At 37.6% G+C, this 140028-nt stretch overlaps 13 protein-coding genes across 33 annotated transcripts; 8 read left to right on the forward strand and 5 right to left on the reverse strand.

The window, feature by feature from the left end:
• Positions 1 to 2410: 2410 nt before the first annotated feature.
• Positions 2411 to 15674, reverse strand: LOC131343060 (spermatid perinuclear RNA-binding protein-like). Of its 3 annotated transcripts, none has more exons than XM_058374435.1 (17): positions 15519 to 15674; positions 14217 to 14379; positions 13903 to 14105; positions 13620 to 13779; positions 13031 to 13175; positions 11975 to 12069; positions 11560 to 11655; positions 10771 to 10882; positions 10583 to 10680; positions 10386 to 10491; positions 10250 to 10312; positions 10023 to 10141; positions 9576 to 9710; positions 8559 to 8699; positions 8366 to 8471; positions 8180 to 8224; positions 2412 to 3141 (listed from the first exon to the last, which is right to left on the reverse strand). In XM_058374435.1, the coding sequence occupies exons 2-17, from the start codon at positions 14235 to 14237 to the stop codon at positions 3041 to 3043; spliced, it is 1746 nt and encodes a 581-aa protein (XP_058230418.1). In that variant the 5' UTR covers positions 14238 to 14379; positions 15519 to 15674; the 3' UTR covers positions 2412 to 3040. The 3 variants fall into 3 exon arrangements, with proteins under 3 accessions (XP_058230420.1, XP_058230418.1, XP_058230419.1); XM_058374436.1 differs by having other exon boundaries at positions 15419 to 15673; XM_058374437.1 differs by having other exon boundaries at positions 2411 to 3141; positions 10250 to 10309; positions 14217 to 15674.
• A 1484-nt stretch (positions 15675 to 17158) lies between these two features.
• Positions 17159 to 24148, reverse strand: cfap157 (cilia and flagella associated protein 157). Its single transcript, XM_058375442.1, has 9 exons — positions 23978 to 24148; positions 23228 to 23499; positions 22867 to 23020; positions 22509 to 22776; positions 21955 to 22085; positions 21264 to 21414; positions 20995 to 21173; positions 19408 to 19539; positions 17159 to 17487 (listed from the first exon to the last, which is right to left on the reverse strand). Exons 1-9 carry the CDS (start codon positions 24118 to 24120, stop codon positions 17439 to 17441), a joined length of 1479 nt encoding a protein of 492 aa, XP_058231425.1. The 5' UTR covers positions 24121 to 24148; the 3' UTR covers positions 17159 to 17438.
• On the forward strand, positions 23677 to 35144 carry sh2d3cb (SH2 domain containing 3Cb). 3 transcript variants are annotated; one of them, XM_058375440.1, is made up of 11 exons: positions 23677 to 23832; positions 28000 to 28039; positions 28713 to 28841; positions 29969 to 30384; positions 30498 to 30574; positions 30690 to 31177; positions 32947 to 33062; positions 33171 to 33342; positions 33426 to 33537; positions 34239 to 34445; positions 34632 to 35144. In XM_058375440.1, exons 2-11 carry the CDS (start codon positions 28013 to 28015, stop codon positions 34799 to 34801), a joined length of 1914 nt encoding a protein of 637 aa, XP_058231423.1. In that variant the 5' UTR covers positions 23677 to 23832; positions 28000 to 28012; the 3' UTR covers positions 34802 to 35144. The 3 variants fall into 3 exon arrangements, with proteins under 3 accessions (XP_058231423.1, XP_058231422.1, XP_058231424.1); XM_058375439.1 differs by lacking the exon at positions 23677 to 23832 and adding an exon at positions 26063 to 26220; XM_058375441.1 differs by lacking the exon at positions 23677 to 23832 and adding an exon at positions 26507 to 26699.
• Positions 35145 to 36273: 1129 nt separating this feature from the next.
• On the forward strand, positions 36274 to 41388 carry tor2a (torsin family 2, member A). Its single transcript, XM_058375731.1, has 5 exons — positions 36274 to 36461; positions 37866 to 38131; positions 38636 to 38811; positions 38994 to 39121; positions 39743 to 41388. Exons 1-5 carry the CDS (start codon positions 36317 to 36319, stop codon positions 39985 to 39987), a joined length of 960 nt encoding a protein of 319 aa, XP_058231714.1. The 5' UTR covers positions 36274 to 36316; the 3' UTR covers positions 39988 to 41388.
• Positions 41389 to 53817: 12429 nt separating this feature from the next.
• ptrh1 (peptidyl-tRNA hydrolase 1 homolog) lies at positions 53818 to 58171 on the reverse strand. The gene is made up of 5 exons (XM_058374486.1): positions 57909 to 58171; positions 56461 to 56680; positions 56192 to 56291; positions 54290 to 54335; positions 53818 to 54200 (listed from the first exon to the last, which is right to left on the reverse strand). The coding sequence occupies exons 1-5, from the start codon at positions 58083 to 58085 to the stop codon at positions 53925 to 53927; spliced, it is 819 nt and encodes a 272-aa protein (XP_058230469.1). The 5' UTR covers positions 58086 to 58171; the 3' UTR covers positions 53818 to 53924.
• Positions 58172 to 60555: 2384 nt separating this feature from the next.
• Positions 60556 to 68221, forward strand: LOC131343584 (selenocysteine insertion sequence-binding protein 2-like). Of its 5 annotated transcripts, none has more exons than XM_058375384.1 (19): positions 60556 to 60729; positions 60862 to 61120; positions 61235 to 61331; positions 61407 to 61605; positions 61748 to 61820; positions 61936 to 62135; positions 62221 to 62311; positions 62393 to 62517; positions 63044 to 63184; positions 63343 to 63426; positions 63501 to 63611; positions 63918 to 64038; positions 64246 to 64412; positions 64522 to 64672; positions 64805 to 64949; positions 65089 to 65309; positions 65714 to 65868; positions 66421 to 66589; positions 66893 to 68221. In XM_058375384.1, exons 3-19 carry the CDS (start codon positions 61312 to 61314, stop codon positions 67018 to 67020), a joined length of 2301 nt encoding a protein of 766 aa, XP_058231367.1. In that variant the 5' UTR covers positions 60556 to 60729; positions 60862 to 61120; positions 61235 to 61311; the 3' UTR covers positions 67021 to 68221. The 5 variants fall into 5 exon arrangements, 4 of the variants coding, with proteins under 4 accessions (XP_058231367.1, XP_058231368.1, XP_058231369.1 ...); XM_058375385.1 differs by having other exon boundaries at positions 60862 to 60935; XM_058375386.1 differs by lacking the exon at positions 60862 to 61120 and adding an exon at positions 66737 to 66782 and having other exon boundaries at positions 66893 to 67032.
• Positions 68222 to 68922: 701 nt separating this feature from the next.
• Positions 68923 to 81327, reverse strand: prlrb (prolactin receptor b). 3 transcript variants are annotated; one of them, XM_058375388.1, is made up of 9 exons: positions 81191 to 81327; positions 76875 to 77040; positions 75539 to 75671; positions 74878 to 75047; positions 73025 to 73206; positions 72743 to 72884; positions 72426 to 72522; positions 71751 to 71820; positions 68923 to 71126 (listed from the first exon to the last, which is right to left on the reverse strand). In XM_058375388.1, the coding sequence occupies exons 2-9, from the start codon at positions 76933 to 76935 to the stop codon at positions 70452 to 70454; spliced, it is 1530 nt and encodes a 509-aa protein (XP_058231371.1). In that variant the 5' UTR covers positions 76936 to 77040; positions 81191 to 81327; the 3' UTR covers positions 68923 to 70451. The 3 variants fall into 3 exon arrangements, with proteins under 3 accessions (XP_058231371.1, XP_058231372.1, XP_058231370.1); XM_058375389.1 differs by having other exon boundaries at positions 73040 to 73206; positions 76869 to 77040; XM_058375387.1 differs by having other exon boundaries at positions 68927 to 71126; positions 76869 to 77040.
• Positions 81328 to 82854: 1527 nt separating this feature from the next.
• malt1 (MALT paracaspase 1) lies at positions 82855 to 94385 on the forward strand. Of its 2 annotated transcripts, XM_058375494.1 has the most exons (17): positions 82855 to 83352; positions 83793 to 83956; positions 84378 to 84505; positions 85723 to 85870; positions 88537 to 88715; positions 88976 to 89072; positions 89200 to 89253; positions 90040 to 90063; positions 90171 to 90194; positions 90908 to 91111; positions 91189 to 91366; positions 91587 to 91658; positions 91780 to 91907; positions 92691 to 92840; positions 92951 to 93105; positions 93234 to 93353; positions 93532 to 94385. In XM_058375494.1, the coding sequence occupies exons 1-17, from the start codon at positions 83192 to 83194 to the stop codon at positions 93979 to 93981; spliced, it is 2436 nt and encodes an 811-aa protein (XP_058231477.1). In that variant the 5' UTR covers positions 82855 to 83191; the 3' UTR covers positions 93982 to 94385. The 2 variants fall into 2 exon arrangements, with proteins under 2 accessions (XP_058231477.1, XP_058231478.1); XM_058375495.1 differs by lacking the exon at positions 89200 to 89253.
• Positions 94386 to 95160: 775 nt separating this feature from the next.
• emb (embigin) lies at positions 95161 to 99391 on the forward strand. The gene is made up of 8 exons (XM_058374307.1): positions 95161 to 95315; positions 95548 to 95610; positions 95814 to 96003; positions 96483 to 96571; positions 96818 to 96945; positions 97927 to 98215; positions 98296 to 98320; positions 99031 to 99391. Exons 1-8 carry the CDS (start codon positions 95213 to 95215, stop codon positions 99095 to 99097), a joined length of 954 nt encoding a protein of 317 aa, XP_058230290.1. The 5' UTR covers positions 95161 to 95212; the 3' UTR covers positions 99098 to 99391.
• A 339-nt stretch (positions 99392 to 99730) lies between these two features.
• Positions 99731 to 102770, reverse strand: mrps30 (mitochondrial ribosomal protein S30). The gene is given in 5 exon segments (XM_058374306.1): positions 99731 to 100138; positions 101004 to 101180; positions 101755 to 101860; positions 101970 to 102115; positions 102200 to 102770. Coding segments are annotated over 5 exon segments (1260 nt in total). The 3' UTR covers positions 99731 to 99878.
• A 1955-nt stretch (positions 102771 to 104725) lies between these two features.
• hint2 (histidine triad nucleotide binding protein 2) lies at positions 104726 to 109084 on the forward strand. The gene is made up of 5 exons (XM_058375663.1): positions 104726 to 104885; positions 105105 to 105245; positions 106508 to 106612; positions 106718 to 106790; positions 106919 to 109084. The coding sequence occupies exons 1-5, from the start codon at positions 104751 to 104753 to the stop codon at positions 107008 to 107010; spliced, it is 546 nt and encodes a 181-aa protein (XP_058231646.1). The 5' UTR covers positions 104726 to 104750; the 3' UTR covers positions 107011 to 109084.
• Positions 109085 to 111354: 2270 nt separating this feature from the next.
• Positions 111355 to 120915, forward strand: LOC131343735 (long-chain-fatty-acid--CoA ligase ACSBG2-like). Of its 10 annotated transcripts, none has more exons than XM_058375646.1 (15): positions 111355 to 111512; positions 112811 to 112890; positions 113017 to 113330; positions 113816 to 114093; positions 115090 to 115178; positions 116049 to 116169; positions 116337 to 116417; positions 116810 to 116959; positions 117085 to 117252; positions 117502 to 117683; positions 117794 to 118027; positions 118425 to 118642; positions 118830 to 118969; positions 119136 to 119379; positions 120043 to 120915. In XM_058375646.1, the coding sequence occupies exons 2-15, from the start codon at positions 112838 to 112840 to the stop codon at positions 120117 to 120119; spliced, it is 2349 nt and encodes a 782-aa protein (XP_058231629.1). In that variant the 5' UTR covers positions 111355 to 111512; positions 112811 to 112837; the 3' UTR covers positions 120120 to 120915. The 10 variants fall into 10 exon arrangements, with proteins under 10 accessions (XP_058231629.1, XP_058231634.1, XP_058231630.1 ...); XM_058375651.1 differs by having other exon boundaries at positions 113020 to 113330; XM_058375647.1 differs by lacking the exon at positions 111355 to 111512 and adding an exon at positions 112597 to 112714.
• Positions 120916 to 127977: 7062 nt separating this feature from the next.
• Positions 127978 to 136123, forward strand: LOC131343592 (Na(+)/citrate cotransporter-like). Its single transcript, XM_058375394.1, has 12 exons — positions 127978 to 128106; positions 129841 to 129969; positions 130058 to 130194; positions 130287 to 130495; positions 131171 to 131351; positions 132531 to 132653; positions 133053 to 133253; positions 133426 to 133529; positions 134348 to 134466; positions 134740 to 134901; positions 134991 to 135128; positions 135221 to 136123. The coding sequence occupies exons 1-12, from the start codon at positions 128005 to 128007 to the stop codon at positions 135350 to 135352; spliced, it is 1737 nt and encodes a 578-aa protein (XP_058231377.1). The 5' UTR covers positions 127978 to 128004; the 3' UTR covers positions 135353 to 136123.
• The last annotated feature ends 3905 nt before the right edge of the window (positions 136124 to 140028 follow it).

A 140028-nucleotide genomic window follows, 5' to 3' on the forward strand; every position in this document is an offset into this window, starting at 1 on the left:
CTTAAAAAATAAAGTTTTCTTGTACGTTACATTTCACTGCCAGAAATCTAGCCAAAATTTCCACTTAGTGCTTCCTTAAATACTGCTAACAGTGGAAAAAAGTGAAGTTCAAGACAGAGAAATTTATCAGGACATTTATGCACATGACATTCAGCTGAGCAAGCAGCCATGCAGTCATCACTTTCTAAGCCTGTTATAAAATGTGGCCCATCCCACACCACACTGATTTTTTGCCACTGCTGCATAGTCTGGCCTCCTGTGTGTGCCCAGTGTGTGTGTGTGTGTGTGAGAGAGAGAGAGAGAGAGAGAGAGAGAGAAAGGGCCATCTGTCTGTGGAACGTGAAGGGAATGAGCAGTGCATAGTGTCATGGTAAAGAGAAGAGGTCGCTTTACTGAAGTTCATATTTCTAGTATACAAATTAGATGGCCTTTAATGTGTCGTCTTTCAAAGCCCCTTGTCAAACCCTAAAAAATTATGCAGTGTTTGTATGTGCTGTATTAATATCAGCTTGTGTATTCAAAGGGCAAACATCTTGTTAAACTGATTGTAAATCTAGGGACATTTTTAGAAAATGCATCATGAGCGGATATTCCAGCAGGAGGGACCACCAGGACACTACAGGAAATGCAGTCTGGGCCAGTTCAGCTCTCATCATGGCTGTGTTCCAGCTTAGTGGAAAGCTTTTTCCTACCATTACTGTTAGTTTTAAACAGTGTGTGTGGGGTGATTTTGCATTGCCTGTAGCAAAATAAGAGCTCCAGAGAATCCAATGAGCTGAAGCACCACATTCTCATGCATAGAATGCATTTAGAAAATAGTAGTAGTGCCCATTCCACTCAAAATATAGTATGACTTGAAACTATTATAGTCCCTCACCAACCACTTTAATAGGAACACCTAAACCCCTACAAATTTGCACAACTATTCAGGCAGCCAATCATGTAGCTGTGAATACAATGCATATCTTGCACATTCAGATCAAGAGCTTTAGTTAATGTTCACATCAAACATCAGGATAAGGAATAAATATGATCTTAGGGACTTGGGACCGTGGCATGAATTTTGGTGTCAAACAGCTGGTGTTAATTGTTTCAGAAATCGCTGATTTCCTGGTATTTTAACACACAGTTAACTGTTAATGCACTCTCTAAAGATTATGACCACCTGCCTAATATTGTGTTGGTCCCCCTTTCTATCAGAACCAGCATTAGCAATTTGAGCAACAGTAGCTCGTCTGTTGGATCGGATCACACGGGCCAGCCTTCTCTCTCCACGTGCATCAATGAGCCTTGGCCGTCCATGACCCTGTCGCGGGTTCACCACTGTTCCTTCCTTTGCCACTTTTGATAGATACTGACCACTGCAGACCGGGAACACCCCACAAGAGCTGCAGTTTTGGAGATGCTCTGATCCAGTCGTCTAGCCATCACAATTTGGTCCTTGTCAAACTCGCTCAAATCCTTACACTTCCCCATTTTTCCTGCTTCTAACACATCAACTTTGAGGACAACATGTTCACTTGGTGCCAAATATATCCCACCCACTAACAGGTGCCATGATGAGGAGACAATCAATCAAATTCATGTGCATGTAAAGGCAGATGTCCCAAAACTTTTGGCAATATAGTGTATAGTGGGGAAACTCTACTTTTACATTGTTTTTGTTTTGTCTGTTTGTTTGTTTTTTTCTTCTTTGTCTTTTCTTTTCTTTCTATGCACTAAAAACATTTCAGTTTGTGATCCAAAGATGATTTATAACACAACGGTGAGCAGAAAAGCGTCTCAACACAGAACATGCTGAACCTTGGGGCGGATGGGATACAACAGCAGAGTACTACAGAACAGAACAACAGGCATCTGAGGCTACAGCAAACACAGGATAATTGAAACTGGACTGTTGAAAATGAAAAAAAGCCTTCTACAGTCTTCAACTGTCCTGAGTGAACTAATCCTGAGGGGAACTGAATGTCTAGCATACTCATTCCAAAGGACAGAGAATGTTACTCATTATGAGGTTTGCTGTCAATCACTTTTATTTAATTACTTGATCAGTCACTCAAGCACCTGTGTTGACATGTTAACTCTAAGACTTGCTGAATGACGTTTCTCTTAAACCTCAAGGCATGAGGATGGGGACCTGGCAGAATCATGGCACTGCTTCAAATTTTATTTGCCGATTACTCACATTACATAATCTTACAGTATATCTCTTCACCCACTCTATTCTGCCTAAAAATATAAGACCCCACACACCTGACTCATAAATCACTCACATCCCCCTGCCCTGCTTTTTCACAGTGCATCGAAAAGAAGCTTTCACAGCCTAGCAAAGTATCATAGGCTAGAGTACAATAGACTAGGTTAAGGTTTAATTAAGAAAAATCTGGACAAAATCAACGCCGATAATACTGACAATGAAAATGCTGTTTAATGATGTTATACAGTCATTATGTGAATACAGTAGTTACATGAACACATCCAACACATTTCAACCACAATTTAATTGTCATAGAAATATTTGTACAGCCTTTATTATAAAACACTGTATGCATATGTAACTATTTGCATTTACGTGCATACCTTTAGCTTATAACATGGTGTTGGATTAAGTATGTGCCACGGTATGGACGAAAGAACTAAATTACACTGCACTCCATTTGTGAACATTTTTTTCCCCTAATATAAATACAATATTATTCATTTCAAATACAAATATACCGTAAATTTTGGACTTTCAGCATTATGGAATATTGTCTGTAGCCTATCAGCAGTGCATCTAATTCATTATTGCCAATAGCCCTGATAAAATATTGCTTACTGTGAAAAATCTGTATTTACAAACACCATATAAATGCAGCATAAATGCAAACCACATTTTGCATTTATGTCTTGAGTTTCCTTGAGTTTAACAGAGGATATTACTGATCCATGCTAAAACAAGGAAAGTTTCCTCAGTACCAGAAAATGACCCTGTGTTGAGTAAAAATGATAGCGATTCCAGTCAGGCCACACACAGCTGCAGCCCACTTAAGACAGAACATCAGATGTAAAAATCAGGACAGAAATCCTGCGCTCCCATATGAAGAAAAACAGGAGTGATGGTCTGCGGAGGGCAAACAGTACCGTCAAAATACACAGCACCTGCAGCGAGAGAGAAACAAAGATAGCTAACAGCTACAAATGTGATATGGTTTTAAAATATACACACACACACACACACACACACACACACACACACACACACACACACACACACACACACACACACACACACACACACTCTCTGGCTCTATCTAGCCAAATGTTTTGGGACACCCCTCATCCTCATAAAATTCAGGTGTTGTTTATCCGGTTTTGGGTTCGGCCACTTGGTTCCAATGAAAGGAACTCTTAATGCTTCAGCATACCAAGACATTTTGTACAATTTCAAGCTCCCAACTTTGTGAGAACAGTTAATGGTAAACTGGAGACTGGACCTTCTCGTCCACAATTGCGCTTCTAGTGGAATGGTCAGAAATTCCAATAAACACACTCCTAATCTTTGTGGAAAACCTTCCCAGAACAGTTGAAGCTGTTATGGCTGTAAAAGGCAGGCCAACTCCATATTAAATTCATGTGCATGTAAAGACAGATGTCCGAAACTTTTGGCAATATAGTGTATAGTGGGCAACTCTACTTTTGCATTGTTTTTGTTTTGTCCATTTGGGTTTTTTTTTTTTTCTTCGTCTTTTCTTTCTATGCACTGAAAACATTTCGGTTTGAGATCCAAAGATGAATGTGAGATGATGGTCATAATTTCAGCTTTCATTTCCAAGCAAATTAAAGTAAATAACAGTTAATATTTGGTTGTGTGTCCCTTGCTTGCAATTACTGCATCAACCCGATGACTCACTGACATCACTAGACTGTTGCAGTCTGCTTTACTCTTCACTGTATAACAATAATACTGGCAATAAGAATTGGCCTTGCTGTATATACATTTATTTACATCTTCTCTCAGACTGGCTCGAATGAATCAGGACACCAAATCAGAAAATACATTTTATTAAATTTCATCAGTTTTTCTAAGAAGGTGCAATTTCTCCACATAAATATAAAGAATAAACAATAACCAAGTGAAAAGGGAAAGTATGAACCCCCACAATGACACTTTTTTAAAAATATCAGAACTAGAAATACGGGCGAAAGAAGCGGAAGGGAGGAGGAAAGACATGACATGGAGGGAGCATGGGTCGAACAGGGAACATGCAGTGTGCAATTCTACCCCCTACAAAAAAAAAGGGAGAAATAGATCATTACAATAAAAAAAAAAAAAAAAAAAAAAAAAGAGATAAATGATTAGGAATGGGGATGAGTAAGATTTAGCTCATCAATAACTCATCAGAGAAAGTCTAAACCTACAGGATTTATTTACTTAAAATTCTATACATCCATGTACAATGGCTTTAGGCCCAATTGAATTTGAAGGGTTTTAATGTTTTTGTTGTAGTCTTAGCTGTCCACAGAGGGCTCAATTACACCAAAACTCCTCAGTGTCCCACTAACGGCCAGTGTGAAATTGAGTGTTGACTCACTACGCCTATTATTAGACCCGTGTGTTTTAATTTGGTGTATGACAAATCGCAAGTCATTTTAAAAAAAGATTGTGGTGTAATTCTGTATTAAGAAACCCGTTATCTGGTCCAATGAGATGCATTTAACAAAAATAAATAAATTGAAATAAATTTGCTTGACTGGATAAATGTTATTAGGGTCTGCTATAGTATTATCATGAACAATATAGGCACCAATAGTCATTAAAAATATCGCTAATGATATCTTCAGGTTTTTACTGTTCTGGTGTCTAGGTTGTGGAATAAACTGACCATAGATGTCTGAAAAAGAGACAATGGCTAAAAGTGTCTAAAAGTCTGAAAGCATTAGTGAAAAGTGCATTCTTTTCTATTTGAATACAACTTTCATTACAGAGTATTTTACTTGACAACAATACAGACTTTCAATAGTCTATGAAGTAAGGACATGAATTTCATAGGATTTGTTTCGTCCCCATTTGTCTTTACTGACAGCATACACTCAAGCCGTCATGGATTCCAAATGTTTGTGCAAAATCTTATGATCTGTTTTAGATCAAATATATCAGTGTCATCTGAACACATGCTTCAGTAAAAGAGATTAGGCACTAGGAAAATCTGACATTTTCTGCAAAACATGCTCAATATCACATATTTGCTTACTTTTAAATAGGGACCTAGAAATGTTTCATTTCCAATTTTAAATAAGATTTTTTTCAGTGTGGTCTTTAGATCTGCATGATAGATAGATAGATAGATAGATAGATAGATAGATAGATAGATAGATATTTTTTGTTTTATTTTCATACTAACCAACTGACAGTACAGATACTCCCCTACTGAACCATGATGAGGAGATATTTATTGATAAATATACAGGTATCTGAATATAAATATATATATATAAATATACAGATATATATATATATATATATATATATATATATATATATATATATAAATATATATATATAAATATACAGATAAAGATACAGGTGTCTGCAAAATGCCATAAATGTACTTATTCCTTTTTCAGTTCAGTGCATTGAAATATTATTTTGGATCCACAAGTACATGCTCTATGGCTGAAACTTTCCGGTGTTCTAGCCTTTAACCAAATCTTTAGAATTATGCAGCATAAAAGATCTAACACCATACCATCATATCAATTGATATGATCTCAGTTTCATTTTATAATTCTTATTATTATATTACATTTTCAAAATTGTCTCATTTGCCAGCAATCACTAGCAATTACTAGGTCACTAAAGAGACACTTAAAGCTTTCTGGAAATTGTCAGCAGGTGGAAATTATGATTAAATAATTGGAAACTACATTGCAATTACGAGGCACCTCAGACAGACAACACTTGATCTACCTCACTGATTGAGTGCTTGTCTTTCACTTGGATAAACATGGACATGCCTTCTACCAGTGTTTCTGCTGAGAATCTCCAGATTGAGGCTAACGATATTCTGCTACTGTTATCAAAGAGCTAATATACAAATATTTTTTATATTTTTTTTGTGATGAAAAAAGTGAAAAAGGTAGCTCATATGAGAACATTTCCAGCTTTAATGTAAAAATGACAACCTCTACAATGCCACTGTGGCACCAAAGTGACCCATATCAGTGAAAAAAAAAATTAATATCATACGTGAGCACACCATTTTTATAGCTGTGCAAGTGATTGTGTTCAAAGTTGACCAATCACGCTTATATAAAATAGTAGTTAATAAACACCTGTCTAACAACTCAAGTGAATCTTCAACTAAAGTGAACTCCAAATAAATCTCAGTTGTTCTTGTAAGAATTTTTTTGAAACCTTTGCATTCTACTGCAAGGACCACAGAGAGTTTACAAAACATCAACAAGATCTTATTGTTCAAAGGTATTGCACAGGACAGGGCTACAAATTTTCCAAGGTATTAGTTATACCATGGAATACTGGGAAGACGGCCATCAACAAGTGGAGAAAAAAAAAGCAAAACAGTGACATAACCAAAAACAGGACATCTAAAATTGATGAAAAGACAAGTGGCCAGGGATGCTGCCAAGAGCCTACAGCAACATTAAAGGACTTGCAGCTCTTTTTTTGGCAAATACTTGTTGCTCCCTGCATGTGACAATATATTCTTCATCTGTCTGGGCTGTTGGCCAAGGTGGCAAGATCCAAGCCTTTTCTGATGAGAGAAAGCTAAACTTACTAAAAACCTACACATCTATCCAGTCTCCCAAAGCCAGATGGAAAAAATTATGGTCTGAAGAGAAACTTTACAGCCATATAAAAATTGTATATGTTTGACTGTTTGGTACAAAATATGTTTGAATGTTTGACACAAAAAACATGGCACAGCAGCAAAAGAACACCATAGCCATGGTGGTGGCAGCATCATGATTTGGGTCTGCTTTTCTTCAAGTGGAACTGGGGCTTTAGTAAAGGTGGAGGGAATTTAGACTGTGGAAGCATTTGCCTGATGACAAGTTGACCAGGCAGTTACCAGACACCACCCACCCTAGTAACTGACTAGGAAGAGCTTCTTTCTTCAGGCCACCAGACTCTTTAGGATAAAGAATCATTTACAGTACTTGATTGAAAATCTGATCTGCACTTTACTATTACTTCATGTAACTCACCTGCATATTTTTATACCACTTTCCTGTAATATTTGCACAATCTGTATCATTACATACAACTGTATAGAAGACAAAATGTTGAGGCATGAATAGCTCAAAGTATTAGTCGATTTTGGCACATAACCTTCTGGCATCTGCTAGTAAGCTGAAGATGACAAGAACTTTCAATTTCAGCTTGACAATTTTCCAATGCTCATCTCCAAATCAACAAAAGAATGGGCTTTTAAAAACAATTTTCTTGCAATGGCCCAACCAGAGCCTTATAGAAAATGTGTGGGGGATCTGAAAGAGCTGTGCGCAGGAGATACCCTTGCAATTTGGCAGATCTGGAATATTTTTCCAAGAAAGAGAGGGAAAATATTCCAGATGTGCCAAGCTGATAGACTCTTACCCTAACAGACTGAGTGCTGAAATAAATTCAAATGGTGCTTCAACTAATTATTAGTTCAAGGGTGTGCACACTTATACAATTAGGTTATTCTAAGTTTTTCATTTGTATCCATTTCCTCTGAAATGTGTCAGTTTGGTTTTCAACGGTATTTTCTACATGAACAGTGGAAATGTTCTGATATAATTTATATTTGTTTCACTGATTGCAAGCTATTTTAACAGGAGGTGCATAAACTTTTTTTAAATCCATTGTATGTCTAATTGATATGACTTACCACACATATCCTATAAACTACAAGGAACATGCAGCCTCAGAGATATCAAGAAAGCTCTGGTTAGAAGAGTAACCCATAATCCTAACACACTATACACTACAGGCAACGTTTTTATATTTTCAAAAACACTCAAATATTCTACTTAAGAACTATATGAAGGGCCTTTTCACCTATCCAGAACTCAATGTAGTGCCTTTTGGTGACAAAAAGAAGTGGTGTACATGAAAGGAAAGACACAAAATGAAGAACAGAAGGGGGAAAATGGTGTGCTATTGTTGTAAGGACTATTCAGAGAAGAGGCTTACCGTGTGGTGGAGGCACCACAGGACCATAACCATACGGGGTAAAGCCTGCAAATAAATGCACACACACAATCAGACAAAAATGCACAATCAATCACACATGAACCCAATACTCCATTTATGATTTTCTGGAAAAAAAAAATATAATGACTCAAATTTGATAAGTAAAAAAGTTGTGAAAATACATACTTGGTGTAAAGTAAGCAGGAGCTGGAGGAAAAATAGGAAGTAGTGGCCTGGGCATTGTAACATTCCTCTTGGCTCTGGAAAGCCCATTTACAGCAGATGAAGTCACCTAAAAAGCATGAAAAAAGAAATATAATGGTGCAACATTATACTAGTACACCCTAATAGGTTTAGAGATGTATTTGCCTGAACTTACTTTTGGATATGGCCTCTTCCTCTTATTGCTGTTTGCATTGTGTGCTGAAAAAAGCCTTTCTATTGCTGCCAAGGCTGCATTTGCTTTTGCTACCCTTTTGTTAGGTCCACATCCTCTGAACCTCATTCCATCCACTTCCACCTGGTATAGAGCAAAGAAACAGAAGTTGGACAAGCCCAGCATTTCAGACATAGATACAAATGAAAAACCTAAAAAAAAAAAAAAAAACTAAAGATCTCCCTTTGAGATCTGTATGAGTTGAGTAAACTGAATCCGAAAATGATGTATATGCTGATTATATTACCTGACCTGCCAACCTTTACAGATTTTGTATAGGAGCTTAACAATTTAATAATCAGAGAATGCTATGAGTATGGGTTATCGCTCATAATACACCAAAATATTCAGATGATTTCTCCTGGGAGCTGAGATGAGACATTAACATTAACCTTAAAAGTTTTTAAGTGGTCAGAAGTCTCTGATATTAACTGACATTGTCTGGAAGCCCTGACCATAACTCATAGGGTTAATAGTAGTTAAATATGTATATTTATTATTGATAAAAAAAAAAAAGGATAACAATTTGACCTAATCAGATTACAGCGATGTTGGTTGAAGCGAAGCTTATATCACATCACTATATTATATTATAATATTATTACTCCCTCCCCTCCTCTCAGAGAAGAGGTGAAATGTTTTCAAACTTTGATTTTTAAAATGAAAATACATGAAAACATCAAAAAATAATACTGAAAAATTCAGCCATTTATCAGTATTATTTTTTGATGTTTTCATGTATTGTGAATACATTTGGATATTTGACGAACATAGGAGATACAATGCAATCAAATCATATAGCTTTCACACACCATGCTAATGGACCCAGATTTTAGTGTAATAAATGTGGCTGTAAAAAAAATATTTTGCTCAACAAATATAATACAATGAAATATATTTCATTGTGTTTACACTGTAAAAAGTAAAAGTAGAAAAAGTATAATTTAATATTGCTGCCACCTCAATAATGAAGCGTTGTTGTTGGTTCTCTCCATTTTCAGTGATGAGGTTATACGATAGGCCTCTCCTTTTCTCATTTAGCTCCATCACTGGGTTTTTGCCCCTGGCTGTGAGAACGGGGCCCTGAACCTTAACCTGAAACCGAAAGAAACCTTATAACACTCATGATATACTTCAAACCACTTAACACCCCTCTCAGTACGTGTGAGCTCTGTTAACAAAGGACAAAGTCACAAGATATGTTCAGTTCTGTTGACTGCTCAGTTAATATACTGGACAATACTAAAGGGATACTTTGATTAAGATAGTAATGTGAGTATTTTTGATACTTTGAATTATTATACAGTATATTATTGTGTCACATGACAGCAGTGATGAAGACAACCATTCCAACCTGTATAAGTAAACTATGTAAACAATTGTCCCTATTAATAAAATCTCTTTTACCTTGGTTGATGAAGAGCCATGTGTGGATTTATTACCAGAGCTTTTGGACAGAGTCTCCACTTTTCCCTTACAATCCGATTTGCCATCCGATGTTAATAAGCCTGCAGCAGTCCCTGAGACTAAACAACAATGCAAGGACTGTTAAGGAGATCTAATATGGACAAGTTAAACCACTCTTAACAGGGTTCAGAAAGAAAGATAAAAAAACTGAATATTACTAAGCTTACAGATCCTTTTGCCTTTAGTTTCGTCCACAGTTACATCATTGAGTCTTTTCTGAGATGTCCCTGCTGAACAGCAAATCCAATTTTAAACACATCTACAAAGAATATGTTAAAGATGTTATGCTGATCCAACACCAACCTTCTCCATCTGGTAATTTTGGTTCCAGTGCAGGTTTAGCTGCAGGAAGAGGATCCACCTCTAGGAACCTGTGAATCTGTCCGAACGCTAGAAGCCGTAACGCAAGCTAAAAAATGTACAGAACATTAGTTTGTTGTTTGAAACATTTCATTTAATTTTTCCACATGATGTCTCTGTCCAAATGAGAGTGTTTTAACCTGTGCAGTGTAGGTAAGAAGTTCGGCCTGATCATTTGTCATAGCTGACAATGTGTCTACCTCTTCTTTCTCACATGGATCATGTAGTCCAGGTCCACCTGAATGAAGAAGAAACTGAACATGTAGTTATTCAGGAAATTATAGATACACTACCCCCTGATAATGACTAGCGGATTTAGGGAACTTACCTGGCAGGAAGATGCCCGAGGAAATACATTCCAAGACTCGTCTCAGAGTCTCACTCGGCCCCAGTGGCCTGTAACTTGTGGCAAAGGCTTTTTCACATATAAGCTCAACTGGCTGGATAGAAAGAATATATAGAGTCATTAAAACAATATAATCATTTTAAAAACAGATGAACTACGCAGATCCTAATACAATGTTACAGTGACTCACTGTACCACATACAGTGACTCACAGCTACAAAGTGACAGGAGATCATTCATTCATTTTGAATAAGTGCTGGCAAGTTCTGGTGACACGAGTGACAGCGAGCTCTGGTGAAAAGATGTGGGCGTGTCCAGCGATGTGACAAAGTTGAGAAAAGTTAATGCAAATAAGGAGAGACTTGGTGAAGCAACTATCAAAAGAAGTGAAGACAGTAGAGCGCACATGATCAGTCACTCACACTGCTAAATTTTATATGTAAACACTTAATCTCCCTCCAGAATGTTTCATTTTAGTGACAAGAAATCTGCTAGTTGGAATGCTAGTTACATCATCCACTGATAAACCTTATTACTATGGCAACCAGTAGTAGAAACACCTACTGGCGACTTCATAGTACCGCGACTGATGACTGGAAGTGTGAATGTAGCATAGTACTGAACCCTGAGATTTCTCATAACAGCACCCCGAACACAAATACCTTGCATACTGTTATTAAAAATTAGTTACATTTCATATTGTGTTAATCATCTGATTCTTGACAAGATCAACGACATATTAATGATTGATTCAATTGTCACCCAACTCACCCATCCTTTAAGAGGTACCCAGATTGGCCTTGTGTTGCATATATCCCTGAGGATCCGCAAAACTATGAGACAGGATCTCTTCCCACTCACTCTGACCTGAGAAAGTCAGACCAGACCTTAGTCAAAAAAACCCCTCAAAAATAATATGCAAAATATGGAACAACAGCAAAAAGATGTCATGCAATTCAAAAGCGTAAAGCAAGGAGGAAAGGTGAGTGCCGGAATAAAGGTAAAGAGTGTTTCAGTCAGTTTGGGTCATTCAAAGGTGGAATGAAAGTTGTCTGATTTTGGGAGCCTGAAAGGACAGTCTTGGATTTTTTTTTAAATATCAAATTGTTTCAAGCTGTGAATTGATTTTCTTATTTATCCATGTCAAAAGGCTACAACAACCAAATAGTGCAAACTGATGGCCAACCTGGAACCATTTGGCATGGCGCAGAGAGGCCAGAGCAAGCAGGCATCTCTGCTGGTCCAGCAGATCAGACGGATCTTTCACTTTTGTGTTTTCCACTGGTGAGAAGAACAGAACAGGACACACAACAGATTTCGCCATGAGCTTTTCTGTCAGGATGCACTGGCAGAAAAGTGCAATACTACAGTTAGGATCCCACTGATCTGACCCGAGTTAACACATGGTGGAGTAGTTATTTCATGCAAAAAAAAATAAAAAATAAAAAGTCAGATTTGTTGTCGTTTTTGCCAACTCAAGATGCAGATCAGAGGCTTGCCCAGTGAGCAGACCAAATGTGTTAAAATAGGCAAGAACTAAAAATACTAGCATGAGCTGTGGACCAGAAGCCAGGAAGCTGAACACCACAATCACCCTGAAGTTTGTCTAGAGCCACATTTCTGTTGAGGTGATGGAGATTCAGCTATTTGATTCTTCTCATTTGCGTTTTGCTGCATGCTGGTATTTTTTGTCACATTTGGTCATGTTTATGTCATCCCAGGAAACTGTCCTGAGAGAACAAATATTCTAACAAGCCCAACTGTTGGGAGCTCATTATTATAAGCTGTAATAGTGGCAACAATACAAGGCTAGTTCATATCACTAGTGCCGTCATAAAATAAAAAGGATCTGTGTTACATTCCCAAAAAAGAGGAGGGGGGGTGTCAATGGAGTAAATCCTTCTGAAAACTTGTTAAGAGTCAATTGCATGGTGCGATATGAGGGTGAGAGGAAGAAAAAAAGGAGGGATGAAGGAAGCCCAGATCCCAGGGCTTCCCGACAACAACACACCAGCTGCTGTGTCAAAAGAAACAAGAATCCGGTAGCACCAGGCATGACGCCAAGACAACTCGGATGTCGACTTGACTCATCAAGAAGCTAGATCAGCCTCCCTTGGTGAATCAATACGTACAACTGCATAACAATTCGATCAGCGAATGATGATTTCTGTAGGCTGTACTGTATCTGATCCTTTTTATCAAGGCTGTTTGGATGCAGTTACGTGGATGCAGTGGCTGTTACCTTGGTTTTTTTCCAGCTCCTGGTTTTTCATCTGCATTGAAGTAAGACTGACCCTCAGAGGCAGATCAGGTCTGCTGCTTTTGAACACTAGAATAGCTGCCTCTGGAATGCAGGGCTGCACTGTGTGCTTATCCTCTGACAGTTTCTGCAAAAGACGGAGAGAGAAGACTCAGCGCATAAAATGTGCCCAATGTGTTGCAAAAGTTAGCTCCTGCAGGAACACATTTGTTGACACTGTATATGTGTACTCACAATAATAACGTGAATACAAGTAATAAGGTTATCTGCATTTCCCAAAAGCAGATTCAGTAGTAATGCTAAGATGCAGAATAGTGATGCCATTCAATCAAAGCGTAGTATAAATGGGCTGTTTTGCAATTAGACTCGTTTTCTGCAGCTTAACTACATCCAGTGGAGAGGAGCTGATAGCTAATTACATTGCTGTAGCAAGTTGCATCACTGAAGCATTTCAGGCAGGTTGGTTATTTTGAGAAAGGGCAATACACCAGCAGCAGTTTCAGTCCAGTTCTTTAAGAAACAAAAGCTTGCAGAGGTCTCAGTGGAAATGCTCTAAATAAAACTAGCAAACCTTCATCTGCAGTGGCAGGTTGGTGCAGATTGTGAGAAGCAGATTTTTCGTAGGCTTATCTCGGCACAGCAAAACCAGCTCTATGTCCATCAGACCCTTGATGAGGAGGCCTTTAGCCACAGAGCCAACACGCATGACGCCAACCAGTGGGCCTCCACACCTAAACAAAAACTGGTGCATTAAATGAGCTCGAAACAACCGAATTTGGTAAATGCTACAAATAACGGTCTGAAATAATTCAAATAAATAATTAAAATGTGAGCTGAAATCCTGAAGAACTAACTTTGGGTTGGGTTCTGCAGGTTCAGTAGATGTGAAAGCACTGGTCTTGGTGGAATCGATTAGCCAATCGGAAACATACTTAAGTCCTCCCTCTACCACTGAAACCAGAGACTGGACAGCCTCCAGCTCTTCAGCTGATGGGTACACGGCTGCGTGTTTGGCCATCACATAACGATCATTGTTAGCCAACGATTCAGGAGAGCACTACACAACACACACACAGTGTGACATTATGATAACTGAACAGCATTCCAAATAAATGAAAGCATATGTGCGCACACACACACACACACAATGAAGATCAATTTAACTTACATCAGAGCTCTCCTCCATCATGGATTAAGCAATGTTGATCAGTGTAGCACAATACAAGCCAAAGTCTTCATTTATCAACCTTTCACATCAACATCAATCCTCCCTTGTGTGTTTCTGATCCCGCCAGAGAATTGCAAGACCAATCTGAGAATAATGAGCAAACCTGTACATGCAGATCAATATTGTTAGAGGGGGAAAAAAAATGGCACAGGAGTGTTAAGGAAGATTTGAATTAGTAGTTGAAGTGCTGGTACAAAGGAAATATATTCTGAATTACAGCTACTCATTCTACGCTGTAGGCATGACAGTGACTAATTACGAGTCAGTTTCAGGTGTTGCTTATGCAGACGATCAGGTAATTGAGGAGGAAAAAAGCTGCCACTGGTCTGTAAAATGTAGACAGTAGAAAAGTTTCCATGCACACTTTTCTATTTCTTGCTGAATCGATCGACTTTATAGAACTGTTTGTTGATTTACATACACTAATGAAAACAGTACATTTTTAACGAATATAAAGTAATCTCCATTCTATCATTTAGATACATTACCCAATTTAGTAAAAGTTCAATCTTGTTCAACAAAATAAATATTCTTTTTTTTTTTATTGCAATCAGATATAAAGCATGCATTCAGCACCGAGACATTTTTTTTTCCATGTGATCCTCAGCAGAATTTGATTCCAGGTTGCAACCATGATCAGAGTTAATTTTTAAGTAAATACAAAACATTCATTTATTGATCCAAGTATCCAGTAGCAATAAGGAAGTTAGAAAAGAAACAAAGACCAGTCAGAGCAAGCTGCATATTATAAAGAGAGCTATTCTTATAAATCTAATAAGTAACCACTTAGTATTAACCTGAGGCAAGGTGAGATCAAATCCTAGTGTCATGATGAAGCTTGCATGCTTCTATACATTTGCCTTTACGAGTCTGTTGTTGTTTAAATATATAGATTTCTATTTACATATAGCATATTCATTTATATTCAAAAGAAAGTTTAGATCATGATTTTGGAAGCTGTTGTTCCTTATCTAAGCAAATGCACGCGCGCGCGCGCGCACACACACACACAAGCTTGGATGCACACGCAAATGCTGGAACCTGGTGATTGAGCAAATGTGCGCATTTTAATCCTGACCAAGTTGAACAGCAAACAGAAGCGTTTAGCAATACGTTGATGAAATGCTGCAGCGTTGACTCACAGCCGTCGTCAGGAGTTGACAACTCGACTTCCGAACCGCGAAGAAACTACAGCAGTGTGAGGTGCATTCCTCCTGATCGTGAGCTCGGAGAAACGCTTACCTGCTCGAGACAAACATGCACGCCGCAAAACGCCTTCCCTTTGTATGCGGTACTCGCTGTCGGCGTGGATAATGTAATAAAGATCCTCGGCTACATGCTGATGATGGCAGGCTGGTGCAGCAGGCTGTGTGTGTGTGTGTGTGTGTGTGTCTGAGAGAGGGGGGGGGGAGTGAGGAAGAGATGAGCTGTATGCGCGCGCGGGTGGTTGACGATACCGCAGCCGCAGCGCGTGCACTCACGCAGCAGCACAAGTTTCACGTGTCGCAGCTTGGTGTGTAATACGAGTCCAACTAGTGCAAAGCACTCAAATAAATGACCCAAGTTCAGTGAATACAACCTAGTGTATTTTCCCCCTCATTTCTCATACAATGCCTTCCACCACCGAAAAGAGTAAAATCAGAGTGATGCAGTTGTACAGAGAGTGGTGTCTCAGAGTTTCCACACACACACAAAAAGCTGATAAAAACGGGTAAGTCTAATGGCCTACTGAATATAGCTCTGCTCATGCATTTTTAAATCCCTTTCCCGGTGGTGAGACATCCAGTGAGGATTGATTTCACTTCAAGACCAAGTGGAGGAGAGCATTAAGTCAGAATTGGAAGTGAAAAGGTCTTGAATGTGACTCAACTCATGCGTGATCATTTTTCTGTGTTTTCTTGGTCACTTTTTTATTATCATCCCAAATGGGATAACCTGAAACAGGACAACTTTCAATCAATCAATTAATCAACCGATCAATCAATCAATCAATCATCTTAATACCTCCCTTAAACTAGTCAAAAGCAAATGGCGCTTCTTAGACCCTCTTCATGTCTAAGAATGTAGACTTTTTTTTTTCGTTTTATGTACATGTACACTATATTGCCAAACGTTTTAGGACACCCCTCCAAATCATTGAATTCAGATGTTGTTTTTCAGGGGTTGAGCTTGGCCCCTTAGTTCCAGTGAAAGGAACTCTTAATGCTTCAGCATACCAAGACATTTTGGACAATTTCATGTTCCCAACTTTGTGGGAACAGTTTGGGGATGACCCCTTCCTGTTCCAACATGACCACACACCAGTGCACAAAGCAAGGTCCATAAAGACATGGATGAGCGAGTTTAGTGTGGACGAACTTGCAGACCTGCAGAGAGTCCTAACTTCAACCTGATAGAACACCTTTGGGATGAATTAGAGTGGAGAGTTTTGAGGGGGGTCCCATAACCTTTGGCAATATAGTGTATCATTATCATTTGTTTGGCAGGTAATATTCATGGATCTAAAGATCTTTTTAACGCAACACAAGTATGTTTTTCTAGAAATGAAATAAAAACTCTGCTTCACAAGGAAGAACTCTGTAATGAAATCTGATCACTGAAGTATATGTCAAGATAAGGAGGCTCAAGCTCACATGCACCAGTATCTATCATCATTACAAGCACTAAATGTCTATTTTAAGATGTTTGGCAGAGGTAGACTCTAATCATAGCCATAATCATGCAGTATATCCAACAGATTAAATATGTAATGCTCTGTTCTGTCTGCTTAATCCGTGTGTCATAACTCTGTAGTGGTTTCAGGTTTGTATGCAATAGCAAACAACGGTGGCATGCAAAGGGAAAAAATGAGCACTCAGTTTCTTTTTGCTCAAGATCCAGTTTATGCTTAGGAAGAGATTCAACAATAAAGGATACCATACCGCCATCTAGTGTTTATATTTAATCAGTCAAGACAAAATCTAATTATACACATGATGCAGAAAATTTACAAAATGACAATTGATTATATAGTCTTTATAGAAAGTGTCTGTTTTTGTCCCTCATACCCTGCTCACCCAGCTACAAGCTGATGCCTTTGTGGATCCAGCATGTCTTTGCTTGGTTTAAAACTTTGCTTGACTTTCTCTGACGGATTTAGGCTGCAGGGAAAGAGTGTCCTTCTCAGGTTAGAGCTTTTGAAGTGTCATTCCCTTTTTGGCTTTTCTGTTTCCTTTGGGAGAAAAAGAACAGTTTTAGCAAAGATTCTCTAGAACAAATTTCACAACTCCATCAAAAAAACTAAGCTCAGTCATGGATCTGACATTATAATTATTATTTTTTTCCCCACATACACTATATTGAAAAGGTTTTGGCTCACAGTCTCTGCTCAAATTCATCCCAAAAGTGTTCTGTGGGGTTGAGGTCAGGACTCAGGACTCAGAGGTACAGGCCAGTCAAGTTCCTCCACACCAAACTCGCTCATCCATGTCTTTATGGACCTTGCTTTGTGCACTGGTGTACAGTCAAGTTGGAACAGGAAGGGGTCATCCCCAAACTGTTCCCACAAAGTTGGGAGCATGAAATTGTCCAAAATGTCTTGGTATGATGAAGCATTAAGAGTTCCTTTCACTAGAACTAAGGGGCCAAGCACAACACCTGAATTCAATGATTTGGAGGGGTGTCCCAAAACTTTTGCCAGTATAGTGTACCAGTGACCCTGTGCATCCTGACTCCTTTACTAAATTATGCTTTATAAAAGATGAAACATTAGCAAACTGCCCCAAAACTAATGAGGGAGACAGTGACAAGAACCTAAATTTCAATGTTACTGAATTCCACTGCTTAACTGACGGTTCAGATGTTCTTGAGGATTCAAAATCAACTGTCCACCTCCAGAACTATTTTGAAAGGTTATGCTAACATTCCAGCAGGCCAAAGGGACATAACCAAGGGGGGTTGGTGGGGCTGTCGACCTACCACAAAAAGAATTATTTATGCAACTGTGAATTTAGCTAGCTAGCTTTTGCATACAGATCGATGCATCCTGAGCCCAAAACACAAACATCACAGATTATTTCTGATATGATCATTATGAGCAAATTTCCTGAGCTTGGTACATGTGTATGCATTGACGATTCTTTATTTGCCCTCATGTTCCCATGAGCACTATAATAACACAGAGTTCAAAGGGGTGGCGCAAAAGGGGCACTTAAAATCTTCAACGAAACACAACGCATTATTGCACTGAGCATCAGCACAACTACAGTAGGTTTGTGTTGTGGTCAGAGAAGACCAAATTCAATCTTCACAGCATTGACATGTTTGACAATAAAAAAAAAGCAGACTGCATGCAAAGATTGTTAATACCTAATCCACTGTTTTGCAGTTGTGAATACTCATGACATGAATTCCTCTTAGTAGAGGTTAAGAGCTTTCAACAAGGTAATAGCCTACAGTAATATATAGTATATCTAACACTCAACATAGAAGGGTTGTAACCTCAGACTGCAGATTTAAACATCCATCCATTTATTTTCTCTAACCGATTTATTCCTAATCAGGGTCAATTGGATCTGCTGGAGCCTATCCCAGCACACATTGGGCAGGGTACTCCCTGGACAGGTCGCCAGTCCATCACAGGGCCACATACAGACAGACAACCACACACACTCACACTCACTCCTATGGGCTATTTAGAATTACCAGTCAACCATGTGTAGGTTTTTGGACTGTGGGAGGAAACCCAGAGAACATGCAAACTCCATACAGAAAGGCCCCTACCTGTTCGAGCCTGGGATTCGAACCCAGGACCTTCTTGCTCTGAGGCAACAGTGCTAACCACTAAGCCTTAACATGTGGAGAAAATAACAGCTCTGAGGGGGATTTTAGACTTTTCCTTCATACAAGCGCATGTCAAGCTACTGTGGTCTTATTTAAAGAGGACAATAAAGTAGCTTGACATGCTCTGTATGAAGGAAAAGTCTAAGATCCCTCTCCGAGCTGTTATTTTCTCCACATGTTAATGCCTATGATATGAAACAATTCATGTATTATAAAGTTTTTGCATATTTTCATTCTTGTAATACCTGAGATTTTCCCTCTGCACATCATCAATAATTATTAATGCCAGTTCATAATATGCATAAGCTACCTTTGTAGATTTTTGGAGAGGAGTTGTCTCTTCGATATAACGGAGTTGCTTGTGTGTGTTTGCCGCTGGATGAACCCCAGGTCTCCAGGCTTGAAGTGAGAAGGGGTCTTCTGTGAGGTAGCTATACCTGATCTTCAGCAGTAAACAAACAAAATATGAGATATGGCAGAGGCGACATCATGCCATAACATCTCTCAGTTTGCAACTATAAGACATTAATCTTTAATTCCTTGTTTGGATAAATGAAAATGATATTGAATGACTTATATCTTCTGCTACCAGGTGATTATAAAAAAATATTGAGTGGCCTTCATTCCTTTTTCTCGTCTCACAGTAAGAATTCAAAATATTTTAAAAGCCTCAAGTCTAAAATATGAGAAAAAAAATGTTATTACATAAGACCTTCAAATGCCAAAAAAAATGCTAGGAATGTGTGAGATATAAGCTTTGATGCAATATGTGAAACACTACTGTGCATTTGTTTGTTTACCTGGGTCTTACAGTGGCTCGCAAAAGTATTTACCACCCCAACTGGACTTACCAAAAATAGCAAATAATAAATACACAGGTTTTTCTCTCTTCAAAGACAAAATTCATTATTAGGCAGTATGTATTTTAGAGAGAAAAAAATGAAAATGCTGCTTAAGTATTCAACTCCCTATGTTTCAGAAGCACCAGATGAAAGATAATGTCTTAACAAGGACACAAGTCATATAATTGGCCTTAATAATTGGAGCAATTGCTCAAGTAGAGCCATGTTAAAGCCTGAGAGTGAGTAAGTGAAGATTTTTGGTTTTTTTGGTGTGATGACACCTATACCGAGACAAGATTCGAAGTGCTATGTGTGATGCAAGCCTAAAGTCTGGTTTCTCTTAAGGTTTCTTCCTTATATAGTCTCAGAGTGCTTTTCCTTTCCACCCCTTTTTCTTGCTTTGGACTTTGCACACTAAAAATACACACTTTAAAGTAAACTTTTATATTCTATATAAAAGCTATAAGGGGCCCAGATAGCACCACTCCTACAGTGAAATATGGTGGTGGCAGCCTCATGCTGTGGACATGCTTTACATTCTCAGAGCCTGGGCTTCCTGTCACAATTAAAGGGACAGTGGATGAAGAAATATATAGGAAGAATATTACAAGAGAACCTGCTTCGACCTGTTTAATTGAAAATAAAAAAGTAGAAACTTTTCAGCAGGAACGTGGCACCAAACAATGCATGAGCGGGTAGAAAGAAAAAGGTGAATGTTCTACAGTGGCCAAGTCAAAATAATCTCTGGTACTGTTTGAAAATTGCAGTCAACAAACAATATCCACCCAACCCGAGGAACCTGGAGCAAATCTGCCAGGAAGGATGGGTAAAATTCACTGGCAAACAGTGTGAAAAGTTAGTAGTTACCAACCCCATTAGACTGATTTACATCCACAAAATGTTTTTGTTTTACAGCAAAAAGTGGTTTTGCTTTATATTATTTTATAATAAGAATACTGACTGGAACAATCTATATACGTTTCATTTGTAATCCATATAAATCTGGTGACTTTTAAAGGGGTGAATACTTTTGCAAGGTGTAGTATAACCTATACCTCTCCATGACCGCTGCTGTTATAAATTCATTAGAGTCTTCTGTCACAGGGATGAAGTGACCCAGGGTAGGGCATTTGTTAATGGCTGCAGCACTGCCCAACACGGCGAGCAGCTTCTGCAACATGTGATTTCTCCGGATGAGGGTCTGAAGTTCTGAGTCCTCCTCTTTAGGCACCTCCTGTTATAGCCAAATGAAATAAAACTCTGTTCAGTAAATTTTTATAAAATCATTTTCATTATTCCATGACTGTATGATGATTTACATTACCCTCAATGCTTCCTTCAAAGCCACAGCTGCCTCTTGCAGGACTGTCTCAACCTGTCCTCTCTGTGTCTTCTCCTCCTGAAGCTCTGTTTTCAGTCTTGCAGCCTCAGCTTGTTTTTGGTTGAGATCGTTCACAGCTGATTCATGCTCCTGTCTGAGACAGCGGTCAAGCCAATCTTCAGATATAACAACTACAACCAGTGATCAGTGATAATGATAATATCATAATATCAAAAATGTATCCCATGCCAGTTTACCTACTGGCCTATTTTTAAGAGGTGGAAGGAAATAGATCATAACCACATCTTAGAATAAAAATTAGCTGAATTTTGATGCTGTAAGACAGCGATTCTACCCAATACAACACCGTGCCATGATTTGGACACCCATAATGAGTATATACCGCCTACATATTTTACATAGTGGGAGCATATTAGGTGGCTTTGTTATCATTTATTTAAACAAGCCATTAATACTTCTTATGCTGAGCCCCTCTTATAGAACCACTTCCTAGTTTTATTAAAGCTTTACATTTACACTACTTGTGTCTGTTTTTACTAAAGTTAATGAGCATTAGATTAGGCAATAAACACATTCCAGTAGAAAAAGCAGGAGAGTAACTTTCATAATTATAAATCAATTCAAAACAGAATTATGTTTTTAAAAATCATATCTAAAGATATTATCATCAAACCTGAGGGCATCATGTTCTTTCTGTAGTATGGAGTGATTGTTCACCAGCTTTTGGTGTTCTTGTTTATGTCTGGCGTATTCTTCAAGTTCAGCACGCATTAGCCTGCACTTCTCTGTCAGCTGCTGCACCACCTTTCAGAACAAAATAGAATAGCACAGATATTTTACATTTTTGTTCATTGTAATGTTGCCCATGTACATAAAAGACCTCTTGCCAATTAAGGATAAATAGTTAAATGTATACTCAGTGATACTGACAGCCCTTCCAAAGACATGACCCAGAACACACATTTAGACAAGAACACCGTAATGCTAGCCTAAATGTGTAAGCTTTCTAAATTTATGTGTATCATAATTAACAGGAATCTATGATCCTGATTGTCTGGATGTTGCTGGTCCATTTGATTTCTCTTGTGTGCTACATTAGGTTTTTCTCTGTGTAGTGATTTTATTGACAGCTACCAGAATGTGAGGAACGTTATCAGATACTTACAAAACATGTTCTTAAATATCTTTGACCATACTTTAAAAACTTAGTAATGTATTTTAATCAACCTTTTGATTTCCAAGACTTTTCTTGGTCATCTCATTCAGCAAAGGCTCCATGATCTCCATTTCTCTTTTGAGTTGTTTCTCTCTGGCAATGAGAGCATCATTCTCCGCCATCAGCTCTTTGCTCCTGTCTGAAATCTGCCTCAGTCGGGTCGTCACTAACATATTCTCATGGATAGCCCTCTTCGTTGTTTCTGGCATCTTTTTATCAGAGACTTTGCGGAATTCGCTAGCTACGGCAGCTATATGCTGCTGCATCTCTTTCTTCAGTCTGTATAAGATGAGACAGGAAATGTATGAGCTACAATTTGAGGAGCGTTTGCATGTAAGGAAGCACACTGAGCATCATCACCACACTGACCTGTCGTTGTCCAGTACAGCTTTTTTCTCCAGGTTGTAGAGGACAGTTTGATGTTCCTGCTTCTGCTGCTCTAGTTGTTCTTTCAGAGACTCCATCTGATCCAGAAGTTCATCCTTCTGCATCTGGAAATCCTCGAGAGATGCAAGTTTTCCCGCTGTCAACAAAAAATAAAGCCTGATAACATAAACACTCTGAAACACCACATTGCCTGTGACAAAGGTAACTTCTAACCCACTGACAGCACAATATTTGGCTGGATAACTTTAACTAGCAGATGTACTTCACAATTAGATCAAAGATACTTGGCATCTAAATGAGTGGTGACTTGAGTGGTGGATGTTTTTTGTTTTTGTTTTTTTACCTAGGACCATGTTTTCAGAAGTGAGTTTGTCCTTGGTCTCTTGTAACTCACTCCGAAGCACGCTCAGTTGCTTCTCATACGACTCCTTCTCTGCATCTTTGGCTGCTTGGAGCTCTTGAAGCTTCTCCAAGACATCAGCGAGCTCATCCTCTTTTTGGGACAAGGTACGCTTCAGATAGAGCACTATGTCCTTCTTCTCTCTCACCACATTGTTATAATTAGTAGAAAAATCTTTCTGACGGACCTCCAGCTCATCACATTTGTGCTGATACCTTTGAAGAGAAGGATAAAGGATAGAGCAAGGTGTTTGTTTGCAGAGGGATGCATTTCCTGTATGACCACAATGACTCAGTTTTGTATGGGATGAGGTGGGGCAGCAGGTTAATTATTATGCTTTGCAATAGACTGCGATCTAAAGTCTTGGTTTCATTTTAACTTCCTTGTGCGCACTGAGAATGAACACACAGCATTTCTAAACTACTTGGTCGTTAGCAGTTCATTACTAATAGACAGTGAATATTAATCCATGCATTTCTTCTATTGGTTTTGGATACTGACTGACTGACTGACTGACTGACAGTCTCCTGATTCAAAGAATTTGACAGGTAAGCCTTCATTCCTATACTACAGAGAACTATATAGCTTCAGGCTACAACTTTTTACTGAGGTTATACAATGTACTCATTCAGGAAATAACACACAAAACCGAGTAGCAGCGTTCTAGTGACTATGTTTCTACTAAGTCCTCACTTTTCTAGTCGATCCTCTAAGTCTCGTATTTGAGCCCGGTAGAATTCTTTACCGCCCTCGGATAAGGCTTCATCCGGAGCGCCTTTCTCTCCAAGGGTGGCTTTTTTGTCGGCATTTTGCTTTCCATCTTTTTTAGGAGGCATAGTTATCGCGCCTCGTGTGTCTAATAAAGTTTGGAGCAACTGAGCAACAATAAACAAAAGCCCAGGTTACCCTGAGTTACCAGAGGGGGGGGGATATGACGTCATGTTCCCAGAAATCAAGAGGTGGGATGTAGACCTGTCTTGGGGAATATGGGATTATTGATGAATAAAGATTAATGAAATGCTTGAAATTGTGCATGGTCTCTTTGTGGGGGTTCTCTGGGGCGTGACGTCACTGCGATAGAACGACAGAGGCCAGTACACAAGTTTATTATAGCTGTTATCTACTTCAATTCAACTTTGTTTGTAAAGCGCTTGTAACAATCCATATCGAGAGATATATTGCCATAGAAAGATAGATCCCTAATAAGCAAGCCAAAAGTGACAGTGGCTAATAAATTCTCACTGAGACATGAGGAAGAAACCTTGATTCTTTCTTCACATATACCATCCTTGGGGGTTGGGGTCAAGGCACAGGGTCAGCCATGATGCAGCACCACAAGGGTGGATTGGGGGCTTTGCTCAAGGGCCCAACAGTGGCAGCTTGGCAGTGCTGGGGCTCGAACCCCAATCTTCCGCTCGACAACCCATAGCCTTAACCACTTGAAATACCACCACCCCATTATAGAATTATGCATTACTTTTTTTTTCACAACTGTGTAACACAAAGTTAAACATTGTGTTGAAATGATGTTCAGTCTGATTCTGTATGATTGCATTTCTTAGGTATAAATTATCCAATGAAGGCGGTGTGACATTTGGGAATAAATTTGGAGAAGTGCAATTCTGTATCTATGCAGAGTATCAAATATAGTTAAGTGGATACTGAATATCAGCTATAACGGTTATCCCGTGCAAGAAAATCTTATATATAACCTTTTTTTTCAAAGACTTCTATATGGCAAGCCTTTGATTAGAAAATGTTTGGGCCTCTTAAAGAGAAATTGCAATGCTACAACATACACAGTTCTTGAAAGGCCCATATATAAGAGTGATAGTCAGTGTAGTCAGGTGTCCACAAACATTTGGCCATATAGTGTATCTAATGTATATCACTATACAACATATTGGCACAGTCTAATGGTTTTGCAGTAAATAATCACAGTAAAAGAAATTTGTGTGTTCTTTCTCTGAAATACAGATGCCATTACAGTCATCTTGTCTGTTTCTGACAAAGGCACTCTGTTATGATCGTTAATGGACAGAAGGGTGAATGAGTTTGAGCTCTGTACTGTGGTCTGTAGGCTAACCTCTGCTCAGTGCAGTAGCATGGACAAAACCATTGCTATAGGCTAGGGTCTGTTTTACGACTCATTTTCTCATGTGACAAATATGCAAGAAATGTTCCATTTCCTCAATGATCATTTTCTTAGTACCATGAGAGGATAGGCTACCTAAAACATCAGCAGTAAATTCCCTAAAATTACGCTGTGAGCTGGCTGTTTAGAAGTTACTGAATAACAGGAATCCATAGGCAGGCTTAATAATCTCTTTTTCTTGCTTTTTTCCTCACTCACTCTCTCAAATCAAATCAAACCAACTCTTTAACAGGAAAACAATGGTTTAAACGGGAAAGAAAGGGGGAAAATATGGGGAAAAATGTATCAGCCGTAGTAGTAGTAGTAGTAATAATAATAATAATAATAATAATAATAATAATAATAATAATAACTACAAGAATTATTATTATTATTATTATTATTATTATTATTATTATTATTATTATTATTAATAATAATAATAATAATAGTAGTAGTAGTAGTAGTAGTAGTAGTAGTAGTATTAAAGAAAAAAAGAAAGGACTTTTACATAGTAATTGGAATACACCACTATTATTTATTTATTATTTACTATTAACCCGCTCGATTTATTATTACAATATTAGTTTATTGGGAGGTAACCAATAACGTTGCTCGCGAGCAGCCTTAACCCCGCCCCCTGTGCTCGCGGAGCAGCGGAGTGACGTCATTAGCGGGGTTAGAAGAAGCGCCGCGCAAGAAGTGTCAAGTCTGGCAGAAGACACCAAACCGCTCCTACACATGACCATGACATTACCGGCTCTTAGTAAAACTCCACCGCTTCGTTTTATTATCCCGTAAGGTAAGATCCTGACTCATGCAAATCCTGATATTTAATCGCATTAGTTTAATCTTCCAACAGTCTCCATGATAGTCACTGCGCAACAGACGGGTGTGTGACTAACTGTGAGTAACTGTTTGTTTGTTTTGAATAATTGAGAGCAGAGATTTCTGAAACTTATGTAATCCTTGATCTGATCTTGTTTTCGGAAACTTGTTTTCGTAGAGCACTTGTAGAGTATTACACACACACACACACACAAATAGAGAGAGAGAGGGAGAGAGAGAGAGAGAGAGAGAGAGAGAGAATAAATTACACAAATTCTGGCTGCTATAGTAATGCTGGGAGGTATGACATGGTATTACACACACACGTACACACACAAATAGATAGATACATAGAGAGAGAGAGAGAGAGAGAGAGAGAGAGAATCACATCACACAAATTCTGGCTCCTGTACTAATGCTGGGAGTTAGCCAGTAGCGTCTCATATGGGAAGTGTAAGTAGCAATGAGAATCTGATCTATGTGTCCAGGGAATAACTGTAATGCACTTAAGTAAAAATAGAGAGTGAAAAAGTGCCGGTGCAGTATGCAGAAAATGTTTCTCAATAAGCATTGTGTCAAGGAGAATGCTCTGGGACGTCCTTGGTGAAAAGCCCAAGCTCGTCACTGTTTACAAACATGGCACATTAAATTTAGAGCTTGATTTATGTGCTGACAAAGTTTCCTTTACACTGATGGTGGTGTCAGGGTGACATGTCATTCCTCAGACTGCCTGCTTAATGTAAAGCTGACAGCTGTACTACACACATTCTGTATCATTTTCTGCCTATGACAGAAAAAAAAAACCCAATCTTAAATTGGACATCGAGAAGACGATGAGAAGACACTGCTGCTATTTCATGTTACCTCATAGGTCATGCAGAGCTTCGGTTGTTTATACTGTGTTTACGGCAGGAGTGAGCACACATCTTTGTCTAAACACATCTGTAAAGTGTTGAATATTTTCCAACACTGGCAGGGAACCATGTGCATAGCTTTTTTTTTTTAAACCAAATGATGTCTTCGTTTGGTTATAAAACTCAGTTAAAGAAATGTTGTAATCTTAAAAATATCTAGCCAGACTGTGTGTATTTGTATGTGTGTGGGCATGTTTTTATGTCTTGGTGAGGACCAAATGGGCCCAAAAATCAAATGTCAGGTATTCCTATCCTTGTGGGGAAAAATGCTTTTTTTAAAAAAAAAAAAAAAAAGAGGCTCCATGAGGAAAACTGTGTTTTGTGTTTGTGTTTTATTTCTGACACAAAAAAAAAGAAACCAAAGCAGCCATTTGAGGTTAATGTTAGGGTTAGATTGTAGCATAGCATTAATTTGCTATATTAATCATAATTAATGCTGTAGAAGATTACAAAGACGTGTGTGTGCGTGTGTGAAAGTTTGAGAAATATCATGGCTGTTATAGGGGGGCTGTGTCTCTGTCTATCATAACACTGGCTAAAACTATAAATGTACTCCATTGCGCAAGTCCGTCCCCGATGCACAGAGGATCCAAATGGTCATGGGAAAGAGCAGCACAGCCTGTTCCTCTGACAATTTCCTGTCCTGCAGCCACCTGGCATCCTCATGCAGAACATTCACAAGCCTGCACAAATATGCGCTCATAGGCTTATAAATATACTTATTGCAGTATTTTTTTTCCAATATTTCTGATATTACTAATTGTATTTATTTTTATCTGATAGTACTGATTTAACATTGTATTTAAAATCTATGTTCATTTTTTTTCCTCGTCCCATAGTCATTCGGATTCCATGGAAACCAGAGGTGAATATGTAATGGTAAGTGTTTTTTTTTTTTCTCTCTCTCTCTGTTTTGTCTTTTTTCAGTTTATATTCGTTTGTTTTTTAGCATCTGAGAGGAAACTGTTGCGTGTTTGTTGTACTGAAATTCCTTCACACAGACACGGACACAAGGAAGAATCTGAGGATTGAGTAAGCTCTAATTGAGTTAAGATGCGTGACACAAAAGGGCTTGGATCATCGCCAGTATGCTTAGAATGCTTGTAGTCAGACTGGGTTTCTACAGACAACCACCCACTGTTGATGTGCTTATTTTATTGTAACTGAAAAAGTGGGATACTGGCTTAGGAGTACTGAAAATTCTTCTCAGTAGTACTGTCTGGATCTTTTTGTCTAGAGTCACAGTTTAAATTCTCACAAGATGAATGCTATATATCTGTTTTAGGGAACAGAGAAAACCCTCTTTTGTGCCTGTTGAATGAGTCCATGTAATGATGTTTTAGATAACCCACTGCTCCAGTGATATATTGGCCCGTTAACTAGTGTAACACAATGATGTCACCATAACAACTGGCTAGTACTGTAGATGTGAGGAGTCTGACCCATGAGAAGGAAAGCCTTGCCTGAGCGGGCATAAACAAGCACAGATCTTTTGGTTCCTTTTGTAGAAATGGTTTCAAGAGAGGATCTTTGTTTTTTTCTCTTCTGGAAGTTTTCGAAAGAGACATGCCTGTTGGATAGCGCATCAGAGAAACTGAGGAAAGAGCTGGAGGAAGAGCTGAAACTCAGCAGCCACAACATACAAAGCCATGGCTGGTACCATGGACGTCTACCTTGGGAGGTGCGTCAAATCTTTACACTGGGATTATATTTGTTGCTTTCGCAATTAACTTGGAATTAATCTGGCCAGATTTTCCAGACATGGCTTACTAATACAACATGAATATTAATGGTGAAAAATGGTAAACGTTTCTATAAATATTAGTATATTGTAACTTCATATTATAATAAGTATTAACCATAAATAAATATATACTATAATAACTATTAACTATAAATATATTATAATAACTTATACCACAGCACTGAGTCTCAGATTTGTATTAAAATTTATTATAATTCCCAGTTCTGCTCAGAAAGACAAAAAAAAAAGTTTTGTAATTCAGATCACATTCATATTAATGCTCTCAGTTTTTATAATATCAGGGCATTCACAGAGACTTGTATAGCAGATACACCACATAATATAAGACTTTATTTATTAGAAACTGCTTAAATAGTGCATTCTCATGTCAGCACTTTGTAACAGTCTTCAGGACTTTACAGAAGTTTACAATTTCTTTTAACATGCTTTGTTATATTAACTTTGAGGGAGTGTTCATTGCTGCTGTAAAATAGCGATAACAGCAATAATTTTAATACTTCATCACAAATGAACTATAACTGGTTAAAACTATGTTGCCATTCATTACAAAATTAACAATTATAATAGTTGGGAAACAGCTGTGGCATTATAAAACATTACAGGAACAGAATTAACTTCAAGATGTTAACAGTAACTTCATGTTGTTCTTATTTTTCCTATAACATCATATCCTGTTATGTTTTATTGTGTGTGAGTATTCTCTGAGCAGCTTTTGAGTTCTTTCAGTTTTAATATTGGACCACCCTCAGCATGACTTCCTGATATTTCCTGATTATAACTTTACTAGAATGCTTTGTAAATATTTATCTGCCATAAATCCTATAATAAATCTGCCAGAATTTATTCTCCATATCAAGTCTGGATGAACATATTTTCAAATTTTTGTTTTATTGCTTTTGCCCTGTTTCGGATTGTTCTCGTGGGACAGGATACACTCACAATAAACTGTAAAATTTTCTTTCTTTCTCCTTATGAAAACCATGAGGAAGCCAAACATATGTATATCTTGGAAACTATACTTTTCCATGTTTTGTGTACTACAGGTTTCAGAGTCTCTTGTGCTACAAGATGGGGATTTCCTGATTCGTGATTCTTTGACCAGTTTGGGAGATTACGTCTTAACCTGCCGCTGGAATCAGAAGCCTCTCCACTTCTTGATCAGCAAAGTTTTGCTCAGATCCAGTGACGCATACACACGAATGCAGTATGTTCTTGAAGGAGAGCAGTTTGACTCTATTCCAGCATTGGTCCATTTCTATGTGGGCGGGCAGATGCCGCTTACCCAACACAGCGGGGCACATGTGATTTCTCCAGTTAACAGAACTGTACCACTGCGTTATCTGGAGACAATGTTTGCTCAGACTAGTCAGGGGGAGACACCATTAAACTCACCCGTGCACAGGAAGGGAAGTCTAACAGTGACAGAGGCTCTGGCATTTGAGTTAATAAATCCTCAGAGGTAAGATGAACTTCGGTACTTAAATTTGCACTGATTAGATAGCAAGGATTTGGTTTCATTTTGCAGTTCAAAGGCATGCCATAGATAAGTGATATTTCACACTTTTCTCACAGGGAGGCAGTCAAGAGCTTTGTTGGAAGCTTGGAACAGCGTGTTGTAGTGACCTCATCCCCAACCCCACTAAACACACGTAAGTGCTATTATCTGAGGTACATAGTATTAAAGTGTATGAGAATTAAAGCAAAACCTGTTTAAATATGTAACCTCTGTTCTTAAATTGTAAAACCTCTCCTCTCTTTTGTTAGTCTGCAGGCATAAAAGAAGTCCATCACGCAATAGGAAGTTTGTTGTAGTCCCTTCATCACCTGTTTTGCAAAGGCCCAACGAAATGCACCTTTGTACCTCTCCAACTGAGAGTGCTTTCATTTATTTGGAGCCTACAGACAACACATGGTCTTCCAACACCAAGTCCTGTCAAAGCAGTACTGCTGACACCAGTGATCTGCAATCCAACACAGGCCTTTATCCTCACAGTCTTGTGCACATAGAGTCACCCTTCAGGGAAAAAGAGAAACAGACAGTGCCGGGCTTCATGGACGAGGACAATGAGGATTATTTAATGCCACTTGTAATTGAAACAGCCTCCAGTTTCAGACCCAGCATGTACCAGTCACCGCTGCTCCCTACAGAAAATAAACCACTAGAAGCAAGAGTGTTAAGGAGAGCAAAGGAGGTGCTTGTAGAAGCTGATACAAAGACGATGGCCATGCACATCACCAAAATCGACTGCATGGTAGGACTGTTCATAATGCCAACTACTGTATATAAACTATATGGCCTAAAATAGGTGGACACTCCCTTGTACACTCTTAGAGCAAAATTAGCAAGACAAAAAAATTTTCATAGCAACCGTTTGTTGTGTAAAGTTCTAAGATGTTTCTATATTAACCCAAGTAACAAAAACAGAGAAATATTTTATATTTAAGACTCCCCTCCAGGTGGCACAGTGGCTTAGTGGTTAGCACTGTTGCTGCACAGCAAGAAGGTTCTGGGTTCGAATCCTGGGTTCTGTGTGGAGTTTACTCCTACAGTCCAAAAACATGTTCATTGGTAATTCTAAAATTGCCCATACGAGTGAGTGTGTGTGGTTGTTTGTCTATATGTGGCCCTGTGATGGACTGGTGACCTGCCTTTTATCCAATGTGTGCTGGGATAGGCTCCAGCAGATCCCCGTGACCCTAATTAGGAATAACGTGGGTATAGATAATCCCCTCCAATGGTGTTGGAACAGCAAGGCCAGTTCTATTGTTTTTGTCATACACTAAAGATGTTTTGAATTGATATAAAAGATAAAAAATGAGACAATATCAACTTCATTTCCTGATATTTCCTATCTACATGATAAAAAACCTAAAACGCAGTACCATTTGTGGCAGACCACCCACTTTTTTTGGTGAGTCTAAAAACTTCCATTTTTCCCCTGAGGAAGTTCTATGTTGTGATGTTTCTGTTTTTCTGGTCATTGATTTGTTGCATGATGAAGTTCCTCCCAATCAGATTAAATTGTAAATTGGCAGACAGAATGCAGATCTCTGCTGCTTATATATTTTGAGTTATGAGCAGATCAACTTTCCATTACTCTGCCCTTTTCATTACTCTGTTAGAGGTTAATCTTGGTTACAGAACATGTATGGCTCAACCCTGTACTTCCTTGTGAATTCTAATCTGACCTTCTGGTTCTTATTGCTGAAGAGTGGTCTGCTTCTTGTGGTATGGCCTCAATATCTCTGCTCTCAAAGTCTTCTTTAAGTTGATTCTGATGCCTTTACCCCTGCCCAGTGGAGGTTGTTGGTGATGTCGTTGTTTTGGGGGGGATTTCTTCACAGCTCTCACAATGTTTCCGTCATCAACAGCTGTTGTTGACCTTAGCCAACCTGTACAATGACTGGTTATTTTGTACACCAGTTGTTTCTTTCATTCTTCAAGAAAATTTAAATTCTTGTATTGGAATATAGCACAATGTACAAGGCTTGTGCTTATGATTGATTTCCCATATTTCCTCAGCTTCAAAATGGCTTGCTTATCTGCCACAGCTCTCTAGTCTTCATGTTCGTTTATCCTTTTTTATAACAAATGCAGTTTTCACTGGTGAAACCTGTTGCTCAAACCAAGAATAGACATTCAGAACTGTTCATTTAAACAGTCAATCTAACAGGGCACATCTGGGCAACAAGAAACATCTGTCACCTGTTGGTAATAAAAACAAATTAATAATGTTCAATATGAAGATTAAAAATTCTTCTAGCTTCTCATACTAAATAAATGTTTCTCACTATTTATGATCTAAGCTTTTCATAAATTATCCAGCATTGCATTATGAATGGTTCTGCAATTCTTATGGCTTATGGCTGTATTATGAAGACCCAGTGGATGCATTCTAGGAAATCAACCATTAAATAGGATTAGTGAAAAATACAGCTTTGTAAAACGTTTTAAGTTTGTAAAAATGTTTGGGATGATGTTTGCTCATGGCAGACTGTTTAAACCAATTTTATTTTCCAGGTTGCTCGCATATTGGATTTATCTTGTGAGAATACAAGAGGGATGGCTGTGAGCTCGGGAATGGAGCTGGTTACACTTCCACATGGCCACTATCTCAGACAAGACCTGCTGGAGAGGTGTGTTAACACACTCACTACTAAGTAGCACCTTGCTCCTGACACATGCTTAGTACAATACCTTCAGATGAAAGTAAAAAGGACTGAATAAACAGTTCTCTTCCTCAGGTTCTATACCATGTCCATCATGCTGGCTATGGTGTTGCTGGGTTGCACGGGCAGTGTAGAGGAAAGAGGCTCCCTACTGCACAGAATTATCTCACTGGCCTCTGAGCTGAAGACTAACCTGGGCAACATGTATGGCTTTGCTGCAGTTATGAGGGTCTTGGAACTTCCACAGGTAAAGATAATGCAGAGCAGTAAACAAAAGATTGATGTTTTAATGAATAGGTAATAAATGTAACATATCCACTCAATTTCTAGATTGTTCGGTTGGACGAGACGTGGATGGCTTTAAGGCAAAAATACACAGAAAGTGCAGTCCTGTATGAGAAAACCTTGAGGCCCTCTTTGAAGAGAATGAATGATGGAAAAGGTATACCCAAACCCTTAAGTGATATACACACACACACTGCAAACTATGTTGACAAGTATGAACACTGACAGTACCACTGTGCTATTATATGCACTATCGCAATTTCATAATAATAACAATATGTATGTTAATATCATACCATGTGCAATATAATATCATGGGCAATATGGTCTTAGATCCCTAGCACTTTTTTTGTCCTTTTTCTGTATACATTTTGTATTTATAGAATATTTCATTTATATTTCTTTACATTTATTTCTCGTGTTATCTGAAGCACTCTCTGGCAAATTTCTTTCTGGTATTACTAAAGTTCCGTCTTGTCTTATCTTATCTTATTTAACAGTGGTTGTCCTATTGTCTCATTGCATTTTTGCATGCAAATGCAAAAATAAACACTAATTTTATCTACTTTATGTATGTTATGTCTACTTTATGTATCATGTTTCTCTTTTCACCACTCACTCCACTCATTTTAACTTGTATTTTATGTAATATTAAAAGTATTGGTACTACAAATTATCTTGTAATGGCAAAAAAGCTATTTAGTACTTATGTAGTCATTTAATATTGCTCCACTTATAAAACACTTTTAGAATTTGTCATTTGGACCTAAACAGCACTTTTAGCATTAACACATTTAAGGGTTAAATCATTTAACAAAAGGTTAACTTATTTACCCTCCCTTTATATTTTCTTTCAAGATCTCTGTGAACCATCAGAGATGACCGTCCCTCATGTGCTCCCTCTGTTGCTCCTGCTTGAGAAGAGTGCTGTGATTCTTGAAGGGTCGGAGTCCTGGGAGAGCCTCGAGTCTGGAATGGACACTGTGCTGTGTCATTTAAACTCTGCTCGCACCATTGCAAGCCATGGAGAGACCTACTGCTCTAATGCCAAGACAAAACTACAGGGTAAGGAGAACCTCAGCTCATGTATATCATTCAAACATGTAATAATATTTGTAAAGAAATCCCATATGTGATCGACACCAGAAATGTAAGGAGTATCAATCAGGAGTATAAAATCAATATATGATTTTTTTTATTTGCTTGCTACTTGTGTTCAAAATGGACATAATATCAGTTTCTTATCTACAGGTTTCCATGAGCATCCAGATGTACTAGAAGTTTTCCTGACCGACTTCCAGATGCGTCTCCTGTGGGGCAGCCGGGGAGCAGAGGCGATAAGGGAGGAGCGCTATGAGAAATTTGACAAAGTGCTAACAGCCCTGTCCAACAGACTGGAACCTTCTAAGCAGGCAGAATGAATAATTCACATTGTACATGTCTCAATCTGAAATGTGTATATTTCTTTATATTTTGATGAATACCACAGCGTGAAAGGATACAACTCCGTACGGCGGAATAACATTTCAAAATCTTTTATATTGTAAATAATGTAGATAAAAAAAATACTATTCAGATTTGTATTTCAAAGAATGATTAACTTTATTTTGGTTTATATATAAAATAATCAGTCATTTCTTAAATTGGTTTATAAATTATGTTTAACCTATATATGTCTTTACACTGACTGTTTTATGATATTGCACCCCTTTATTTCTCAGATTAAACCGGTTCAGTTGTCCCTCCTTATATTGTTTGTTTTAACCAAACATTAAATCAAATTTTCTTCTAACTATTTCGTCATTGACTGTTGACTATAGATAGATAGATAGATAGATAGATAGATAGATAGATAGATAGATAGATACTTTATTGATCCTATGAGATTTCCCTCTTGTGTTACAGCAGCTTAGACAGTTTCAAGATACAACAAAACACAAAAATATAAAATTATATGTGTGTATATGAAACAGTTGTGGATTTAAGCATATTTAAAATTTTTATTCGTAAAACAACATTTAAAGTACACAATACACCATTTGCTCATATCAGGTTTTAGTGAAATAAACAATATTTATTGAAGGAGACACAAAAATCCACCAAATGCTCACAGTACACTGAGACAGATATGTAAGCAGGTGTAAATAAATGATACATTTCTGTATACAGGGTCTGAGAAGATTTGCAAATACAAGCTGTTTTAAACACATTTTAGAAAATAGTACTATATCTGTGGATAAATTTTTCATTTCATTGTCTGTACTGCTTATCCGATCTATCCTCGGGACACGGGGAGCCTGTGCCTATCTCAGGCGTCATCGGGCATCAAGGCAGGATACACCCTGGATGGAGTGCCAACCCATCACAGGGCACACACACATTACGGGCAATTTAGAGACTTCAATCAGCCTAGAAGCATGTCTTTGGACTGTGGGAGGAAACTGGAGTACCCGGAGGAAACCCACACAGGCACGGGGAGAACATGCAAACTCCACACAGAAAGGCCCCTGCCTGTTCAAACCCTGGATTCGGACCCAGGACCTTCTTACTGTGAGGCAACAGTGCTAACCACTAAGCACCCATCTGTGGATAAATGCAAGCTTTCATGTCCTTCATGATGATAATAAGAACAAGGTGCATTTATCAAATTCTGTATCAGTTGAACTGCATACGATTTACTTCTTATCTTAGACTTTGTAACTTGGTGCCAGCGTGTAGCTTATTCACGACCAGAGAGAGAGAGTTAGTTAGTTAGTTATGGAATAAAAATCTCGTATTTGTTATTTAATACCAATTTAGTGATGTATTTTTTTTAAGCTTTTTTTTTAGAGAGAGAGAGAGAGAGAGAGAGAGAGAGAGAGCCTGAATGTCCACGGAGTGAGAAACATGGACAATTGCCCCTAGCGGCTAAACAAATCTTCATCCACTAACTCGCCATGGATCCGTGGTGTAACGGAGTTATAATGTTATGTACAATTTTGTTAATATATTGTATATCCATAAGTGATTGTTTTGAGATGAAAACGATATATTGCACCATATCCGACAGCTGTGACTGCGACTTTAAACCTAACATACAAGGTACGTGCAATGAATTAATACTGTTATTATGCTAGCTAGCATGCTAATTTAGCTGAAAGTGTCAGTTTAGCTTGCTCTCTACTAGCTAGCTAATAGGTCTATGGTTTTACACTGTAAAGTAACTAAAGTGTTATTTTTTTAAGGCTTCAAAAAGGTTAATTCCATGTATGTACTATTTATACAAAAGGTTTTCGCGTTGCTAGCTATATTGTTGGCTACAAAATTGGAACTTGGTTATTATTATAAGCTAGCCAGCTAATGAATGAAGCAGAATATCAAATAATAGCTTATGGACAGTTTTAGAGAAGTGTTTGCATTTTATTCTCTCTTGTCCTGTTGTTATAAGACTTAAGAAGGAGAAAACTGTCGAAACTGAATGAGATTACCAAACGTACAAACACTCCCACAATACAGACTTATTTCATAAACCTAATTGAACTTATTATAAAATATTATATTGTATTGAAATATGCGCAGTAATATTCTGCCTCTTGTTACTTGTGCTTTCTAGTCTTGAACATTCCACTGGCAAGAGTATATTGGGTTAAACCTGATCACAGGTCTCAATAACTCTCACAGGAGTTATTGAGGTTTGGGATTTAACCCATTCACTTTAAGTGACCAGTCACGCAGCCAATTAATTCCAGTAACTCAGTGTACTCTTCAGTTTCTCCTGGTCAGCATTATGGTGTTTCTGGAACATTATGAGCAGGGAGAGGTGAAGTGAATAACACTGATTACCTCCTCATCATGGCACCTGTTAGTGGGTGGGATATATTAGGCAGCAAGTGAACATTTTGTCCTCAAAGTTGATGTGTTAGAAGCAGGAAAAATGGGCAAGCGTAAGGATTTGAGCGAGTTTGACGAGCCAAATTGTGATTGCTAGATGACCGGATCAGAGCATCTCCAAAACTGCAGCCCTTGTGGGGTGTTCCTGGTCTGCAGTGGTCAGTATCTATCAAAAGTGGTCCAAGGAAGGAACAGTGGTGAACCGGCCACAGGGTCATTGGCGGCCAAGGCTCATTGATGCACATAGGGAGTGAAGGCTGGCTCGTCTGGTCCGATCCAGCAGATGAGCTACTGTTGCTCAAATTGCTGAAGAAGTTAATGCTGGTTCTGATGGAAAGGTGTCAGAATACACAGTGTATGATGGGTCAGGGCTGTTTTGGCAGCAAAAGTTGGAACAACACAATATTAGGCAGCTGGTCATAATGTTATGCATGGTTGGTGTATGTCAGACTGCACTATCATGCTGTCCTCCATTTATGTAACAAAGTAAAAAAAAAGAAAGAAAGAAAACATTTACCGACTTATGGAGGTCCCTGAACACCACATTGAGAACCATATGTATCTATATGCTTCTGCTCAGGAAATCTATTGCTGTTTATACCTTCTATCACACAGGTTTGGAGTGGGACCTTTATAAAAATCTGTATGGGCAGCATTTGGTGCAGGACATTGTATCAGAGTCAGTCACAAGCTTCCTGCAGAAGCAGAGTCCAGACCGGCCGCTGGTTCTTTCCTTCCATGGAGCATCAGGGACTGGAAAAAGCATGGTGAGCGCTATGCTGGCCCGTCACCTGTACGGCACCTCCATGTGCAGCCCATACATCCATCAGTATGTCCCCACGCTGCACTTTCCACTTGCTAACCGCGTGAAGCAATACAGGGTAAGAGTATTTTTATTACTTTTAGATCTTTTTTTGCATGTATCTTGGATCCATACTAAAAGTGTTTATTCCAAAACAAAACTTTATGGACATCTTACTTTAAACTAAAATGTATTTTTCCTTCTTAAATTACTTTCTTACTGGGACTGTAGAAAACTATAAACTGCTAAACACTGTCCTTTTATTGGCACAATATGACAACACCTGTGTAAAAATTTTAGCAGTATAGCATTCAGAGAATGGCGACTCTACGTTAGTCCACACCCTCACCTACTACAGTCTGGATGAATTATGGCATGTTTCGTGTAGAAATGTGTAAATAGAGGTATATCACAGGCATACAGTAAATAAGGGACTAGTTGGCATTTCATTTATAATCTTCATTCAGACAAACCAAAAACATTTTTATGAGCACAGTTTTGTTTTCAAGGTTATCGTTGGTGAATTCTTTATGTTCCTTTATGGGCCTTTTGTAACACGTTTGCATATTACTCTTTCACGCAGTCAGATTTGAAGAACTGGATTCAGGGAAACCTCACAGCCTGTGCTCGCTCTGTCTTCATCTTCGATGAGATGGAGAAGATGCCTCCTGGAGTGATTGATGTTTTGGAACCGTTCCTCGGGCCTTCGCATGTTGTTTTCCAGACCAACTACCGCAAGGCCATCTATATTTTTATTACGTAAGTCTCAGAGACTCAGAGTAACATCTTGTTCCAACGTTAAGCATAAGCAGTTGAGAAATAGAAATAAATGAGATATTGTCAGATTCTCTTGTTGCCTTTGTTGATGTCTTGAACAGATTTTACTTATCATCTTTTCTGGAGCATGCTTTTCTGACATGATATTACTTTGCTCAATCTAGTACGGCCGGTCAGGAAGTTATTAACAAAGTGACTCTGGAGAACCGACAAGCAGGACGAGACAGGGAGGAAATTCAGGCAAAGCAGTTGGAGGAGGCTATTGCAGACGCTGTATACGACAACAAAAAAAGTAAGTGTGCAACACAGAACAATACAGACCAGACCTAGTTTTTGTTTAATGAATGCAAGGAATGCATCTAAGATTAATTTATAGTTTATACTGTAGTTTATTCTGTAATCTGTTCAAAAATAGGTACACAGTCCTGACACATCATGCAGAACCAGAATATGCTTTGTATTTTCTTGAAAAATAAAAAAGCAAATTAGTATTAAAAGGTATTATTCCTTCTGGAATTATTACTCAAGTTTCTAATAATCAGTCAATGAAATGGTATATTTTATATTATTTTTTCTTTCAAACTGCATATTTTGTGTAACATAAAATGGAGAATTAAGTTGCCTTCATCTGCCATTTAAAATGATTAAAAGGGTTTTTGACATTATTAAGACTTTGCAACTTTGTTTTCTCGTGAGCTAACATCAATCTGCTTCATTAGTATTCAGTCATTCCCACTCCAAGTAAGGTATTATAAAAATATGGAGATACAGGGTACTATTTAAGAAAGATGTGAGTCATTTTAAGATGAATGTCCAGTAGCTGCATAAACTATTTTTAAAGAGTGCTAACCCTAAATCGTATACAGTTTTCTGGATTATTTTATTGAGCTTCTGAATGAATGTTGTTCCTTAGGTGGATTCTACCATTCGAATATAATCTCTGCAAAGAGAATAACCCACTTTGTGCCCTTTCTGCCCTTGTGTCGGCGACACGTGGAGCGCTGTGCCCAGCGGGAACTGTGCCAGCGCGGCGAGTGCCAGCGCAGAGACGTGGCAGTGGCAGTAGGGGGCGCCATGTCCTACACACCACAGGATGGGCAACACTTCTCAAGCACTGGCTGCAAGCTGGTACCTGCTAAAGTCAATCTCTTCCTATGAGCCCTGGGAGTGAGACGAGTGGACATAACAGGAATATCAGACCAGCTGGTGTTCAGCTGTGCCAGTGTGCAGGAACAGATTTTGCCTTTTGTAAGGATACTGGTTGAAAAGGACCAAAATCAGAAGTATAGCTCTGAGGACTGGCTCTAAGATAAGTTTACAGGAACTAATCACATGCTGACTATCAGGGGATCAGTCGGTGTATAAAGACACAGGTAAATGACCTTGCAGGCGAGGATTGCTTCTATGAAAGAGAGAGTGTTTCTGCAGCTGCTCTGCATGTACCAAACACACAGCGGTTATGCTGCTGATCATTGTAAGGGAACAGATGTACAGAGCTGCAGTCAGCTGACTGGACAGCTTTGCTCAATTAAATGTGAGTGATTTTGTCTAACTACAAGATTTTTTTTTTTAGCTGACTATACAACCTTTTTAAGTGTTATTTATAACTCGGAGAATTGGCGAATTTAATTAGTGAAAGTATAGAAGGTACATGATGCCAATCCAAAGTTGGGACTTTTTATTTTATCACTCATTTATTGTTTTTATTTTATTTTTAAGTTTTTACCCAAAAAATGTATACAGTACCTAGAGTTTAAACTGTTATATCTTAACTGCATATGTGTTTATAGGTGGTGTGTTCAGTAGTAAACACACATTCAATCAGTTCTGTCCAAACTTTTAACTGGTACTGAATGCTGCAAATGAAGTATTGTATTTTTACATTCAGTGCATATATTCATTGTATTACTCATAATTATTTCCTTCTTTTATTATTGAATTTTAACCCATGTTTAAAAGTAAGGATTATTCCGAATGGTATTTTCTTAATGTATTTTTCCTGAACCACTGAGATAAGCTAAGCTAAAACAGGGCTAAACAGCCCACAATGTCATCTGAAATCGTTGGGCTTTGCAGTCAGATGAGCCTCTGTCTCAGTGTGTAAGATTTGATCAGCCACATACTGTGTGAAAAATATGTCTTTGGTTGGTAAACAAAGTACTAATTTAGTCTCTTACAGTGCGACGTTTCATACACAGCATCTGAGAAACTTTAAAAGTTCAAACTGGGACTTCTAATTCAAACGTGGTATTTTTTAATACTTCACTATATTGATAATACAAGTTGCCAAGCATTGATAATACAAGAATACTATCAAACACACACTACTGAACTCAAAAATCTTTTTTTTGTTGTTGTTGTTGTCGTCAAGGGCAGAATTGGCAATTGCAATCAGGCATGTTCACTTTGGCCCATGTAACTTATGATGATAGTGATATTTCTCTCTCATCGCTGCCATAGGTTATTTATTTGAGCTGATTTTAAGGGAGTTCATAAAATGAAGGAAAAAAAAGTACTGTAATAATGTGCCTGAAACAGATTAAAAACTTGAAATTGTAAGTCTACTGGTGTGTTTGATTTCTTCAATCAGTGTGCTCCAAATACATAGTATGTACAGTGAGGTGAAATAAGTATGCAAACACTTTTGGAATTTAATACACTTTCTATGCATCTATCCATCCTGAATTTACACACAAATGTCCAAGGTTACTTCAAGTTGCAAGGCTCTCTCTCTCTTTGATGGTCTCACAATTTCAAAATCTTCTGCAAATAAAGTTAAAAGAATGACTAGGCCATGCAAGCACCTTCACCTCCTTTTATAGAATCCAGTCTTCAGTTATTTTGAGTGTGTTTGGGTTCAGTGTCTTGTTGAAATGTTTGTCTTCTCCCTAGACTCCTAGACTTTCTTGGCACAATGAGATTGAATTTATCTTTAGAATGTCATTGTACATTTAATCCAATCATGATTCCTTCAGTGATGTGTAATCCCCCAGTATTACTTGCAGAGAGGCATATCCATATCATGATGCTCTCACCTCCATACTTCTCTGTGGGTATGGTGTTCTTAAGATCTGCCAAAGATTTCTATATTGTTTAATTTTTTGTTCTGATTTCTCTAAATGTTTAGTCACATGTGCATCTTTGTAGCCTTGCATGAGTTGGAGGAATGGAGATGATTGAGGTGAAGTTTGTTGCGTATTGTTCTCTTTGAAACTCTTGTTCCTACTATTGCCTCTGAGCACCATTCGACCTCTGCAACTAATCCAGAATGCAGTTTCGAGACTTGTTTTCTCCTAGTTCTCCTACAGCACCCCGTTGCTACACTCCTTTCACTGGCTTCCTGTAGCTACCCGCATTAGATTTAAAACTCAGATGCTTGACTATGAAGCCAAAAACAGATCAGCACCCACTTACCTAAAAGTAGTTATCACTCCCCACACTGCACCATACTGCCTCCGATCCTCTAGCACTGCTCGACTGATCCCACCATCTCTCAGGGTACAAGGAAGGCATGCATCAGTACTATTTTCTGTTCTGGCACCAGGCTGGTGGAATAAACTTCCCCTAGATTTCAGAACAGCTGAGTCACTGGAAGTCTTCAAACAACATCTAAAGACCTACATCTTCTTGTAGTACTTGAAGTAGCACATAAAAACAGAGATTTTATTACCTCCCCAAACAGAGTTGTTAGACTGATGGTATTTTTAGTCTGTGATCTAGTGAATAGGTATCAGGATGCATTCATTAATAGAGACATCAGAGCATTTCTGTTAGCCATTCTGGATAAGGGTGTCTGCAAAAAACGCTGTAAATGCAAATGCTGCCTTCAAGTCATCCTGTAACTCTCTCTGTCGAGCTATACATGCTACTCCTGATCTCCCAGTGTTCCTGACCGCTTCTCTTCTCTGGACCTGCCTGAGGCCCTACTTTTGGTTGGAGTCTCATCACTTGGTTGGTGCTCACTGCTGCTGAGGATGGCCCCACATGGACAACCTGGAGATATGTGGAACTGCTGAGGATAGAACAACTTGGAGACTATACCACTGTTGCAGCGGTCAGCTTTGTGCTCAGGTCTCCATCATCCCACATTTATGACTTCAACAGAAAGGAATTAGTGTTAAATCTATCATAAATTTTGAAATTATGCTGATTTATAAGTTGCTCAAAAGCTCCAGGTTGCATAATTCCACTGACTATATACAGTTGTGGAGAGGACATTATTTATAATCACACTCTCCAGTGTCACCAAGATAAAGATGAGTTCCCTTTTGAGTCTCAATGTCTCATCTTAGGGAGTTTTTCCATGCCACCATTGCCTCTAGCTTGCTCATTAGGGATAAATATAAATTGAACAATAGACTTTGTCTTTTTTTATTTTTCTTATTTTTATGTTGTGAAGTACGTCATGGTGGCTCTGAAGCTTTTCCCCATCTATTGTTTTAATTTGTTTATTACTAAAATATGATTTGATTTATTTTTAGATATTCTTTACAGATAGATTTTTTATATCTAGTGTTGTTTTATATCTAATATATATATAGTGTTGAATACTTTTTCATTATAAATTTTGTTTTTTAAACTTATCTTTGTTTATGCTTATGAATGCATACATTTCTGTTTTATATTTACACAGTAAGTATAAAGTGAAAAGACGTCTAATTCCGAAGCACATATATGCACTGGAAGTATATTAAATAACAAAGTATGGCAGTGTTTGTTTTGCCTCCTTGTATTCACACTAGTCACGTATTTGGTCTTTGCTTACAAAGATGTTTGATTTGTGTATTTGCAGAAAACCGTTCAAGTGACATCTCTGGATCAGTTTACAAGTGTGTTTAAAAATATGATTCCTAAGATGCCCAGAAAGGCCCTAGATCCTGTAACATTAAGGTTGTTTATTAATATCTTCCTAGCTTTCGTCACTAAAGGAAGATCTCTGCTAAATCCCCATTTCGCCAGCTGTTACAGGAAATTAGTGATTTCTCAACAGGAAATGAAGAAATCTGAGATTCTGTGTGGTGGTGGTCTTATAAGCTGGATATTCAGGCTGACTTAAAGCTTTTTTAGAAGGACCTATACAAAGGTTTCTTAGCAGAGGATAAAGTTCTTACAAGTTAGCTTTTCTCTCCATTACACCTGCATACAAAAGCCTAGCATAATACCCACTCTGACAACTTCATCAGTCCTCATCCTTATGTACAGAGAGGAAGACCGCAGTGAAGCACCTCACTCTGAATGCCCTTTCACCTCGGGGTACCGTTTAAGGAAGGATTTTCCAATGTTGCAATGTCCTTACAAAAAAAGCTGGCTGGGGATAATACCACAGTGACCCCTGTCCACTTCTCCACACTTGGTTTGACCCTCGTGCCCTGGTTCACACGCTCTCCAGGACGGCTGTCCTCCACCGGCCTCTGGCCTGTCCATTCACACACCTCTCCCTTCCATCCCAAATCAGGTTTAAAAAGGCACCTCACCACCTCCCCCAAGCAACAATGGCCCACAGCTTTCCCCTCAACATCTGTGAGTTCCCCTCTGTCTCCTCATTTTCTCTCTAACCGCTCCATTATTAGCTCCCTTTCACTTGTAAATGTGGCTGGTCACAGCGCTGATGGTGCTTTCATATGCGTGGCCGGGGTCAGGGGAGAGCCAGTGGCCGGCCAAGGGGTGGGACCGGGGCTGGAGAAGGCTCTGTGTGGCCCAGGGATGAGGGAGCATTGCCACAAAGAGGGAAATCCTTTTGAGGTGCAGTCATTCGGGACGGTTGGCAAAGGCAACTTTTGCTTCCCTCAGCTCAGAGCTCTGCTTTGGTACAAAAGTGTGTTGAAACATTGCAAGACAACTATTGACATTCAGTTTCTCTCAACTAGGACTCTGTTACATTCTACTGGACACTGTCTCTTTTCTTTTTCATCCACAAATCCAAAAGCGGTCATTAAGCACCATTGTAAAGGCCAGTATTAATTTAGTCTCACATTGAAATGTTTACACTGTATCTATCCTTTGTGTGATCATTGGGGGGATTGTATGCCATTTCGTTTCCATTCTCAACGCAACAATGGGTGGTCTTGGTGGCAGTGCAGTCTCCAGGACAACAGGTGAACAAAGGGTGACGGGAGGAGGGAATGCTGGGAGAGGGCTGGAGGACGCAGTCAGGATGCCCTTGGCCTCTATGTGGTCAGTAGGGGATATGGGCCTCTCAAGGACATGGGAGAAAACGACTGTCAAAACAGTTCCCTCTTCCTATAGCCCAAAATGATTGATAAGCATCCACCCCTGAGGGAATCCCCCTCAAAAAAAAAAAAAAAAGCTTTGACATTGTCACATTTCGCTCTTTCCAGATGATATATTGCCTCGTTTGCTCTCAGGAGAAGTCGCAACGATAAGAGTATCCACTGGCACAGCAGTAGGGCAGTGTTGCTTCTCATTTCAGCTCACTGGCTCTTTGCATAAAATGAGGTCGTAAAACTTTCAAATCAGCGTTGCTAGTGCTGAGGAACAACATCTGTGAGGGGGTTCATTCTTGTTAATGTTCTGTATATATGTATGCAACTGAATAGCTTTAGGAGAAGTGAACATTCATTAAAGAAATTGTAGGATGTGCTTTATTTGTCATACAGCTTTGTATAATGCAATTAATGAAATTGTTATATGAAAATTAATATTGAAATTTTGTAATGAAATTACTGTCTGGAAAGCTAATAAGGAGTGCATGCATTCGCCAGATATATGGTGCTATACGTAAAAAATATTACTATACATTATTTACATGAGATTTTTCTAAATTCTTTTAAATTTTATTATATTACAATACTATACTTATCTTACTCATGGAGTGGTATGTATGGTATGTATGTTTTTTTTGTCATGATACATTTTTGTTCCTGGAACTATCTATGCTAGATGACGCTAAAATATTTTCAATATAAGTTGTTTAATGGTAAATAAAACAAATATAATTTTAAACCTAACTGTTTTTATTGTATGGCCTCAGAACTGACTTAGTATTTACTAGTGATGCTTATTTTAGCTTGCTAGTCATCTATTATTACAAATAGCCAAAAACACACAAAGATGATATACCGAGGGGGTCCAATTCAGTTCGGAAGGGTGTAGGCCTACAGAGGTGATCGTTTTCTTCTTCTAATACATCACACTCAGTCCATGATGGGTTTCGAAATTAGCTGTATCAGGTGTGTTAAATGAGGTAGAATGAATGAACTTGCAGATCTCCCACTGGTTCTGCGGGACTGAAGCTTCACTTTAAAGTGTGCATAGTATATACTGAACTATATATAACGGTAGGAACCAATGTAGTGTGGAGCTGTAGCATGAATTTTCGAGGGGCGAAAAGAAAGTGGGACACAGGAAGCTGAGCTGGAGCGTATACAGCTCTGTATCCTATGTGTGTGTGGTTTGTGCTAATTTTGTCTCAGGGTCATTTTCATTTAATGGTGTTGACTCTTCTATTTTATGGGATGTACAATTAATTTATAAATAATGAGTATGAATGAAATGTGAATAGGGCTAATTATACAAATTCTTAGTGCAACACTGTTCAAGTGGAAGACAATATCTCAATAGGTTGTATCTGTATAGAATTAAAATTATAATTTTATATCACACCCCATTACACACATCCTTGGCCATTAAAATTCTGCATGCATTATTAGAATTAAAATGTGGCATCTTGCAATTTGTATTTTTCCCCCAAAATAAATTACATAAAAAACAAACATATAATTGATTTTATTTTTAAAAAATGCACTCTGATAATGTAGTCAATTTATTTGTCCTGTTTGATTTTTAATTTAATCTACTTTATCTCTTTCATTAATCCAGTAAATATCCTTATAATACACCACATAATTAAATGCACAAAAATCTGTTTTTGTTTGTTTATTTGTTTTGTTGTGGTACATTACTCACCAGCAAATTCTTATTCAAATGACCAACCAATAAGTAAATGAATAAATAAGATATTTGCATAATTTCAAATGATCTTTAAATTACAATATTTGTTTTATACCATTTAAATCCATATTAATAAACCTATTTTTATTAGCGCGTTATAAGCGATTTTTCTCCCGTTCTGCTTTAAATGAAATGATCTGACAAATGTCTGGAGGCCTAATCTGCTTTAATCCGATTGTATTCACACGCCTATTTTACTCCACATTGATACTTTCTCTTTATTCAACGTCAATAAATTTGACATACTGATTAAATCGTTTCCCAAAAAAACCCTGCATATTTTTTTTGATTGTTATATTTGCGACAATTCGTGCGTTATAAACATGTAATAACATAACCACATATAAAGAACTGAATTCGTAGAAGTGAGAAGTGACAGTCATGTAAATGGTTTTCTTTATTTAAATACAAAAGTGTATACAAAATTGTTGGCTGTTTATATGCTGTAAAAAAAAATCATATTATAGTTACAGAGCATAATTTGTACTGGGAAAACTGCTAAATAATAAATACAAGCAAAAATAAAATCCACGTGAAGATGTTTTATTTAATATATCTCCAATACCTGAAGTTAAAGTGGTGTAAATCATTTAGATAATTTTTTTAATTGTGTAAAGTTAGCATGTTTTTAGTTTGGCTGATTAAATATTCTCCCCCAAAACATTTTAGTTTTCTGATATTTATATATTTTTTCGCAGTCATTTGTAAATCAGCAGTTTTGGACATTTTTACACGTCAGCACTAAAAAAAAAAGGGCAAAGCGTTAAATAACATCATACACACAGTGTGACATTCTAGAGTTGATATAGACAATCGATTTCAGGGAAACGTTGTGCAGTTTTATGCAGAAGACGGAGCAGTGTGAACCAGCAGCAACAGATGTCCATGCACAATTCTCGATTTACAACTGGTCAGTCACAAGAATTGCGTTTGGACAATCAGTAGCTCAGGCTCCTATAAAGCGCTCAGACAGACAGCACTCATAAACAAGCATTTACAAGCACATTTCCATGGATTACTAGTAAAGAAGAAGAATCCTTGGCACATCCTGGAAGTAAAACAGGCCATATATATAGAATATAGAGACACTATCTCTAACAGGTTAATAAGCTATTTTTGGAAGAAGAAAAAAGAATGTTAGCAATACTGTTAATTCATGACATACCTATTATTATTATTATTATTATTATTATTATTATTATTATTATTCGTTTACCAAAATCCTGCTGAAATAAGTAGGGGGGAAAAAATTACTTTTCCTTTCAAAGCATTGGCTTAAAAAAAAAAATAAATCTACGCATTGCTGGATATCAATATCTTCATAATATTCCATTTAATTCTGACTATTTTTCCCGGTAGATTTTCAGATCATTCAAAATATCATTAAGAAGGATTTTCACTCTGCATTTGCAATTTGCTGATTTACAAATTGCAAAGCTATTTCGTTTCCGTTCAGCCAAATAAAACTGCATTTCGTTCACGATGACCCATTTGTCCCGTATGGAATAGGAATCGAGTGGATTTGGGAACGATGAAAAGGAATAATAGTTAAAAAACAAAAAACAAAAAAAACGCTATGTTGATCATCCCATGTGTTTGGTGGTGCAGCGTCTCGAGCCGTTAGCCGTTAGCCTAGCACCGGAGAGCGAGCCGTTCGCCATTTCTGCACCTGTTAAAGATGCTCAGTGTCTCTGTCAGCACAGCAAACAGCCTTGGATCCCGCTTTCCGACACGCGCCCGAAATTCCTTGAGGCAGATCCGTATCGATATTCATCTGCTGCATGGAGACCGGGCAAGCTGGGAAGAGGAAGAAGCACACACAAAATAAAAAAAAAAGTTCTTCAGCGCATTCCAGGTAAAAATGCGTTAATGCTCGGTGTGTAGGCTGTAAGCGGAGCAGCACAGAGTTATCCCAGACTGAATGAGCTCCGTTGCACGAGGCGAGCTATAAAGCAACAGGAGAAAGCAGCGCGAGCACATCCGTTTCAAAGGACGCCTAAGAGACTTCTGACGCTGACGCCAAGAGAGAGAGAGAGAGAGAGAGAGAGAGAGAGAGGCGCTGGTGCTCGCATGGTACGAGCTTTCAATGACACCACGGCGCCCATTAAAATGGCCATTGTGAGGCAGAAGGGCTGAAGCTGCTCTGTTTCATTGAGAGCCGCAGCTGCCCCTTAAAGCCACAGAGCAATTACAATCCAGCACTGTACACTCGGTGCCAATTACGCATTGTGCAGCGCGGTGACGTTTGCCTCTCGTTGTGCGCCCCGTACAAAAGGATTACCTGACACTCTACCACAAAGCGAGCTGTTCATTAACAGTTTGTAAATGGACTGTTTTTACAGGCACGCATTAACGCCTTTTAAATGGAAGTGTAATTTGTTAAGCACTCAGGGCTTAAGCGTACTTCACTACAAGATCATCATATCAGCAGTATTTTCTTTCTTCTTTCTTTCTTTCTTTTTTTTTTTTTTGGTAATGGACAAGATGTGAATATAACTATTTTCCATTGTCTCTCTCCAAAAATCATAACCCAGACTGGTTAAATGACGTCTTTTCACCGCATGATAATCTCACATCAGGCTTTATTGTCATTCCTCTCATCTCAGACAGATGTGGTGTTAGAAAGAAAATGTAGTTCAACATGAGTTACACTGAGTTACACCGAGACAACATGAGAAAAGAGAAGTAACACAGTGACAGACGGTGCAAAACACAACAAATGCAAACAAAAGTTTATACTATAAGCTGTATAATAAAGAGCAACACTATAATAAAAATAAAAAAAAACTATATTGCACTGTACTGTTGAATCCTGCAACATGAACATTAAGTGGATTGGGATTATGGATTTGGTCAATATTATGTGAAGTATCAAAGAGCAGATTATGTTTCTATAACACGTTTTAATAAAAACTAAACAAAACAAAAACAAAGAAAGAAAGAAAGAAAGAAAGAAAGAAAGAAAGAAAGAAAGAAAGAAAGAAAGAAAGAAAGAAAAAAACTCAAACCTGATTACTGCCAAGAGAATCCTACCAGGAGGTTTATGATTTTTTTTTTTTTGGTTTGTCTTTATTAATCCACCCTAAAAATATAGATCTATTCAAGTTTGATGATTTGAAATATTATTATAATATTATATACTTTCTTCAATTTATAAAACAGATCATTTTGGAGAGGGAAAAGCTCCATCTAGCATCTTTTACTCATGGGAAGGAGTAAAAGTAGAACCTTAGTCCATGTAAAGAACCCCAGAGGAACCCTCTGTACAATAATAAGGCTCTTTAGGATTTGAGTGTTGAAGTGTGTGTGATTTTGACATACAATAATAAATGGCTAAGAGTTCTTTCTGTGTAGATGAGTGCAAAAGAGCCTCTTAATTTAGTCAAGAAAGTTAAGAAATTTAAAACTGTCCAAAGAATGTTTGCAAAATTCAGCAAAAACATCCCACTTCAGAAATTCAAAAGAAATTAAAATAGAGTTACTGTGCACTAGACTTTAATTTTATATTGTTAGAATTGAATAATTAGTAGAATTGCACAATTATTATTGAATAATGATCTACTGAATACTGAGTACTGTACAGTTGCAACATAAAATCAAACAATGTTCCGTATGTGTGCTTTTGCAAGCGTCTTTTGCCAAACTGTGCAGACCCCCAGTGAGCCACGCTAGACTCTCTACTGAATAAATTAGCAGTTTTCTATTAGCCTAGTGACCAGCCGGCCCATGACCTCTGACCTCCTAGGGAAGGATTGGTAGAAGTATGATTGATCTGGCCAAAGCTGCCACTCAGTGAAGCTGGGAAAAGTGTGTGAAAAAGAAAAGCTGAAAAGAGTGTGTTTTTTCAAGGCTCTGAAGAGAGAATGCAAGAGATCTATCATAAGTATTAGAAGTGAGGCTTGTTTTCCTTCCACTATTGTCTCTTTTAGTGAAGGACGAGCTTTAGATGTCTGATCTTGAGTTTTTAATTTAGGTTTGCTGCCAGACTTTGATGAAACACACTGGTATGTAAGCTTACACACTTTATATCATGTGTTTCAAATTTCTAAAACATCAGCTTGAATTAGAGCCTCATTGTGTATGAGTGCATTTTATTAATGATTTGGATTACAGCACATTTGGCACTCAAAGAGCTGTGTGACTATATAAAAACTGCTGGATAAACTTTGAAAAAAGCATACATTTAAATAATACGAAAAGGTTTTCTGAAGGTTTTCTGTGGGTACATTTAGGAGTGCTACATATAACCATCAGAAAATTTAATATTTAATTATTTTATAATAAAAAATCCCTAACTAACTATCTCAAAACCCACTGAATAATGAATAATGAAGGGTACTTTTCTTTCCTAAAAGTGAACAAATGTGTAGAGAAACATAATAAACAATTCTGGACAATAGAATTAACTAAGTTCTTTTAGTCCAGGGTTCATCTACATCCTTTTATGAAGGATGTTTGGATAATTAAGGTTTTACTTCCCCTTAATTCCCTAACAGAGAACACTCTCTGACAAGTAAACATTCTGTTTTAAGGTTCTTTAAAATAAGTGATGCCATTTAAGAAATATTTTTAGCTTTCCAAAAGAACCTTTTTACTTTGAATGGATCTTTAACCAAATTTTTTGGTGTCATAATAAACCTATTAAAAATTATTTAAATTATTATAATTAAAAAAAATTATAATTGACTCACAAGAGTAAGTCTGGGGGATTGGAATAAACTAGCACTCACTTCTCGACAATGACTAAAAGAACAACTTCACATTTCTAACTGGTTTAACTGATGTTTTGCTGTTAGATCCTGAAAACAAAAGAGCAAGAGAGTCTTTCCTCAATCTCCATTTTCCGATGACCTTCAGTGTATAGACGTAGAGAAGACAGCAAATGATGGACCCGGTGTTCCAGAATGCAATGCAACTAAAATTGCTATTCAGTTGTTATGGCAGAGAGTGCTTGTACTAATGTACAGGATGATGAGCGTGACAGCATTTGATGACGGTTTTAGCTTTGGAAGCTGATCTGTTGAGCAGAGGAGATGAGAGAGCTGGACAAGACTAAATGCTCTCTTTAGGTAGAAATGAATTCCCACTGGCATCACAATCAGCAGGGAGTCAAACAGTATTGTGTGTAATATAGAAAAGGAATAAAAAATAAAGTCAGTTAAGGATTATAAATTAAATATTGTATGCTACTGAGGATTACATGTTAATTATATAAAAATTATTCAAGTTGGTTGGGTGGATTAAATGACACTCAGAATGGCCTGCAAATTGAAAACAATTATCCAGATGCGCTTTATACAGTTTTTTCTGTTCTCCTTATCTTAACTAAGGGAACTTGGCTTAAACACACTAAATAAACACAAATGTTATTACCAGCTCCTGCTGCCAGATGCTAGTGAATCCATAATGAATACATAAATGAGGCATTCTGTGCATGGCCATACAGGGCAAACCCTCTCTGTATGTTGTTTCTTCATGATATTTCTAGAAACTAGTCCCCTCCTACACGCTTACACATGCTCTGCACATCCCCTCAGAAAAAAAATACATGTGGAATGTACCGAATAAATAGTTTGAATCTGTGACTGTGTTGTTAAATGGACAAAAGACTGTGTAAATGGACAAAAGACTCATTTATCTAAAAATGAAAAAAAAAAAAAAGGAAATTTATAAAGTGTTTAAAAGGAAATGTAAAATGAAATGTTTTTGTCAAGGAGACAAATCTAAATCAAAAGTCAACCGAAAAATAGTTTTTCAGCAAAGAGCTAAAATTGTAACTGGTACTAGGACAGATAAAGAGGTGAATAAGAAAGGGAAATATGCAAGGTTTTAGTCTTTTCTTTACTCTATATACAAATGATTCAACTAACCAGCAAATCCACAGCCTGAGTTGAACTAGGTGTGTTAGAACAAGAACAAGGGTTTCTCCAAGACCTGAATTGGGAAACTGCTCTAATGCTATGTGAACATTCACACTAAACTCTATCTAGATATTAACACTTATGCTATTAACTAGTAAAGCTATCAATTACCTATCTACCTCATGGCATGATCTTCACTTGCCCTTTTTGATAAACCAAACAGAGTGTTTCATTATTAGAAAGGAGAACAACAATAAGACAGACCCCTTTAACCACACAAAGAGCCTTTAAATATCCCTTAAGTATTATTACTATATTACTGATGCCTGTGAACTTTCTTAAAAGCTTGTATTGTTGTTTGTTGTTGTTTATTTGCCTGCTTGGGATTAAGTGCTTCATTCCTAAGTAATTTTAACCTTTTAGACATTTCAACACATTTAGACATGTTCTTCTTTGTTCTGCTGTCCCTGGTAGAGTCTTGCAGCACTTGTCACTGTTGGCTCAATGTCAGGTTCTTTATCAGCTATACTCAGCCTCATTTATCCACTAACAAATAAATAATGTCATTGTCAAATAGACCACTATTTAGAAAGCTACAAGAAGATAGAGCAGAGGCTGCAGCCTAATACAGTGATGTCAAATCTACATGGTGAGTCTGATGAAGTCTGATACGTTAGTTGAATGAATGTGTCCTAAATAAAAATATGCATTAAAAAATCTAATTGTATTTTTTGTTTTTAAATGAAGGGTTAATCTCTGTTATTCCACTTGTGACAAATATAGATGAATAAAGTCATGACCATAAAATCAGCTAACAAAATGTGCTAATTATATCCTTTATCAGCAAGCTAAGCTGCACTGTAACCATGTCTAATTCTGGGGTTAAATACAAACAGATTTATATACTTTAGAGGAGCGGATGATTTGATGTCATCTGTAGATTCTACACTTGACAGTGAACTGAGCTCTGAATGTAATGTGTCCGGTTGCCTAAAACAAATTTGGCACCTCTAATCTAATTAATACAACATTTCTACAAAATCTACTTTAAATAACCATTTTATTATCAGTAGCCTAAAGTAAGTAAGCCTAAAGTAAGTGATACTGTTCTGAGGTATGAAGAATGTATGTATCAAGTATGAGGTAAGTATACTTTTCTTTTCTCACACCGCAGAATGTCCACTTAAAACAGAACTGTCATTTATTCAATTTTACAATACAAACATCCACAATCAGCAGAGTCATGAGTTTATAATCATTAGCTTATTGGCAGTTCAGGTCAGTTGTGTGTGGCTTTTCCTCAGGCTCCTGCACTGCAGAAGGTGGCCTCTCTTTCCTCTTCTGTGTTGCTCTCCTGCCCCCTGCTGGAGCTCGTTGGAGTTGTTGCTCTGTGATTTGTGCCAGTAAAAGTTCTACACTTTGCCCCATGACAGAGCTTAACGTGTTCTGTTCTTCTTTAGAAAACCTGCCCAGAACATGTCTATCCACGGGTGTGTTTCCTGAAGGTCTGCCGATACCAATTCGCAGTCGTGGCATAACCTGTGACAGATACAAAACAGTATGAAAACTTCAGAATGACCTTTGGTATTTTTTGCCGATATTGGTTTTCAAATAAACTGGAGACCTACATCAGTGTGAAGGCAGTCGATACAGGACCGGACACCATTGTGACCCCTGTCAATAAAACAATAAGAGAGGCTCAGGTTTGATTGCAAGAACAACCATATTTTATTGTATAATCAGCACCTGACTCATAGACACCATGAGGATGATTATTGAGGCTTGGCTGTGTTAAAACCACTAGTTCTTCTGACCTGTTTCTTGCTTCCACAGTTATTATTTTTGATTGAACATGCCCTCGATATTTTCTATTACATGTACCTGGCTCTAGTTTTCAAAATATAAACAGTGTATTGACCCTAAGAAGAATAAAGTATCTACTGAAGATAAATGAAACCCATGTCACATCCAGTGCTCTCCTATTTCCCAGATTTTTTTTTGTTGAGCCAACTGTTTTCTCATCTCGAGTTTTTCATGCCTTTTTAATGCTCGATTAATTAGGTTCTGAATCATGCGCCCAAAGGTAAAAAAAAGAAAAAAAGAAGAAGCAGATTTCTAGAATGACATAATTTCTTAAGTATGATGCTACAGCTGGGAAATCTAACACATTCAAGTTTAGTAGCTGGAGATGACACATGTGAAGAGACTTTGTATTAGGTGAATAAGCCATTTATAAATAAATGGCAGTCTTTGCAATTTGTTTTATCCATTAAGGACTAAGATGAGTGATGAGTGGTGGTGTTTAATCAAATATTCTGCAGTGAATGGAAAAGGGATGCTCTGATCATCTGTAAATGCTTGCTTCCTATTAACTTACATATATACTGTACTGTTGGCTTTGGTCTGCAGTTTCTTAATGGCGTTGTTTATATAACGCTAAGTATAATCATCCAAGTAGCTTTGATATCAAATGATTTATTTATAAGGTTTATTGTATAAAAGTTTGTCCACTAACTTTAAGAGGTTCAAATCACTAAAGAGAATTCTCCTGCACTAAAACGGCACAAAAATATGCAGAGAGAGAGAGAGAGAGAGAGAGACAGACAGAGAGAGAGAGAGAGAGAGAGACAGACAGAGAGAGAGAGAGAGAGCAAGAGAGAGAGAGAGAGAGAGAGAGAGAGAGAGAGAGAGAGAGATTCTGGAAACTGTTAGAGGATTAACAGAGGGCTGTCTAGTGCTAATGAGTGTAAACTGCAAACAGGCGAGAAAAGAACGGGTAACCATGGTGACAATTCAGTATTTGGGTGATGAAGCCCTCTAGTGGTGGAAATCGGGATTACTAAATTCAGCTGTAACTCGTGCAGTAAGATGATGTGCTTATCCACTGATCAGGCATAACATTATGAGCAGTGACAGGTAAAGTGGCTAACACTGATTATCTCCTCATCATGGCACCTGTTAGTGGGTGGGATATATTAGACAGCAAGTGAACATTTTGTCCTCAAAGTTGATGTGTTAGAAGCAGGAAAAATGGGCAAGCGTAAGGATTTAGAGCGAGTTTGACAAGGACCAAATTGTGATGGCTAGATGACTGGATCAGAGCATCTCCAAAACCGCAGCTCTTGTGGGGTTTCTAAATTAAATTTTGGTAATACACATGCACGCACTTTGTTTTCTTTTTTTATACAAGCAATTGACTAGTCTTAAATACAAAAATTAGTAAATCAATTTAAATAAAAATCAGAATAGAATGGACAAATGCATTTTGTGGCGCATTTTAACAGAAATATCTAAGATAAGACGGGTAAAGGTCTGGATCTGAAATTATATAATTTGTCTCACAAAAGATGCCTCACATGGCATAAGCTTTTTCACCATTAGTTTTAGCCCCTTTGGAATGATCAACATAAATAAATTCATCATCTGTGTATTGATCTGGGATTTGTTAAATGACATGAAGAAATGGCCCGGGTTTAATACGTGTTTGTTTACCTTTCTGTAAAAAAAATTTAAACAAAGGTGTTTCTGACCTTGCACTCCCTCCATGTTTGATGGCAAGTTTTCCAAGCGGTTTGTCAAGTTCATCATGTACCAAGACAATGTGTTCAGGTCGAATAGAAAATCTGCTTGCTGAAAAACAATAATCGACAACAGCAATAATAAAAAAGATATAACGGCCAGATGTTTGACCATGTAATGTAAACATTCGTGAATCAATACAGCAATGCACTCCTAAATTAAAACTGTGAATATTAAATATATACTTTAATAATGTATGTGTGAAATAGATCTCACTCACCTGCCTTCGCCACACTCACACCATTGACATTCATGAGCAGTTTTGGCCGGAGAAGCACAATCTGTGTGTCCTGATAACCTGTAACAATAACCTCTCCTGATACGTGTCTGTCCGATTTCCACTGATCAGACACTCCCAGATGCTCTGCCAGTGCTGCAATCACAGCCATGCCAACGCTGTGCCGTGAGCCGTTCATACCAGGGTTCCCGAGCCCGACCACCTGAAAACATAATAAACACAGATCAGATCAGTGAGGTCCACCACGATTGCTTTATTCAGCTCTGGATTTTTGATCAGTCTGGTTTCAATAAAATGAGGAATAGATTAAGTGAGAAATAGAAAATAAAAGTGGTTGGGTGTTGGTTCTGTTATAGGAAAATCAATCAGTGATGGAGCAGCCATCTTAAAGTTGATCAGTTTCCTATAACAGCATGACCCGAAGTGTTTTACACCAAAGCAATTTGGCAAAATATTTAAGTCTCTGGGTATGAGTTGAATCTACTAAAACAATATAGAATAAGATCATTAATATTATAGATTTATATAGATTTACATATAAAATCTTTTACTGTATGTTACAGCTGCAACTACTGTCAGAGACTTTCAATATTTTTGTATGAATCAATCTATCAATCATTTTGGAGAATTAATAAATTTTGTTATTTATTGTTAAGATATGGAGAGTTTGTTTTTACAATTTTAAACATGTTTGTGGACATTTTAAAGGTTAATTTAAGCTTAGTTCGCAGTCACCGAAGACATTCGCCCATGAATCAGAAGGTTGTGAGTTCAAATCCCATTGCTGGGCCCTTGAGAAAGATGTACATGAAGTTCACTGCTCAGCTGTATAACTGATAACCTGCACACTGTTTTGATGACAAATTCCAAAGGGATTTCAGTCATACATTTCCTTCAGTCAAATTGTTTGAAATCAAATCCGAATCGAACCATTACACCTTTACAGCTCAGTGTTGTCGTATAAATGTAGACAACAGGTCCCAAACAAAGGACAATAACAGCAGTGCAGTCTTACTGCTATTACTGTTTACGTCACATTTATTTAACATAATTTCACTTCATCACAGTATGAATTAGTACACCAATGTGAAGAAGCTGTCATGTACCACTTACTTTTGGGTTTCAGGTAATAGTAGATGATAGAGATACATTTAATCACCACTGAGACAGTATTTTCATCATTTTACCAATACCGCTTAAACACACAGTTTTAGTCTAATTAAAGAGTTAATTCCACAGTCACGAGAAAACAAATAACCATTCCTAGAAAGAAAGTAGTCATTGATTGTTTCTAGAGTCAGATTTAAACCAAACATTTCATAATCTTTATTCACTAACTTAAACTAATTTAAATATAATCTAATAAATAGTTAATAAAAGTCTTAATAAAACAATAACAGTAGGATAATAACAGTAATGAATGGACCTACCAGTTTCTTCCTCCTGGAAGTGATGGATGTTATTTCACTGGACATTTTCTCACAATGTAAAGTAGTTGAAGTGCCCAGAAGCACTCGAGTGACCAGCTTGGTTATGATCCTCCTTATAAGCGTCATGGGGAATTTGATGAGATGTAACACACAGCTCCAGACTGTGACTTTACTCATTGATGAAAGGCAAAGTTCATAGATTACCTTCAGTTACATCAGCGGATGTTTAGAAAAACTCACATAAAGAACGTGACAGAGGTTACCGGAAAACAGTGGTTGCCAGATATTACCCAATAATACATGTTCCTAACATTATAATCCTGCATTTAACCTACAGGTGGACATTTATGAAGCTTCCACGTTACGTACATTTACAGTATCATATTATCTGTTTGAAGGACATTTCTTTTTGTTCAAGAGCCCATATTAAATCTGTAAGACCTACTGTACTGTTTTCTCACGACCTGGCAACTTCATCAGACAGATGACGAAGAAAAAACGCTGAGCGACGCTGAAGTTCACAATGCCACCTAGAGGATTAAACATTACAATACAGTTGATGAGAAGAGAGTTAAAAAGTAAGAAGACTTTATTATTGATACATATATATTACAGCACAGTGGAATTCTTTTCTTCACATATCCCAGCTGAGGAAGTTGGGGTCAGAGCGCAGGGGCAGCTATGATACAGCCCTCCCTGGAGCAGAGAGGGTTAAAGGCTTTGATCAATTGCCCAACAGTAGTAGTTTGGTGGTGCTGGGGCTTGAACCCATTCTAATCAACAACCCAGAGCCTTAACCACCACTACCCTTGGACTAAAGTATTCATTCCACAATCACAAGAAAGCAAATTACATTTTAATAATAATAAGTAATATATACACTGATCAGTCACAATATTATGATCACCTGCCTACTATTGTGTTGGTCCCCCTTTTGCAGCCAAAACAGCCCTTACCCGTCGAGGCATGGATTCCACTAGATCCCTGAAGGTGTTCTGTGGTATCTGGCACCAAGATGTTAGCAGCACATCCTTTAAAAGTCCTCTAAATTGCAAGGTGGGGCCTCCATGGATTGGACTTGTTTGTCACAGATGCTCAACTGGATTGCGATCTGGGGAATTTGGAGGCCAAGTCAACACCTCAAACTCATTGTTGTGTTTATCAAACCATTCCTGAACCATTTTTGCTTTGTGGCACGGCTCATTGAGGTTTCCCAGCAGAACATTGCCCAAAGCATGACACTGCCTCCATTGGCTTGCCTTCTTCCCATACTGCATCCTGGTGCCATATGTTCCCCAGGTAAGCGACACACATACACACACACATGGCCATCCACATGATATAAAAGAAACCCTCATTCATCAGGCCATCTTCTTCCACTGATCTGTGGTCCAGTTCTGATGCTCACGTGCTCACTGTTGGTACTTTCTGCGGTGCACAGGGGTCAGCATGGGCACCCTGACCGGTCTGTGGCTATGCAGCCCCAAATGCAACAAACTGTGATGCACTGTACTGTACTGTAATTCTGACACCCTTCTATGAGAACCAGCATTAACTTCTTCAGCAATTTGAGCAACAGTAGCTCGTCTGTTGGATTGGGCCAGCTTTCACTCGCCACATGCATCAATGAGCCTTGGCCGCCCATGACCCTGTCGCCAGTTCACCACTGTTCCTTCCTTGGACCGCTTTTGATAGACACTGACCACTGCAGACCAGGAACACCCCACAAGAGCTGCAGTTTTGGAGATGCTCTGATCGAATCGTCTAGCCATTATAATTTGGCCCTTCATCAAACTCACTCAAATCCTTACTCTTGTCCATTTTTCCTGCTTCTAACACATCAACTTTGAGGGCAAAATGTTCACTTGCTGCCTAATATATCCCACCCACTAACAGGTGCCATGATGAGGAGATAATCAATGTTATTCACTTCATCTGTCACTGCTGATGTTATATAAAACTATATATATTGTTTGTGTGTTTTATCTTTCAAACAATTAAATTAAATATTTATTTAACTAAGCCTATTTATTTGCTAATTTATTGATATTTCATTTTTAAATTAACATTAAAAATTGATTTAAACTTATCTGATTTATTTTACACAATATATATATATTTTTAATTTATTGCTTCATTTACAAACAAACCAACCAGGTACATACTCAAGTCACAGAATATGACAATATATAGCCAGCAATAGGTTGAGCAAACCATTAACAAAGCTCATAAAACAAAGAACAAAAGAAGAAAGAAAAAAATAATAATAAAAAAATACATTAAAAAACAAACAATTGTAAAGCAATTAATTAATTAATTAATTAATTAATAACAAACAAACAAACAAACAAACAAACAAAATGGGCTTTTAGATTAGTTTAGACACATCCAAAAAAGAAATCAATTTAAGAGCTTTCTTGTTTCTAACCAAATTTAAAGATTTACACAAGAGTTTAACCTAATTCATCCACTGGTTCAAGTTAGGTTTAGATTTAAACCATCTGCATTTATGAATGAAAAACTTTCCAAAACATAACAGGCAATGAATCACAAAATCCAACTCTTTGTTTTCCAAACAAACACCACTTTTATTTTGCACAATAGAACGTACTGGTGTTTATTTGGCATTAGCCACTTCCGGCATTTCTACTTTTCAAAATAAGAGTTCAACAGATGGCGATATTTGTGTTGTGGTGAAGTTTGACCTGATTTAGACGGATAGTTGTAACTGCTGGATATTTTTTGGATTATTCTCCGGACCAGAGCGAAATTATGAAAGTCAGAATCCAGCTGTTGAAAAGAATCTTGTCAAAAGATAAATGTAAGTGTGACATTGCGTGTTTTTTTTTTTTTAGTTCGCTCTCTGCATGCTGAGAGATGGCGCATTAATTGTATTATGATTGAGTTTAGCATGATAGCTAACGAGGCTAACGTGTTTGTGTTTCTCACTCAGACACACAGGTTTAGCTCACCCCAGTGCCACAAAGTGCGACGTCCAGGGGGGATTTTGCGATAAACAACATCCATGTTAGTAACTCTAGAGCTATAGAGTGGTAACTGTGTGCCCTTTAAAATGGGTCAGAATAAAGTTAGGCAACGATTCAGCTGAGAAAACTTAGTTGTCTGCTAAACTGCATGTCTAGCTAAATAGTTGGACAAGCTAAAGACCTAACAACCCACTACTTACTTAAAGCAGACAGTTGCCTTACCAGGTAATGTAGGTGTGTTACTCATCAAACTGGAAAACAAGGATAGAAGATAAAATAAACCAGCTTGATATGATTTCAGATGATAGCATTTGTCCTTCTTCTTCTCCTCTTTCTCAGCCTGATAATGCCTGTGGATCAGAAACATTCAAGGTACATCTGACTGACCCAACACAAAGATTAAAACTGAAATCATAATGCAGGAAGGCTTGAGAAGGTATGTGTTATATACTGAAAATATTATTAGCTGGCATGGAGAGTCATTTTAAATGTCTGACGGTTTATGTTTCAGACCTTTATCAAGAGATCGACAGAGCCAGTCCACTACTGAAAACTGGTTTGAGAGAAGACAGCGGTCAGCAATTACAGACAGTCGAGGTCTCAGCAGACCAAAGGGACTGGTTCCCGGTAGCTTCCAGCATCTAGGAGGGAGCAGGAGTCTCCAGAATGACACCACCCAAAAGGGAGGCACATCAGAGCACACAAGAAAGGTCCTCTTCAGTCTGTAGCTCCTCGTCTAATACTCAGCTTCAAATAGTGTTACTGTTAATAATACACTTTTTAGTGTGACATCCTTAAAAGGACACTTTTGCATATTTCATCATTTCTTGTTTGACCGTTTGAATCTTACAGCCATCAAGGCAAAAGTTTGAGCCCAACAATAAAAGAGGAAATAACAGAAAATCATCAGACGCAGCCAGAGGAGGTAATCTGTTATACAAGGACACCTAGGAATTCATACAGTTCACAGTCCTGGATAAAGGCTGATTAATCTCTTCCTCAATATTTGGTCCCAACATTTTTCTGTCTTTTTTGAAAAGGTTACAAAGGTGCCAGACCTGCTGAAAAATCGGAAGCGAGACCCAAATCAGAGGATATGAAAAGATGCCAGTTTGAAGTAAAACTGTCAGACTTTCCTGAACTGTGTGACACCAAGCCACTTGCAAGCCCAGATGTTCGATCGTGCTGGGGTTCAGTCAGAGTGTCAGTTCTTTATGATTCACCAGCAGCTACTGTTAAGGTACAGTGGGAGGCACATGCTGCACCTGGTACTGGTTAAATTAAAAAGTTAAAATAAAAACTGATCTAATGCTAACGTTTTTTAGGAGACATCAGGAAATAAAGGACCAAAACAGAAATCAAAAGATCATGTCATCTCGACGGAAAAGACACAACAGAAATCGAGTGCCACAACAGGTAGAACTGGCACTTTACACAAATCTGTATCACTGTGCTTGTATGGAGGTCTGTGGTTGTATAATGAGTTTCTTTATTTAGGTGCAGATATTGAACTTGTGTTACCAAATCGTTATGGATCACCAGCAACATCCTGGGCCAGCGTTGCCTCTCAGCCCCCGAAAGACATGCAAAAAAGCCCTGCTGCACAAGATACATCCTCTCAGGTACATTTTTTACACATTGGTCTATTTTCATACACTGAGTATGAAGATGGAAAATGTTAACTAAACCATGTAGAAAGTATGGAAGTCAACCGCCGGCACCTGGATCTGGTTATAACTAAAATAAAAACACTGTTAAATAATTTGAATATTATTATGTAAGAACATCAGTATTTTGTAAACTTTGTTGTGAACTTTGCCCATACACTCAGAATATCTTCTCGCAGCACTTGACACTTGACCCAAGCACTCATTTTCTCTCATGTTGAAGTAAATGTTCTCAAATACATGCCATGATTGCTTTGCTCACTGAATTTCAGTTCAGAACTCAAATCAGTGTTTAATCATGTTTTCACTGCAGTCAGACTCCACTAGTTGTTATCTGGAAGTGGGTTAAAACCACATTTTATTGCATGTGTGTAAGCACCCTTGGTGTGGATCTATTGCACACTGCTAATGTAAATGCTGCAGGAAATATATTAATCATTACAGGAAATGTTAATTATTACGTTTTAAATTTTCTGTTAAGGAGGATTTGTGTCTGCCAGAAGCTGAACAAACTAGTAAGAAGAAAAGGAAGAAAAAGAAGAAATCTAAACCAGGGTCTGAAGACTTAGAGCAGGAGACGCACAATATGGCGCTGAAACAGCAGGAGCCTCCCAAGTTTGAGGTGAGTAATTTAATCATTATCTCATGTAACTAACCTTGTGCCACAAAATTTTAAACTTTAAAAGACAGGCATGCTTTACTCCGTTGTTATTCCATGCTTTCTGATTTGACGTGTTTTTGTTAATGACACCAGTTGAACTAATATTGTTTTATTTTCAGGATGAAGAGGAGTTTCCGGATCTTTCTTTGGCTTCTGTTAATCCAAGCAAAGCACAGAGGCATTTGTCAATTCCTGGAATACAGGTAATCCTTTGAGAGTAAGAAGATATTGACACAATGCTTTGTTTTGGTCCTTACCTTTTGTCTCTGTTACACAGGAGAATACTGGGACACCTGAGAAAGATGGGTCGGTTCTGCAATCGGAGAATATAAACAAAAGCAAAGCTGCTGATGTAAAGTCTGGATCTGCTACTTTAAAGAAAGTGCAGGTTGGATGTGGATTTATTATATACTTGGCCTATTGTAGAAAGCACATACACACACACATATATATATATATATATATATATATATATATATATATATATATATATATATATATATATATATATATATATATATATATATATATATTCAAGATTTTATATACGGTGATAAAATCTTGAATAGTGCAAACAGAGACACTTCATTCAGAAACTAATACAGAGTATATTAATCAAAACATCTAGGGTGAAAAAAAAGAAAAGAAATATTTATTAATTTATTATTGTATTTATATTATATCTGATCAACAGCCAGTAGGTCAGAAGAAGAGCAAAGCACTTGTTCAGCTTGACCTTGGGAACATGTTGGCTGTTCTGGAGCAGAAACAGTCTCAGAAGTCAAGACAAGATGTTAAACCACTAACCCTTTCAGGTATTTCTGTGACTAGAGGCATTCATTAATTTATGAGGGTTTTTTGCAAGTAATGGAATTATTTCTAAAGCTATTAGGCCAAGAGGAGATATTCTTGGAATACTGTTTGAATAATTTAGCTTTAATAGTTTAGAATTAATAATTGCTTACTGTTTAATAATTTATTTTTATGATTAAAGTTTGCTCTTGCCCCTGTGTTACATTCAGTGGGAGGAGCACTACCAATTGTCCACAAGGACCCAACGGCTCAAAAGAAGCATTCATGGCAGCAAGAGAGGATAGCACACAACCCTCTGGATTCTACCTGCCCTTTAGTGAAAAAGGGAAAACAGCGAGAGGTCCCTAAAGCCAAAAAGCCCACACCCCTTAAAAGAGTAAGTTATTTATGGCCATTTATTTATTTATTTAGCAGTCTAAAGGACCTGTAAGGTCTTTTGTGTACTGTACCACACAACTGAGTCACATGCACTGGCTGTTACACAGGTCATTTTGAAGGAGAGAGAAGAAAGGAAGCAGAACCGATTGCTAGAAGAAAGAGATCCAACGAAAATCACTAGTGAAGTCGGTCAAGAGCCGGAAGCCAGTGAAAATCTTTCTGAGAGTAGTTCAGTGCAGCAGAGTCATGAAGCAACAAGTAATCATGTCTTTAAATGCAATTAACATCATTCTGGGTGTCTGCCTACAATTAACCTTTTGTTGCTGTTGATCTTAAAGGAATCATTAGGAGTAAGAGCATTAATGACCTGTGGGTTCATTTTCATGTAAGGTGACCAAAGTGTTGCTGAGGAGGACGATCAGACGGGTTCATCTGAAGACCTGAGGAACCTCGTAGAAGAAAATGTGCAGTCTAAAAACGTGGATTCAAATTCCAACCCTAATCGTCCGAAAATCCACAGCAGGAAATTTAGAGAGTAAGGAAAAAGAAATGACTCACAAATATCAGGTTGAGGCATGAAATCTGATGGATATATGATTAATGGGATATGGTAAAGGACAATATCTGACCAGATATATATATATATATTTTTTAAATCTATTTGACTTTCACAGCTACTGCAGCCAGATGCTAAGTAAAGATGTAGATGAGTGTGTGACCACTCTGCTGAAGGAGCTGGCGAGGTTCCAGGATCGGCTTTACCAGAAAGATCCCATGAAGGCCAGGATGAAGAGGCGACTGGTCATGGGTCTCAGGGAGGTGTTGAAACACCTGAAGCTCAGGAAAGTCAAGTGTGTCATCATTTCTCCCAACTGTGAACGTGTACAGTCCAAAGGTATGACAGCAAACAGACCTGTTTTATGTGTATGTATGTAGATGACTTCTTTTAAGATGCTCCAATACTTTTACAACATATTCCTTATCTGTTTCTTCTGTAGTATATGTGAGGGATTACAATAGCAACTAGCAATAGTAACTGGAGATCATTATATTAATAATGCATAAATAAACTGTTATCATGTTATAGATATATTTTTGCTCAAAATGTTTATTAGCTTGTAAGATTTTACGTATGGAGATTTAACTAGTAGAACCAGTCAGTTCTGGATTTTGAAGTTTTGTGTAGTTTAACCATATTTGCAGAATATCTCACGGATGTTAGTGAAAAGATAATTAAGACAAAGTGAATCGTTTTTCATCAGTGTGAAGACATTCACACTCTGTGTTTTTCTTGTGCAGGTGGTCTCGATGAGGCTCTTCACACAATCATTGATACATGTCGGGAACAAGGCGTTCCTTTCGTCTTTGCCTTATCAAGGAAGTCTTTGGGTCGATGTGTGAACAAAGCTGTTCCTGTCAGTCTGGTGGGCATTTTCAACTATGATGGAGCACAGGTATGGGAGCTTATATCCTGCTACTATTTCAGTATAGTTCCACAAATGGGAGCCACTGTGGTCTCTCTTCACTTTTCTGTGTAATAAATTGTTGTCTAGACGAAATGAAAGCAAATGTTACATTTGCCTGAAACAAAATTAAAGTGTTATTGAAAGACATTTTTTTTAAACAGATGTGTAACAAGGTCTGTAATGTCTATTCTTATAATAGTTATTTATTTAAAGAATATAAAGTGTATTTAGTTTTCGTATGTTTGCTTATGACATTTATTAAACGTGATATCTAATGTACATGTTCTCTCTCAAAATTTCACTCATTGTCACTTATTGATAAATATTTAAATAATAAATATTTCATAAGCGTGGGCATTGTGGCTTAGTTCCCATTTCCTGTAGTGCTCTGATGCTTCTCTAACACACCCGAATCTAATCCCCAGTTGATAATCACTATAGGAGCAGGGAGGACAAGAAAATGTACACAGAAATTTAGGGCATGAGGGTCTCAGCAGGGAAATTATTGTAAAATGTACAGTTTTATCTTCACTCACACAGGACTATTACCACAAAATGATTGAGCTCACATCACAGGCAAGGAAAGCCTATGAGGTGATGATTACCAACCTTGAGGTAAATTGCCAGGAACAACTGGGAGAAGAGAATGAGGCACAGCAGCATATGGAGCCACCATTAGACACCCCGGAGGCTGAAGAACCAGAATACAGTAAGATTTAGTAAAATTAGTTTAGTTATGCCTGCATAACCAAACATTTAAGGGTTGGAGCTGGACCTGATCCAACTTCTCCTGTAATCCTAACCCATAATCTCTAACTATGAAATGTTTTAAAACACCCAACAACCTAACACACAGCTTGAAACACCCTAAGATGTCTCCTCCCTGGACTGACTCTAGCCAGGTAGGACGAGCTGTATAAGATCCATCTCCATATCCTTGACGTTTGGTTCTACAGTGAGGGGCGCTTAAGAAAAATTATCCTACAATCTATATCCTTGTGTATTGTTTTAGTTAAAGTTTGGAAGAAGATGCTGGAGAAAGACTACAACCACAAGTTCCTGCCTTTCGAAGAGCAGTTTGCTTCAGTGACCATCAGCACAGATTCGGACAACCATCTGAATGACCTTGAAGGAAGCTGATAATTCGTAAATCGAATTATGACTTTATTCTAATGTGAATAGGGGTGTAACGATAGAGAAAATCGTAATTCGATAAAATATGTTGCAATGGTGTCCTCACTATGATCCATATTGAATACAACAAATGTAAGCATTGCCTGAGTTATGTGCCTTAGGTTTCCATTTGATTCGAACATTCAACATTCTTGCAAACACTGTCTAAATAATGACAGCGTTTGTGTGATCTGTCCTTAGCGGCATATAATAAAACAAAAGCTGTGAATTAGTATGTAACAAAACTAAAACATGTCTAATTGGTTTGACACTAGCATGGACGTGTCTAAAGCACTGGGTTTTAATTTATTAATTTCCTTCCGTTTAATTCCCATGCTGTTAACTCATGCTGTCAAAAGCAAGCAGCTCTTTGTAGCACATGTTTTTGAACCTTGCGTTATTCTGCATCACCTATATAGAAGAATGCTGTTAGATGTGTTTGTAGTAATGACACTGGTGAATTGTGCTCCCTGGCTGTCAGCATTGTAATTTACAAGGAAAGCCAAAGTGCTTTTTGTTGTTTTTCTTGATATAATATGCTAGTGCACAAGTCGGTGTATTAGCTTGTGAAAAATAGTGTTCTTAGAAGAAGTGTGCTTTATTTTTTAACCCCCATGAACTCATTTCAGGTAAAGAGGAAGCTATTTTTTCAGAAGAGGGAACGTGGGCTTATGTTTATATGTTCATTACACCTCACATAATATGAGCATTATTTTATGAGAAATAGCCGACTTTCTTATGCAGGGTGTTGAATGTGTTTTTCAATGCATAGACATATCGAAGTGAGAGACTTGTATCTAATTATATTTTGCAGTGTGCGATATCATTACACCCCTAATTATGTATTCGTTCAATATCCATTGATTTTTATTGAAATGTTTACAAATTTGCACAAACATCTTTGAAGTTAAAACTAAATATGACTGCCTCTAAAATAATGTCACCAATAATCCATTTATATATATCTAGTAATTAAAACCAATTATGTTAATGTCATTGTATGTATTTGAATGTTTAGTTTTTCTTTTTCTTCTACAAATGAATGAATCAGCCTTGTGTGCACCACGGAGGAATATACAGTATGTCTGCTGGACAGCATCTGGTCATTATTTTCTCTGCATCATCAACTGGTGGCACTAGCCAATAAAAGATCTAGTACTATACAAACCATGTTGTGATTTTTTTTTTTTAGCTCATCTCGGAATATACAGCCCGCATTCCATCTCACAGCATCAAACATATGTCTTACAGCATTTCCAAAAACAAAAAAAATGCATGTATAGTAGGCAAAGGACCATTAAAACTGGACCAATGAACCCTGGTTCTTCTGGCTCCATGATGAAAAGTCAAAAGCATTTGGTTGAAGTAGTAATGCTGCATTTGGTAAAGGTTTAAAGTTTAACTAGCCAAAAAGAAAGCAACACTGAAATCCCTAGGGGATGGGACAACAGGATGGGCTTCTCAACCCCCGAGATCATGTGTTGTTCTCAGTCTGCTTTAAACGTATTTAAGCCTGTCCGCCCGTATTATCCTTACATGATGTTTTCCTGTATAACGAGCCATGCTTGTGGCTGCTTATAAATACTGGCTATTGAATATATTATGGTTGTGCATCGAGTTAGCCGAGACGGTAATAATTAATTGGCTGGAAAAATGTTGCACCTTAATTTTCCTCCAAAACTTTAATTTAAGTGAAGTCCATACTACAAAAACGAAGCCTAGGCATTTTCATAGATTTAATGTGTGTTTGCACTTGAAGGCATGCACATGAGTCAGGCTTGCAGAGCTGTTATGGGTAAACACCGTGTGGATAAGTGTAAAGCTACCAGAGAGAGGAAAAATGAGTATTAATTATCTGATGCAAAAAATAGTCTCCTCAAGGAATAAAACACAGCAGGTATGCTTGAAGTGTTTTTCCTCTTGCATCACAGCAAGTCTTCAGTGTTTTTTTATTTGTTTAATTTAATTAAAAACATGTCATACGTTTTATCAGTTAATAGTCACATGTAATGTTGTGTAACATCTGCAAAATAATTTAGTTCCTGTTGTCACTTATGATACAGCAGCTATAAAGTCATTCCCTTCTCAGCCTCGCTTTTTATTACTGTTGAAGCTACAAACACAAAAAACAAAACATTTGACTCATGATGTTAAAACCAGAAAGTTACAAAGCACTGACACCGGAGAGTCCTTCCATCATACACTATATTGCCAAAAGTTTTGGGACACCCCTCTATGCACATGTAATATAGAGTTGACCCGCCCTTTTCCGCTATAACAGCTTCAAATCTTCTGGGAAGGCTTTCCACAAGGTATAGGAGTGTGTTTATGGGAATTTTTGACCATTCCTCTAGAAGTACATTTGTGAGGTCAGGCACTGATGCTGGATGAGAAGGTCTGGTCCAAAGGTGTTCTATCAGATTGAGGTCAGGACTCTGAGAAGTTCCTCCACACCAAACTCACTCATCCATGTCTTTTTGGACCTTGCTTTGTGCACTGGTGTACAGTCATGTTGGAACAGGAAGGGGTCATCCCCAAACTGTTCACACAAAGTTGGGAGCATGAAATTGTCCAAAATGTCTTGGTATGCTGAAGCATTAAGAGTTCAGCCATTTTTGTCAATATAGTGTATCAACAATTAGACCTTTATCTTTGCTAAATAACGACATGTTTTTATTTTGTCTTTAGTCTCTGAATGTGTTGTTCTTGTGAATTCACTGTTATATTAGAACAAGCACATTAATATAAACCTGTGATTTGAATTACAGTCTTGTACTACTACTGATAGAACCACTGTTTTAAAAAAGTATTCAACACCTTCAGATTTGAGGCACCAATAAGATAAGAGCTAATAGAATGAGCCACTTGTGAAAAACATGAGCAGCTTTTCTACTGTGGCAATACTTGGTATTTGGAACTTAGTTTAAAGCACTAAAGTTTAAAGCACTATTACTAAATATGTAGCTGATAAATTAGTGTTTTAAACTGTTACAGTGGGTTCTATAGGTTCTATAATGTGGTAGGTCATAATAATAATAATAATTAATTTTTGTATCGTGTCATTTTCTTTTGTTTTAGATTCATTTGCTAGTAATTTGAGTGTTCTGTCATTGTAAATACAGTGTGCTTAAAATGTTAGAGTATTTCAACTTTATACCATTTTGCATCCTTCACAAGTCCATTTTTACAGTTCATCTTCACAATTTTTCATTCAAAGTCTGTTGTTAACAAAGCAAACTTTGTCTATGGCAGAGCCAATCAATGTACAGGTGTTAGTACTGTTTGTATTACTAGTAACAATGTACAGAAACATTCACAGAGTTCTGAGATATTAGTAACAAAAGTGTCTGAATTTTGATCACGGGTCCAATCTCACATTTCCCAGTTCAAAACATATCCTACAATGCAGCCACGTAATCCTGAATATCTGTGGGATCCTTATCTGTGGAAGCGATTTGAAGCTTGATTTTTTTGCTTGGATCATCATTGCTCCTCTTTTCGTGTCTCTGAACAGGGCTGCTGTCTTTCTGAATCACAAGCACAGTTTCACTGTAAATCCCACTGACTTTGCTGTAGTCCTCCTCTTGTTCTTTTGTGAGCTTCTGCTTACAGTCTGCCTTCTGCTTTTGGTCAGCATGCTCCATCAGTCCAGCAGGAGTGATGCTGACTTCATTCTGCTCAACATCACATGTTTGAGAGTTCCTTGCTATATTTTTGTGAAATATGCCCCAAGGACTGTTTTGGTAAATGTCAGGTTTATTCTGAGGCACACTGTATGTGCTGAAATGATCTGAGTGTTGTGAAGCTGTAGATTCAGGATCAGAATCTTGACAGTTGTATGCAAGAGCTGGTAAATTCCTTTTATGGTCAGTGACATCAAGTTCATTCCATGCCTTCTGATCGGATGCACTCTGAGCTGTTGCTTGTCGTTCTGCATAAGCCTTACTTCCTGGATTCTCACTTTCTTCCTCGCTGTCAAGCACTACAAGATACTCCACCTGTTCCAGACACTCTGGCACTGGAAGGATGCTCTGCAAGTTGAAGGTACTGAATATATCTTCTGGCTTTTGTGTCTGTGAATGATAGCACATAATATATGGTCTTGAGCCAAATTTATTTAACAGTAGAGCTGGGACAGTATATCTGTATGACATCATACTGTGATAGATTTGTAATCATTTATATATTAAGCAAGGCATGGAGTAAAATAGGATTTAGTAGTGCTTTTAGGGGTGACTTAGGGATGCTGAGCGTCTTTCATTAAGCGTAGATGTTCTTGTACATTTATTGAGACTGATAATAAAATATGATGCTTCTATTGGTATTTCCTAAGAAGATAATTCTTAGAGCTTATAACAAATGAGTGGCAAGTTTTCAACTTCAGTTACCTAGGTTTTTCAAAATATAATCATTTCGTTCTTGTGAAGATATTTATTACAGTCTAAAATATCATTTTGCTTTAATAGCAAATACTGTGTATGTATATACTATTACATTAATATACACAGCAGAGAACAATAAGCTCGTCTGCGTACTAAATCATTACATCGTTAATATCCTCACTATCGTCTCAATTTCAAATCACCAGACTATAAAAAACTCTACGATGTTTTCTCAGTCTGATTAAAAGCTAGAAATGTCTGGAATGCTGTGCTGATACTGAGTGCATGCAGTGTATGAGGTGTATTTCTTACTACCGTTGAAAGTTGGCTATCAAAGCCTTTGATCTTTGGTCCTGGAACAGGGGGCAGTAAGAAATGCTTAACACTGGAGGAGAGAAAAAGCAAAACATTAACTCGAAAGGTTTTGACCATAAATTTCCATTATTTCCATCTTATGTGTGGTTGATCAACCAAGACAGTTTCTGTTTTCATTGATTGCTTTAGTTGTTTTGCATTGTAGCTGAAAAGCACAGAATGTGAGAATACTCTTTTGCATTAAATGAATGCGTTAGAAAAAATTGTCCGCCGTGCTTTTCAAGTTGTATTACTTAAATAAAAAATATTGAATAAAACAATAATATAAATACAAAGACCTTTAGCATTCTTAAGTGTTTGCAACTTGTAGCTGAAGGTCAAAACTATAAAAGCAGTATGACCTCAGATAATAGCCTGGTTACACTTCAGTGTAACTAGATATTCAGAAGTTCCTTTAAACATTAAAAAAAATTGGTCTAAGACTGGAATAATAAAGAGTCAAGACTGCCAACTATTTCAAGATGTGTACTGTATATGTGCTGCTGTTGTTTCTTATATACTTTTGAGTTAGTTATCAGGTTGCACTTAGAATGCATCTTTTATATATTTACCCATACAACAACATCTTGTTACTTTATACAGTAAAAAAAAAACACTGAATTGTGTAATGCTTACTGTTTTCTTTTGGCTGTTAGTATTCCAACAGTGACCAATGCAATGAAGGCACTAATAATAGCTATGAAGATCAAAATTGGCTTTTCTTTTTCTGAGTCTGCAAAATAAAAATGTGTCAACCAATAAGATTTCTTCAAATGGCAATGTTTTTAACAGTATTCAGTATGAGTTTGCTTTGGGTCAATTAAGCAAGGAACAGTTTTAAGTGCTATGATGTGAAATAGAATTTGTTTACCATCTTTAAGTCAGATAGAAGGTGTGTTAGGTCTCAGCATGAATACAAACAGAACTAGTGTGTCATTGTGGTCAGTGCTTACCGTATGGCATTTGGATGAACATCGGAGAATTCCACTCACTCCACTGGCCTTCGTCTAGTTTACAGCGCACTTGTATAGTATAATTTCCCCCAGGTTTTGGACTGAAGATGCTGAGTTCCTTTTGCTTACCAACAGTGTACATCTATAAAACAAACATTCAGTTCCAAATCATCCAGTTGTGTCAATCAGAAAACAAAACTTATTGAGAATAATTCCAAATAATGTTAAACTACAGAATGATTCAATAAGAGTACAGCAGGATTTTGAATATTTGGGACACACCTCCCAATCACTGACTTGCTTTTGGCCACCATGCTCCTGTTTTACTCGCACTTCATATTTGACAGTAACCCAGCCTGAACGAGTGTCGATGTCTTGCGGGGCTTCCCACTTCACCAGAAAATATGGGTTGTCTTTCACTCCCATCAGAGACAAAGTCATGTTTCTTGGAGAGTGAGGCTGTACTGTAGGAAAAATAACAATATTAGTGAGAAAAAAAAAAAACAGTTTTGTCAATAACTGAATGCCACTGTTTTCATCCACAGTGATTTTTGGTATATTTAACAGATTACATGTACTATAGTGTAATATTATAAATGAACGCATCCATCCATATTCTTTGCCGCTTATCATGCACAGGGTCAGAGGGAACCTGGACTCTATCCAAGGGGACTCAGAACACAACGTAGGGAACACCCTGGATGGGACACTATTGCACACACACTTACACATCTCTTCACACACTACAATTTAGAGAATCCAGTCAGCCTACAGCGCATGTCTTTGGACTGGTGAAGGAAACCCTAGTACCAAGAGGATTCCCTCGAAGCACAGGAAGAACATGCACACAGTGAGGAGGTGTGAATCAAACCCCCAACCCCATAGGTCGGAGGCAAACGTGCTAATACAGTGAAGACAATGAGAGTGCAAGTGTTCAGTGTGTTTAGGACAAAACCTCAAGCAAATACTGTCACTCTCTTTCCTGTGATCATCATGGCAGCACTCATTGTAGCATCAATTAAGGAATTAACCATGACAGACATATTGTAAGAGGTACACCGATCAGGCATAACATTGACCACTGACCGTTGAAGTGAATAACACTGATTATCTTCTCATCTTGGCACCTGTTAGTGGGTGGGATATATTAGACAGCAAGTGAACATTTTGTCCTCAAAGTTGATGTGTTAGAAGCGGGAAAAATGGGAAAGAGTCTGGCTCAACAGTCGAGCTATTGTTGCTCAAATTGCTGAAGGAGTTAATGCTGGTTCTGATAGAAAGGTGTCAGAATACACTGTTTTGGCAGCAAAAGGAGGACCAACACAATATTATGCAGTTGGTCATAATGTTATGCCTCGTCAGTGTAAATAATCAATGACAGTGGAGTTATGTGACACCCCAAAGCATGTCCCAAAGTGTTTTACTCCTTTTATACTACATTTTATTATACACACAAGACATTTACCAATACTCCCCATATACAGAATCATTTATTGTTGATGCATCTGCTATACAAGACCCTGTGTAGACTGCTCTGCTACTATAGAAATGATAGCAACAGTTTACCAATACACTAATTTGATTGTATATGCAGCATTCCAAAAGCCCTTTAAATTATTATAATCAGGCTAGAACTTTTCACTGCTTGCTCCTCCATGTTCACCACATAAAATCCCAATTCTAGCAATAGTATAAAAGCTGATATTGACGACATCATCAGCAGACATAGCAACTGATACATTTTTCAGGAATATAACTTTGAATGCTTGTTAGACGAAGATGGAAAGGAAGAAGGGAAGCCAGTTTCACCCAGAAGCACCTTAAAGGAAATGTACAAATCTATTTAGATGTACAGCTCTATTTAGATGTTTTAAAACTCATTTAACTAAAAGCACAATTGTTGTCTGTATTCTATTTACATAAACTGTCTCAAAAGCGTATTCATTTTTTCCCCTATGTTAGGCCCAGCTTGACTGAAGTGACATTTTATAGCAGTCATAAAAGCAGTGCCCTGGAGATGTTAATGCATCAGCCTTTAATATGTAAATGCTGAATATTTTAACAGCGTTAACCGATTTGAGTGCCATATTGAATTCCCTTCGACACACACACACACACACACAAAATGTACTGACCGATATCCATGACGTCCACTTCTACAGGCTCAGAAAAGGTGTTGCCGTAGCTATTAGAGGCCATGACTGTGATGTTATAAAAGATCCATATGGATGTGTGGGCTTTGTCAAAGAAGCATGAGTTGTTCCCTGCACTGTGGTAGTCTGGACATTCAAAGACCTCTTCAGATCTGCAAAATCAAAGAGATTAATATTCAAATGTCAGTAAAGTGGACTTTATTTTAAATATCAGGTGCATATTTGTTCCTTGGAAAAATGTCTTGCAAATGGTTTAGTCAGTATTTCATAAACATTTAAAACAAGGTTTTGACAACAGGCCATGTTAACAAGCATTGAAAAAACATCATGTGAACATACACTTTCAGTAAAATATGTTCTGTACACAACGATCATGTATGCAGGTTATAATTCCAGCCCTGTCACTGGGTATGTTATTCTCAAATGTGTCCTGAGGGTTGCCATGGTTAATTGGCAAAAACATTTGGGGGCCATGTTTAAACATTAAATACGGGAATGCCCATCAAAATCAAACAACCATTATTTACGAAAAGTCAGACCATAGACAATATGCAAATAGTTAAGACCACATAAACTGTGAGAAAATTACAGTAAATAAATTAAGGCTCAGATTGAGTTACAATGTAAAATGTAACCCTCTTACCTCTCTTTTCTGTAGAAAAGACGGTGACTAGTTGGCAGTCCACCAGTTGAGCCAGGCTCCCACCAGCAGCTGAAGGTCTCCTTATCTGGAGATCGACAACCTGTGAGTCTGGGTCGTCCTGGTGTTGAGTGACCTGTGTAGCCCCAACATAACTTTACAATCAGGCATAAGTGTAAAAAGTACAGAGAAAAAGTATCAAAATCTTTCTCATGATCTCACTTCTACTTTTTTTATCTTACATTAAAAGTAGAAGTGTAGACGCTGCAATCTACATTTAAGTGAAACTGATCACAAGTTCATCTAACTCAGAGAAACTGGTATAATAACCTTTGCAATGATTTTAAGCCACATTAGCAACGAACAAACAAATGTATAAAACTTAACTAGCTAACAAACTAATTTACAAACATAACTAGGTAGCTAATTCAAGTACCCAAATAATGAATCTAATTAATGTATCTAATTAAACATAATTCTTTAGATATGTTGGGCAATTTTAAAGGCAGATATTTCTTTTTTTTCTTTTTCTTTTTAACATGAATTTAATATGAAACGTCCCAATGTGCATGAATCTGTAATTCCAGCAGAAGATATAGAATATCTAACTAAGGAAAAATATTGTGACATGTGGACAAGTTATCTAATAGTGTACAGTAACAAAATAGTTACTTCAATCGAAACTTTTTTGCAATGTACGCAAAAACATCTAGAAAGATATAGAATATAGTAGCAGATGACGCTTCCATTTACCTTTAAAAAGGTACTATAAAAGGTATTATCACACTCATAGTTCACTTAATTCATTTATTCAACAATTTTTAAAGGACATCGTAGACTATTTGTTGCCAATTTGCCAACCCTCTGATTTCTGTATTCCATATTTATGTGCAAATCCATTACATGTTACTGCTCAGTGTTCATCAGGTATTGTTGCTGAGCCTCAGTGAATATGCTCCATATGCTTCGATTTTGCCTTTGACATCCACCACTGACAAGAAAACTAGCAATAGATTTTGATTTCTTTTTTGTAAAATCCAATGACCCCCCATCTTCCTGTCTTTGCTGTGAGCAGCCCTGCATGGTTTATGCACAGCACATCCAATCCAATTTACTCCATTTCCATTTGAAATATGAAGAAGGTATGTCAGCCAGCATGCTGAATAGAACCCTAATCTGTTTACACCTTTATCCAATGTTTATATGCGTGTGTTGCTTCAGCTCACACAGCAAATCCATCATTAATGGATAAACTTATCTGTAAAGCCAATTCTCGCATTTCTGGTCTATGCATTTTAACCATTTTTGCTGCATTTTAAAAACTGTCACTCACACGCACAAGGTGGAATCCAGTAAAGTAGGAACGTTGCAGCCAGGACTCGTGAAGTGTCCCTCTGCATGTTGCTCGAGGCCCAGCTGAGACACAGACCCTCGCAGAGTTAAGGAGGCGTCTACACGGAGCACATCACCGGCTCAGCAGGATTGTTTTGACACCAAATATCAGTCTAGTAGTGGAAAACAAGCATTTAGCATGTGTAAACACCACAGCAATTTGACTTCAGATAAGCCAGGGGGACACTTTTTATTGACAACAATAAAGCTTGTTGGATTTGTAAATGTCGGAGCAGAACATTCAATCAATTTATACGTATTGTATAATAATTAGCCGTAAGTGATAGGAGTTATTACCGTATAGCTGTGGCAGTGTGTCATTCTGGCACAATAAAGTGTTTTGTTAAAAGATGCATTATGGTCATTTATAATGCATGTACCACACTGTGCATAAAAATATTCAACACCTTTTAGTGTTACATCCTGGAACTGAAATGGGTTTAATTGGGATTGTATGATTTTATGTCATCAGTCAATCAAGAGTTTGTTGGAAAAGATACAAACGATACCACCAAAGTGCTACCAAAATATCGGGGGAAAAAAAATCAGGGTTAAGTTATAAAAAATATCCCAGATTTTAAATTAAAGAATGTGGAAATACCACATATATACTATATACTGGAAATACCACATATACACATAAATACTCAAACATGCTATACACTAAAAGCAGTGACCAAAAGTCCAGCTCCAGGATGTAACACTACAAAATGTGGAAATGTTCAAAGGGGGGAAATACTTATGCAAGGCACAGTAAACAGTGCGGCTCTAACAATATTAAGGTATCAAACAAGAATATACACTCACTGCACATCTGCACATTCAATCTAATCAACCAAGCATGTGGCAGCAGCTCAATGCATAAAATCATGCAGATATAGATAAAGAGCTCCAGTTAATGTTCACATCAAACATTACAATGAGGACAAACATGAGCCATTCAGTGAGTAGATGAAAACTGGAAAAAAGCCCAATTTTCCACTGTCCCGTTTTGGTGAGTGTGTGCAGTCGCCTCAGATTGCAGTTCTTGGCTACAAAAGTAGAACCTGATGTGGTGCTGCTGCAGCCCATCTGCCACAAGACCCAGCATTTTTTATTCTGAGCTATTTTTTGCTCACCACAGATGTCGAGAGCGGTTATTAAGTTACCTTTAGCTTTCCTGCCAGGTCAAACCAGTCTAGCCATTCTCTTATCAACATCACATTTCTCCATCAATGAACTGTCGCTCAAGGGATCAAAATAATTAAGATTTTTTGCTATTCTAGTTTGACATAAACATTAACTAAAGCTATTGATTTTTATCCCCTGTATTTAGGCTTTTGCATATTCATATTTTATGTTTATAACTAATCTCCCACCAAGAATAGACACATTATTGAGTTTATTGTTTTTGGGCACATGGAAATGTCCAAGTCTGTTGTATACGCAAAGGCAATGGAGGTATGGAAAGCCCAGAGGTATAGCCTCCTATATGGAAAATAATGGCCCAGAAAGCTGATCTCAGTGAATGGCAGTTTTGCAGATGGAAACTCCTTGTTGATGAGAGAGGAAAACAAAGAATGGACAAACTGCTTCGAGCTGACAGAAAGGCTACAGAAACTCTGATAACCACTCTGTAGAAGTGTGGTGGACTGAAAAGCATCTCAGAATGTGCAACACATTGAACCTTGAGGTGGATGAGCTACAACAGCGGAAGACCACATCAGGCTGCACTTATTTCAGTCAAGACCAGAAATCTGAAGCTGCAGTGGCTATAGGCCCACCAAAACTGGACAGCTGAAGACTAGTGTCTTGTCAAAATGTAGCTTGTTCCGATCAATCTTGATTTCTGCTGAGGTAAACACATGGTAGGGTCAGAATTTGGCACCAATGGCATGAATCCATGGACACAACATGCCTGGTGTCAGCAGTACAGGCTGGTGGAGGTAATGTAATGGTGTGGGGAATGTTTTGTTGTCACACTTTGCTGGCTGTGTTTAGTATGATAACGCACCATGTGACAAAGCAAAAGTCTCAAACTAGTTTCTTGAACATGACAATGAGCTTAGTGTTCTTCAGTGGTCTTCCCAGTCATTGGATCTAAATTTAATAGAACAGAATTGAATAGAGATTCACAGATTAAAAGTCCTTCTGAAAAATCGACAGGAATTGGATGAACATGTCAAAAAGGACCAGACCATCAACAGAACGTTTCCAAAATCCATGCCATAAAATGTGAGGCAGCTTTGAGAGCAAAGTGACCAGTATTAGTACAGTGTTCCTAATAAAGTGCTCAGTAAGTGTATATTTATTAACTGATTCACTAATTCTGTCTGGAATGTTAAAACAAATTAAATCTAGTCTTTAAAAATGAATTACTGAAGAGAAAGTAAAGCACAATTATATTTAACTCTCTCTGCTTAGAAATATTTAATCATAATGGCCTTCTATTTTGAGATAACAGGGTTGTAAAACAGTGACCAAGAGATCACATGGTTTGGCCAGGGCCATGGAGCAGTTCTCACAGACTGCAAACAGAAGGATTTTCTCTCCTTCCATACTTGACATCATGGTGTATACATTTGTGATGTAAACTCAAAGAGTTCAGCTTAAGGTACACACAGCCGCCTACTAACCTGACGCCAGTCAACATTTACAAAACAAAATGATATCACCCCGTCTCTTTCACATCCGCATACCCACAGATCTTCTGTTGCTTCGCATATAATCAAATGTGTGAGTGAGCATTCATCTTTAAAAAGGTATGAATTATTTACCACATCTTGCCACTAATTATTTAGAACACTTTGGCTCATACACAAGAGCAGGGCAACATTTACAAGTAGCCTGGGTGAACCAGGACTAACCTCAAGTCCTCTAAAAGACAATGTCTGTAAGTTATCAGTTACCACACAATTGTTTAAACACATATTTATAATGTGTTTAATATATGCCTTTAAATATATGCCGTAAAAGTGTGCCACCACAGGTTTAAACAAACCCATGTAAAAATAAGCAAAAAATTATACAATATATTCTAACTATTAATAAAACAACAGTATGAGCTCCAATTTAGTATGGAAGTTTGTAGTTTAGGATAGAGCCCAGTAGTCTTAATTAATTCAGGAACAGAAGGAAGCTACATCTCTAGTCACTTACTTTATGCAATAAGCTATTAGAATGAGTGGTGTGTTCACACTGGAAAATTCAGTGATAATCTATTATTAATACCAAGGCGATACACTATAACATGCTTAATAAATAAAAATAATAGATTTCACCATGTTCTGACATAGTAATTCGTTATTTATGTCCATGGTAAATCCAAATTTTATTTTGACCAGTTCGACTGTTTACTTGAACTTAATAAGTTTAATCGAAACCTTAAAACCTCAAACTGTTAACTACTGACAATTTTGATATGGAAAAAAGTGCACTGTTTTTAGTGAATATTCAGGAAGAAACGTTCTAGGGCTCAACATCCAGAATATGACTGTAAACATTTAAATAATGAAGCTATATTTGATTTGTCTAATTATGTTCAATGTGTTTTGTTTTGTTTTTTACTTACTTATACTTGTCCCTGGATGCACAAATTTTGGGAACCCCTAATTTACGTTTAATAACTACTGAACTGAAATAAGTCAAAAATCCTGGTAAGTAGAGTTAAATACCATACCCAGTGTCACGACTGAGTCTAGGAATATAGTGCAAAGCCTGTGATTTGTAGCTTTTGTAATAACAATCTTAGTGGATCTTGTAGCTTTTGTAATAACAATCTTAGTCTTGTACCCCTGGAAATACTAGCAACAAAATATTTTTGCTCAAGGGCATGTACAGTACATGATCAGAAGTATGTGGACATCTACATATATTTTTGCCTTTTGGAAAATGCCATGTTCATTACACACCTAATTATAGGTTATAACAAAATAATCGCATAATAATAAATACTTAAATAATTATGAAATCATGTATAGTACTAATATTTATGTTCAATATTGCTATTTGTACGGTGTTATTACAGTAATAAAACAAAAGTAAACAAAAATCAGCAGGAAAGGACAGCCAAGGATTACAAACATTCAAGTTTCAGGAGTATTAATAACACAGGGGAAACTACTACAAATTTACTCACATTTAGATCATGCATTTACATTCATGTCCCACTTGCATGCAACTTAATAGCAAATAAAAGTACATTTTAACTTGTAATAGAGAGAATTTACTGAGACATTTCTACACTATGTTTTGGACATTATACAATATAAGATTTGAGTTTACCGTGGTTATGTATGTCGACATCCAAAATCCCCCAGTATCCAGCTTTAATTTCTGTAAGAACTAGTGCACTTCCGTGTGTGTGTGTGTGTGTGTGTGTGTGTGCAGAGCTACATGTTGACAGGTCGATCAGAGTAACAGAAATCAGTGGTAGATTTTTCCCCAAACTGGAGTCCTTAAGAAGGAAGTAGAGACAAAAGGAGACGAAAGCGACACCTAGAGTCCAGTCCTGGTATAACCCTTTAATACTGTCCGAACCAGCTCGTTTAACACAGACAGCGCACATGCCGAGGGATGATCTTATCTAAACAAAATATCTAAACAAATCATGGAATAAATAAGAAATCTTGTTTTGCAGAGCCTTTGTTAATCAATGCCGTACCCAAATAAATAAATAACTGAATTGTATAATTACTAGTGCCATTAAGCCTGTTAATTAAAGCTGTTAATTATGAGTAACCAATGGATAAATAACAAGGTAATAAGCTATCAGTTTGCTTAATGCAAAATGATACCTTTTATTTTTAGGCTTTGGGTCCCGTCTTAAGGCATCATTTTAAAATACTAGCTATAAGACAGATTTATTTCTATATCAGATTTTCAGTAAGTCAAATATTTACATACATTTTGCTAGTATTTGGTGCCATTGCTTTCAATTGCTTGACTTGAATCAAATGCCACAAGCTTATCAAATGTGTTATTGATAACTGGGGATTAATGGGGAATTTTTGCCCATTCTTCATGACAGAACCTGTAGGGGCTTCTTCCTTGCATCCCGTTGTATCAAAGGCAAAGATCACCATCTCCACTGATAGGTCCTTTACAGCCAGAGGTCAATTGCAATCCCAATTAACTTCTAAAACCAATACATCAATTTCAGTAGAATGCATATATTAATATTTAATTCAATATAGGGAATTAAAGCTAAAATAAATAGGTCTCTAAAATGTTCCCTGATGTGAACAAAGAAGATGCTCTATTTGGCTTGCCAAAAAGATATGTAGTAACATGAAATGCGTGGAGTAGAACTGAATGTAATTTAGATTGAATCTGTATGCAAAATTTTCCTCAGCTGTACCAGGTTGACCTGCTCGGCTGTGTTTTGCCAGACAGAACATGCTGGAGTTTACAGCTCAGCTCATTATCCAGACTCAGCATCTGTACAATAATCTCTATGCAATTATGTTCATTCACAGCATTTATTATTAATCCTAATCTCTTAATCTCTCGATTAAGTATCTCTTGATTCAAATCAGCATGCCTACGACCTCAAGGCGGAAAATTATTATGAGAAATAACTTAATAAAGACAAAATTTATAAACTTTCAACTATCTTATAAACGTTAAGTGCAATCAGTATGACGGGTAGTGGTATTCCCCTGTGCTAAATCTAAAGCATGTATTAAACACTTCAAAATACATAAAGTATTTGGTTCTCATGCTTTGTATCTAGTGTTGGAGGATTCTGGGTCTTGGGTAGAGATGCACCTTCGTCAGAGAGTAAAAGATCAGGAAGTAAAAATGTAACACGCACGCAGAGGCTCGACTACAAACGGCCGTTTCGTTTCTATTCAAGTGCACTGCAAAGGGAAAGGAATAATGGTTTCTGCAGCCTACATAGTGCACCCTTATACCGAATAGCGAGCAATTTGGGACTGTTCTGATAAGAAGTGGATTTCCCCACCTCGACCCGTGCAAGGAAACAGCAGCACCTGTAGATATGAACTATGTAACAGGTTTAGGTGTTTAGTTTTCCCCTCTTCTGTGACTAGTCTCTATTTATTTTGTTCTTTAAAAGCAACACGTGTAAAGCTCGACCAATGGGTGGTCTTTTCAGGTTTGCGTTTAATACCTGTTTTACATTTATTTTTCTGTTTTGATCGTCTGTACACCGAGTCGTTTCCGCTCTTAGTTGAGTTCAAGATAGGTCAGAACTTTGCGAAACATTCAGACTCTGGCATCTAAGTGTTGCTATTCTGCCAAACCATTTTACTCATTTTCCAAATGAACAAAATGTCTCAGGATTCTTACGACGGCTCAATGAACATAAATTTTCTAAAAGAGTCCGTGTTAAAAAGACTCGGCGAGGTGCTTGATAAAGCGAACAGTAAAGGATGGCGAAAACTTGGGGAGACTGTAAACAATGACCGGCGCTTCAAAGTCAGGTAAATAATCAATAATCAGTAATCAGTAATCAGTAATCACTGCAAGATGGGGTTAAACAAGATCTTCTTCAGTCAATACACATTGTTCTCTCTCTCTCTCTCTCTCTCTCTCTCTCTCTCTCTGTCTGTCTGTCTGTCTCTCTCTCTGTCTGTCTGTCTCTCTCTCTCTCTCTCTCTCTCTCTCTCTCTCTGTCTGTCTGTCTGTCTCTCTCTCTGTCTGTCTGTCTCTCTCTCTCTCTCTCTCTCTCTCTCTTTATGTCTGTCTCTCTCTCTCTGTCTCTCTCTCTCTCTCTCTTTCTGTCTGTCTGTCTGTCTGTCTCTCTCTCTCTCTCTCTTTCTGTCTGTCTGTCTGTCTGTCTCTCTCTCTTTCTGTCTGTCTGTCTCTCTCTCTCTCTCTCTCTCTCTCTCGCGCTCTCTCTTTGTCTCTCTCTATCTCTCAGTTTGGGGAACCTGCAGATGTGCTCTCTGAAGGTGTTGGAGGCGGAGGGCAGCCCATCTCGCTGTTTGCTGAGACTCATGGGAGACCAGGGCTGCACAGTGGGAGACCTGATGGAGTTTTTAAAAATGATGGGACATTCTGAAGCTCTTCAATGTCTTAAATCAGGTACATTAGTCTATCCAAGGGACCCTGGGCATGAGGAGGTATGTCCCAATGTTTTATTCCTAGCCAGCATATTTTCAGTGTTTGATTACAAGCAAAATCAGGTATAATCTATATTTAACCCAGCAAAATCAACTTACTGGCTCAGCTCTGTGTGGGTATATTAAATGAATGAAAATTGAAATTGAATAAAAAAAATGTTCCACTATCTCAATAAATGATGGATGTCCCATCTAAACCATAGAGTATAGTTCAAATGATTATACATAATTCGAATGACCACTCACATTATCGTGAAGAATTTTTAATAAACACACTCAGAGTCTAAATCTAGCAATAATCAGCATTAAACATTTCTAAAACATTATAATGGAACTCACCTACCGTCTATTCAGCCTTCAATATTTTTTATGGATGTCAACAGGGATACAAATCCTTATCCAGCCTCAGTCTGTGGCTGTGATAGTTGGACACAGCGTTCGTCTCAGCTGCTATGCTGCCGCCACCTCAAACTCCTTCATACAGTACCAGTGGTTCAAGGCAAAAGAAGAGGTATGTTACTTACATTGTTAATACGACAATAAATCAACATCCATATGTGGGATTGAAAAGAACTAAACTCAGAGTTGGACATGACAATATATGACATGTTCACATTCATACAATCACTCAGCACTTTATTAGGATCACTAAACCTATCCTGGCTAGGTGTTTCTGTTGTTCTCAGATCAGCCCCACTTCTATGTGGCATGGACTACTCAAGATGTTGGGAACGTTCGGTTGAGATTTTGGTCCATGTTGACGTGATTGCATCATACAATTTCTGCAAAAATTTCAGGTGCACTCTCATGCTGCAAATCTCTCAGCATGGTGAATTATCATGCTAGTATTAGCAATTAGGATATTGGTAAATTGTGGCAATGAATGGATGCGCATACTCAGTAACAATATTTAAGTAGGCTGTGGCATTCAAATGATGATAGATTGGTATTAACAGTCCCAAAATTGGCCAAGAATATTCCAGACACAAGTTAGGTTGGGTCTATGAGTTCATGCTGTCGCCATCAAATTCTGACCCTACCATCTGTTTGCTCCAGCAGCGAGTTTGTCAAATCCACCTGAAAGTTTGTCAGATTTTGCATTTCAAGACGCTTTCCTGTTCACCACGCTGCCACACGTGTACAGAGTGGTTATCTAAGTTTATTGCATCATTCTGAGTGAACTCTTGAAACAGTTGCGTGTGAAAATCTGAGATCTGCAGTTGCAGAAATACTCAAACCAGCCTGTATTGCAGAGATCAAAGTTTTTCTTAATTATGATTAATTAGATTGTTAACATTACCTGAAGCTGCCGGCATGTATCCACTTGATTTTATGCATTGTGCTGCTGCCACATGATTGTATGATTAGATAATTGCATGAATGCTTATTTGTATAGATGTTCCTAATAAAGTGCTCAGTGACTGTATATCCATATTGCATGCAAACAACATAAGGCATTATAAAATTGTATCTAATACAAAACCAAAAAAGTGTCATAATGCTTTGACGAGGGTAATACAACAGCTGACAAGTATAACGCAAAGTAAAAAGATGTATTTCTATAGCTAAGAGTCAATTACATTCAAGTACAATTTTAATAGTTGTTGTATTAAATGAGTTTGATTATACTGGATGTTTATATGATTTGGCTTCCTTCAGATATATTTCTGTTGATTTGCAGTCAGTATTGTTTTTTGTTTGTTTTTTTTTGGTGTTTAATTTCTCCAGATTCCCGGTGGTTCCTCTTCCGACCTTGTGCTGAGTTCTGTCCAGCTGACAGATGCTAGCTTCTACATCTGCAGGGTGAACTGTGGTGACTTCTTTGAGTTCAGCCAGTGGGTTCAGGTTGATGTGCTGGATGTCAGGCCAACATATGGTAAGCAAATGAAATGCCTTGCAAAGTTTGGAGATGTTCTTTGCTACAGTATTAAGTATTCACTTTTAATTGGCTACACAGAATATGTAGACAGTACTGTAACACAAACAGAGCAAATATACAATTATACTGTAGGTATATACAAGAATAAGTACAATTAACAGTCAGAGGCACAGCTTGGAGTGTGTTCTTTGGCTCAAGAACCGTTAATATTTCAGATTTATATCTAAGCTCACTAAATTCCAATCTTTCGTAAGGATGAAACCTGCTTGAGCATAATACAACTATTACTTATGTATAGTATATGTACAGGGGTTGGACAATGAAACTGAAACACTGGCCAATTTAGTGTTGGAGGTTTCATGGCTAAATTTGACCAGCCTGGTGGCCAATCTTCATTGATTGCACATTCCACCAGTAAGAGCAGAGTGTGAAGGTTTAATTAGCAGAGTAATAGCACAGTTTTGCTTAAAATATTGCAATGCACACAACATTATGGGTGACACATCAGAGTTCAAAAGAGGACAAATTGTTGGTGCATGTCTCGCTGGCGCACCTGTGACTAAGACAGCAAGTCTTTGTGATGTATCAGGAGCCACGGTATCCAGGGTAATGTCAGCATACCACCAAGAAGGACGAACCACATCCAACAGGAGTAACTGTGGACGCAAGAGGAAGCTGTCTGAAAGGGATGTCCGGTTGCTAACCCGGATTGTATCCAAAAAACATAAAACCACAGCTGCCCAACTCACTGCAGAATTAAATGTGCACCTCAACTCTCCTGTTTCCACCAAAACTGTCCGTCGGGAGCTCCACAGGGTCAATGTACATGGCCGGGCTGCTATACCCAAACCTTTGGTCACTCGTGCCAATGCCAAACGTCGGTTTCAATGGTGCCAGCAGCGAAAATCTTGGGCTGTGGACAATGTGAAACATGTATTGTTCTCTGATGAGTCCACCTTCACTGTCTTTCCCACATCCGGGAGAGTTACGGTGTGGAGAAGCCCCAAAAAAGTGTACCACCCAGACTGTTGCATGCCCCGAGTGAAGCATGGGGGTGGATCAGTGATGGTTTGGGCTGCAATATCATGGTATTCCCTAGGTCCAATACTTGTGCTAGATGGGCGCATCACTGCCAAGGACTACCGAACCATTCTGGAGGACCATGTGCACCCAGTGGTTCAAACATTGTATCCTGAAGGCGGTGCCGTGTATCAGGATGATAATGCACCAATACACACAGCAAGACTGGTGACAGAGTGGTTTGATGAACATGAAAGTGAAGTTGAACATCTCCCATGGCCCTCACAGTCACCAGATCTAAATATTATTGAGCCACTTTGGGGTGTTTTGGAGGAGCGAGTCAGGAAACATTTTCGTCCACCAGCATCACGTAGTGACCTGGCCACTATTCTGCAAGAAGAATGGCTCAAAATCCCTCTGGCCACTGTGCAGGACTTGTATTGGTCATTCCCAAGACGAACTGATGCTGTATTGGCCGCAAAAGGAGGCCCTACACCATACTAATGAATTATTGTGGTCTAAAACCAGGCGTTTCAGTTTCATTGTCCAACCCCTGTATATGTATAGGGACTATTACAAATTGTAATGTACATTTTCAATCCACTATACAACATTTTCGATCTACTATGGCAGCTAGCAATTAAAAAGCTGTAAATAGTAAAGAAAAATAGTACACACATTATGGTAACGTAGCATTGCTGAAACCGAATATAACTAGTACCTTACTATACAGTAGGTGAAAAGCAGTATGCCATAGTAATATGTCCACATTCTCAGAATTCATGCAGCAGTAGTTGAGAAATCCCCAAGATGTCCTACTGCTTCCTCTGAGATTCCACAATATGTAGCTAATGCACACTGCGTTACCTTGTAAGGAAATGGGACTGGTATGGAAAAGCTTTCAGAATAATAAAAAAAAAATTAAATCTAAGTTATATATAGGTATTAAACATCCTCTTTTTGGAACTGTACATGTTAACAACAAAGAATGTTGTTCATTTGAACTTGTTAATGCAGAAATTGCTAACTTGTTTAAGTAGATAAAACAGTTTTTGCGGTTAATCTAAAGTCGTAGCTCACATGACAGTGGATGACGTATGTCTGGATTGTATTCATACCACTGTATTAATGACTGTACATTAGGTACTGTCACAGCATGTGATATCTGAAGCATGTACAAAATGTTATCAGTTCTAGGGTTTTTTTTTTTTAAATATCTAAATATATCTTAAGTTCTATACTTAAGTGTGTTCTCATAGCTCCTACATCAGCCTGTGAGACCTGTTTTTCTGCTAGCAGTTGTCGTTCAAGTTGGAAGTAGAATGTCACGTATGGATGGCAGATATCACAAAGAACAACCTGTGTTGCTTATTCTGGCACTAGCAGTGAGAAATGCTCTGCATTTATGCACATTTTTATTTGACATCTCAGTTCAGTTAACAGACATCAGTGATATTTTGCATATATTCGGAAGATATTTATGTAATATATTAAATTGTGCAACGTCACAAATTTAGCACCAAAGAATTTCATAAGTTGGTGTCTTGTTAATTTACAACAAACGTCGCATTGTAAGCTCAAATACATGAATTTGAGGCAGTTTGATACTTGTATAGTAATTTATGAGTTTCTTTTACCTCAAGGGTTGATGTCTATTCCTTCTGAGGGAAGACTGAGAGTGGTGATACAGCCCAAACCTCAGTCTTTACTGGTGGGAGATGCTCTGTATCTGGAATGTGGAGCTGTGGGAAAACCGCTTCCATGCTACCAGTGGTACAGAAATGGGGCTCCTTTAAAGAAAGCCACAAAGAGGAAACTCAGTGTAAGAGACAAGTAAAGAGCATGCACATCCTCTTGGGCTTCCTTTACAAATGTTTGTGTTTGGCTATATAATCTTGTGGCTATATAGCTAATATGAAGCACATTTGCTGGGTTACATATTATATGCAATGGAATGTGGCTTCTGCATTATTGCATAGTGTCACTATTTTATTTTATTTTTTTTTTCAGGTAAAGGCTTTGTTGTAACATATACGTTACAACAAAGCTTGATTGAGAAAAATGTTTTGTTTGTTGGATTAGATCTCATATTTGATGTTGGAGCACCAGGGAAGATATCGCTGTGAAATCTCTTGCCACAGTGAGCGGACCTGGAGTAATGAAGTAGACATCCTTGTAGGTAAGATGATGAGAAATACCTATCAGCCTAATTGAAAGTGATTAATAAAGCTAATCAGGGCTATTTTAGCATAGCTCTACCATCAACCTTATAGCTCAGCCTTCAAGTAACTGCTCTTATTCTGAAGTAAAAGGGCCAAGGACAACCTTCCAGTTTACAGGGGCGACGGAATGTTCTGAAGGTATTCAGTAAGACATAATGTCCCTTCTTCCTCGCTTTCTGGTGATTTTGGGCATTTACTCCATTCACACAATCTCGATCTTGGACATTAATGAAACCAGTTCTAATCATCTCATATTCTCAGTGCACGCTGAACATAATTTCCATGCTTTGTTGTCGATACTTTCTTCAACACTCTTTTCATCTTCTTCTGGTAACTGGTGATGTGATATAGTGGGATGGAGTTAGCAGCATTAAAAGACCTCACTATGGAGCTGAGCATCTGTTTAAAAAGCAGGATATAGTGGTGAGGAAGAGTCCTTTGTGTGCATGTGTGCATGTAGTAAACTGTAATAAAGTTCTTTCACATTTTGATTATTTAAGCTCTTGTTGCGTTCACACTTTCAGTGCATGCACATGTCACACTCTTTAAAAAAAAACACATCTAGATGTTTTAAGCATTTTCTGATTTGATTTCTCTGAAAAACCTAAAAGAAGAACCTCTTTTTTTCTAAGAGTGTACAAGTTATAACAAGTTGTAAAGTTAATTATAATGTTTTTAAAGGAATGAGATAAAAAAGAAGGAAAACACTGGATATTACTTTGTTATTCATCTAGATGTATTTGCATAGCTCTCTTGCAATGAAAAGCCTTCATTTAATGAAATGAGCAAAATGAATCAAACCAGAAATCGGATTTGTATGTCCTTAAAATTCCTATGATTTCTGATGGACTGTTAATTATTCTTATTTTCCTGCTTTGTTTCTCTCATTAGTTATTTCAATTTTTTTTTTTCTTTTTTTAACAGACGACTTCATAGCCATCGGACAGTGTAAGTTTTTTGCACATCCACAATTATAGACTGGTTCCTTAAAACCTTCCCTCATGTGTAATGAATTATTTTTTTCCTAATTGTATTTTTATGGGTTTTATTTGCAGTTAACAGTCTTGAGAAGCCTTATGGTAAGTAATGCAGCAATTCAGTCCACATTCATTCATGTAAATGAAATGAATTCCTAAAAAGCAAACTAAGTTGGCTAAAAGTTCATGAGAATTTAATATACAAAATGCTATTTTTTTATAGTGTGATATTTCATTCAATAATGAAAGGTATTAAGTATAATTTATACCACAGCACTGTTGAATGCTTGACCCTGATTAGATATTATCATTTCTATAGTAACAGATAATTGACATATCTATATGCTGAAACAATTAGGTCCACATGAACTGAAAGCATAATAATGTATAGCGCTATAAAAGCGTAGATGCAAAAAATTGTGCCGTTTATTAAAAACACATAATTGTGTGATGCTTATGGTTTGCTTAAAATTTGTTTAAGGAGTGTTCTGTGTCAGTGCTTTAACAGTTAACTTATTAACTAAACAAGAAAAGGCTGGTGAGGGGATGACTGTTTATAGCTGTTTTGAAAGAACGTTTTTTTATAAAGAAGAAATGTTTTTGATTACTAGCCTCCTGGTGGTCCAGCGGCAGGACTCTGTGCATTCACTCTTTACGGAGCTGAAGAGTTAACTCTCAGTGCCGGTCCCAAGCCCGGATGAAATGGGAGGGTTGCGTCAGGAAGGGTCATTTATAGTCATGGAGCCTGGAGCCATGCCACTTATGACACCAAGTACATCTTTGCACACTTTAAACACCTTATGTTTTTGTCACAGCCACAGACAAAGTGGCCTTGCTGATAGGGAACATGACTTATCAGAACCACCCTCAGCTGAAAGCGCCTATGGTGGATGTGTACGACCTCACCAACCTGCTTCGCCAGCTCAACTTTAAAGTGGTCTCCCTGCTTGACCTCACTGAGTCAGAGATGCGCAACGCTGTAGACGAGTTTCTCTCCCTGCTGCACAAAGGCGTTTACGGTACTGCAGCCTCATTGTTGTAAAATATGTTTGAAAGCCTAGGACTGTCTAATGAATCTGTAAAATGAATCTCACAGGCTTGTTGTACTATGCTGGACACGGCTATGAGAACTTTGGAAATAGCTTCATGGTGCCAGTTGATGCCCCAAACCCGTACCGATCAGCAAACTGCTTGTGTGTGCAAAGCATTCTGAAACTGATGCAGGAAAAAGAGACTGGTCTTAATGTCTTCCTTCTCGATATGTGCAGGAAAAGGTAAGCTGAAGTTTGTAGTAGAAATATGTTTAGAAACCATCTATAAATCTTTATAAATTAATATGAATAATTTTTATTTGGTGCAGCTATAACTATAAAGTAATTGGTTACATCTAATCCAGTGTTTATTTATGTAACTAAATCAAACATTTTTTTAATACCTTGTTTAATATTTTGTCTGTGTTTGCTAAAAAGTTACATTTTTCTCTTATAAATGCAGAAACTTTCACGATAAGGACATGCCAAATGTTACACTGAAAGTCACAGCCAACATCGTGTTTGGTTATGCTACGTAAGTGCCTGGTTTAAAACCATCGATTTGTCATTTATTGTCATTTCCATGACGGTTTTAATCTAAAATGCAGAGAATTCAGTCCAGGAAATCTAATTGTTATAATATCTTACCACTGAAGCTGTCAAGATGCAGAAGCTTTTGAGTTAAGCTCCAGCGGATTCACCAATGGCGTCTTCATCAAGTTTCTAAAAGAGCGCCTCCTGGAAGATGAAAAGATTACTGTGCTCCTAGACAGAGTGGCAGAAGGTGTGGAGATCTTACTGTACATTTACACCACAGTCATGGAATTGATGCATTATGAAAAATTAAACATGACAGTGTGTGCCAGTCAACATCCAGGTACTCTGATATTTAGCACGATAATTCAAATTTTTAATCTTTTAGTGGATGTCATATGTTTTAACCATTTATCGTTGTACTGAAGAGCTTTCCATGGTGGATATCTCAATGTTACAGCACTGACACTGGATTTTTTATAAATGTTAAATAAATGCTTCCTTAAAGAAAGCTTCACTGTAGCCACAATTATATGTTTTATGTAACTGGATTTTTCGCCGATTTGTTCTCTTATTTAGCCTGAGACATGAAGTGAAGCAATCTGACTATCTTTTTGAACTGCTTCTCATGCATTATCAGAGGGTGGTGTAACACTCAGAGGAAAGCACATTTCACTCACTTCCACATGCATGAGTGGACAGACACCCATGATTGGGCAGTGTCGCTGTGATTGATAAGGGAGACAGAGTATGCCATATGTCTCTGCCTGAGAGCATGAACAGCTCTCTTGGGCTTCCGCTATGCAGGAAATCACTGAGATTTGACTGTTTTCTGTCCAATAGCAGGATGAAAACCAGAACTGGGTTATGCTTTTGAATTATATATACTATCTTACAGAAATCACTAATTGAAGCGAAATACCTTGATAATATTGGTAATATCTAAAAATTTGGTTTTTATAGATGTTATACTGACAGTCATATATATCATATTCCAGTGTTACTCTTCATGTTTTGTTGGATTGTGTTATAGACATGGGCCAGTTTGATCCCACTAAGGGAAAGCAGGCTCTTGAGATCCGCAGCAGCCTGTCGGAAAGACGCTCCCTGACTGACCCCATCCTGCCTGGAGAGTGTTCCGACCTGGTCCAAGCTCACAGTCTCCTTTGGTCTAAAGCACATGGTAAATTACTGACAAATAATCGAGTTCAGTTATATATACTATATGGAGCATGTGCTGGCATAAACATATGTCTATACATATGTCTTAATCCCTTTTTTATTGCACTCCAGAGCTACCAGAAAGCATGACTCTGGACTTTGAATGTGGCGTGCAGCTAAAGATGGGCTTTGCAGCCGAGTTCTCCAACGTGCTGGTCATCTATACCAACATTGTAAAGAAGCCAGAGGAGATGTCATCATGTCAAGCTCACCTCATCAACCTTTCAGTGAGCACAGGATAATCTTCCTAAAGATAATTGTTTCTGGGGATATATTTCTAGATATAATATTTATGAGGAAATTCAAAGCTTCATGTCTTTATAAAACTGTAAAGCATTGGTATCTGTTCCTTCAGGATCTCGACCCTAAGATGATGAATAAAGAAACCCCAGAGGAAACAGGAAGTTACTTGCTTTCAGGCAGCCTTCCCCAGCACTGCCTTTATACCAGACTCAGATCCCTGCAGAAGCTTAAGGTAGGACTCATACGATTTTTATAACTAGATACCTAGTTATATATCTTAGCAGCTAGATTGAATTATTTTTATCTATATTTATATTTAGCATGTAATTGTCTAGACACTCCTTAAGAATTACGCTTACAGATTAAACTCTCTGGTCTAAAAGCATTTTCCTTTACCCCCCAACCCACAGGAGAACCTGGTCTTCACAATATGTCTGCAGGCTGAATTTACATCTTTAGATGAGCAGGTACAGTGGAAAAAGGAGGTGGACATTGGCAAACCCTTAATAGCAAAGCTGGATCTGCACAGACCTACCAGGAGGAACAGCTGTCAGCAGACATGCCTCATGCCTCATAGCCCATCCACTAGCCCGAGCCTGAGCCCAGGAGCTGAGCAACTAGTTCTTCAAGGGATCCTCTGCCACCACCCACAGTCCAGCAGCCCCTTCCTTCATGTCTGTGAGCCCTTACACAGAACTGCTGGGGCTTATGGAGACTCTCAGCAGGATGACTATGCATATCACTATGATAATAATTTACCTTATATGCGTCTACCAAGTGTGCCCATTGAAACCACTGAAGACATTGAAGATATGCAGAATAGGTTCATGGACAGCTTACATTTATACAACCAGCCTTGAACTAGGGAGACTGGGACAAAAACTGAGAAAGAAAATATTTACTTACATGTTAAATGTCTTAGATTATATAATAATGTTAAATCAATATATATCAATTGTGATATTTTCCATTACACAAAATGCATTATAATATTGTATATTTTGAATAATATTTGAATTTGACAGTGGTTTACAGTCTTTACTCATATTGCTGGTGACCATTCATGAGGTCTGATTTGTAATTTCCTAAATGTTTGCATTGTTTTTGATAAAGAAAGATGCATGGGATTGATGCTACATGGCATTAATTATAATATCATTATTTAAAATTTCATATTCTAAATAAGTGAGAAAAAAAATGTTATATTGTCATTGTACTTTTATATATAGTATATAAAGAAACAGCATCTTCTATAAAGTATCCAATAAAAAGGAAAACAAAAAAGAATTTCTGAAAATTATTACAAAGCTATGAACAACATTAACTCTAAAATATAATGTTAGGCATCCATCCATTTTCTGACCTGGTTATCCTACACTGGGACTGGATTGGGGTGCCAAGGGCATAACTGCACATATACTACAGATAATTTAGAGATGACAGTCGGCCTACAACATATGTCTTTGGGCTTGGGGAGGAATACAGTGTACCTGGAGGAAACCCACAAGGCACAGGGAGAACAGAACTCTAAACTAAACATACAGGATGGAGACAGGAATCAAATCCCTAACCCAAGATGTGCAATAAAGCTAAAAAGAATAACTTATTTTTACCTACTGAGCTTTACCTCTTCTGATACCAAAACTATATTGTATTTTAATAAGACAGCATTGTAAGATGCAGTTTCTGAACACTTTACTATTGTATTGGGGTCATGGTGGAGTAACATATAAAGCCCACCGGTATCGGAAGTATATTTAGTTTTGTAATTATGCGCCATTATTCCCCAAAGGCCTTCCACAACAAATTCCTTCTTTCCTCAGCAGTAGGCTGTGTAACGTGAGCTTGCTGCAGGATCATCTGATACAAGCTGCTGTAGCTGGCTGCCTCCATCCTCATGATTCATTTAAAACAAGCAGATCCCACTGCTGCCGAGTCACCATGGCTGCAGAGAGAGAGAGAGAGAAGGGGGGAGGAGTGTGACAGAGGTAGGTAGTGTATGTGTCTATGTGTGTGTGTGTGTGTGTGTGTGTGTGCACGTACAGAGGTGCAGTAGTCTCACAGGCCTGCATCGGACAAGGGAGCACTGAAATGTTTCCGTTTGGACAAACACAGAAGAGCTTCAAGGAAAGCTGTAATGTGAATGCTATGCATTTGTTTCTTGTTTTGCTGTACTGGCAAGGTGTGAACACAAGTAAAGTATATGTATCTATATTAAGACTGAGGAAGGTTGTTTAGCTTTTGTGTCTGATGCTATGACCTTCTAAATTTAGTAGGTTAAAAGTATGTGAACTGATATGTCTACATGATGATATTTTTGACACAATACCTTGGATTCATTAATCTACAACTGATTATGAAATATGAATGACATTGAAGTGAATCTGTAACATCTTGCCCTTTTGTGTGTCATTTTTTAAATAAAGAGACCACCTTCTCTCCAGTGACCGATGATGCTATTACATCACGAAGGACTATAGTACATAAAGGTAAACTGGATTTATTATGTTCTATGCACTTATTTAGCTCTATCATCTACATTTGACTTAAACATTAAGTATTTACTAAGTAATTAAATTGTATATATTTTTATATTTAGCATAGAAAATGGTATTAAATGTTAATTGTCATTCATTATTGTTGTTGTTGCTCTCTAGATATGTATTTTGCTCTGTAATCTTTCAACACACAGGTCAAAGTCATGTCATTGTTCAAGAAGTTGAAATCCTGAAACCCCAAAGTGTAGAGCTTTTGTGTAACCTGACTGACATCCCAAGTAAACCCTCAAACATAACCGGCTTCTGGAGAAAAGATGCCGATAAAATTGAAAACTCCCAACAAACTATTTACAGGCACGATGAACAGTATATCCTTAAAAAGATGTAAGTATGAATTCGATTAACTCTTTCAACTGAAAGCTTCTGGGTAATTTATTATATTAACCAATGTAATCACATCATTATGAACTCATTTATTGTTTTGAGGACTGTTTCAGGTGGTTGTAACAGTGATTTAGGATACTAAATGTTGTACATAAAGTATATAAATTCAAAGAGAGAAAGCTTTTAGCTTATATCATTGTACTTGGTGTTTAATAACTTCTGCAAGCAGAGTAGAACAACAGCATACCACATGCTTTTATGACACAAAAGAACATATAAAACATAATAAATAACTTTTATTTTTAAATCTCAACCATTGCACATTTAAAGGTTTTCTAAGTATACAGTTATTATACCCAGTTACCCAGCAGACAGCATTCTCCTGATATAATACACACTTTTTAGATTAGACAGAACTGCCCTATATTTGAAGTGATCAATACCAGTTATATATTATCACACTATATAATTTTTTTCAGCTTTAACATCCAGGCCAGTGATCTAGGAAATTACTCATGTATCTTCAGCTATTTGGGAAAAGAGAAACAAGCTACTTTTGTTTTAAAAGGTATGTGTTGAAAAAGCAAACTTCACATTGAAAACCTAACACTATTTAACCTTGAGTTACCTCTTCTTAAATCAGAATTGGAATGTAGGACCAAGCAAATACTCTGTTACTGACCAGTGTGTTGAATCAGTTACATTATTCAAAGAAAATCTGTTAATGTTAATGTTACAGTGTGCATAACTGCTGTGAACAACATGTGAATTTAATAAAACTAATAATATTTTGAACTGTGTTTGGTTTGAGTAGTGCCTGCGATTAAAGACAAGCGAGACAGGCCTATAGTGAGCTATGTTGGAGATACAGTTGTACTGGAGTGTGGCATCAAGCGCACACCCAACACCTGGGAATGGTACAAAACCAATGGCAGTGAAAAGGTAAAGTTGTACATTTACGTTAGTTCTCTATAAGCAAATATAGGTTGGTTGAAAAGTTTTGTACAATATTCAACACTGTACAATAACCTAGACTCAGTTTTAAATAACAAACTGGATACACAAATACCTGTATGGTTAAAGAATAGAATCTCATTTTAAGGAAAATTTTGGATTAGATTCATTCAGCTCTAATGATTAGGCTACACTCAAGGATATGCAGCAAAAACTTTCACACATACAGCTTGGTAAATATTAGATAGAACATGTGTGGGGTTAATTTAACTTAGTAAGATTAGTTGTTCATTTAAACCAACCCAAATGGGTTTACACTGACCCATATACTGTTTTCATTTTATATGGTATCTAGACAATGGTATAAAAATGAAACAGAATATGAACTTAATTTTCTTACACACAAGGTAATACTTAATTTAAATATTAGTCCCCTTAATCTTTTCCTGTCTTAGTAAAACATTTTTATGTATGCAGTAAATTATATTTTACTCAAATAAACTCTATATTTTTTAAAAGCAATATACCTAATAAAATTCTGCTCAAATAAATGAAATAATTATTTGAAACATACATGCATGTGCATAGTCTTGTACGTAATGCAGGTCTAATGCATACTTTAAATATTTAATGTATTTGACTTTTGAATTTCAAGACATTTCAAGTTTCCTGAGTATGAAATACATATCACACTTTTGCCCACAGACAGCTGGCTTTACATTCCACAACATTTTCAACTATTTTCCATGGAGCAATTTCAATCAGTCAATGTGTTAATAAAGACAGATGGAATTAGATGTATTTCAATATCTGCAGATGTTAAATTTCACACCTTATTTTGATACCCTTCTTTTAGAAAGTTGTCCTCAATAATAATTGAGAGGTCATCTGTTATCTGTTATACTATAGTAAGTATTGAAGAAATCATGAACAAATCAAAAATGATTAATATGTATATCTCTTACTCAGGGGCTTATCAATGCCACTTCTGATCCCACGCACTACAAGATCATCTTAGCCAAAAATATCACCAAGCTGACCTTGATGAACTTGACTGAGGAAGATTCGGGTAAATACATGTGCAGTGCAGTTTTCGACATCAAACCCAGTGATTCGCAGTTGATCCTCAAAGTTCTGTCCTTCTCTGAGCCGCTCAAGCCTTTCGTGGCTATAGCTGTTGAAGTCGCCATCCTCGTCACTCTCATCCTGCTCTATGAGAGACAGAGTCAGAAAAAGAAAGGTCCTGTTGGAACCACAGGTAGGCTAAAGAGATAAAGTGTGTTCAATTAACAGAAAACTATATGCCTGAACAAATATTGTCTTCTCTCAACTTTACAGAGAACGGACTGTATGAACATACATTGTAAGTATATCTAATGACTGCATATAGCTTTCTGTTTAACACAATAATATCTTTGTAGATGTCTGGAGCTTTCATGTTGAACATTTCTAAACATCTTTCTATGCACTTTCAATAAAGCAAATAAAAATATCCCATTTGTGCAGTTTCACAGATGGAAATGTTGATTTTTTGTGAATTATGTGCTTCCAAATGTCAAACCTTTAATATTATAATAATAATAAATAATAATTTAACTAAAACCTGATAAAAAAAATTCCAGGACTATGTTTCCTGAAGGTGTTATAGCACAGAGATCATTATTTGATCATAGAGCAGTGAGCAAATTAAACACACTTTCTCTACCAGGTATTAAGTGACCAGATGAAATAATATTTTATATAAATCCCGGTATCATAATAACCTGGCTGATGATGCCAAATTTAAACAAGACACCTATATAAAATTTATATCGAACACTAAATCATATATTCACTTCATGAGTTTGTTGAAGGTCTTAGAAAGTGTGCACATGCACTGGTATCCTGGAACAGGAAGCACATTTCTAATGGGTGCCTTAAAATTCTGTAAAAACTAACCTTCTAATGCTAATCCATAGCATATAGCATCTATAGCTAATCTATAGTATGTGTAGCTGTTTGAGGCTTGGAAATGTGTGTATGCTGCGTGTCTCGTCTACACATTATTCAAATGATATTACTTGTCTATGATAGGACGCAGGAGGAGAACACCATGGAGGATGGAGAGACCACAACCAGGCAGAGAAAAGTGGAGCACTAACACAGCTGTTTCATTCATTAGTAAACATGGTGTTTGAAATTATCCAAAACATTCAGTATACTTAAGCTACATAAAACTTTCATATTATTAAAGTTATAAGAACAAGAAAAGAACATATCCTCTGGAAGAAATGTGGGTGCTACATTTATAACAGTGTATATAAACTTAACACTGTGTACATAAATCAAGAACTCTATGTTTGAATCTCATGAGCAATACTACAACTTATTACAGCAATATTAAAGTGTATATGAATCATAAATAATAAACAGAAGCCGAGATTATAAATTTTTGTCCTGATGTTTTCTCTCTGTAATGTGAAGTTTATGGTGTTTGCCTTAAGTCTAATCTAGAATAACTCCACAACTTTCCAGGTTGGATAAAGATGATCTCTGAAGCATTTAGGTTGTGCATGTTGTTTTAAATGACGGTTGTAATGTCTGAAGTGAAGTGACACATTACTAGAATAAAAGTCAAAAGAGCAAATGCTGTTCAAATGCTCAAAATGTAGACGGCCTGAGAAAGGGCAATAACCCACCTCTCCAAACCTATTACATATATGTTTATAGGTTTTAAAATATTATTCATGTTTTTAAATTACATTAAATATAAACGATAATCCAAACCCAGTCATTACATTACACTGATTTATTTATTGTGAACATTGAAATTGCACAGGTCTCAATTTCAAACAACAGCTGCAACACACAGTGGCATATTATATTATATTTAATTTTTTATTAGGAAAAATTCCACCATATTTCCACACCCTTGATTTAATTTATGGCTTGTTCAGCAGAAACTGTACAAGAAGCTTAAACACGTCATCATTCCAGCCGATCACGTCTCCATCCGTAACCTTGTCGTACAGGCGCAGGCTTTCTGTGCCCCAGCACAGGTTCTTACGTGGGTTGTTAGGAACGGAAAATGAACTCAGGGCCAGTGTGTTGAGCTGATAGCAGAAAAAAGAAAAGTACGGGCCATCTGTGATCACAGCCTGGGACACAAATGGCCTGCTCACGTCCTGTTCACTCCAAAAGCCTAGAGAGGAAAGGAGTATGAAGCGTTAAGCATATGATTTTCATGCTGTTGGGCCTTGATCAGGTCAATATTATTCTCATTAATGTCAAGAAGTCAAAAAACCTAATGAAAGCTTATAAAAATTCAAGGCCTGGAACCCAGAGAGAATAATTAGAAGAAAGAGAAATCATGTTTTATTTCCCCTGTCAATCACAGTCACTCCAGCTAATCATGGGGTCTAGGAGCTCATGTTTGTATAAGAAGGTAGACCTGAGCTGAGCTTACTTCTGAGTATATTACACTGCCCTATGAGTAGCATTTTGAAAAGAAGTGGTTGGCTGGTTTTATGTGTCTGGAGTGTACTAGCATCCACATGTGGCTGTCATATGATAGGTGAGAGCTGGCTTGTGGGTGGGAACTGGCAGGTGGTAAGTCATTTCCTGTACACTGGGATGATTAGAAGCCTGGTCTCACTCATTACTGTCACTGGTTTTATGATCGCTTGTTAAAAAAGGTTCATTTAACAACTGCATTCAACAATTCAATTAAACTTGTATGCCACTGACTGTAATCAATGTCTGACAAATCTTATTCATTTATTTATTTTTACACATCATGCTATAATAGAAGGATTAGTCTATAGACATTCACACCTTCACAAGGGTATATGTAGAAAAATAAATTGCTCTAAATGATTTACTACATTGTAAAAACGGTGTTTGAAATAAACATAAGAGTTAGGTCCTGATATTACATGTACTTTTTTAACATGAAAGCTGATATGATGGTTCTGATGATGATGATGATACAAAGACTTCAATTCCCATAATTGCAACATCAAAATGAATGCAGTGTAATAAGAAGTACAAGTGCTATATAAACTCACCTTGATACATGGCCTGTGCTCCTGTCCAGGCAAAGAGGCTCGCAATAGCGTTGGCCCTCAAAAACACTTCAATGTGTTCAGAGAGGTTTTTCTTTATCAGTTTGTCCCTGCGGAAACGATCGGGGACCATGTGGAACTGTGTGTGACCATAGCAGCATGGGTCTTGCAGTTTAGCACCTATGATGCAGGTTAAAAAAACAGTTATAAGACGGTTGCACAGTTTGGCACAACACTGACACAAAATCATCACAAAATCATACCCACATTCTCTAAAAACCTGAGACTACACTAAAAAAATTGGTATTGTCTCTTTATCTAAAAACTGAATGTTTTCAGAATAGGTTTTCATAACTGAAATATTTACGATTAAGAAAGTATAAGTTCAATATCTTATTTTAAATATTTAGTATTTAAGATTCTGCACTATTTCTAGGTTTGAATGTGTGATATTGACCATTAACTGCTTTGTACAAAAGGTCAGATGCCAAATCTCTTCTACTGAACCATGTGTTCACATGACAGTGTGATGGATTTGATCTAAAATGGATTATAACTGACACAGAACATTTTTCACAAACCTGTGGAGTCTATGCCACTGGCACTTAAGTGAAAAGGGGATGTACCAAATATAAATATTTCATGTTGTTGTCAGTAATACGATTTCTAAAGAAGTCTGTTGTATGAACATTATATACACAAATATATACAAATCCATCTTGTCATTGTATATGATCGTTGAAGGCATACACACCTGTAGAGATATTATTGTCATACTGTCTTCGGAACAAAGGGAGGCAATCAGGAGCTAACTGGATTTCTGGCACTTCAGCAGCTACATCTGTCTCAAGTGGCACAAACTACGGAAAGAGATTCACCGAATCTTTGTTTCATATACAGCTGATCTTACGTTGCATGTGTGCTGTAGAATTTGACACTGAGTTAAGTGAGTGCAGAGAAAACCTGTACCTCAGGTAGCTGCTGCCTGATGCGTATCTGGCTGTGAGGTCGGTCATCAATCTGGAACCTCTGTGGCTCGACTCTGCCACGCCGGTGTCCTCTTGGAATAGTCCTCTCTCCGTTCAACCAGTAAAAGTTGACATGAGGAGACTGATCTGTAATCAGACCAACCCCAGTATCTCAGTACACTACTGGATGTAAGAGATTCATAAAGCATGTTGATGTTTACGGAGACTTACCTAAATTAGACAGTTGGAGCACAGGATTTCTGCTGGCCAAAGAGGCAATAAGCCCAGACACAGCGTTCATCAAAAAGGGTGAAACAAACTGTTCCTGCTCTCTATAAATGAATGTCCTGCCTTTCTTCATGTACCAGTGCTCCTGCAGGAGGGCATCAGACACTGTGGAGCGCAGCTCAGAAAGCGCAGCGTCCTCTATCTCACCATTACTCAACTTCTCCGGAAGACCTGGTAGATACGCCGTCTTGGTGAAATGCTGGTACCATTTATCCGCTCCTATAGCCGGGGTCTGAGGATGAACCACGTATTTCATGCGTTGGATGCGGGTGAGAGCTCTGATCTTTTCCTGTGGCTCGAATGTCCGTACTTGGTCGAAGAACTCAAGTAACACTCGCTTTTTAGCTGATTTACTCTTAGCTGTCCGAGACGGTAAAATCGGTGGATATAACGGGTTCGCTTCTGCACTTTTAACTTGGACATTTCTGGTGCAGATCACACGCGACGTCTGCCTTGATAAAAACAACTGCAAGGGCGATCTACTGCAAGTCGCCATGTTTTTTTTTTATCCCATGCAGCTCGATAGTTCTTCTTCTTCTTCCAGTTTTAACGCTGGTTGGCAAACCTAATATCTGCTGCATTGTCGCCACCAACTGGACTGGCATATTAATTACAGCGATTGACCGTGAAGAACTTTCACTGCATTGCCAAAGGTTTTGAGACACCCCTCCAAATTATTGAACTCATGTGTTGTTTTTCAGGGGTTGGGCTCGGTCCCTTAGTTCCAGTGAAAGGAACTCATAATGCTTCAGCATACCAAGACATTTTGGACAATTTCATGTTCTCAACAGTTTGGGGATGACCCCTTCCTGTTCCAACATGACTGTACACACCAGTGCACAAAGCAAGGTCCATAAAGACATGGATGAGTGAGTTTGGTGTGGAGGAACTTGGTAGTTAGGATAGAACACCTTTGGAATGAATTAGAGCGGAGACTGAGAGCCATTCCAAAATTGCCTTTATGTGCACATGAATGTAATATAGAGTTGGCCCATCCTTTGCAGCTATAACAGCTTCATCTCTTTTTTTTCTTTTTTTTTTCATCTCTTTTTTTTTACCATTTCTCTACAAGCACCTGTGAGGTCAGAGACTGATCTTGGACGTGAAGGTCTGGCTCACAGTCTCCGCTCTAATTCATCCCAAAGATGTTCTGTCAGGATGAGGTCAGGACTCTGTAAAGTTACTCCACACTAAACTGTTGAGCTCCTCAGATTTTCACAGAAAACAGTCTCTAGAATGTACATAGAATGGTGTGAAAAACAGCACAAATGAGAATTACCCGACCAGTTTGATCTTACAAAAATGCTTCAGTAAACTAAACAACTAGTGAGTATAAAAGCATCTCCAAATGTATATGTCAGACCTTGAGGCAAATGGGCAACATTTAACTACAGCAAATAATTAAACCATTGAGTTTCACTCCCATCAGCCAAAAACAGGAAACCAAAATTACAGTGAGCAAACAGAAACTGCACAGTTAAAGACTGGATAAATTCATCCCCTCTGATGAATCTTAATTTCTGCTGGTCAGAATTTGGCCTCCATTGACCCAACCTGCCTTGTGTCAACACTTTATATGGTGGTGGAGGTGCAATGGTGTGGTGGAATGTTTTAATGTTTTCTTGGTGCACAGTGGATCAGCATTGAGGATAGTCTATCTGAGTGTTATTGCTGACCATGTGTATTTTTCTATCGCCACAGTGATCCCATCTAATAATGCCTACCTCCAGCATGACAATTCACGATGCCGTGATGCCTAGTCATCAGATCTGAATTTAGCAGAGCACCATTTGGGATAAAGAATATTACAGAGATACTTCCCAAAACGTTGACTGGTTTATATGAGATTTTATATTTAAAATGGAATGAAATAAATCGGTATAACAATTCTCTAAATATTAACTAAACAGTAAAGAAATGGAATCTTCCTTTTCTTTCAGGGTGTCTCAGGTTTCTTTCAGGCGGTGGTGGCTCAAGTGGTTAAGGCTCTGGGTCGTTGACCGGAAGATCGGGGGTTGAAGCCCCAGCATCGCCACTATTGGGCCCTTGAGCAAGGCCCTTAACCCTCTCTGCTCTAAGGGTGCAGTATCATGTCTGATATGCGAAGAAAGAATTTCACTGTGCTGTAATGTATATGTGACAAATAAAGGCTATTTCAGTTAATATAAATAAATTAAAATCCATGAATTAATACAACATTCCACCATTTTTTGAAACGCTTTATTAAACCTTCAAATAACAAACAGGCAATGTTATCTTTCCATTGTTAAACACATTAACAATAAATTAATAAGCAGCATATAATAAACAAAATAATACTAAAATAAATAAATAAATAAACTAAACATTATACACAAATTAAATGACATTTCCGGGAATCCCTGTATGTTGACAGAAGTTTAGAGAGTTTTAAGGCACTCTTCCACTCCTTCCAAAACTCAAGGTTGACCAGGAACCTTTGCCTCAATGTCACATGACGTCGCTCTAACTGCGCATGCGTGCACGGTGGTCTGCGAACCGGAGTGAGACGCGTTTAAAGTCTGCAATGATCCTGCGCGCTGTTATACAGAGACCTGTCCTCTCTTTACCTTTTGTGTATAATTTGCTACGACGTGCTATAACGATCCAGGTGTTTATATAAACGCATATATACACGCTTACTATTTCCGGTTTACTTTCCGTTGATTTTTGTAGGAAGTCTTCAGACTGAGACCCTGAGTGTGTTAGCAGTTATAGCTCGTAATGTTACACAGTATCAGAGTGTTGTTTACCTCTGTGTGTGTGTGTGGTGTGTGTGTGTGTTGTGTGTGTGTGTGTTGTGTGTGTTGTGTGTGTGTGTGTGTCTCAGAGCCTCTGCCTCTCTTCACACAAGGATGAGGTTCACCTGGCGAAGGAAGCCAGCAAGAAATATGGAAGTCCTGCTCCGACCATATTTTCTAAAATAATTGACAAATCTATCCCTGCAGACATAATTTATGAAGATAACAAGGTAACTTCAGTTTTTAATGAACAATTCCGTGTGCCAGAATGTATAAATTAATTATTTATAATGCTATTTATACGAAACAATAGTTCAGAAATCCTGTACATGTTTATCAACCTAAAGCTTTTAAGGTCAACAAGCAAATGTGAAAACTTTTCAATATTGGCACGTTTGCACCCGTGCAGGTAAATGCCCTTGGTGAGGTAGAAAATCGACAAATGGTCTTATCTTATCCTCTTGCCACACCGTCTCAATGTTTCCCTACATACACTATATTGGGAAAAGTTTTGGGACACCCCTCCTAATCATTGAATTCAGGGTTTGGGCTCGGCCCCTTAGTTCCAGTGAAAGGAACTCTTAATGCTTCATTTTGGACAATTTCATGCTCCCAACTTAGTGGGAACAGTTTTCTTCCTGTTCCAACATGACTGCGCATCAGTGCACAAAGCAAGGTCCATAAAGACATGGATGAGCGACTTTGGTGTGGAGGAACTTGACTGGCCTGCACAGAGTCCTGACCTCAACCTGATAGAACACCTTTGTGATGAATTGAATGGAGACTGCAGAAAGGGGTCTTCCCCAAACTATTCCCACAAAGTTGGGAGCATGAAATTGTCCAAAATGTCTTGGTGTGCTGAAGCATTAAGAGTTCCTTTCACTGGAACTTAGGGGCCGAGTCCCAACCCCTGAAAAACAACACCTGAGTTCAATGATATGGAGGGGTGTCCCAAAACTTTTGGCAATATAAGTGTATTTCCTTGTGCTTTTCTCTTTCTGTGCACACAATCAAGCATTCACACAGCAAAGTAATCCACACAGACATGGGGAGATACCAGACTCTATACAGATAGTGACCTGTGTTTGGGATTGAACCAGGGCCACCACTTTGCCACTCTAATGTGAAAACAAACTTTACTCTTTAGGATCATCTGATTCTCATTTCTTAATCTTTCACTGCATTTTGTCTTCTATTCCGAATTTTCAACAAATTTTATTTACCTTCTTTTATTTTAATTGTGTCACATTTGCAGCTGCGTGGTGTTCAGAAAACGTTGTTCACCTTAAATGTATGATAGCCAACCAGTATTTGGATAGACTGGTCATCTGTGCTGTCTAAATGATTTGCAACATTTTTACATATACCTGTTACTGTTTTACATTTGGCAATGGCGGTATTTTCATATTTATTGAAGCCATGTTATTTCCTCTTCTTCGATTCTTAATCCTCAGATAATGTACTGCTGTAATATCTGTAATATCTCTTTCAGTGTTTAGCATTTCGTGACATCAGTCCCCAGGCTCCTGTGCATTTCTTGATTATTCCAAAAACTGCTATCCCAAGGATAAGTGAAGCTCATGATGATGATGCACCGGTTTGTCTATGCTCTATTTATTTATTTATTTTTTCATTTTGTGGCATCAATCACTCTGAAGACATCCGTGTTTTGACTTTTTTTATATTTTTTTATTTGTTTCAGCTTCTTGGACATCTCTTGGTAGTAGCAAAAAACCTGGCAAAGAAAGAAGGCTTAAGTGATGGGTACAGATTAGGTATGTTTGTAGTATTGAGCATAACCAATTATTTTTTACATATTTTGTATGTTTTAGAATAATTCTAATGTTAATTTTTTAAATTTGTGGCCTATATAATGTTAACAGACTATATTTTTCTCTTTCAGTCATAAATGATGGGAAACATGGGGCCCAGTCTGTGTATCACCTGCATGTTCATGTCCTTGGAGGGAGACAGATGCAATGGCCTCCAGGATAGATGACTATTTTTTCACTATTTACTAGTGTTTCCCCATGAAGAGAATATACATATATTCAATTTTAATAAATGTAAATCTAGTTACAAAATATAAACAAAGAAAAAAAAACATAGATAACACAGCATAACACAGTAATAATAAAGTAAATACATTTTTGAAAATGGGAATGGTGGATTGGAGAATAATGGATTATGGTTACTAAATATTTCTAATTTTATTTTTAATTTCTTTTCACTTTATGATTTCTAAATTGTATGGACACTGTTAACATGTGATGTAACTTCACTGCTTAATAGTTAATATTATCATGAAAGTTGCTATTGGTGCATTATATGTCACTCCACAAGTCTAAACTGCAAAAAGTCATTTTACCCTGACCTAGTTTTCTCTGCCATTAAACCTTCACCAAGCTAGCCCTGGTGCTCAGCCATTTTCTCCGGTCCTTGAACCCCATACAAGGCCACTGTGCCAACTAATTCATTATTAATAATCTTGATGACTGCAGATGTATAATGATATTAAGGCATTTGACCCTCAGCTTCCTCTGATTTCAAGTATTCTACAACACTTCAGCTCTCGTTTCCCAAGTAATGTTATTATTGTATATTATTTAATACATTATTTTTTTTGGCTTCTTCAGCATGTACTCATGAGGCAATAATACAGCACAGAAATGATCAGCTGAGGTGTACAAGTCTACAGTAGCTCAAGGCCCAGTAGTAGCTCCATTTACAGTGCTGGACTGGCAGGTATAAGAACTATGAGAATTCCTCTAACTCCAGTTAAAACCACCCAAACCCTTAGTTAATAAATCTGGGCAAAAATGTGTTATTAAACTCTTAGTCAGGAGTAAGAATTAATAATTAATCCTAGGAGTAAATCTTTAGCCTGGAGTATGACAGTGACGCCCCATTTCCTTGTTAAGGGCCTCAAAAGTGCACAAGAATTAATTCACTATAATACCTATTCTGAATTCACCATTAAAAAATATTGATTGGTTTCTGAGTAGAAATACTGAATCATAATTCAAGAATTATTCTCCTGAGATACCATGGTTTGACTCTTTGGATCTACTTGATCCATTCTGATGCCCTGCTTATGCTTGGAGTCTCATCATTTGGAGGCTGCTCACTACTGTTGAGGATGATGCCACATGTACAACCTGTCTACTTGTACTAGAGTCTACTTGTTGACCATGGAGGTGGGTTTGGATTGCTGTTGCTGCGGTCAGTTTTGCACTCAGGTTTTTGTCATTGAATATTTGATGGCTTTGGCAGGAAGAAATTTGTGTTATACTGAATTCAGACATTCTGCTGGTTACACATTTGCACTTGACTACATAGTGTGCAGCTATAAAAAAAACCCCAATTATTTTCACTTGCACTGTCTGGTGTCACTCAGATGACGATGGGTGTAGGAGGAAAGTCTGTTTTTTCTCAAGGTTTCTTCCTCATATCCTCTCATGGATGATTTCTTTTTTCTTTTTCTCCTAACTCTGGCTTGCTAGATAAATATACATTTTTATTTGGAATTTTTATATTCCTGTAAAGCTGTTTTGTGACACTGTTAAACAATATTCAAATAAAATGTAATTAAACTGAAGACGATTGCATGCAATTGCAAAGCCACTGTTTGTTGAATATTTGAAGTTTTATTATACTTTAAATAGATTTTTGTGTTAAGGATTACAATCACAACTACAGCCAGGGTTATTCAGCACACAGCTTTTACCACTGACTCTTCTCTTATAGCCACTGTTTGTAGTTTGAGTAGGAAAAGTACATTATGCCATTATTTTTGCTTTAAATGCTACAACATTACTGCTTCATTATATCCCACATATACAGAAAACATTCTTATGAATGAAAATACATTTCAATTCATGTCCAGTATCCAACATAAATGTTAAAGATATAGTTATATAATGCAAAACTGAGTATCTTGTTTGAGTCCATGATGATGTGCATGTCCCTTGAATTTTTTTGTTTGTTTGTTTTGTTTTATTTTTGCAGTGGATATATAAAAAATCCACTGATACATGAAAGAAATCATTAATAAAGATATTTCTGTGGAAATCACATGACTACGATGAATCTTGAATTGATGTATGGTGTGTTCCACAAGATTTTAAATAACCCTGATCACATAACCTGATATCCACAAAGCTACTGAAGCATTCTTCTAAAGAAGCATACTGTTCTAGCCTGATAATAGAAAGATCTAGGAAAATCCCCAGGGACCACTGTTGCTGCATACTGACAGTGTAGTAATTGTGACGTGCAATAAAGTCGGATTATGACCAACTTTCTTGATATATTCTAGTACAATAGACACATATTTATGAAACAATCTTCCTACAGTGGGATTTTGTCTTAAAATGTAAAAGTATCATTAGTTAAATCAAAGTGTAGTACAAATGTAAACATATCTGTTCACACACCTTTAACCTACTTCATTTAGGTCATAGCATCAGATACTAAAATTAAACATCCTTCCTCAGCCTTAATGTCAACAGAATAAAGGGTTTGAAGCTCACTTTGTATTTTGTCATTTCATAAGGATTAAGGGTACCATCATTTTTGTCCAAGCCAGTTTCATTAGTTTGTTTTTTGTTTTTAAATGCTTCTGTTTAACCACAATTCAAAAGCAATATCTGATTTTCATCAGTCAATTTTCAGTAAAATTTTATTTATTATTACTTTTGTCAGGTTTAAGTTATTTCAGTGACCATTATGGGTTTGTCTTTCTTTAATGGAAGGGTACCAACAATTTTGTCCATGTGTGTATATTTATCAGGACAGCTTTGGATTGCACTTTATTTCCCTTCTCCGCCTTGCACCTTATCTCCTGATAAGACCTTGTGTTTTGCACAACCCGGTCATTGTAAATGAACAGTAAGATACAACGATCAGATGTAACATTATGAGCAGTGAGAGGTGAAGTGAATAACACTGATTATCTCCTCATCATGGCACCTGTTAGTGGGTGGGATATATTAGGCAGCAAGTGAACATTTTGTCCTCAAAGGTGATGTGTTAGAAGCAGGAAAAATGGGCAAGCGTAAAGATTTGAGCGAGTTTGACAAGGGCCAAATTACAACTGGATCAGAGCATCTCCAAAACTGCAGTTCTTGTGTGGTGTTTCTGGTCTGTAGTGGTCAGTATCCATCAAAAGCGGTCCAAAGACGGAACAGTGGTAAACCGGCGACAGGGTCATGGGTAGCCAAGGCTCAGTGATGCACCTGGGGAGAGAAGGCTGGCCCGTGTGATCCGATCCAACAGACAAACTACTGTTGCTCAAACTGCTGAAGAAGTTAATGCTGGTTCTGATAGAAAAGTGTCAGAATACACAGTGCATCACAGTTTGTTGTATATGGGGCTACATAGTCGCAGAGCAGTCAATGAATCACGTGGATGGCTGGGTGCGTGTGCATTGCTTACCTGGGGAACACATGGCACCAGGATGCACTAAGGGAAGAAGTGTCATGCTTTGGGCAATGTTCTGCTGGGAAACCTTCGGTCTTGCCATCCATGTGGATGTTATTTTGACACGTACCAATTACTTAAGCATTGGTCCAGATCGTGTACACCCTTTCAAGGAAACAGCATTCCCTGATTGCTGTGGCCTCATTCAGCAGAATAATGTGCTGTGCCTCAAAGCAAAAATGGCTCAGGATTGGTTTGATGAGCACAACAGCGGGTTTGTGGTATTGACTTAGCCTCCAAATTCCCCAGATCTCAGTCTAATGGAACATCTGTGGACAGACAAGTCCAATCCATGGAGGCCCCACTCCACATCTTACAGGACATAAAGGATGTGCTGCCAACATCTTGGTGCCAGATACCACAGCACACCTTCAGGGGCCTAGTGGAGTCCATGCCTCGAAGGGTCAGGGCTGTTTTGGCAGCGAAAAAGGGACCAACACAATATGACGCAGGTGGTCATAATGTTACGGCTGATCGGTGTATATAACTGCCATTAGGTGATAGTAATGATCATCTGATTGCTTCTGTTGCAGTGTTTTCCTTTCATTTTATAATTTTAAATTATATAATTATAGATCATGTTATGTTGTAACTCTTCCAGTTCATGTAAAGATTAGAATAGCAACTTGATTTTATAAGTTTGTGCAGAGCAAACGGAAACATTTCTGTGTGCAGTGGGAGATGCACCACGCGTCGTCGCCCAGATTTCACCCTATAGCCTACTAAACAGTATGCTGACCTGGCGCGCCGCCCATCACCGAGTTTGCATGCGTCGCCATGGTGACGTCTACTCCCTTACTAAATAGCATGCCACCTGTGGACATCCCGTTGCTATCACCTGTGCACGCGACCACGTCACATGATCCCGGCAGCCTTCACAAATGATCCCACAATCTCCAGATAATAATTTACTCTGTCTCTCTCCACAACCCGCAAGCGTGTACCTGAACCAAGTGTTTAGTAGATATAGCTCTTTATACAGGATACAAGCACTGCGAGAGAAAATCTGCCTGTCTGTAAGTACTGTATATGTTTTTTTATTTATCCATTAAATTAAAATTGTATTTTTGTCTGTAAATTAAACGCCGATTTATTTAAAGGTATATTTATATGATATATTCTCAGAAACGATGATGCGTTAAATGTTATTACATATTAAATGTTATGATGATATTATTATTATTATTATTAATAATAATAATAATAATAATAATAATAATAATAATAATAGCAGCAAATTATTCTTTTGTGTCGTATAGAGTGAAGGCTTATTCGGTAATGTTGACACTGTATATACTTCATGGCACGATATCATCTGTGGTTTTGTGGTTATAAAACAAAAGACAGGTTTTTCTAGGATGGTGTAGTATGACGGTTGTTTTGATGCATATAATATACCAGCTGAAAGATTGAATAACATAAGCCCAGTATCTGTATCAATAAATAACATCTACAATTTGTGACCATACCTACAGAAGGTGAACCATTATGAAACCCTGAAAATAATAATTCCTTTTCTGCACGCGCTTGCTGTTACACTTCACTTTGCAAGTGGGATGTGGTCCATGACATGTAGCAGTCTGTGCAAAAGTTCATTGGAAAGCAGACCTCGATGTTGCCACACCAGTGTTGTAATGATGAACTTTGTGCTTTTGCCCTCTCACACTGGTGATGAGGATGTAGGTGACAGACCCACCTCTGCAATGGGAATAGGTTGGTTAAACCATGGGCAAAAATATGTGCCCTTGCTGTCCAAAGTGTAATCAGATCACAACCTTTGCATTTAAAACCTTCTGTATTTCATTTTTTGCTCGTCTATGATTGCATTAGCTCGAAAAGTCTCTAGATGGCACCAGTGGTTTAGGATTTGTGGTTTATAGGACCATGCAACCATATGAACTTGCTTTTAAGAAAATGCTCACGTATTATCCCACAATCCTTGAACTGAATCCATGAAATCCTGGTAATCTGGTGAACAGATATGGGTGAAAGGCAGACTGCTGACAGTGAAATGCCCCATGCCAGCTCTTAGCACCATGCTTTCAACACACTTCCGCTCCCGACTCATTGGTTTACTTAACACATAATGCCAGTGTGTTGCAACAAGATGCTCTCATAAAAAGCCCACCATTGAAATGAAGTCTGCTAGTATTGTGGTGATAACTGAGATACAAACCTGGAAGCTGAGCATTATTATTTAAGCGTAATAACTTATCTGGTCTGATATTTTATCCTAACTGTGAACTTTGCAAATATTTTGTTGAGGCTGGATCTTTTTTAACTAATGAATGCATTTTTTCTTCATTTTTTGAAGAGTTTACTGTTTTAAAGCCATTCCATAATGTCAGTCAGTGGACCTAACCTTTCAAACACCTTGGAAAATAATTCAGAGAGGTACGTAGACTTGCGTTTTTGTCTAATTTGTACATAACAATTAAAGAAATAACATGGATTAAATGTCACGTGTTTGTCTCCAAGTGAACGTTGGTAGTCATGTTTCTTTTGTTATTTTGCTGCCAGCAGTATAAAAGATACTCAGCACCATCTCAGAGAAAAGCAAGCACTCCAAGACTCCAGAGCACAACTAAACGGCACCTGTATGACTTCTTTAACCGAAAACGATATCATGGTCTCTGTGGCGGACAAGGTGAAGGAAATCAGTTTATCAGATGATTCCGGGATTGACAGTCCAACTGGGGATGTGAATGCGGAGATTTCAAAGAAGGTGGAAACAGATACATTGTCTAATATAATCATTGACAATGAGGAAGCTTCTGTCAGGGGGTTTGAGGAAGCTGCAGTTGATGCTACAGTAGGAGGGCTGCAGGCTGCAGGTAAAATTCAGAGATTATGTTTGTTAATCTTTGCATCAAAACTGAAAAAACACTGACATTCTTCTCATTCAGTAGATTTACAGGCAGATTTAGATCAAACATTCACAGTGTTCGAATCCCTGCTTGGATGAACACGTCGTCATTCAAATGAACAAAAAGTATAGTTTTATTATTTATATATTTAGTGTTGCTCTCCATCATTGTGGATTTAACACTAACATTTGCAGGACTATGTAACATCCTTATTATCTAAGTGCATGTGTCACGTGCATAATTTAACAAGCCTATTTGTGTAGCTTGGCGACACACCTACATTCCATGTCCTTCCTGTAACTCTAGCATGGACTTCCCTCTAACTAAGCTACGTTAGAAATATATGAGAGGTATGAGGCAGTAGCAGCTTCATTTTTTTTCATGCTCTTTTGAAAAACATTTTGAGAGCCTAATCATGCCAAACTGTTGTCCTGGATGCTGTTCTGACCCAGCAGAAAATCATGAATACATCCGAATTACAGGCGAAGTGCGTTTGGCTCCAGCCGAGCAGTACTGGTGTACGACAAGGGACAAAGCAGTGAAGCTAAAGATGAATGAGTCTGGTCCAGGCTCTGAGCCTCCTCTTACCATCCATCAGATGTTCCAGTGGACGGTGGACAACTTTGGAGATCACCCAGCCCTATGCTTCAAGCAGGACGGTGTTTGGTCCACACTTACCTTTAAAGAGTACCACCAGCATTGCCGAGCTGCAGCAAAGAGCTTTCTTAAGGTATGAGAATAATAAAATGGAATATCTTCCATTGCTTTGCACCTTCCTTACTATATATAGAATACAGTTTTAAATAAATGTCTATATCCAATGTGTGCAACTACAGAAAAATAGTAATGTTATACAGAGATGCAGGAATTTGTGCTATATCGCAGATGTGCAAGCAGCAAGACCTGCACAGTATGGAAATGTAGATATGAAGTCTTCAGAAATAACACAATGTAGATAAAAATAATTTTTCTTTAGAACTGAGGTTATTAACTACAGCAGTATATATAGAATATATCTAAAATATATCCTATATATAAGTAAAGGTAGATACAGTTCATAATTTGTTATGGATTCAGTGCTCAACAGACATTATTTAAAATAATGTTATTAATCACCACCGGATTTACTAGCTTCATTGCTATTAGTCTATATAGACTAACTCAACCAGTTTTTCTTCCTGTAGCGTCATGGCAAAACTATGGAAACTATTCTGTGGCCCATTTAACGCACTAACTATGACTTCACTTCAACTATGGTTTCTATTCACAACATACTGAAATTCTTCATTATATTATCACTATTTGTGCCATTTAATTTTAGCTTCTCTTTTGTCTGATAATTAACATTCTATAAATTGATATCAGTATACATAGTGGCCTGGTTAGGGTGTATCAATCAGGGCTTAGAGCCTTAATGTTGCATACCTACTTCCGAATTACAAACAAATAAACCAGAAAAAATCAAATTCATTGAAAACCTTTTCATGAATAAATTGCTGAGATGTTCAAAGATGTGTATTAGTTTCAAGCAAGCTCTAAACGTTGGTTTTCTACTGCTAGCTCTGAATGCATGAATAATGTAAGGCTTCACGCGCATATCCCTTTCTGTCTAAAAGCTCCAGTTTGTAATTTTTGAGCATGTTTCTAGACCTATAATAATCACTGTGTGTGTGTGTGTCTGTGTGTGTGTGTGTGTGTGTGTGTATGTGTGTGTGTGTGTTTGTAGCTGGGACTGGGGCGCTTCCATGGTGTTGGTATTCTGGGATTCAATTCTCCTGAGTGGTTCATCGCAGACATTGGTTGCATCATGGCAGGGTACTGTACTTCTTTTATCCTATAATCACACATGCTTCTTTGTCCAAACACTTTTGTCTACTGGACATAGATTTATATGCAAGAGTTTGGGCAACCCTGACCAAAGATAACATAGATAAACCAGACACATTTTAGAAACACATGATGTGGACTGATGACATTTAAACCCTTCTGAAATTCAACTCTTTGACCACATTCATCGAAGGGACTTTTGAGGAAATAAAAGGGGCAGCATTTCATGAAAATACACTCTGATATCTGCGAAGCATGGGGTGGATCTGTTATGCTTCTATTAGGCAAAGAAATAATTTCACATACTGATGTAAAAATGGATTTCAGTAAACATCAGCAAATTCTTGAGGCAAATGTGACACAATTTGAAGTTGAATAGAAAACAGATTCTAAAACAGGACAAAGCATACCTAAAAGTCTACCGTTAACTAGAACTAGAAGCAATCTGAATGAAAAAGTGGTGGAAATTTCATGAAACAAGAATAAAAAAAAGACTAATAGCTGACCACACTAGACATTTGCAAGCTGTGAAATTTACTTGTTAAGTACTGACTTCCAAGACTAGCAATGTTTGCACATCATAATTAGTTTTGTTCTTTCTTATTTTTTTTAAATTATATTATTCAAATATAAAGTAACTGTGCTTTAACATTTGCAGAAAACTGGTTACGTTTATGTTTACTTTACATTTCACTTTAAAGATCAACAAAATAAGCAATTTGGTATGGGTGCCTATAGAACTGTTGCATACAAGTGCATAAGCTAAAATATGAAAACGTCTGAATATGAAATATGAAAATATGAAAAAAGCATGTGGTCGGAGAAAAAGTAATGAAAGATCATGGTTTTGTTCTTCAGAGGTCTTGCTGCTGGAATTTACACCACCAACTCTCCAGAAGCCTGTCACTATGTTGCTTATAACTGCGAAGCCAACATTTTAGTGGTTGAAAATGACAAACAACTAGAAAAAATCCTCCAGGTATTTAGCTGATAAATGCATTACAGTTAACGAAGCCCAATTTCTCCCTATCAGTAAAGACCTTTTACAACTGTATTGGGGAAAACCAAAACAATAAAATGCAATTCTGTGAAAAATTAACTGCAACTGTAATAAAAGTTAAATTGCTCCAAATGTTTGTTTCTCAGATTAAAGATCAACTACCTCATCTGAAGGCAATTGTTCAATACAAGGGCGAAGTGAAGAAAAAGATACCAAATATTTACACGGTAGGATTTTTTTTTTTTTACTCGCAGTGAGGCATGTAATTCAGATACCCGTACAAAACATCTCCGGCTAGTCAGCTTCAAGGTGAGACAAATAACCTCCTTATGTAAAAGTAGATGACCTTTAGCCACATTTTAGTGAAGATGTCTAGTGAGTCTAGTGATGTCTAGTGATGTCTCTACTATTTACCTGCTACATAAATGGCTCATTATGTGCCAACTATGTAAATCATTTTAATCTTGATGTTGATCTATGACCTTGGCATGCATGGAATCTCTTTAACAAATCACACACATGTTTGGTGTGGTGTTTGTTAATGCTTATAGGGATGTCTGAGGTCTGAAAATATATCTGATATATCTGAAAATATCTGATTAATTATCTGTTTTTTTAGTGGACTGAGTTTATGAAGGTTGGGGAGGAGATATCAGATGCTCAGCTGGATGCAGTAATTGGCAGTCAGAAGGCTAACGAATGCTGCACCCTTATCTACACTTCAGGAACCACTGGAAACCCTAAAGGGGTTATGCTCAGTCATGACAATGTACGTTATCATGACTGATCTGATACATAACATCGTTGGTTCTAATTGTTAATAAGGTGCTAGGTTCAAAAGAAGAAATTAGGTTAATTAATACAGATGTAATTTGTTGTCGTTTCTCTGATCAGATCACGTGGATTGCAGATGCAGCAGGAAAGATGATCAGTCTGAAGGAGGGAGAGGATTGTCTAGTGAGTTATTTGCCCCTCAGTCACGTAGCTGCCCAAGTGAACGACATGTGGATCGCCATTAGATTTGCAGGCACCACCTATTTTGCCCAACCAGATGCACTGAAGGTTAGTCTTGCATTTAGTGTTGTATTTATTAAAATGCATTTATAAATGCAGATCAAATATACAAGAAGTATAAACAGTATAATTAACTGAATCTAGTTTTAGAAGGAAGCTAGATCCTTTATTATATCGAAGTACAAAAATATATTCTAAGAAATGGCATTGATCATACATGAGTGTCATAGTGCAGATGTAGCATACTTGTTTTATGCCAGACTGAATGGAAGTGGGATGAATGTTGTGTCTCTGTAGGGTACATTGGCCATCACTTTGAGAGAAGCACGTCCCACAACCTTTCTGGGTGTTCCACGTGTGTGGGAGAAGATGCAGGAAGCAATGAAAGATGTTGGTGCAAAGTCTTCAGTCATGAAGAAGAAAGTTGCAGATTGGGCCAAGGGTATAGGACTTCAGGCCAGCTACAATGCAATGAACAAGTATGTTATGGCATAAATTATTACCTTATAAGAAGTATTTTTTAAAGTTTGGAATATTTTACAGATATATGTTAAAAGTGTATAAAATTCTTCTGATCTCTGATCTCCAGTGATCCGTCAGTGCCCTGGGGCTTCACACTCGCTAATGGCATAGTCTTTAAGAAAGTACGTGCTGCTCTTGGGTTGGATCGTTGCAAGCACTGCTTTACCGGGGCAGCACCAATCACTAAGGACACACTGGAATACTTCATGAGTTTGAACATCCCTATCTTCGAGCTGTATGGCATGAGTGAGAGTACAGGCCCACACACAGTGTCCTACTCTAACAACTACCGCATTATGAGGTCTGTCCCTTAATTCACTTCCTGTAGATGGATTATTATTATTATTTTTGCCTGTTTTATGTCCACAGTAGGGCAATTTTACAATTTAAAGAGCGGTAAGAGGCAGTTAGATTTTTTGATGCACCAACCTGGTAATTAACTCGCTGAAGAAGCCAAAGTCTAACCTGACATACTAAACATGTTTGCATACATGCAGTCTGATAAAAAAAAATCTGATAACAATTTTATGGTTTAAAAAAAGCACCATATATCATTTTGGTGTTGTAATATGAAAAAATTGTATATGCATTCAATGCTAAAACAAATCTTACTAATTTATTTTCTAAACTACCTATTACAAATTACATTCCACCATATACCATGTAATCTCTTATATAATCTCAATATTTTCACACAGCTGTGGTAGGGTGATCCCGGGCTGCAAAACAAAGCTGGACAAGCCAGATGCAGATGGCAATGGGGAAGTGTGTTTCTGGGGCCGTCACGTCTTCATGGGCTACCTGAACATGGCTGATAAAACCTCAGAGGCATTGGATGAAGAAGGCTGGCTGCATTCAGGAGACCTGGGAAAGCATGACACAAATAATTTCCTTTACATTACCGGCAGGATAAAAGGTAAAAAAATGCTTACACGCTAGGTTTAGCCTGATGCTTTCTTTACTATGAATAAATTTGTCGGAATAATAGGTCCAATTTTGAAATTACTACAGCTGTAGTCCTTAATTTACTTATATATTGAGAACATGTTATTGGTTTTACTCTTGCTTATTAAACTAAAACATGATTTGTTTTTTCTTTACAGAGCTAATTATCACTGCTGGAGGAGAAAACATCCCACCTGTCCCCACTGAAGACTTAGTCAAGGAGGAGCTGCCCATCATAAGCAATGCCGTGCTGGTGGGAGACAAAAAGAAATTCCTCTCCATGCTTCTCACTCTCAAGGTAAAACCATTAATTTCAGAGCTCTCTGAAAGTGAACTGTATCTGATATAGAGAGAAAAACCTATCATGGCTCCTTTAATTTTAATAGCTTCAAATATAACTATAAATATAATATCTTTAAGCTCTCGTTCACAAAATTGAAAGCCAAACCTTTTGTAATCTACAGTGCAAGGTTGATGACAATGGAGAACCCACAGATGAACTGACTCCATTGGCTATAGAGTTCTGCAGGCATCATGGTGTCATGGCAAGCAAAGTGTCAGAGATCATCAACAACAAAGAACCAGCCATTTACAAAGTCATCCAGGAGGGTATAGACCGGGTTAATGCCAAGGCCACATCTAATGCTCAGAAGGTCCAGAAGTGGACACTTTTATCAAAGGACTTCTCGATATCTGGAGGAGAGCTTGGTAAGGAATTATTCATTAGTAAATGCTTATGTTTTTTATGTTTCATATTTTAATTATGCCAGAGATTTGTAAGAAGTTAAAACAAATGCTAAATCAAATAATTATAGATAAAAAGTGAGCTTCTCAGTGAAATGCTTGAAGCAGAGGCAGTTTGCAAATAGCTTGCAAATACTGTCAGTATAGAGATTAAAAAATAAAATGAAAAATATTGTGGGAGTTACAGTACAATGGGTTTCTTCATCACAGTCTGGGTTACTGTCTGTGAGGAGTTTCATGTGGGTTTCCTCTGAATTCTCTGTTTTTCTCCCAAAACAGGCCAGTAGGTAGACTGGCTATACTAAATTGCCCCTAGCTGTGAATTAGTATGTGAATGTGCATGGTGCCCTTTGATGCACTGGTTATCCCTAGTACTCCAGAGATATAGGCTCCAGATCCAGCATGAGATCCAGAGCAGGATAAAGCAGTTACTGAAGATAAATCAATTAATAAAACCATTATACAATGCCTGAATGGAAAATAAATTATCCTAAAGGTCTCCAGATTTATTATAAAGCATTTAGAATTATTACTCATATTAGAGTTTAAATGCATTTGCCAGTACATTAACTGGAACGTCTTACAAGTTTCATAAGAAATTGTTTTCCCTGTGTTTGACTTTCTCAGGTCCTACTATGAAGCTCAAAAGGCCAGTCGTCTCAAAAATGTACAAAGAAGAAATCGACAAGTTTTATGAAGCATAACTTACTCTCGTTTGCTCATTTGAGTTGAGGATATGGTAAGCTGGACGAAAAAAAACCCCAAATAATCCAGATCCAGTTCTCTTTGCATTGTTAAATAGAGCGCAGGCTTTTCATCACTCCACCATGTACACAACTAATAGGAGTGCCTTTCTCACCTCAACGCATCTACGCATGTGTGTATAGCACTTTCTGCTGCTCCTTGCACTTTTTGTAACCTTGATCATAGCTAAACCTAGTACCTATAACTTTGCACACTTGTATTAACTCGCTGTATCTGTGGCAATATTTTCATTACTTAAAAACTGCCTCAGGTTGCTTCTTTCTTTGCAGATAGCATTTGGTAAGCCACTGAAGTTTATATTTGAAATAAAACTACAAGCAAATCATACTATCTGGTTCCTGCAAGCTTCTTATGCATCTTGAATAAATTATTTATACTTTTTTTTTGTCTATAGAATTTATAGTAAAGAGCTTCATATATAAAGAATTAATGATCCATTGATTATAATAGGAGTGTAAGAAATGAGCCAAAGGGTAACAGTTTGAAGTTCAAATTCCAAAGTAAGGCTTATTATCTATATCTTATGTATAATATGTCTGTATGTCATGCCATGTTATAATTCAGTTAATACTGACAGATGTAATTTCACTACACTGTTAAATCGCCTGTTAACTCTTTTCAGTATAAGAAAGAAATGAGCACAGTAAATTCTCTTCAATATGTATTTATGTACTTTCAAATGATTTTATATTTTTTGACAAGAACTCTAAATAAAAACGAATTGTGTTTCATTAATGCCTCCATATTTCCACACTTTATTCATTACCTAGAAGCTGTTGACTGTTAACAGGTGCAGGTGAAGAAGGAGATCATGTTCATGTACACATTCTCACATTGTCGTGTGGATCTGTACAGAAAGGCATTGTGTTGCCTCAATATAAAGACCTAGACTCTACAGAAATCAGATCGCATTGCACTCTCAGTCATAGTTGCTGAACCTGTTTCAGGCTCATTGTCTATTAATAAAAAAAAAAAATTCTTCATTTTTCCTTTCTCACTTATTATAATAAAGTGAAACATTTTTGTTCAGGATTGAGTATCTCACTTCATGTGTAACAAAACAAATACCATTTCCTTTATGGTACATTACAACTCCACACACAAGGAAATTACTTGCAGTACATACAGTTAAATGGAATAATAATAATATACACTGCAAAAAAGACCTTAACAAGTTAAAATATCTTGAATCTAGCCAGACTAATCTACTATTTCCTATTATAAGATTACAATAAACTAAATCTAAGATTATTAAACCTGTTTCCAGACATATTTTACTATACTTTTTGTGCTTTAATTTATTACTGTTTACTATTTTAAACTTAATGGTTTCTTGTTCCATTGGCAGATTATTTAACAACTTTTTAGAAATAAATGCTAGCAAAAATAATCTGCCAATAGTACAAGACAATTTAAATCTTAAAAATAGACAAATATGTCTAGAAATAGGTTTAATAATTAGATTGATAAGTAGATTGTAATTGTACAATAGATCAATAGTATTGTAGCAGAAGAAGTAGCAGATACATCAGTTGAAGATATTTTAACCTGCTGTCTTTTTATTTTGCAGTAAAAATATTATTATTAAATACAGTAATGACATTATATCTTAAGATGATCCTAACATATATAGAATCTTTGGATTGCTCATTTATGTACATAAAATGAATGCCGAATTAAGAAGGACTGAGACAGCAGTATGGTATATGCTTTCTTATGTGGAAAAACACCACATATATTATAACAATAAATTATTAGCGTTTTATACCATTTGGCAAATTAAAGCTCTCTGAAGCAATACTCTGTTTCAAAAGAGGAGGTGGCTTCATAACTTCTCTTTCTCAACAATCTGATCTTTCCTGACTAGCAAACATGGAGACAATGTGCCCTCTGATCACCATCTGTAAAATACCCTCACATAGGAAAGGCCATGGGTTGAGCTTTATCAGCCCAGTCGCTGTTGCATCAACTTTGCTCAAAAATGAAATAAATGTTGAAATAGAACTGAATGAGAATGTCTAAAGAAATGTAACTGTAGGAAAAATATGAATCAGATCCTGATGAACATGTACTTCAGTATAAACTGTACATACTGTACATGTACTTCTGTATATTTTTATGACAGGGTTGTCAAAAACAAACTAACAAAAAAACAAACCAACAACAATGGAGAACCAAATTCAGACCAAGAAAGCTCTGTTAATAATTTGATAATAATACAAGAATAAAATAAAACAATACAATAAAGCAAACATAAAAATAAAATTAAAACAATCTTGAAGTAGGCTTAAAAATAAAAAAAATAGGCTTATTTATCTTAGCTTGCTGAAAACCACTCTAATGAACAGAAATATTTACATTTGCCTATAAGATATCTTTATTTTGTATTATTTTATTATTTTATACTTTTATATTGTTGTATAAGATTTTTGAAGTGCATGAACTCATTGTCTAAATAGCATATATTGTAGAGTGATTAATTTCATAAGGCAAAACATTTCTGACACTGTGTTATACCCAAAGGGTGTGTTATACCCCAAAAGATTTAGTAATCTATTTTTATAGCATTTTTGAAGCTGCGCTAATTTGCAGGGTAGATATACTAAACCAGTGTTCATAGGCATACACATGAAAACTGAGCCGCCATCTCAATCTTTATCTGCTTTATCATATTATGTTCAGGTGCATTTTATTCATTTTAGCTGTCACACAGGAATGCTCTTGTCACATGGCAGATCTTCATCTGTTAACATGAAAAAAAGTCTGTGCTAACCCGCAAATGCTTGCATACTAACATGACCAACAGTTGCAAGTAATCATGATTAACGATGAGCAAGATAGACATCATAGTAAGATAATAAAGACAAGGACACAAAAAAGACTTGAATCTTAATGTGTGTGAAAGTTGAAAGTGTCAGTATCTGTATATCAGACTTATTTTGAATGTCTAAAAATTGAAAAAGTCATGACCTGTTATGTGAAGCACAATAGATGATCCAGCAAAGACAACAACGCGAGACCACAAAAACAAAACTTTACTTTTTTTCCCAGTTGATTTCAGCTGATATCTATGTACTGACTTTAAAAGAACAATTAGCTTTATGTCACAAAGGCAGACGCCTTGTAGTAGGATACAAATGCAGGTCTTTATTTTACAAAGAAATGTCACAAATTTAGGTTCAGGATAATAGGAACACATTAAAAAAGGAACTATAGAAAAGCTAGACTTCAATCATAGAGATGTCAGGCAAGAAAGAGGGTTGAGACAGAAACCAGTCAATCAGACTACGAACAAGATCCACCTGCTCTAGGCAAAATATTAGTCAAGGACAGAGAAAATACAAAATCCAGAAACTGGACTAACCAGAGCAATGTGAAGGCTTAGAAACGCCACGAATGTGAACAAACTGAATGTATAATGTAAACGCTTATAAACCAAAGTTACATAATAAAACTCAGGTGGACGGATTTAGAAAAATGGTGATTGTGAGTGTGGGAGTGCAGGAGGTTGCTGGAAGTGAGAGGCCAAGGCAGTCATGTTTATAGGCCATGGTGAAGTAAAGTTTGTGACATGTTGTGATTTAACACTTCAGCATGCTTATTTCCAAAACATTTCAGGCTATAAGAGTCATTTAAACAGGTCAAGGTTCTTTCTAACTGCCTAAAGGAATTATTAGCATGCCTGAAAATTCTCCTACCGGGCCACAATCTAGAAGCAGGAGGTAAATAGTTTACTGCTGATCTCTAGTGGCCATAATCACACATAACAGATGGTAGTTGTGCTAAACATGCTTTTAACCTTCAGTAATTTCTAATGTCACTATTCAACATTGAATCTTTCCAGGTCTTCCCAGAGACCTTGATATTTTTCTGTGGACTCTGCTCTTCAGCTCACTGTACAGATCTGTTCAATTTTAGTTTGTTCACTTACAAATGGGCAGTGGTGGGCCGTCAGGGCCAGCAAGGCCTTCTCTGCTGGCCTAAACAGCAGTGACCTGAATCACTGACTTACATTTTAATATATTTAATATATTGTTCCATGAATGTGTATTAAATTATTGCCAATAGTCTATTCTCTACATTTCATAGCTTTTGTTTCTATATTCACTGCGTCTCATTTCGGATGCTGCGTCCTCCAGAGATTGCAGTTTGCTGCATATGTCATCAATAATGTCTTTTTTGAGAAAAGTAACCGTAATAAAATGGACTATTCCATGTGAGGTGTGAAATACTGTAGCCTAATTTCTTTTTTACTTTGTTATTTAACAGGTAATTAGTATCTATTGCCGTGGCATCCATGGGTGATTCTAGAATTTTCCTTTAAGGGGGGCTCAGCCCCCAATGAGGGCATAATAGTAAAAATAAATAAATAAAATAAAATAAAGGTTTGACTAATAGGGTAGGATGGTAAACGTATTGCAGCATTCCACTGTATTGCATAGATGTGTATAACATACTGAACAAGCCAAATACGAGTCTTCCTGATCTCACACACACACACACACACACACAGACACACACACTTGTCCTCTGATCCTTGCTCTGTGACACCACAGTCTGAGGATTGAAGAACGCGCTGAAAGACGGGGAGGAGCCGAAGTCTGATGCCGTTTTCATATGAAATTTAAAGGGGACTGAGGTGATCACGAATTTGTGTACAGTTTATTGAGAATCGCAGAATTTTAGGGGGGCTGAGTAGAAAATGGCCTAGTGATGCCCATGGTGGCATCATAATGATGGTATAGAGGTGGATTTATTCAGGAAGGACACCAGTGAAGGCCTATGTGTGAAATGCAAATGGGGAAAACAATTTCAAACTATTTTCTATCTCTTTTACACTTGCAGGCGATAACAGAAATGATATAGACCACAGTTTAGCCAAAGTGATGTAAATATATATTCGGAGGACTGCATATACAGGGGTTGGACAATGAAACTGAAACACTGGCCAATTTAGTGTTGGAGGTTTCATGGCTAAATTTGACCAGCCTGGTGGCCAGTCTTCATTGATTGCACATTCCACCAGTAAGAGCAGAGTGTGAAGGTTTAATTAGCAGAGTAATAGCACAGTTTTGCTTAAAATATTGCAATGCACACAACATTATGGGTGACATATCAGAGTTCAAAAGAGGACATATTGTTGGTGCATGTCTTGCTGGTGCATCTGTGACTAAGACAGCAAGTCTTTGTGATGTATCAAGAGCCACGGTATCCAGGGTAATGTCAGCATACCACCAAGAAGGACGAACCACTTCCAACAGGAGTAACTGTGGACGCAAGAGGAAGCTGTCTGAAAGGGATGTCCGGGTGCTAACCCGGATTGTATCCAAAAACATAAAACCACAGCTGCCCAACTCACTGCAGAATTAAATGTGCACCTCAACTCTCCTGTTTCCACCAAAACTGTCTGTCGGGAACTCCACAGGGTCAATGTACATGGCCGGGCTGCTATACCCAAACCTTTTTGCCAATGCCAAATGTCGGTTTCAATGGTGCCAGCAGCGAAAATCTTGGGCTGTGGACAATGTGAAACATGTATTGTTCTCTGATGAGTCCACCTTCACTGTCTTTCCCACATCCGGGAGAGTTACGGTGTGGAGAAGCCCCAAAAAAGTGTACCACCCAGACTGTTGCATGCCCCGAGTGAAGCATGGGGGTGGATCAGTGATGGTTTGGGCTGCAATATCATGGTATTCCCTAGGTCCAATACTTGTGCTAGATGGGCGCATCACTGCCAAGGACTACTGAACCATTCTGGAGGACCATGTGCACCCAGTGGTTCAAACATTGTATCCTGAAGGTGGTGCCGTGTGTCAGGATGATAATGCACCAATACACACAGCAAGACTGGTGACAGAGTGGTTTGATGAACATGAAAGTGAAGTTGAACATCTCCCATGGCCCTCACAGTCACCAGATCTAAATATTATTGAGCCACTTTGGGGTGTTTTGGAGGAGCGAGTTCCTCCACCAGCATCACGTAGTGACCTGGCCACTATTCTGCAAGAAGAATGGCTCAAAATCCCTCTGGCCACTGTGCAGGACTTGTATCGGTCATTCCCAAGACGAACTGATGCTGTATTGGCCGCAAAAGGAGGCCCTACACCATACTAATGAATTATTGTGGTCTAAAACCAGGCGTTTCAGTTTCATTGTCCAACCCCTGTACATTGACTTAAGGCTCTGGACTGTTGATCAGGGTTCAAGCCCTAGCAATATGTAGCTGCCTTTCCTGGACCCCTGAGCAAGGCACCCAAGCCCCTCACCACCACCACCACCACCACCACCCTAGGTGAACCGCATCATAACTGAAACATGCGATGAAAAGAATTCCACTGTGCTGTAACGTAATGTGTGGCAATAAAAACGTTTTCTCCTACATATTTTTACTGAATTTTGGGCAAGCCCTTAAGCACCTAAGTGCCTAATTTACTTATCTTACTTAGCAACACAAGGCGGCATATGGCTAAAAACATTAGAAAACTTAAGTCCTATCAATTAAGCATTGAGGGTAAAAGATTTTTCATAAAGACCTGGAGTTTTCCTGTTATTGGATTGCGTAAATGCAGGAAAATATGTTGATTGCGTGTCTGGTTTTTTTGTGTACATAAATGCACTGTCACTATCGCTTGCTATAGGATCAGCAAGTATAGCAAATAGCATTCTATAGTTGGCACACCCATAGTTACATCCCAGGGTCAATTTGACAAAGGGGGCATAAAACAAGTATAATGTTCTGTGTACTGTACAGCATGTTCACCTGACTACAGTTTAACAATTATTATATTATTTAAAAGCAGGAGATGAACCATACACACCTGATCCTCACACATTATACAGTATAATAAGTAACTTATGAATAGTCAAAATATAAGATTCAAAAGCACTCCTTTATACTGTATAAGCATGGGGTTTGACTAAGGGTTTGACACTTCCCTCAATGATAATATCAAACTAACTATATTTCCAAGGCCACATTTTTATACAATCTCAAACTTACTTACACTTACACTCACAATACTTTAGAATTTAACCTCTTCTTACTACTTCATCAATACACTGAGTTGGAATTTTTAATCATAATGTTGAATACTGTGTATAAGTTATTATTTCTATATTATTATTTAACGTGTGAGTTATAACTGTATTAAAATGTAGTTATATTGTACATATGTTGGTCTGAAATCTGCATGACCATTCATTGTGCACTGGACATGGAAAACCTAGAAGCCACCAGCTACATTGTGGTATTTAATACTGTAATTTATCATGACTGAACTATGATTGTAAACATAACTGTTTTTGCCTTTATAATCAAACAGAACCACATGAAGGATGGGATTATTCTGCAAAATGATGCTGTATCTGTGATCCTTAAACAGCAACAACTATTTGTGAGTAAGGCTATGTATGTGTGTCTTGAGCTTGAGTGAATATGTCTTTGTAGCTTGCAGAACTCTTCTAAATACTACAAGAAATATGCGAAATTTCTTGCAAAATAATTTGTAAGTTCAGGATGTTATATAACTAAGCAATACATAGAGTGTTTATATTCTCTGGAGTTGATTGCAGACAACAAAATACTATGCACATTGTTCAAGTACATATCTGCTACTTAATCATAATTTTTATCTGCGGTCCCACAAACAACAGTTAAAGTTAATGTTTAATTACCTCTGCATGTGTGATATACCCAGACTCTATCTATGTGCAATAATCTATCATGAATGATGTCATAAAATGTGTCATTTGAATAAAAAACAATTTGATCACACTAAGGTGTTCTCTTTGTCTTGTACGCAAGGTACCTGATGCATCTAGATTATGGTGAGCAGCATGAAATGGCTGTGGTTATACAGGAATTATGTGATCACCATCCTGACACCTTTCCTGATCCTGCCTTTACCTCTTACTGTCAACACTTCGGTAAGCAGTATGAAATACTTAAGTGATGTGTTCGCTGTATTTTCTGTAATTTTAATAGATATACCCAATGTTTGAAGTCAATGTGAGTTCAGGATCCTTGTTTTGGAAAAGATCTTTGTATTAATGTATGGTGTAATATATTATATGGAGTATTATTTATTTTTTGTGTGTCCTGATAAATTCTGATCAATGAGTGTTGATTACCTTGCTTCAGTGAGACACTGCTACCAGCCAGACTGCTTCTGTTAGAAATGCCCTGCATTGTCAGCAAGTAATCCTTGGGTTACTTTCATTTAATACAAGCATACATTTCAGTCCATTTTGTTTGAGATCCAGTTAAAAGCAGACAGCACACTTCTAGCAAGCCAAGGAAGTCACTGATGCAGCTCTATCCGAGCATCTTTAACATACTACACATGATATAATGCCATAAGACAGTAATCATACATACATTATAATGTATTAATATTGTGTAATGTGCCTCAAACAAGTGAACTCTAAAAAAATTATGCTTTATATGTCCAAATTCTTACATTTTCAGTGCTTTACTCAATATCTTTGTATAACCTCAATCAGTGGCTTGTCAATAACTAAGTCAATGGTCATATTCGCTCTGTGATCATATTTGCTGGTCATTTTGAAACATCATGCCTACTGGCAGAAATATACAGTGTGACTCCTCTTATCAGCCCTTGTGGTTCGATTGTCTCCTATTGTCAGGAGGTTTATTTGAACTTTCCCTTCTGCTCTCCTTCTTATCACTACAGCGCTGGTCGAACCTTTCACATACTCTGTTGTTGTTTAATAGAGCGCTTTTCGTTTGCACAATAATCAATTCTGCATCCTTTACCACACTGAGTGAAAGATAAAAGTTATAAAGTGATGCATTATTCATTCATTTATCCATATAAATTGCTCAATTAAATAGATTTTCACAAGGGTAGTTTCTCTGAATTTGGTTAGTCAATAATACACAGAATGCCTGGATACTCTTGGTATATGGAGGTGGTGGGTCAGTTAGCCAGCTTTGTGTGTCCAGCATCTGAATAAAGTAACCATATCAGTGTGTTGTAGCATAATCAAATATTCAGTCAATTTCCTCATAAAGTCAAATCATTAACTATGTACAGTACAGTACAGTACAGTATAGTCTTTAAATAACACCGACAAGTTTTGTTTTACTTTGCAATTTAAAAAGGAATAAGCTACTATACAACACACAGTCATCCACAGTACTTATAGGTAACAGCTAATGTATTTCCTATATGACCACCTGTGGGGCATAAATAAGATTTTTGTTATAGCTCCATAATTACAACTCTCTAACTTTCACCACTCAGTTGTGCAGCAAAGTATAGTAATTAACTGCAGGATGGTGAAATAAAAATCTTTAGATCATTTGTAGTGTATCTACATTATTGTATTCAAATAATGTGTTGTGACTTCCCTACACTCTTATATACCTAAAATTAGCTTTTACATACAGTATATATTGTCTTTATATATAATATTGCAAAGATCCTGCTACTACCATCTTTGTAAGCTTAATTCCCAAACCTTACTAACCTTCCTCACCTCTTCACTAGGAGGATGTGAGAAATCTAAGGTGTAGAAATTGCATGAATGGAAGCAATACAATTGGATTTATTTAAAAAAAGGAAGTGCTAATTTTTACAGATTTGCTATTTTATCCCATCAACATTGTGTGTATATCATTATGTGTTTTTTTTGCAGGAGGCTAAGTGTGGCTTTGTGCTCATCCTGATGGCTGTGTACTGGTGTACAGAATGTCTACCACTGGCGATCACTGCACTCCTCCCGGTTTTCTTCTTCCCTATGATGCGCATCATGACGGCTGAAGATGTAAGAGTGCATTAAGTCTAGAGTTTCCTCTTAAGTCTGGAGCATTTGGAGATTTTCAGACTAGATGGTTTTTGTGTTTATTCTGCAGGTGTGTTCCCAGTACTTCAGTAACAGCACCATGCTGGGAGTCGGTGGATTAATGATAGCCATAGCTGTAGAACGGTGGAATCTCCACAAACGTCTTGCCATTTCCGTGCTTTTGGTAGTTGGTGTGAGGCCAGCGCTGTAAGAGACTTTACTGTATGGTCTCTCTTCTTTGCTAAAAAAGAACCCTCTTTCACTATTGATTCTCTACTTTTTTTTTCTATGTCTCTAAGGTTGATGCTGGGGTTCATGAGCATCACAGCCTTTATCTCTATGTGGATCACTAACATAGCCTCTACGGCTATAATGCTACCCATCGTGAATGCCATGCTGGAGCACCTCAGTAAGGCCGAGGCAGAGGAGGAAGAGATAGAGCTTCAGCAGTGCAGGGTCCTAAGAACTTTACAAGTGCACGAGAGCAAGGATGGACTTGGCAACATACGTATGTAGTCATGGCTAGAATGCTTGAGCTGACTTTTAATCTTTTGTTAGAATTTTCAGCCAAAGAGCTGTGTGTGTGTGTGTATGGGACCTGTGCATGCTCTTAAAGAGCATCAAAGACAGTCTCACTACTCACTGGGCCATCCCACAGCCCCAACCTCACACGACAGTCATCCTATAAGGCCGTGAATGCCAGAGGTCAGAAGGTGGTCCTGTACAGCGAGAAGCAAAAGAAAAACACAGAATACACACAAATGTCCTCAGCTTAAATAATTTCATCTCATACAGATAAAAAATTCATCAAAGTTAATTAAGAGCTAATAAATAATTCGTTATAGTCTTATACAAAATGATAAAGACTGCTCAGCAGGTGTAAAGCCGGCCTACACTTATCTTTGAATTTTTTTTTTCTATGGACTTTCTACTACTTCTTTCCCTCCATTTGCTTAGCTGTTAATTTTGTATTACTTTCAATCCATTTCTTTGTCATTTATTATACATCCTGGCAGTCACACAGTATAGTGCAGCTACTTTATTGATATAAAGAGAATTTAGCCCAAGTAACTGATGAATTATACAAGTCTAATAGGATCCAGAGCTATTTTTCTCTGTTCCTACAACTAATAGATAATTTAATAGATAATCTGATAATCAGAAACACCTCTTCTTCCTGTAGCAGTGGAGCTGAGTCCTGAGGAACTGTTACAAGCTGAGCAGAGGATGCGAGAACGTGAGCAGAAGTATCTGAGACTCAAAAAAGGAATGAGTTTGAGCGTTTGTTATGCTGCCAGCATTGGAGGCACAGCCACTCTCACCGGCTCCTTTCCCAATCTCATCCTCAAAGCCCAGATTGACAAGTAACAAACATAATACCACATCCTAGATATGTTCTTTCGAACTATTCTAATTATGGATGCATCAGTACGGTTTTTTTCAGACCAACAATAAGTACTATAAGTACAGTACATGGTTTTGGAACTTTTAATACTGATACAGATACTGGTACCTACAATAAAATGAGAAATCTACGTAGTATTCCGCAATCAGGAGTGTCATACAATATTATATTTAGCTAGGTTTTGGATGCCGACACGTGCTGGTTGTAATAAACTATACCTGGAGGCTTTTATGTGTAAGAAGTGGTGTTTAAACTGTGCCTACAATACTGATCTGCAAGCTCAGCATGTGGGGTCATTAAAATGCTGTAAATTGTACTTTGACTCGTGAGTAATGCAGAGACCCTGGCAAAGAGAAGTCATGCATGTCTCAGTGAACTGAATTGTTTCTCAAGTGCTCACTTTACTGATCCATGCTTGTGAAATCCTCTTTTCATCTGAGCACAAGCACCTTGCTTTCATTTTTCATTACCACATGTACTGATGCTGCTCATCAAAATGATTCAGACAGCATAATATGTTTACTAGTATGGTAGGATGAGGGTGTTGGATTTATGCAAGGCTTACCTCATGTAGTATCTTGTATTATTCAATTCCATTCAGTTCAAAAGTATTTGTATAGCGCTTTTAACAATGGACACTGCCATAGAAAACACAGCTTTACAGAAGTATATAAAATCAGGATATAAATTTTTGAATTGTAAATTCGTTTATCCCTAATGGTGGAAAGGACCTTGAGAGGAACCAGACTTAAAAGGGAAACCATCCACATCTGGATTGACACTGGCTTGTGTGATTATAAATCATTTCCCTTCTATAACTATGGTATATACTATACTACTATGGTATACTACTATACTATATGGTCAAAAAGTACAATTAGTTATGAGAAAATTCATTCTAGCTTCAACATGAAGTCAATTTTGTTTAACTTATCGACTGATGGAGACTTGAGTGCAGAACCATTCGTGCCATTTGCAGTCCTAAATCAGAGCAATGGTTTCTTCATTTGTATTACTGATGTATATTTCGAATCATTTAGTAAATAAGTACTGATGCATCCCTAATCCTAACTTATTCTAATAGAAAGTATGTGGCTGCAGAATCAGCTGATGGAATACTATGTGTATATAAATGCAGGATCTATCCAGAGAATGGGGATGTGATTAACTATACCTCCTGGTTTGGGTTTTTCTTCCCCAACATGGTGCTGATGCTGATGTTCTGTTGGTTATTGCTGCAGTTCATGTATTTGGGCTTCAAGTAAGTAACAAAGTCATATATTACATATATTACTGTATGTATATAACTACATTAATTGTGCCATGTCATTGTAGGCATCCATTATAACATATACAAATAAACTAAAAATGTTACAGGGGAATGGAATTAAAATTTAGTAGATCAACAACTGCCACAGCTATTACTTGTGGATATTACTAAAATAAAATATTCTTTTTAGTTTTGTTTGTACTGAAAGTACAGTATAATAGCATAATAAGTGCAGTATAATAGTATAATAATGCTCCAATTACATACAACTGTGTCTATATCACAGCATGTAGTATTTATTTATTCTTTAATGAAAAGCCAAATTATATTCATATTTCAGTTTTAGCTAAATAATCGAATAATTTTTTTTTTTTGCATGTCAATCTTCAGTGTAAAAAACTCATGTGGTTGTGGAATTACTAGAAGCAGCCATGAAAAGGTGTTTCAGGTGATGAGGCATGAGTTCCGAAAGCTCGGCAGCATGTGTTTTGCGGAGTACAGTGTGGTCGTGCTTTTCATACTGTTGGTTCTGTTGTGGTTCATGAGGGACCCTGGCTTCATACCAGGCTGGGGCTCGCTAATGGAAACTAAGTGAGTGCCCTTGCCTTATAATAAAATTTTAGGGATAACTTTTTTATATAATCATAAATAAGTGCAGCTGATTTTGTGCCTTTATTGTGTACATTGTATTATGTAACTCTTTACCTTTTACATGTTCAGCTTTTGGAACTAACCAGGTCTTCATTTTGTTTTGTTTTTTTAGGTTTGTGTCAGATAGCACAGTCTCCATTTTAATAACCTTTATGTTTTTCATAATACCCTCCAAATTTCCAAGATGTTGGCATGCTGGTTCTTTAGACATATCTGGTATGTTAATATTTATGATCATCTTACATCATTTTTGGTGGCTCTGTCTTTATGAAGGGTTGCACAGTGGATCACGGCACCTGGCTCACAGCTCAGCATCGATCTCTGGAGTTGTGTTGTGTATGGGTTTCCTCAGGGTTCTCTGGTTTCCTCCCAGCTCCCAAAAAACATAGCAGTAGATGGACTTTCTTTTTTAAATAACCCCTAGGTGTGAATGTTTGTGAACGGTGCCCTGCAATGGACTGGGACATGATACAACATACAGTGTAAAGCTCTGTATAAAGGACTAAATAGAGTGCAAATAATTTAAGTCTTAGACAAGAACAATGTGCATTTTTTGTGAAGCACAATACAAAAGGATGCAGAGGATAGTATGGGTAAAATGTGAATGATTGTTTGTAATGAGCTTTGAAATTATTCAATAAAGTTTGATTTAAAAAGTAAACAAATAGTACACAGCAAGTAGACAGAACACAAGATCAACACCAAAATAAGATACATTTTATTCATTCATCTTCACTAACCCCTTTGTCCTGGTCAGGACTGCAGTAAGTTCAAAGCTCATCATGGTAAGACTGGCCGCAAAGCAAGACCCTAAATCAAAAATAGCCACACATTTAGATGTGGGGGCAATTTAGTAGCCAACTAAAGTTCCCTTTTTATTAGGAAAGGGAAACCAGAAACCAGAAAGAAACCACACAGACCTGGAGAGAACAAGCAAAACTGATGATCTCATGACTGTGGAGCTGTGAGGCATTAACATGACCTGCTGCTCCATTTTGCCAATTTAATTGAAGTGTCAACTCTTTCACTATAAGGTAGAAGTGAAGAAAAGCTTCCTGACATGCTGCTTGACTATCAAACAGTGGAAAAGGTGTTGCCTTGGAACATCCTGCTGCTGTTGGGTGGAGCTTTGGCACTGGCTAAAGGCAGTGAGGTATACTGAAAAGCCACTGACTTCAAAATCATACCTGTTATACACTGCTGATCATCTCAGCTATTAACTGAGTTCACTAACAGTGCATGTATAGAGCATATCGTTCTGCATGGGCCATATATCAGTACAGTGTGTAAATATTACAACAGACAAAATTATACATTATGAAATAAAATCAGACAAGGACTCTTAAAAAAGTAATGTTAAAACTGAGTATTTGTAGCCAATATATGTATAAAGATTCACTTTAATGGACCAGGCTTGTTTGTCTAGGTATCCCACCTGTCTTTTTGGCTTGGACAAAATCTCTTGCCTCTGGGGAACATCCCTCCCGTGGCTCTCTCCTTCGTTCTTTGCCTTGTAGTGACCATGCTCACCGAAGTCTGCAACAATGCCGTAATCAGCACTGTTTTCCTGCCTATTCTAGCCTCCATGGTAAGACATACATACATACTTAAGCACATAAGGAAAATGCAAAACTAAAGATTAATTAATATGTTTGTCCTTTCCTGTTGCATTACCAGGCAAATGCTCTTAAGATACATCCACTGTCCATCATGCTGCCCACCACCATCAGCTCCTCATTTGCCTTTATGCTCCCAGTGGCCACACCACCCAATGCCATTACATTCAACTATGCCAATCTCAATATCATGGACATGGTGAGGCCTCAGCATCTTACTTTTGTTGTTGTCGTTGTTTTTTTAGGCTTTTCTATATGTAACGAAAATATATGGCTGTAATTGCATTATAGGTAAAGCCTGGACTTGTACTGAACCTGCTGGGGATAGTCTGCATAAACTTCGCTACTAAAACCTGGGGAACTGCAATGTTCCATTTAAACGAGTTCCCTACATGGGCTAATATCAGTACCAGGACTCCTTAACTGAAGACTTCTTCCTCTTTCTACAAGTCTAGCCCTGTGTGCAGGAAAAGAAAGAAGGAGAACAACACAGAAAGGACAAATGATCAAACCTGTGAATGACATCAGGAATGGATTCCAAAGGTGGAAAAAGCACAATTCTACAAGGTTTATTGGTTGTAGCCAATTGTGTAGGAAGAATGATTTGTACCTCATTTAAGGGGCATTAATCTCTTCACATACTATGTACCACACTAGCATATTGCCACCACTGGACATCATTCAAACACAGGAGAATGGCTCTGGAGACCACTGAAGATGATTTTTCTTCTGTTTACCTGATGAAGCTAGTGCTCAAAATGATCTTTGCCTGTTATAGAAAATGAGAATATCTAAAATGATATTCTGCACTCCAAAGATAAATTCAGGCGCTTTGGGTGAACAGTCACATACATTAGTGTCACAATTAAAGCTACTAAAGTGAATAATTTTGCCAGTGATTATGGCCTGGAATTTATACTTCAGTGTATTTAAATAATTTACTATTTTTTAAAACTTGCTCCTTACTGCAAAATGCTGTAGGCAAGTTATCAATATTTATGAAAAAATCACAGGCATGGTGTGTGATACATTGCTGTCTTGAATATGGACAGTACTACATATAAAAATTCTTAAAAAGTCTTAAAGTAGCCCATGCTAGCACAAGACAGACCGAACATTTTCCACAATTTTGCTGCAAAACGCACACACACACATGCACACACACACACACACAAAATTTACTGTTCCTGTTGATCTTCTGTCGTCTTCGTCGTCTGTATTTAGATTATTTGTAAATGACATTTAGTGATACAGAAATAAAAAAGAAACAATATTGTTTGCTTTTTTGCAGTTTAAATGCACACTTCATAATGGCTTTTATGTTGAAACCTACAAACTTACTACTCCTACCTTATAAACAGTCTAGACAGGCTAGAAAAACAATAGTAAATAAATACACCATAGGTCTGAACACAAAAGTCTGTTAGAATTTTCAAACTTTATTAGAAATCCAAATTAGATGGTCATTACTAGCTTTCTCTGTCAATTGAGCTTTAGACAATTAAGCTATAATCTTCATGCACAGAAAGCATCACTAGCCAATCATGTGAGACTTTTCTCTGGCAGAATAAAAACTCACACAACATACAGGAAACATGAAGCATTTACATTTTGGGCATTTGCCCTTATCTAGAGCAACTTACATTTTGCCCCATTTTTATACAACTGAGCAATTAAAGGTTAAGGGCCATGCTAAAGGGCCCAGCAAGAACAGCTTGGTGGACCTGGGATTCAAACTCACAACCTTCTGGTCAGTAGTAACAATGTCTTAACCACTAAGCTACCACAACCCCCCAGCACAAGCAGTGACATGGACCATAAATGGACATACTGTATATTGGTTAATACTGTATATTTAATAACTGGCAATATGTTTCCATATAATAACTTGCCTGATAAAGATTTTAAGCTGTTTATAATCATGTTATAGTTGTAGCACTCACAGTATAATGAAACTAATGAATTACTATTCCATTCTTCTGTGTGAATGTTTACTATAAAAAGCTTGCTTTTGAGAAACTTGGAAACTGAGAAAAGAAAATTGACCTAAAAAAGTATTAGTGCTGGCAGTATACTGTATCAATCTGCTCTAAAGGTCTATTAAGCTAGAGGTTCAGGTGCTGTATACTGATTCTAGCAGCTTCATCCATGCCTCTGATACAAGACACATGCTTGTGCATGCCAACAATGTATTTTTCATCTGCAGGTGAACCCAGAACCAACAGTTATGGAGTCAAAAAAAGGGGGTGCATGAAAGGAAAGTTTTCTTTTAATTAATACACTGCTGAATTTCAATGTTGGAAGAAGATAAGAATGTGAGAACATGTTTTCTTGTGGAAATTAACTGACACCACACACACAGTAGCGGTCTGAAGTCTGTGAAAAATACATTTAAAAATCCATATAAAATAAACTAAAATACTCATCAGCATGAAACCTAATAGCACACCTAAGCAGCATTTTAGCGTTGGAAGCATGTTTCTAGATATTACCGTTTACGCGATATGTTGCTTAAACTATTGCGAGAAATTCTCAAATAGTATATAAATACAACTCTCCAATATGGGAGGCAGGCGCGCTAACAAATTACCACACAGCCAACGCGGCTTGCTTATAAGCTATACATGCTTTATACAGCTATACGATTTCTTTTCCTTTCAGTCAAATTGAAAAGATATAAATGTAAAGACGGCAAAATGTCAAGTACAGTATACCGCGAAACACGTTGGGCTAACTTTTTAGAACTTTGTGATCTAGAGCTCAGTAACACGTCAGCTCAAGCAGCCATCTTGGCATTTGTGACGTCACCGAAGGTGATGACGGAAAGAATTAGATTCAGTGTTTAACTTTTTTTTTTTTTACTGGAGGCTGTTTTAACCTAGTTAAGCAGTTTATCGAGTTAACCGTGCCACGATGCTACATTTAATAAGTTTACCCACAGAACTTTATTATTTTATAAAGAAGCGAAGAGATGGAGAGAAAACGGACACGGAGGGTAGGACATTCTCTCTCTCTCTCTCTCTCTCTCTCTCTCTCTCACACACACACACACACACACACACAGTTGAGTTCTGTCCGTTTTTTAACACACCACGTTAGTAAATGTTTTTCAGTCCTTGATGAGCCGAGTGCCTGTAAGACTCTAAGCAGTAATGAGTGTATATCATGGAGACCGTGATGTTCTGCTTGTTTGTATTTAGACCCAGTACAGTCGGGCTCTTTGCTGGATCCAGGCTTGGAGTGTGATGGTGAAACACAGACTGACCACGCTGTTCCTGAGGTACTGACCAAACCACCATCACATCCATCTCCACTTCTACACCTCAGTAAAACACTGCGTTATGGTCACTTCAGTGACTCCAGCAGGCGCTAGCTATTAGCTAGGTAGCTACATTAGCTTAGCTGTTAGCCTGGATTAGCGTTTATGTGCAGTATGTAACGAGACTCCTTATCACCAGAAACATCCAGTTTTGAATAAAACTGTTTGTTATAATTTCTTTTTTAAAAGAATAGTTATTAGTAGTTATTGCCAGCTGTATAAACTAGCAGATTGTTAGATAAAGCGATGCTAAGCACCTCTCCTGTATAACTTTTCCCCGGTTAAACCTGTTCATGTGTCCTGAGAGAGAGAGAGGTTTAATGTTAATGTTTAATGTTCAGTGTTTTGCTGTTTGACATGAAAGTTAATAATATTCAGTTTTTTCTTCATTTCTACAATATATTACCAGCAATTCTACACAGTGTCACATTGAACATGGATCTAGCTCGTATTCAGTAAGCTGGAGAAACAGAAATAATAATAGTGTAGAAATAATTGTGCCAATAATAATAAAAATGAGCTTCCTGTATTTCTGTTTAATAAAATACTCAATAATCTAACAAACAATTTTACATTAGCATATTTTTAGAATATTTATAAATATTTCTGTGTCTTGGTGAAAAACAAATGTTTCCATGAATATTTAGAATTTGTCATTACATCTTTCCAGAACATTTTATCATCTTTTCATCTGGTGTGTTCATTGTGTTCTGTTTCCCTGAGTTCTTTGTCAGTCCTCAGAATGTCTGAATTTGTGTGTAAAAGTGAATTATAAACATTACAGGGGTCTGTGAGCGAGGCTGAGGAGAAGAGTCAGAAGGGGGAGGTGTCCAGTTCTCTGCTGGACAGTGAGAGGTCCATCCTGGAGGAGCGAGTGAGGGAGCTGGAGGAACAGCTGTGTGAGTGTGAGAGAAAACTCAAGGTGAGAGAGAAAAGACTCACAGTGACAGGACTTTTTAAAATAACATGAGGAACAAATAAAACCTTTATATAACGCTCCCATGTCCGGTCTTGGTGTGTGATGCTTGTGCACGATTCGTCTGTGGAGTCAGATTCTGTACAACACCAGAAAGGGACGGAGCCTGTGTGAGTTTGATTAGAATGAAATTTAAACTGGTTTATTGGGTTAATTTGAGTTTATCAAAGAGAGAGAGTAATAGCTGGATTTTGGGCTGATTATTCCCCGTATCAGATGTGATAGTCTCCTCTTGTTCTCAGCACAGTTTGGCCCTTGCTGTTTTCAAGGCCGTCTTGTCCTCTGCTCTGAAGGCGGAGTCTCAGGACTTCAGCAGCGGCTGCACCTTTGCAGTAATCTATGACTTCTTTTTGCAGCGTGTGGTGATGGTCTTGGAGACAGGCACATCATCGATGCACTTGTCGATGTAGCTGGTCATTGATGCCGTGTACTCGTCCAAGTTGATCGAGTCGCCGTTGGTTGTATCCTCCCTGAACATGTTCCAGTCAGTGCAGTGAAAACAGTCCTGAAGAGATGGCTCCTGGTGGCCAGGTTTTCACCTGTTTCAGAACCGGTTTAGAGTGACTGACGAGCGGTCTGTATGCTGGAATTAGAATGACAGAGATGTGGTCTGAGTAGCCAAGGTGGGGGTGGGACTCCACATGGTATGCTCTGGGGAATGTTTGTGTAAACGAGATCCAGCCCCTCTCGTTGAAAAGTCCGCATGCTGATGGAATTTAGGGAGCAATGATTTGAGATTTGCATGGTTGAAATCTCTGGCTATAATAAACAGTCCATCGGGGTGAGCATTCTGAAGATCGCTAA

Source organism: Hemibagrus wyckioides, linkage group LG22 (assembly GCF_019097595.1).
Source record: "Hemibagrus wyckioides isolate EC202008001 linkage group LG22, SWU_Hwy_1.0, whole genome shotgun sequence".
Taxonomy (NCBI): Eukaryota; Metazoa; Chordata; class Actinopteri; order Siluriformes; family Bagridae; genus Hemibagrus; species Hemibagrus wyckioides.

What these genes read in the sequence shown, in the direction of transcription:
- LOC131343060 (XM_058374435.1), bottom strand. Translation starts at nt 14,237, where the DNA reads ATGATGGAGGAGAGCTCTGAT. An exon ending in GCCATGCCAAATGGTTCCAG is followed by an intron (nt 11,656 to 11,974) that starts GTTGGCCATCAG and finishes TGACTTTCTCAG; the next exon opens with GTCAGAGTGAGTGGGAAGAG. An exon ending in AACTAAAGGCAAAAGGATCT is followed by an intron (nt 10,142 to 10,249) that starts GTAAGCTTAGTA and finishes ATTGTTGTTTAG; the next exon opens with TCTCAGGGACTGCTGCAGGC.
- cfap157 (XM_058375442.1), bottom strand. Translation starts at nt 24,120, where the DNA reads ATGCCTCCTAAAAAAGATGGAAAGCAAAATGCCGACAAAAAAGCCACC. An exon ending in AAAGTCTTGGAAATCAAAAG is followed by an intron (nt 22,086 to 22,508) that starts GTTGATTAAAAT and finishes TTGTTCTGAAAG; the next exon opens with GTGGTGCAGCAGCTGACAGA. An exon ending in CTTTGAAGGAAGCATTGAGG is followed by an intron (nt 21,174 to 21,263) that starts GTAATGTAAATC and finishes TGGCTATAACAG; the next exon opens with GAGGTGCCTAAAGAGGAGGA.
- sh2d3cb (XM_058375440.1), top strand. Translation starts at nt 28,013, where the DNA reads ATGGAAACCAGAGGTGAATATGTAATG. An exon ending in CCAGAGGTGAATATGTAATG is followed by an intron (nt 28,040 to 28,712) that starts GTAAGTGTTTTT and finishes CTCTTCTGGAAG; the next exon opens with TTTTCGAAAGAGACATGCCT. An exon ending in ATGGACGTCTACCTTGGGAG is followed by an intron (nt 28,842 to 29,968) that starts GTGCGTCAAATC and finishes TGTGTACTACAG; the next exon opens with GTTTCAGAGTCTCTTGTGCT.
- tor2a (XM_058375731.1), top strand. Translation starts at nt 36,317, where the DNA reads ATGGATCCGTGGTGTAACGGAGTTATAATGTTATGTACAATTTTGTTA. An exon ending in GCCATCTATATTTTTATTAC is followed by an intron (nt 38,812 to 38,993) that starts GTAAGTCTCAGA and finishes TGCTCAATCTAG; the next exon opens with TACGGCCGGTCAGGAAGTTA. An exon ending in TGTATACGACAACAAAAAAA is followed by an intron (nt 39,122 to 39,742) that starts GTAAGTGTGCAA and finishes GTTGTTCCTTAG; the next exon opens with GTGGATTCTACCATTCGAAT.
- ptrh1 (XM_058374486.1), bottom strand. Translation starts at nt 58,085, where the DNA reads ATGAGTAAAGTCACAGTCTGGAGCTGTGTGTTACATCTCATCAAATTC. An exon ending in AAACATGGAGGGAGTGCAAG is followed by an intron (nt 54,336 to 56,191) that starts GTCAGAAACACC and finishes TTTTATTGACAG; the next exon opens with GGGTCACAATGGTGTCCGGT. An exon ending in TCGACTGCCTTCACACTGAT is followed by an intron (nt 54,201 to 54,289) that starts GTAGGTCTCCAG and finishes TATCTGTCACAG; the next exon opens with GTTATGCCACGACTGCGAAT.
- LOC131343584 (XM_058375384.1), top strand. Translation starts at nt 61,312, where the DNA reads ATGCAGGAAGGCTTGAGAAG. An exon ending in GAAATCGAGTGCCACAACAG is followed by an intron (nt 62,312 to 62,392) that starts GTAGAACTGGCA and finishes TTCTTTATTTAG; the next exon opens with GTGCAGATATTGAACTTGTG. An exon ending in AGGAGCCTCCCAAGTTTGAG is followed by an intron (nt 63,185 to 63,342) that starts GTGAGTAATTTA and finishes TTTTATTTTCAG; the next exon opens with GATGAAGAGGAGTTTCCGGA.
- prlrb (XM_058375387.1), bottom strand. Translation starts at nt 76,935, where the DNA reads ATGCAGAGGGACACTTCACGAGTCCTGGCTGCAACGTTCCTACTTTAC. An exon ending in CTGGATTCCACCTTGTGCGT is followed by an intron (nt 75,672 to 76,868) that starts GTGAGTGACAGT and finishes GGGGCTACACAG; the next exon opens with GTCACTCAACACCAGGACGA. An exon ending in TTGATAGCCAACTTTCAACG is followed by an intron (nt 71,127 to 71,750) that starts GTAGTAAGAAAT and finishes TATCATTCACAG; the next exon opens with ACACAAAAGCCAGAAGATAT.
- malt1 (XM_058375494.1), top strand. Translation starts at nt 83,192, where the DNA reads ATGAACAAAATGTCTCAGGATTCTTACGACGGCTCAATGAACATAAAT. An exon ending in GGTTCAAGGCAAAAGAAGAG is followed by an intron (nt 84,506 to 85,722) that starts GTATGTTACTTA and finishes TAATTTCTCCAG; the next exon opens with ATTCCCGGTGGTTCCTCTTC. An exon ending in CTTCATAGCCATCGGACAGT is followed by an intron (nt 90,064 to 90,170) that starts GTAAGTTTTTTG and finishes TTTTATTTGCAG; the next exon opens with TTAACAGTCTTGAGAAGCCT.
- emb (XM_058374307.1), top strand. Translation starts at nt 95,213, where the DNA reads ATGTTTCCGTTTGGACAAACACAGAAGAGCTTCAAGGAAAGCTGTAAT. An exon ending in AAGGACTATAGTACATAAAG is followed by an intron (nt 95,611 to 95,813) that starts GTAAACTGGATT and finishes TTCAACACACAG; the next exon opens with GTCAAAGTCATGTCATTGTT. An exon ending in AAACCAATGGCAGTGAAAAG is followed by an intron (nt 96,946 to 97,926) that starts GTAAAGTTGTAC and finishes TCTCTTACTCAG; the next exon opens with GGGCTTATCAATGCCACTTC.
- hint2 (XM_058375663.1), top strand. Translation starts at nt 104,751, where the DNA reads ATGCGTGCACGGTGGTCTGCGAACCGGAGTGAGACGCGTTTAAAGTCT. An exon ending in CTCATGATGATGATGCACCG is followed by an intron (nt 106,613 to 106,717) that starts GTTTGTCTATGC and finishes TATTTGTTTCAG; the next exon opens with CTTCTTGGACATCTCTTGGT. An exon ending in AAGTGATGGGTACAGATTAG is followed by an intron (nt 106,791 to 106,918) that starts GTATGTTTGTAG and finishes TTTCTCTTTCAG; the next exon opens with TCATAAATGATGGGAAACAT.
- LOC131343735 (XM_058375646.1), top strand. Translation starts at nt 112,838, where the DNA reads ATGTCAGTCAGTGGACCTAACCTTTCAAACACCTTGGAAAATAATTCA. An exon ending in TTGGAAAATAATTCAGAGAG is followed by an intron (nt 112,891 to 113,016) that starts GTACGTAGACTT and finishes TTTTGCTGCCAG; the next exon opens with CAGTATAAAAGATACTCAGC. An exon ending in TTATGCTCAGTCATGACAAT is followed by an intron (nt 116,960 to 117,084) that starts GTACGTTATCAT and finishes TTCTCTGATCAG; the next exon opens with ATCACGTGGATTGCAGATGC.
- LOC131343592 (XM_058375394.1), top strand. Translation starts at nt 128,005, where the DNA reads ATGGTGAGCAGCATGAAATGGCTGTGGTTATACAGGAATTATGTGATC. An exon ending in CTCAAAGCCCAGATTGACAA is followed by an intron (nt 131,352 to 132,530) that starts GTAACAAACATA and finishes ATATAAATGCAG; the next exon opens with GATCTATCCAGAGAATGGGG. An exon ending in CACTGGCTAAAGGCAGTGAG is followed by an intron (nt 134,467 to 134,739) that starts GTATACTGAAAA and finishes TTGTTTGTCTAG; the next exon opens with GTATCCCACCTGTCTTTTTG.